At 45.7% G+C, this 103643-nt stretch overlaps 5 protein-coding genes across 6 annotated transcripts; 2 read left to right on the top strand and 3 right to left on the bottom strand.

Moving 5' to 3' along the window:
* The first annotated feature begins 8147 nt into the window (after positions 1-8147).
* Positions 8148-48851, top strand: adcy6a (adenylate cyclase 6a). The gene is made up of 24 exons (XM_066708587.1): positions 8148-8567; positions 14198-14408; positions 14720-15686; positions 34122-34271; positions 34585-34706; positions 35410-35521; positions 35786-35913; positions 36218-36376; positions 36626-36767; positions 36921-37049; positions 38342-38370; positions 38807-38954; positions 39238-39335; positions 39564-39651; positions 39966-40082; positions 40324-40473; positions 40598-40773; positions 40894-40917; positions 41033-41059; positions 43298-43430; positions 43599-43862; positions 44093-44297; positions 44506-44630; positions 45217-48851. Exons 3-24 carry the CDS (start codon positions 14721-14723, stop codon positions 45343-45345), a joined length of 3621 nt encoding a protein of 1206 aa, XP_066564684.1. The 5' UTR covers positions 8148-8567; positions 14198-14408; position 14720; the 3' UTR covers positions 45346-48851.
* Positions 48852-48976: 125 nt separating this feature from the next.
* On the bottom strand, positions 48977-51674 carry spmip11 (sperm microtubule inner protein 11). Its single transcript, XM_066708591.1, has 4 exons — positions 51170-51674; positions 50346-50483; positions 49948-50092; positions 48977-49209 (listed from the first exon to the last, which is right to left on the bottom strand). Exons 1-4 carry the CDS (start codon positions 51258-51260, stop codon positions 49161-49163), a joined length of 423 nt encoding a protein of 140 aa, XP_066564688.1. The 5' UTR covers positions 51261-51674; the 3' UTR covers positions 48977-49160.
* An 819-nt stretch (positions 51675-52493) lies between these two features.
* LOC136752895 (polypeptide N-acetylgalactosaminyltransferase 6) lies at positions 52494-66101 on the top strand. Of its 2 annotated transcripts, none has more exons than XM_066708590.1 (11): positions 52494-52786; positions 56293-56891; positions 57135-57307; positions 59863-60012; positions 60828-61062; positions 61167-61284; positions 61634-61834; positions 62017-62148; positions 62382-62483; positions 63395-63547; positions 63703-66101. In XM_066708590.1, exons 2-11 carry the CDS (start codon positions 56392-56394, stop codon positions 63811-63813), a joined length of 1875 nt encoding a protein of 624 aa, XP_066564687.1. In that variant the 5' UTR covers positions 52494-52786; positions 56293-56391; the 3' UTR covers positions 63814-66101. The 2 variants fall into 2 exon arrangements, with proteins under 2 accessions (XP_066564687.1, XP_066564686.1); XM_066708589.1 differs by having other exon boundaries at positions 52498-52786; positions 63700-66101.
* A 373-nt stretch (positions 66102-66474) lies between these two features.
* stat2 (signal transducer and activator of transcription 2) lies at positions 66475-96728 on the bottom strand. The gene is made up of 24 exons (XM_066708588.1): positions 96440-96728; positions 93537-93706; positions 92926-93073; positions 92348-92443; positions 87722-87814; positions 81370-81448; positions 79356-79435; positions 79033-79184; positions 78679-78837; positions 78395-78484; positions 78244-78303; positions 77996-78016; positions 77527-77620; positions 77342-77389; positions 75675-75758; positions 75403-75501; positions 75077-75212; positions 74727-74779; positions 74375-74469; positions 72978-73117; positions 72606-72794; positions 70780-70834; positions 69442-69578; positions 66475-69280 (listed from the first exon to the last, which is right to left on the bottom strand). Exons 2-24 carry the CDS (start codon positions 93665-93667, stop codon positions 69033-69035), a joined length of 2487 nt encoding a protein of 828 aa, XP_066564685.1. The 5' UTR covers positions 93668-93706; positions 96440-96728; the 3' UTR covers positions 66475-69032.
* A 2025-nt stretch (positions 96729-98753) lies between these two features.
* Positions 98754-103508, bottom strand: apof (apolipoprotein F). The gene is made up of 2 exons (XM_066708586.1): positions 103328-103508; positions 98754-100932 (listed from the first exon to the last, which is right to left on the bottom strand). The coding sequence occupies exon 2, from the start codon at positions 100912-100914 to the stop codon at positions 99577-99579; it is 1338 nt and encodes a 445-aa protein (XP_066564683.1). The 5' UTR covers positions 100915-100932; positions 103328-103508; the 3' UTR covers positions 98754-99576.
* Positions 103509-103643: the final 135 nt, after the last annotated feature.

The raw sequence follows: 103643 nt of genomic DNA, 5'->3' as shown, positions 1-103643 counted from the left end.
TTTTAAAAACAGGCATTTGAGATCATTCACTTTCTTTTGGTCACTATGGGATGTCAAGCAGAGGCGGGCTGTAATGATTACTGATTGGCTGTCGACTGCGGTTTAGTACAACATTAAAGGAAAAAAAAAACATTTGGAAGCATTAATGTGAACCTCTTCTGCACGTGTGCAAAACTTCTTTCCACAATTGTTCATTCAGCAACCAGTCTTTATTCATGCCTAAAATAGGTCACCTCTGAGCTGTTTGCAAGAATGGACCAAGTAAGAGGCTGATGGGGAGGGCAAAGGAGAGGTAGAGGGGCACATAGAGGAAGACGGGTTCAGATGTGTGGTGGTGGAGCAGCTCAAAGGGGAATACAAAGAACTAATGTTTCAGATTAAATCCGTGCCACAATTATTGACCATGTTGTCAATCATGGCCTTTCCATGAGAGAAGCAGGGCAACGCAACTCACCATACATTCACTGATGTGGGTGAAGCCGGATTCAACCTTTCAAAAGTAAGGAGACGAGGGAGGAACCCCATTGGTAGGAGGGCCACCATAAACGTGCCAGGGCAAAGGGGCGCTAACATCACCATGTGTGCCACTATCTCCTGCGATGGGGTTCTTTGCCACATGCCTACAATGGACCCATGTGATACAGAACTTCTCCTCACGTCTTGATGCATTACACCATAGAGTGGTACCACCAGAAGAGAGAGGACTGGTGAGGCCTGACATGTCCTGCTTCATCATCATATAGGACAATATTGCTTTCTACCACTCCAGTCTGGGTACTGAATGGTTTGCAGCCCCCCCACGAATGGTGATGCAAATTCTCCCTTGACACGCTGTTTCTTCTCTTCTTCTTCTTCTTCCCTCATAAATGCAATGAAATATGGCTGTCTGGCAATCATTACAGACAACTGCCAAGCGTGGATGTGCCGTGCAAGGAGAAAATTTCCTCAATGCATTGTGAGGGAAAACATCCAGTGGCCTGATTGACAAGAATGAATATACCGAACGTGGGGTATACTGGATTTGTGTTCCCTTTCTTGACATTGCTTTGTTCTCGCAGTGATTTGTTAGCTTGAAGTATTGTATTTGTATTCTCTGTATCTACAGCATCATTGAATTTGTAAAGGACAAAATTAAAAAGGTCAAATGTAGTCTTTTGTTTCTGGATATTCATGTTCTTGAGTGACATTTTTTCTGCATCTTTGGTGAAATCATTTTATGAAGAAAGAATACAGCCCATGCTGTGATAATATGTTTACTTGCCTTTTATGGTACATACTATAATTATAGTATCAACAAATGGCACAGAGATAAAAGTGTGTTAACCATTGATAGTTGTAATTTGTATTTATTGGGCCATTATGTAGCAAGTGATTTAAATACATTTTCATTAGATAACAAGTTTAATGTTTTGATTGAGATTTCGCATTTTGCAAATTAAATGTGTCATTTTGGCCAACGTGTTTCAGTTTGGGGTTGCATGTTCATTGTCTTGGAAAAGTGAGTTCTGTTTGGACAAATGGGCTCAAGCAATCGAGAAAAACTGTAACATTACAGTATTATTTTCAATGACATTTTCAAAACAAACGATTATAAATCAATAAAATATAACAATCAATACCCACTATTTTACCACAACACTGATTGTTATAACACAATGTATCATAGTGGTTTACTGTGGTTTACTGTGGATTTATAGGGGGCTACTATTGTGAAACAGCGCAATATGTATTAATACTTTATGCTTCTGCTTTTTCCAACTGTTATTTATTTGTTTGTTTGTTTGAAGCAAACGGGAGTTTTTAATCAGTTTGTCGACACATACAAATGGTAGTGTGCAGCAGAGGGCGCTCGAATCCTGATTACAAAAAAGCACCAGGCCGCAGAGAGACTGCAGAGCACATCACAGGTGGCCACAGGCCAGAGAACAACACAACCATGTCTCCTGATCACCAGCAACATCTGTAAGGTTATTTCTGCTTTTTTCTGCTGTTACTTGTATATTTGATGGTATTTATTTTCCCTCTTGACTGTGACTGGCAAACACTTGGGCAACACTTGTGTAAACTTGCTATTCCAATAAAGCTCATAATTTGAATTTCAGATTGAATTTGAATTGACTGAACAGATAGTAAACTGCAGTAGACCACACCACACTTCTGACTCAGAACTCCCCTCCCCTTGTTTGTGTGTGTGTGTGTGTGTGTGTGTGTGTGGTAGCAAGTAGATTACTTTCAGTTGGAATAGTAACCCTTATGGAAAATAAACAACACAGTGTTAAATAGTGGTTTTATCACATTTAAAGTCTGTAGTTAATCAAATTCCAGCATGTAGAGACGGCACTGCTCTGTGACAAATGAGGCAGCCTCTCGCATTTGTGCGTTTTTTACTCCTCTGATCTCTTTAAATCATGTATAATTTACATGTGGGGAGATAAATGCTGGGACAGTGGGGGTGTGGGAGCTCTGGGACAGTGGCACTCGTGACACTTCAATGTCGTTACCAGCCTCAGGGGTCCCAGAGAGACAGCGATCAATCTGAGCTCCCAAGCGCACTGCTGTTCAGAGAGAGAGAGGGAATGTGACCCACAGAAACAGACAGATGTATGTCAGGGGACAGAGAGAATGAAAAAGAGACAGAAAGGAGGGAGGGAACACACTCACAGTAGGAAACAGCAGATTGTACCATATTGCGTTGGAAGCTAAGGATGCCCTGTGGATATGAATCCTATGCTGACTTCACGTATCTCTGGCGACCACGTGAGGCTTCTGCGCTCGTCTGTGTCGGGGTGTATTTTGTAGATAAACCCAGTCAGCGTTAAGGTTCTGACTCGGACATGATGCAGGGCCTCCATCGACATCACAGAAGGAAATATCCATCAGGAACGTTGACTGACAGAATCATTAATGATGAATCAATCAGCCACTGTACAGATATAAATGTTGCTATATAGTCTTATCAATATTAGTACTCGTGGGTTTATCAGCTTTAATTATGTGTTGAAGAGTTAATAAATATATTCTGAAAGTGCAGAGGAAGTGGACTGATACACTGACTGACTGACTGACTGATTGACAGCTACACTGAGAGACTCTCCAGTGTCCTGTGTGGGACTAGGCACTAGGAGCCCAGTGAGAGGTTATTTAGCATTTATGTCGTTAGTTAGTTAACTGTGTGTTCTGGCTGAGGCTCCCCATATCCCAGAAGCCTCTGCCTGACTCTCTCCAGGGTCTGTTCACAGGCTGTTTATAGGATGCAAGACATTGTAAACTGGAGGCCAGGTTCAACCATGGCCTGTGTAATTGTATACCTCATGATGATTTAAATTGTTTAAACAAGAGCTGAAATAAATCATATAGAGAAGGGAGAGCTAGAGAGAAAGAGAGAAGGAGAGAGTAAGAGAGGGAGAGAAAGAGAGATTGTGGTTGCATGTTTGTTTTCAATCAGTTTAAATTGCACTCCAAAACAAGAAGTCCTAAAATGCTTCCCACTTTGAGGGAATTTGTCCTTACAAGTACCAGTGCTCACTCATCAGCTGTTAAGGAACTTGTTTGTTTTACCTTTTCTTTTCGTTTCCTTTTCTTTTTTGGTCTCTCTTTCTCCCCTTAACCTTTCACGGTTGCCGTAGTGACACTGTTTACACAGCAATTTGACTTATCGGGCTGATTGACAGATTGGGAACCATTGCCTTTGGAGTGGAATGGGGTTGCCAGGCAACGCTAAGCTGGGCGCACCAATGGGAGAGGGCGGTCTGGGGAGCTGGTGGGCGCAGGTATGGAATTCGGCCTCCCTGCTCTGATATTCAGCCGGCCGCACAGTAACCTTCACCAGGTTAGCGAGTGGGTGGAAGAGGAAGAACCTGCCAACCCAGGCTGAGGGCGGATGGGAGTCCTGTTCTGTCAAGTGGCTGCTCACACCAAACTCTCCCTTGAAAAAACTCACAAACCCGAAGCAACGCATGCGTAATAACTCCTCCTTTTTTGCAGAATCAGCTGGCCCAGAAGCCCTGGGATGTTCCATTTCATGTGGAGGTGGGGGGGTGGTGGCAGCAGCGTTGTGTCTGACCCACCCCATCTAGGCCAGCCATTTCCCTCTACCTAAAAACATCCTCCCACGGCTTTGGTGAAGCTGACTTTCTTATTTAGGGTTGTTTTTCTGCCTCTTGATCTACCTTCAACTGATTAATTGGCTCTACATTTCTTAATTGACCTTGCTGCTGGAGATCACTGATGGTGATTGGGGACAGCCTGAGGACTGAGGCCCTTGCTGGGTTCTGTGTCCTCTTGGTGTTATTATTTTTTCTTTAATTTAATTAAAATGCAGCCTTAAGCTCACAACCCTCATCCCCAGTTCCTGTCGCTCCAATCAACAAACCCATTTTCCAGAGCTGACTGCCTTCAACCACTCTCTCAGCCAAGAAGCCGGTTCCAGAGCCACCTCAGAAGCCTCCTGCGATTAGGGGGGCCATGCAAGGGCATCGCAGCAGGTTTGCACACTGGTGTCATACTTTCCAGTCCTGGCTTATCTCCTGCACTGGCTGTGCTGTGCCCTAGATTCCCACAGTCAGCCTCTGGGTTTACTCTTCCTATTGCATGACCAGCTGCCCCCTGCCTCTGCCACGCTGTGCAGCGATATCCTGCGCTGTGCTGTGCTCTCACTGGGCTGAAGAGCAGAGAGCTTGACACAGTGTGTGTCCGTGTGTGTGTGCATCTGTGCGTGTGTGTGTCTCTGTATTTCCCTCTGTGTGTCTCCATTTCTGAATGTTTCAATGTGTGTCTCTGTGTTTCTTTGTCTTTATATATGAGTGAGTTTATCTGTGTGTTTGCGAGTATCTCTTTGTGTTTGTGTGTTTGTGAGTGTGTGTGTGTGTTTGTGTCTGTGTCTCCCAAACATAATGTTAAATGCGCACACACCCAGGACGCTGCTCCGGGCTGCAGCTCACAGCCCCTCCCTGGGGCCACACAGCATCATGAAGGGCACAGCAAGCCGTGGCACAGTCAGCTGAGTGCAGAGCAAACAGCACTGTGTGTGTACCCTGCCCCCCCCTCCACAACCAGGCAGCCAGCACAAAGACACTCGGTGCTGTTATCTCTGGAACTGGTTAATGGGAAACCATACAAAGCATTTTTCTGTTGTTGCATACATATTCCGTTTTTTTGATGTTGTTTGGTTTTCTATATGCTTGTTTATTTATTGGTTTGCGAAGAAATGTTGTACACAAGAAATATACCCAGAATGCATCTTTTCTCACAGTTTCACCACCTATTCTCCAGATCTGAGTCCTACATCGTTTTACCGTCGATTGTCTTGTAAGAGCTCTGAGGCTCAACCCATAGAGGTGATACAAACTGAGGTCACCATAACTGACCAGCCCTGTGGCCACCCCAGCCCCAATTCAGACTGGAGCCCTAATCATAACCCACCCTCCTCGGGGGCACTCAGGTGGCACAGCGCTGCTCCAGTCACACTGTGATTTCTAATGCACAGTAAATCAACACTATTTCATCAGCAGTTCCTGTAGCCTGGGATTATTTATTTTTCTCTCCTCTGGGTTTAGTTTCTGGACACTTGTTTCAATGGCCACGGATATCCGTTTTTATTACACTGCCGTAAAAAAAGTTTTTATTGCGAGTGTGTAAATTTAACAGTGTCAGTAGTTTAGGAGGCAGACTTACATAACAAGAACATTCGCTGCAAAACACATTGAACTGAAGTTTGATGACTTGAGAACAGGAAGCTCAGTTTTATACAAAGGGGGTTATAGGGAACAAACCAGTGAGATTGGGTTCACACACTGACTCACGAGGGCTCTTAAAATAAATAAAGAAATAAGAACAGTTCCCACAGGTTCTGGGAGACAGAAGACAATCACAGTCCTTCTCTAGGTCAGTGAAAACCTTCTCTCACACTTCTGAGTGCTGTGTTTTATGTAAGTCAGGTGCTTAGGAATCAAAAAGCATCACAGAGTTTTTTGTTCTGTAATTCGTCTCATAATGAAGTGTCCAGTTGGGGAGCTGCTGTGTCCTCGTCTTCCTGATCTCCTTTGCAGGGGGTGGCCTGTGGCATAGGTGAAATAGGCAAATGCTAGGGTAGCCCACAGGGCAAAACACCATCAGCCCCCAACCCCCACCCCTCCAGTATGAAAGAAACATCGTTAGCACCGCCCCCCCCCCCCACCGGTTGGAACCTCGGACAAAACACAATCAGCCTAGGGCAGCAGACGTCCTGCTCCTTTGCGACCCCACTCTCTCTACTGCTCACCAGGAATGAGGGGACAGGAAATGGCATTGGGTCTAAACTGAACAGTGTGGCATACCCAGTAAGGGAAAAAACACTGGATTGCATTATTATTAGTATTAGTATTAGTGTTATTATTCTGGCATCCCATCCAGGGGTGTACCCTGTCTTGCGTCCAGTACCAAGGTTACGCCATGGGTTAAAGATCACAATTTGAACAGCGCTGGTCTTGCAGAGTGCAGCATGGTGCCAGTGTCTCCCACACATGCCTGGGCTCCTGGCTTCGGGTCAGCAGAGTGTGCCCGGATCTCTGAGTGGCAGAACTTGTTCCACCTGTACTTGCCTCCTATGCAAAGACACCCACACACACTAACACACACACACACACTGACTCACTCACTAACATGACTACAGTATGGTACAGTACACCCACTACAGTGCAGTATATTAAAGCCCAGTACAGAAATGGTACAGTGCAGTAATAGTATAGAACAGTAGAGTACAGTAATAGTGTAGTGAAGTACTGTACAGTACAGAACAGGTTTTGAGCTCTAGATTATCTTATCAAGGCGTTTATTTGCTAAAGAACCAGTTGTGCATGGCTGCGTCCAGGCTGTGAGCAGGCGGGGTTTCCACTGAGCTGTGCCTCTGCAGGACCCGTACACCGTCGAGCACCTGCTGGCACTGCGCCTCTCCTGTCCATCATCCAGTCAACCCATCCATCAAGCAAGCAAACAATCAGCAGCACTTTAAGGACGGGACGACTTGTTAATGTTGTCCCATTAAGGCAATAACGATGGGAAATTAGGTCGCCAGGAGCTCGGCGTCTCAGGGTGAGTTTGAGGGCCGGACCCGGCCGAGTTTATAGTTCCCTGAAATCCATTTCCTGCCCATGCCCTGGGGAGCGGTGCTGACTGGGACCAGTTCAATACATCAGAAGTTACATTAAATCATTCTGAACAAAAAACAGGAAAGATTGTGGGAAAACCAGGACTGGATGTTGAAAGACATTATTGAACAGAAAAAACATGGGACGATGATGACAGAGGTTATTTATTGATATTCAATACATTCCAAAAGTTAATTCATATTCCCACGGACTTGCCAAACCAGAAATTAGCATATTTCCCCGGGAGACAACTGATACAGTATTGTTGCAGGTGTGTGTGTGTGTGTGTGTGTGTGTGTGTGTGTGTGTGTGTTACACAGTGAGAGCTTTCTGTGCAGTTAAACAGAACAGCAGCACTAAGCTCTCTAAACCGAGCTGCATTCCCGACAACACATACCTTTTTTGGGATGTCGCACGTCCGATTCAGAGGGAATATTTGTCTTGGGGTGAAAGCAAAGAAGATGACACACACTCCCACAATAGGAACTCACGTGTGCTTAACATACTACTATTGTGTTCATTAATACACAGAACATACAAACGTATATCAACGTTTCCAAAGTAATAACTGTAAAAAGAAAAAAGATATTCAGACCTTTAAAACCCAAAGACAATGTGTAGGAGTGTGGGCAAAAAACAGCACCGTTATCCGGGGTGGACGCTCGCCTGTCCAGTACGGACCGGATAAAAGCACACAGAGAACTGGCGACTATATAGACTCAAAGCAGAGATGCATGTATATATGTATTTATTAAAAGAAGACAGTATTCATATACCAATTTATTTTAATATCCTGGAGAAAATGTATGTTTTAAGTTAGTAAAATGAAATAATCAATCAATCAAACGTAGCGATGGAAAGTTCATGTAGCAGGGGGAGTGGGGCGCTTGGGAAAAATCATTAAAAAAAATTAATTAATTAATGGAGAAGTATTTTTTAAAGCAACAAGCTTACAACCTCTAGGGGGCGGCAGCGAGGCGGCTGGGAAGAGAGCCGGAGTGTGTCTGTGCGCTGTGGAGAGGGGAAGCGGCGCACTGGGAGGCAGGCAGGCAGGCAGGCAGGCGAGGAGGCTCTGAGACCGACACAAGGAGACGGAGAAGGACAAGGAGGAGGAAAAGAAACCGAGCGAGCACACAGTCACCATACATTTGGTTACCTATTTATTTTTATTTTTGATTCTGTTTGATTCTTTTTGCTGGGTGGCTGAGTGAGTGAGTGAGTGAGTGAGTGAGTGTGTGTGTGTGAGAGAGAGAGAGAGAGAGAGAGAGAAGGGGGGGGGTCTCCTTTTATCGATGCACGCAGATATACGGCGGCATAGCGGGACGCTCGCCCGAAAAACCACCATCCCGGCAGACAAGTGCCCGCAGACACGGACAGAAACACGGACAGCCGTCCTTCACCGCGGCGGCGTGTGATTCATAGACAGAAGAGACACAGATGTGGGTGAGTATGCGCTGCCCCCACTACCCGCCCCTCTGGATCTCTGGCGAGGGTATACCATGCATGTATGTAGCTGTGTGTGCACGCATGTTTGCGGACGGGTTCTGGATTGTGTGTGCTTTAAATGCGCCGAGCCGGACGAGGGGCGACAGCTCGGGAAGCTGCCCGGGCTGCAAACGGTCGCCTCCTCCGCCGGCTCTGCGCTCCTGTCAGGGTCTGTGGTGGACAAGCCCGTCTGTCCGTCTTCCACAGGAATGCCCGCTAGCAGTGTGACGAGTGAGGAATGTAGGCTCTGTGTTGTGTGTGTGTTGGATGGGTATTTATAGCGAGCTATAGATATATGTGTGTGTGTGTGTGTGTATGTATGTATGTGTCTGTACGGTGATATTCGCCAGCTCCCACGGTCTTACTTTGGTATTCCTACTTCATTGACTATTACAGAAAGGTGAGAGTGCAACAGCGAGCGACACTGTTTCTATCAATACAATAATAGTAAATCATAATATTATTAGTTCCACTATGGCTACTGCATATCCACGGGGGAGAAAGCTCGGGTTTACAGTGTCATCCATCTTTTTTGTGGTGTTGTTACCGTTATTGTTTTGGGTTGTGGTTGGTGTGGTGGTGGTTGTTGATGTGCTAACCCTCCCCTGCTGTAAATTGCCGGATCTCCCCCATGTTACACTTGACTAGACGTTTGGCGTTGCAGATGATACTTCTGGTTAAATAAGATGGTTCGGAGACGGTAACGGCACAGTTGTGTAGGTGAGAAACCACACGCTTGGCGTCCTGCGTTGTGAGAAATAATCATAATAAAATTAGAGCAATAAGAATGATTTTGCAGATAGAGCAGACATGTATCTGATCGGACTCTCTGATCTGCAGTATTTTGTGGTGTGAGTGTGTGAGTGCATTGTGCTGCGTTGGAATGCTGTATCGTATTGTGAAGAAGTGAAGAATGGATTAGTTGTCATGTTTTACAGACGGGGGGTTTCATTTTAATGTTTTGGCCTCCGTTATGTATTTAGTATCATGATTATTATTCTGTTCTTTCCCCTGCAGCTGATGGGACAGTGGGACATGTGTCGCGTCCGGGTGTGACAGTGGTCTGTGTAATGTAACCCCCGCACTGTTACTGTAACTGTATGGAGACGGTCACAGTAATAGGCTCGTCACATAATATTCAATAGAGCCCCCGGACGGTGTTATGTAACCCCGGTGCGAGTGAGTGAGTGAGTGTGTGTGTGTGTGTGTGTGTGTGTGTGTGTGTGTGTGTGTGTAGGTGGGAGTAATGCGAGACGCACGGCGTAGGTAAATGTGTACATATGCAGCTTTAAATAATTCAATCATCGAAAAGAAGGATCGCAAAAGCAGACGCTTCGCCGAGCCGCGGGGATGTGCTGCAGTGCAATGCGATGTGATGCACAATCGGAGAGGTGATGCATTTGAGGCAAAAATGAATAAATAAATAAATAAATAAATAAATGATGATGATTATTACAGCAGCAGCATCGCGCTAGTGCTGGGGTCGACACCGGCCGAGTGTCATAAAAATGGAAGCCAGGACCACCCCCCAACCCCCCTTGAGTGAATAATAACGTTGAACGCCTTATGTAACGTCCGCATGCTGCCGTCCAGAGTCCAGGCAGAAGCTGTGCAAAGTCCAACCCAAACCATACAAATGCAGCAAAGACACGACAAGACAACATAGAACAAACACACACATACGCAAACAGTGTAACGCACACAGACACGAAGCAACCGCATAAATAATGGGAGCTCAAATACACACAGATTTTGCGAGCTCTGGCACGGAGCGGAGGGGGTGGGGGCGCTAGAAAAGTACTGCAAGATCGAATGCATTCGTATTCCAGGGAAATACCTGCATTATTTATTTATTTATGTATGTATTTTCTCAGCGGCCGGAGCATGCCGTAGTGTGGCCAGTGTGTATAACATGCACCGTGTCATTTTCCCTCTCCCATTCTGGAGCTGGACTGCCGGACTGCTTTTTTTATTTTTAGTACATGATTGTTTTTATTAAATTTCCATTACAAGGTATATATATATATATATATATATATATATATATATATATATATATATAAATTAGCTGGAAAGAGTCCACAGCTCTGGCATCGTTCACTTCAGGATCTGTCAGGAGGCGGGGGACAGAGACAGCAGATAGCCATCGTGAGGAAATCTATTTTTGCTTCAACAACACGACAGTTTCCGAGGCCGACAGCTGTGCGGCCTGGCCTGACCGGCTGTAGGAAATGCTGAAAGTTACTGTTTAATAGGCGGGCTGTATTAATAGTTTAATAAGGAGGCTGTATTAATAGACTGCGGTGGCTGCATGTTTGTAAATAATACCCAGTAAACCCAGCTTTTAATTTGGGGAATGCGTTAGTGGAGGAGGGTTAATTGGCCCTATGTGGGGCCATGGTTGACACTGTTTTGTTGTTGTTTTTGGTCCAATTGGGAACTACATTTCCTGGTGACTGCGAAGTATTGCTGGGTTTTTTATGTAGGTATGTGGGTCTTTTTTAGATCCCCAAATATAATAACCTGGACACAATCACAATGCTGTAGGGACTGGATTGCACTGTACTGTGCTGTATTTTACAGTCTAGATTGTACTGGACTGTGCTAGACTTGACCGCAATGCACTGTACTGGACCGGACCATACATTAATGGACAAGAAACAGACCTGGCCTTGGCCCTGCAGGACCTGGGCTGCCCACCGGTACATCCACACTGGACAGTAGGTTTGTGATGTGATGTCTGAGCCAACAGAACCGGGGACATGTAGAGAGACAAATGACATGGCTGTCCTTTTTTTTCTTTCTCATCCTTCCTGACTCCCGCTGTCTGTGTTTGCTTGGGGACTGGGGTGGTGGCAGCAGTGGTAGTTATTGCTGTGTGTGTATGTTTTTTTTTTTTTCACATGGAAAGTAAGTAAACAAATGACTCATGGAGATAATAGAGGGAACCACGCACAGTTTAATCTGTATTCGGCCGCACTTCAGCCTCAATCAGGGTTAGGCCTCACTTCAACCTCAATCAGGGCCATTCAGGAAGGTGCCGCTGTACTGAGCACTGCTCATAACCAATAGGAGTCTGTATACGTGTGTGTGTGAGTGTGTGAAAGAGAATGAGTGTGTGTGTCAGAGAGTGTGTGTTTATGTATATTGATAAAAGAGAGATTTGCAATTTGAGGTTTTTGTTTGCTCTGTCATGACAGCCACCGATAGGAATCAAAAGTCATACCTTGTATTGTCATATTGAAAAGTTACTTGCAGCCTGGTCAGATGTGCACAGACTCTTCTTGAAATACAGTGCAGTACACCCCCCCCATGCCCCTCCAAATAGTTAATTCTTATGTCCTTTCTAGTTGTGTTTTTTTCTGCTTTTGTGTCAGATCAGGAATGATGGCTATAAAATAACAAACTATTATTATTATTATTATTATTATTATTATTATTATGTACCAGGGTTGGCCATCCTGTAGAGCCACAGTGACAAGTTCTGGTCAGAGTGCTGGTCTTGTTTGGCCTGTTAACGACTTCACTGATTCACTTGTTGACGCTCAATTAGTTACCCATGCTTGCTCAAGGTCAATCAATCACTTTCCCACCTACTTTTTCACCTTGGTGCATCTGAAGACCTGTTGGTTTTGGGTGATTTTCTGACATTGTGCAGTTGCTCAGCATTGTTGCTGCACAGTTGTGGGGTGCTGTTCCTGCCGTGTCTCCTTTTGCTTGAGCATTGGGACTGGGCCCTTCTCCCCTTCTCCAGCTGTGAGTATTTGCTGAGCAGGGATTAGGGTGGAAATCTGGAGCGTGCTGGAGCTGGGCAAGGGCTGGTATTTGGCCCCACTTCCTAAACACACACGCACCCCCCCCCCCCACAGCAAGATCTAAAACCAAACCATATTTAGTTGATTTTCTTTTTTGCCAATCTGCCGTCACCAGGGCGGAAAGAGAGTTTGTGAAGGAGAAGTCTGATGATGCCTTAAAAGTATTTTTTTGCCCTGTTTTTATTATCAATATTAGTGTAATTTCGACATGTTGACACATCACAATACAAATACAAATACAATGCAATACATCACAATACAAATACAATACAATACAATACATCGCAATACAATAGGCTTTAATAGTTTTTTTGCCATGATGGTCATGGCTGACCTGACCTGTCACTGGCTGCTGTTCTGTGAGTTCCCCCCCGCCGCCTCCTGCACAGTTGGTGTTCCTGGTTACGGTGTTGTTGGTAGTGGCTGTTCTGGATGGCTTATTCAGTTCTTTGCGCTACACTGGTCTGGCTCTGTGTACCGAGGGCTGCGCATCACTAATATTCTTCCCCCTCCCCTTTGTGTACTGATTAGTAATGGCAGTGTTTTCCCAGAAGGTGTTCTTGTGTCGGGTTCGATGGTAAGGGAGTAGTATCTCGTGTGTACGTCAGCTCTGCGGTGCCTCTTTGGGAGGGCAATACACTGGCAGTGTCACCGTAGTTGTTTTTTGTGTTTTTCTTCACATGCAAACTATTAGATCACTTTGTATTGCATAACCCGTGGCCCCTCCCTGCTTCTCCCTCCCTCCCGCCCCACCACTCTCTTTCTGTCTCTGTCTCTCTTTCTCTCTCTTCTACACTTTCTCTCTCTCTCTCTCTCTCTCCCCCTCTCTCTCCCACTTTCTTTAGTTTAATGGTATGTGGTGAGGTGGGGCGACGGCGCTTGTCAGAGAATTTAATCCGATCGATCACCATAACGCTGTACAGTGACAGGCTGAGGTCAGGAGATCATTTTTCATTTTTTGCTCTGACAAAATGTGCAGGGTTTGCAGCATTTAATTTAAATTACATTAATTTTATTTTTAAAAGTTGTTGCTGGTATTAGCATTAACAGAAGCTCAGACCATGCCAGGCAGGCAGATAGACAGACAGACGTGCTCCCGGCTCTCTGACTTGGCCTCGTTTAATCTGGGCTCTTTAATTATTTAACAGAAACGAGCAGCTAGCAATTAAATAATTAAGGAAGTAAGGAGTGACTTAGCCTGGAAATGGGCAGGCTGAGCAAGGGATTGTTTGGAGAAACTCTGCTGCACAGGACGGCCCAGCCCTGCTCAAATCAGTAGCAAGAAACTGATAGACTGCACTTACACACACTCTCACCCACACAGTCACACTCACACTGACACACACACACATCCAAACACACTCACTCACATGCACACACACACACACACACGTATATACACAGCTGAAATTGACAGTATTCTGAACTGTACTCTTTTTAAATGCTGTTATTTAGTATATTTAAAAAAAAATGAAACGCTGGACTGCCACTGCCTACAGATCAATGGAGTGATAGTTCAAAAGTCAAGCCCCGTGTTTCTTAACTCTGTTCAGTCTGCTCGAGTCTTCTATCCACAAGCCCTGAGAAGAGCAACCTGTAGAGTTTAGCCGGCTGCCCGGGGGGAGCTGGGAATACAGTGCCTTTCAAACGAGGGGTGCGGACTCTTCCGGCTCCCCTGTTGATAGGGCGCATCTCTGTGCGTGTTCGTTTATGCTTCCTCTGCTCCGGCCTGCGATGTGTCCTGACTGCATGCTTCTCTGTCCTCTTCCCCAGAGCCAGTCATCCTGCCAGTAGACACAGAGGGAGCAGCTGCCGTCCTCACACCAGCACAGGAGAGACCGCTGCACGCCCCAGCCCTCCCCCACTCCCACGACTCCTCTCCTGGACAACCCCCACCCTGCTGCCTACCCCTCAGCCCCTCTGGGATAAATGATTTGTCTAGCTGAGCTCAGCAGGGTTGGGATACAGACCAGGACCCACACAGGTGAGTGGGTCATGGCCTCGATTTCGTCACGATCCCCATTAATGATATTCCAGAGTGTATCCGTAATGGTTTGATGGGATATGTAATTCAATAGATAAATAACTAACTTGGTAAAAAAAAAAAAATTCAATATAAATCTTCAGAAGTTGAAAGCTTTGAGTTTTTAATGGGTTTCAACTTTCTGCCTGGAATGTGAAGCGATCACACTGGAGTAAAAATCTCATCACCCCTCTCTCTCTCTCTCTCTCTCTCTATCTATCTATCTATCTATCCATCCCCTTCTCCTTCTCTCTCTTTCCCTTTCACTCCAGGATGTCGTGGTTCAGTGGTTTCCTAGTGGCCAGGGTGGACGACCGGAAGACCGCCTGGGGGGAGCGCAATGGCAAGAAGAGCAAGCGGGCGGGCGGCTCCTCCTCCCTCTGCAACCCGCGCTACATGAGCTGCCTCAGGGACCCGGAGGCCATGGAGCCCCCTCCCCAGGCCCCGCACCACCACCATCGCGGCAACAACCGGGCAGGGGGTGGGGGTGGCGTAGGAGGAGCCGGGGGAGGAGCGGGGGGCAATTTCGGCCTGCGCTGCGTCTGGCAGGAAGATCACTACGGGAAGAAGGGTGGCGCTGGAGAAGTGGGGTTGAAATCGGTGGACTTGGGGTTTGAGGACGGGGAGGCCAAGGGCAGGAAAGGAGGAGCGGGTGGAGCCACCGCAGGGGCTGACGGAGAAGATGGCGGTGGGGGGGCAGCAGCTGGCGCTGTGTCGGCGGCGGAGTGCTGGTTGCGGGTGGTGCGCGTGTTCCAGTCAAAGAAGTTCCAATCGCCCAAGCTGGAGCGGCTGTACCAGCGCTACTTCTTCCGGCTCAACCAGAGCAGCCTGACCATGCTGATGGGTGTGCTGGTGATGGTGTGTGGCGTGATGCTGGCCTTCCACTGCGTGCAGGGCGGCCCCCATGTGGCCTACGCCTGCGTGCTCTCCGTCGCAATGGCGCTCTTCCTGGCTCTCATGGTGGTGTGCAACCGCAACGGCTTCCACCAGGACTACATGTGGATCGTCAGCTACCTGGTGATCGGCGTGTTGTGCGTGGTGCAGACGCTGGGCGTGCTCGTGGTGGCACCACGCTCCGCCTCCGAGGGCATCTGGTGGTCCGTCTTCTTCATCTACATTATCTACACCCTGCTGCCCGTGCGCATGCGGGCGGCCGTGCTCAGCGGCGGCGCCCTCTCCACCATCCACCTGGTGACTGTCTGGAGGCTCAACCTGGAGGATACCTTCCTCTGGAAACAGGTAGGGGGCGAGATTGGGTTGGGGTGGGCAACAGTGTTCTTGTTTTTTTTCTTGCTTTCTAATGTCAGTCAGGTGTGTCAGTCAGTCATTCAGCGGCATGTCAGTGTGTCAGTCGGTTGGTGTGTCCTTCAGGGTGTCAGGCTGTCAATTTGATATCTCTCTGCCTGTGTTTGTGCGCTGTGTCACTGGCACAAAGGGGTGTGTGCTGTGGTGTCCTGTGGCCCCTCTCAGTCCTCAAGGTGAATAATAACACATTAATCAGTCAGTCTGTCACAAAATCAGTCTGTCTGTGGGTTGTTAATGGGTTTCCAGCCGGCCACCTTGAATCATTAGCCAAGCCTCCTCTGCTGTGGGAGAATTCCTGCTTGGGCAACGCGGGCAGTATGAACTGCCCCCAGCACAGAAACACTACGCTTAACGTCAGCGTGCCCAAATGTCCGTGTGAACATCTGTGTCAGGCCTGGCTGCACTACCAACTGCAGCGTTGGTGTTTCCTCCTTGTATTTGCTTGTTGTTGTGTTGCAGGCTCATTTTATTGTTCGTAAAGTGCCTATTCTCCTAGGTACATATACTGTATTCAATTGATATTACTGCTGTGGGATGTGGGAGACTAAGTGCGTGCATGCGTGTTTGTGCATGTGTGAGTGTGCAAGTGTGCATGGTCATTTTTAGTTTTGTGTGTACGAGTGCGTGCAAGTGTCCTAGGCAGGGTTCAAGCTTGTTCAAGGTCGGGGAGATAGAGAGATAGGGAGAGAGAGAGGGAAAGGGGCTCTACTGACTGGGAGATGAGAGAATATAATGAGAATATAATATCACTCAGGCCACTGTGCTCTAGAACAAGGGACACTTTGTACTTTACTCATGGGGGGGGAGGGGCGGCCAGGGGGAGGGTCCTCTGTACTGGAGCTGGGACTGCTGTCAGAGAGCAGGAAAAAGTAAAGGAGAGGAAGAAAGTCGGGAAGAAAAAGAAAGTTAAAGAAGGAGTTTATTTATGTATTTATTTTGCTGTTGCTTTTCCCCCTTGTGTTCACTACTTGTAGGAACCTGGTTTTAGATTTAGTTAGGGAAGAAAACAGAAATACAGTGTTTTGATTGGTTTCAGTAGGGAAACAAGAAAGACTAGAAGTATGTTATCAACAACTACTGGACTGGACTGGACAGGACTGGACTGTTGCAGAGTCACTGACTGTACTTTACTGTTACTGCAGAGACTAAGACTGTACTGTACTTAGCTTTATGACTTGCGGGGGGGGCAGAGTCCGCACACTAGAGAAATACTGGGAGCAGAGAGAGGTCTAGTGAGGGCAGATTGAGTCTGTGTTTTGTAATGTGGCATTGTGTGGCATGCTAGATATGTTCCCAGCACCAGCACCAGCCCCCCCAACCCCTGCTCTGCCAGCTGTGTCAGTGACTGAGAGGGGACCTTGACTGAGCGAGATGGGGGGTGGATGAAGGACGGGAACGGAACAGGGAGGGAAGGAAGCCCAGTCAATGGAGAGAGTTTCCTCCCAGTAAACGCACTGACTTAGTGAGCTGGGCCCTGCCCGTACTGCCGGCACCTTCCCCCCAGCTCTCCCTCTCTCTCTCCTTGCCTTTCTCTCCCCCTCTCCTCCTGACCTCTTCTATGTGTCACGTTTTCTCTCCCTCTCTCCCTCTCTCCCTCTCCCCTTCCCTCTGTAGTATCCTGGGGGTGGTGGGGCCTGACTCTGTGTGCGCTTGTGTCGTTCTGTTGTGTCATGTGCGCTTGGCTGTTTGCTGTCGTGCCTGCATTGTTTCAAAGGCAGGCAGCAGGCAGCAATGTCCGTCTCGCCGTGTGCGTTGTGCCTCCGGGGAAGGGGTGGGGCGGGGCTTTCCCTTCCCCGGCTCAGACTCACCAGTAGGGAGTAGGGCGTCACGATGAGGATAGATGTGAGTGTTGAGCGCGGTAAATTTGCACTGTGATTGTATCACAATCTTCTCTGCATCCTCGGATATATGCAGAGTATTCAGAAATGAAAAATAAATATGAGCATATATTCACTCAGCTTGGTAGGGGTTTTCTCTGGCTTGTGTCACAATTCAACTCGCCTCTCTTCACGTGTGGTAGCACTTAGTTCTTCTACTCTTGACTGTTCTTTTTGTTGTTGTTGTTGTTTTTTAATCGTTAAACATCTGCTACACACCGAGAAAATTAATTTGCTTGCCGCTCATTGTTGTTGTTGAAGAATCTGTACGGGGTGGCCGTTGTGCCTCTCTTCTTTTATGAGGATATTTAAAAATGTTTGTATTTATTTATGTGTGTATTTATGTGTGGCGTTGCTTGTTTATTGTGTCTGCTCTTGCTGCTGCTGTTGGTTTGAAATCAATAAACAAGGGGAAGAGAGACACAAACAGGATTATACCGAGAGTCCTGATTGCTCCTAGTCACGACTTTAGGGGGTATTTTTAGACCTCTGATTGATAATTTACTTTATCTCTCTCTCTCTCTCTCTCTCTCTCTCTCTCTCTCTCTCTCTCTCTCTCTCTCTCTCTCTCCCTCCCCCCTCTCTCTGTATCTGGCTGTCTCTCTCATGTGTAAGTGCATGTGTGATCACTCTGTCACTGAAGGTCCTGGGACAGCAGGCAGCTTGGTCACGAGCCGCTCTCCGTGGTACGGCATCGAACACTCATAGCAGTGAATGAATAATGATATTAATTGTATTACAATATTATTGTAATAGCGAGAGGGGCTGTGGATTCACTGTCCCCCACTCTTTAGGACCAGAATCAATGGTTCCTAGAAGTGTCCTATAAAACCTGATGAATGGTGGCTCCCCAGGAGCAGAAATCCCCCCCACCCAGAAAACCCCACAACATACACCCACACACAGTCTCACAAACACCCCCTGCACACAAACAGTGCGGGAGCTCCCAGTGTTGTGCTGGGGCATATGACCACAGCTGAAACCAGGGTGGCAATTACAGTATATCTATATTACCCGGCCCATTTGCTAATCGGCTGCGACCTGTGGTGCGCTGGGCTGTGAGTGCCAGCGGGCTGTGCTCTTCTGCAAGATGGCAGTGTGGGTCTGGAGCAGCACAGGGGTCAAACTTTCAGCCTGCATCCTTGGGATCTGGGAGAGGGAGTGAGAGAGTGTGTGTGTGTGTGTGTGTGTGTGTTTTTCAGTGCATTCGAATATGTGCATCTGTTTATCTGTGAACATGTGTTTGTGTGTGTGTGTTCGTCTGTGTTTGTGTGCATGCACGTGTGGATGCTCATGTTCATGCGTGTGCATGCTCGTGTGTACATGTGAGCGTGCTGTGCTGCTGGAGAGAGACATTAGCAAAACATACTGGCAGTTCCTGTACTTGGCTTATTTATTTATTTTTGTTCATGGCTGTCCTGTGTGTGTGGGTCCTGGGTCTGTAGGGGTGGGATGGCAGCTCTGTGGAGGACAACACAGGAAATGTTTCACTGGGGTCTAATTAGACACCAACGTGTCCCTGGTGTTAGTACAGGTTTTTTGTTTTGTTTTGCTTTTTCCCAACCATTTCACTGTCTTGGCCAGGCTCCATTGGGAATGGTGTTCCCTGGGGCAGCATGAGAAATCCAGGCCCAGGCTCTGGTTTCGGCCTGGTGGTAATGGCTTAAGGAACAGGCCTCTCTCTTGCTCTATCTGCTGCTGTTACGTGCTGGTCTCTCTCTCACTCTCACAGCAGCAGTGTTGCAGTGCTGTTGTTACTGTCCACAGTGTGGGCTGAAATATATTAACCCTTTTGTGCCCTGAAGGGAGGCTATCAGACATTTTCATGGAATAAACATTCAACATTCAAACTCCGTCTGTGGGTCTGTGTGCCTCTGAGCGTGTGTGTGTGTGTGTGTGTGTGTGTGTGTGTGTGTGTGTGACTTCAAGGACTGTGCTGCAGTTACACTCGGGGCTGTTTTTTAATTGAGTGCTGTGCTAGGGTTGGCTCAGGCTGCAAGGCTAGGGTCAGGTTAAGGATCACAGTCCAGGCTCCTGCCAAGGGTTTGACCGCTGTGGTGAGTTGAAACACACACTGTAATTTATTTTTGAACAGCAATGCAGATAGTGGCACTTCTGGTCCTGTGCATGTGGCCCAGTTTTGCACTGGCCAGTTAATAACACAGCACAGCCCTTCAGCCCAGGGATTTATTGATCTGTAAAGACACTGTGATCTTAAAATAATAAGTCAATAATAATGATAAATAAATAGATAAAAATTAAATTGTTTACAATATATTACCAATGCCCAGTCCTTTTCTTTCTTTCATTCTTTTCCTCTTTCTTTCTCTCTATTTTCCCTTGTTATCACTGTGCCGAGAGGAGCAGCTATGATTGGCTTAGAGGGTCTGGGAGGGAAAGGCAGGGATCAGTGCCAGGATTACAGAGCCGGGATTAGACGGGATCTGCACCGCAAACACCCTGATGCGGGGAACATTAGCCGCTCCGCAGCACTTAATGGCCAAGCTAATGACCGGCTCTGTAATTAAGATCGCTAACGAGGACAGGGATGGGGAGAGAGACCCAGGAAAGGGACAGGGACGGGGAGAGAAACGAGGGACAGGGGGAGCAGGCTGTGAACAGTTTTAAATAGTGAGTAAATAAAACAAGTTAGCAAAGGTGTTTAATATGGTTTATTTGACACCAATTTTCCTGCTGCAGACCAAGCCAGCTACAGCACTCAGCATCCCTGTCTCTTCCAGCTGCCGCTTCCCCACTTCCAGCTGTGCGGTTTGGCTCCAGGTTTCACGGCAAGCTCCCTTTCTCCTGGCTTACATGAGGAATGGCTACATATTATTTTAAACCACTTCTATTATATATATATATATATATATATATATATATATATATATATATATATATATATATATATAGATTTTTTTTTTTTTTCTCACTGTTCATTTTTTTCTTTGCTAAAATGTGTTCTGTGCCAAGGATTAGATTCACACGTTATTTTAGTTTTGGTTTTTGTTTTAAGTTGAAAGTTGTTCTGGGATCTGTTTGGATTTTGAGCTCTTTCCTGGTGGCGATAGTGTTCCTGTGGTTTCTGGGGGCTAAACCTGATAGACCTTTTATTTGGGTTCCCAGTTTTGGCTTGTGAAGGGCATTCGATACACTTGGGTTGACCTTTGACCTGGCAGCATCAGTGTCACATGTTGCCAGATATTGTTTATAACAGTGGGTCCTTTTAAACAGCTCTTGGAAGTTTGTTTGTTTTGAATTTATTTATTCTCGTGGGGAGAGAGAATCATTATCCACACAGACATCCCCAGGCCCCAGCCTCCAACCATTAGTCTTAACATCTTGTGATTGTATTCAAAGCATTTATTTATTTAATTGTTAAATGGTTTCACTGGTTATTTTACAGCTTCACTGTTGAGGGGGGGCTTCCTGGGGATCTCCACTAATGCACTCTCTCCTTCTCCGTCTCCCTGTCCCTATTCTCCTCTGTCTCCCTGTCTCTCTCCTTCTTACTCTTCCTGTCATTCTCCTTCTTTCTCTCCCGCTCTCTTTCTTTCTCTCTGCCCCCATCTCAGTATCTCCCAGTCTCTCTGTTTTCCCTGTTCTTGGACTGTTTATGTGACTTTGTTTCAGTGTGTGTGTTGAGTGTGTCGTTAGAGAGGGTGTGAAATAGCAGAAGCCTGACACATAGCTTAGTTGGTCTTTCTCTCCTTCTCCCTCCCTCTCCTTCTGTCCCCTTCCTTTTCTCTCTCTCTCTCGTGCTCCTGGCCAGTGTTGCTGCTTTCTCTGCCAACCCCTCTCCTGACAACATGTGTTTTACATCAGAGCTCTCACTAACACCCCTTACACCCCCCTCCTCCTCCCCTTCCCCTCCTTCATATCTCCGTGAGGAGGGGGGGGGGAGTTGCAACTGTGGGAACTGCAGCCGCTGGGAACCCAATTGTCCTCGAGAGCGTTGTCATGGGGACCGCTGTGGGTAGCACGCAGTTCCGCACAGAACCCTCGGAATGTGGGCCATCTTTGGAAGATCTACACATTCCACATTGGAAGTGCTGTATTTCTGGGCTGTTTTGTTGGTGCAGTCATTGGCCAGCCTGGTAGGAGACCTCTACCAGACCACATTTTTCTAGTGCTCCTGTAAATCCTCAAAGCAACTCGTAAAACGACCGCAAAGCACTGCATCTCCATGCATTCAGTGGCATAATTGCAGTTCCTTAACAGGCCTTTATAACAACTGTAGCTTGTCTTACTGCATAGATTTTTTTTTTTTAACTTTCTGGTAGTGGTTTCAGGTGTGGCTGATTTGTGCTGTAGCTTATGAACGATTCACAGCAATACATTTCCAAGCATGATTTTATTCTGATGTAATTTTTTTTTTCTGCTGTTTTTTTGTATCTCCTGCTTCGGCCCTGACTCTGTGTCCTGGCTTCGCCTCTTTTCCTACAGTCACTTGATCTAAAGTGTCCATACCACTGAACTGTCTCGCCTCTCCACTAGTGCTGCAGAGGACAAAGAAAGAAAGTATTTTCTCCCTCACTCTCTCTCTCTCCCCCCGTTTTGAATCACCAGATGAATTCCATTAAAAACAAACACACATACACTGTTCTGCATATTAAAGTCACACGCACACTCGTGCGTGCACACACACACTCGTGCGTGCACACACACACACACACACACACACACACATAAACACCCCCCAGGGTATGTAACAGCCCTGTTGCCCTCAGCTCTCCACTGAGTGCTAGTTACTTCCATCTGTATTTCCTTGTTACTTCTTCTCGGCAGCGTTTTGTTTGGCTCTCCAGTTGCTCATGTCCACTGTAGTTTTGCAATCCTGGTGTTCGCTCTTCCTCTCAGGGGTTGTGCTAGGCCTGCCTGCAGAAAGACTTTTCAAAGATCATAGCTGAGTGTGTATGTGTGGAGTAGAAGCAAGGAAGAATATTATGGTTGCGCCCACTGGGGCTGTGCATCCATAATTAACGTCCCCTACTTCCACCCACCTGTCTCTCCGCCCAACTGTAGAGCACATAAGCTGGGTTGGGAGTGGGGGCAGAGTTGGGGGTCTCCACCTGGTTTTCGGCCTCTTTCACACTCACTGACCCCCCCCCCCCCCCACTCCTACTGTCTCCCACAGACTCAGAACACCGCACACACAGTGGTATGAACTTGCACACTTCTGTGTCTTGTGTAGTAGTTCAGGTTAATCACATGACCGTTCAGTGTGACACACTGTGCTGTGCGTCCCTCGCAGCGGGGTGCGGTGCAGGGTGGGGCGGTCCGCTGCGCAGGCTGGACACAACAGGAAGGGACAGGGCTGTGTTGAGATAAGTAGTGTTATTTTAATGGGGATTTTATGTTTGATTTGTTTAGTTTTGTGTTTGTTTGCCTTTTTATTTTTCCCTGCTGCCCTTTAGCACATATGGATCTGTTCCTAAAAATACCAGGCCTGAGGCGGTTCTCAGAAAACAGCCACGTTGTGTTCAGAGGACTAATCTGGGCTTGCATCACAGACAGGGACTCTCTATCTATCTTTCTCTGTTTAATGTGTCCTCTCTCTCTGTCTTTCTCTGTGTCCTCTCTGTCTTTTTCCCAGCCCTCACCCTCTTTCTACCTCTAACTTTCTCTCATCCATAACTTGCATGATTTATTTCTATTTGAAGGAATACTCTTTGACTGTTCCTAATGTTGATTCCTAATGTTGATCAGCCTGGTGTGTTCAGTCAGGTGTGAGACCATGGTTAGGGACGCTGTTCGTTGCAAAGAGAGGGGAAAACCCTTCTGAGTTTCCTGTACAACACACATAGAATCACACTGTAATGTGTAATACTATGCTGTACTGTAATGTACTATACTTTACTATTTTGTGCTGTGTAATACTGTGCTGTACTGTACTATACTGTACTTGACTGCTGTTCACACTGTGCTGTACTGTACTGTACTCTTATGCACTATACTATACTGTACTTTAATGCACTGTGTTATACTGTGCTGGCACATGTATGATATAATACAGGGTTCATTCTGAGCTGTTTACAGAACACAGTACAAAATCCAGAGACAGACGTCAAATACCAAGAGTACGCTTCACACACTGTGTGAATAGAGTTGGGAAAAAAACTAACAGACCGAAGACAGCCATTCCAATTTGTTAATGGAAGAAAAAAAAAGTAGAAAGTGTGTCTGAAATGTGAGAAATGATCAGTGGCTTCAGGGTGGCCATTTTCCTTCAGTAGAGTCACCTGCGTACAGCCCAGTGTACATGTGCATAAAGGAGAATAGTTTATTTAGTTAGATGTAATGCTGACAATATTTCACACCCAAGACCTCACTCCCAAGGACAGAACATCTGTGGGATGAACTGGCCTGGCTAGCCCCTGATTTATCTTTTATTATTTTTATTTCTTGGCAGACGCCCTTATCCAGGGTGACTTACAACATAAGTGCAAAAATACAGTAAGTACAAGGCAATCATTACAAATTCAATTTAACTAAAAAATAGCAATTCAAAATACATTTTACAAATCACAATTTACAATTTACACAAGTACAGTAAGTGAGGTCCTACATCCTGGACGGTGAAAGCTAAGTGCTGTCAAGATGTAGGGTCACAGTCAGGGGTTATGGGAAAGGGAGCAAGGAGGAAAACAATCAAGAATGCAAGAAGCATAATAAGAACTGTGAAGTGCTATCTAGCAGGGATAAAAGGACTAATATTATAAGTAGAGTCTGAAAAGATGCGTCTTGAGTAAGCGCCGGAATGAGGTCAAGGACTCTGCTGTTTTGACTTCGGTGGGCAGGTCGTTCCACCATTTAGGGGCCAGGGATGAGAAGGAGCGGCTCTGGAGGAAGGAGAGTGGAGTCTTCTGGCACTGGAGGAGCGCAGTGGTCTGGATGGGATGTATGGAGAGACGAGTCACTTGGTCACTTAACCCGCAAATCACCAAAATGACAAAACAAATGCAACTGCGATCATAAGCACAGCCCTTCGAGGCCTGAGGCGGGAGCAGAGGAGCGAAGTAGAGACCCCCAATAAACAAACAAATAAATAAATAAATATGTATTTTTAAAACTAATATGTACACAGCACCGTATCTGCCTCACAGTGCGGCTCTGCCTGGGCTCTGGTGTCATAAGATCAGGAATACATTTTTTGGGGTTCATTAGAAGGCTGAATAGGTCTCTTTCACTCTCCCTTTCACTCAGTTCCTCCCACCCCTCTCTCTTTTTCTCTCTCCCCCTCTCTCTCTCTCTCTCTCTCTCTCTCTCTCTGGCTCACAATCTCCATCTCATTCTCTCTCTACTCTCCCTATTTCCCTGTGAAGCACGCTCTTTTCATTCTTGTCTTTTTCACCCTCCTTCTCGTGTGTGTGTGTATGTGTGTATTGTAACGCTACAGTGTGAGTGACTGTGTAGGTGTGTGTCTGTGTGTGTGTGTATTGTGACACTACAGTGTGAGTGTGTGTGATTGTGTGTGTGTATTAGCAGGCCTGTGCTGGCACTGTGCACTGGGCTATGTGCTCATCGCTGTGCTGTGACTGACGGGCTGGGCTGGACATTTTTCCCATCTTGCAGTCACCAATACAGTTGCATTATAACTTACACTGACCAGGAATTGTAACTGAAAACAGTGACCAGTGTGATGAAATACAGCAAACCCAGAATGCAGTACATGTGTGTGTGTGTGTGTGTGTGTGTGTGTGTGTGTGTGTGTGTGTGTGTGTGTGAGAGTAAATTAATGTCTTTGTGTAGTATGCCTGTGTGTGTGTGTGTGTGTGCGCGCCTGTGTCCAGTATCCTCAAGAACTGAAGTAAATGCAGGTGTGCAAGCCATAGATACAGATCTAGATAAATCAATCAATATGAAATGATACTGACAGACTGATTTATTAATAGATTGATCGAGTTACTGGCCGGATCGATGAGGCAGGGAGACGGGCAGCCCCGGGCTTGTGTGCTGGCTGGCGCTGGTGCCCGCAGATCTGCCCTGGCAGCTGTGCGAGGGAGGCTTTATCTGCAGGGCGGAGCGCCACTCCGAGCTTTATCTCCCCCTGAAAGCCGCCGGGGGGGGGCTGTGACAGTGTGACCTCTAGGGCCCAGGCAGATTAACAGTGCTAGGGAAGAGCAATCAGGAAGTGTGCAAAGGAGCTGTGGGGGAGCGGGAGGGAAAGTGTGGTGCTGAAGGAATGGCCTGGAATGGGACTGGTGTCGGCTTCTGTCTGGAGCCTGGAGTTCAACAAATAAAAAGCAAAATATCAATAATAATAATAATGATAATGGAAGTATTATTTTTAATTTTGAACTGTAACTGAATTCACAAATTGACTTTGCTTCAATCAAAGCTGAGCCATCGTGGCCCAGAGGACAAATAGTGTGGCTTCCCACCCCCCCAGGCCCTCCTGTACTGTATCCACAAATGTTATTACAACAACAACAGTAGCTGAATCTGTGACAGAGGGCAGTCATGGGGGGGGTTAGCAAGATACTGCTGTACAGGCAGGCAATCACACTGAATTTTAATTGTTTGGTTAATAAGCAGTTAGCTCAGCTGTTAATTTAGTAGCTGTTGGTACCGTAGGCACAGATTGTTTTATTTTATTTTTTCCAAATCCGGGGGGGGATGGGTAATTAAAATGAACAGGGACTCTGAGGTGTACAGGGACGAGCTGGTTGTGTTTCAGTGCTTTGTTTTGAATCAGCTCTAAGCCCTTGAAGGGGTCAGAAAGGGGGGAGACTAGGGATGGGAGCTCGGCCCTGGCGACCTCGCCTTCCAGTCAGCTGACCTGCAGGGAGAGCCAATGAGCTGCGCCCTGCCAGCAGCCTGCCAATCACATTCCTGACAGATGATGGTTGTTGTTTTCCTGTGTAAATTACAAGGCTAAATTGGCCTCTCTCTCTTTCTCTAATTCTGTCTTTTTTTCCCCTCTCTGTGTCTCTCTATCTCTGTGTCTTTCATTCTCCTTTTCTATTTCGGTCTTTTTTCCCATCTGTTTCATTCTTTCTCTCTCTCTCTCTCTCTTGCTCCCTCACCCAATACAAAAGATCCTGGCAGCTGTGTTTTTGCGGGGAATCGAAAATAACCAGAGTTAAAGAAACACAAAACCAAACAAAACCAAAAAATCAATGAGACGCCTCCTGCCGGCAGCGCTGTGCAGCCAGGCCAATGTGCCAAGGAAGCAAACACTGAAACAAACAAAATTAATCTGTGGTTTAGTTCACTGCGCATGACTCTTTAATGTCAGTTTAAAAGGCAGTTGGAACTGTGTGGAGAGAACGGGGAATGAAGGCAGGAGGTTGCTAATTAGTAGCTAATTGACCCCAGTAGCTAATTCTTATAGGATTATTATTACTCTTGTTTTGTTCATGTTTTTATTATTATTTATTTTGTAGGAGTTTTAATCCAAATTACTTGCTCAGGTACCCGTTTACACAGTTCGGTTGTTATCTATGTTCTGGAGCACATTGTTCTGCTGTGATTTTGTAGTTCATTGGTGTCATTCTCAGGGCAGGCCATTTCTCTGAGGTTTTTCCAGCATTGTGTAACATGGTTGAACCAGCAATAGACGAAGCATAGATAAGGATGGAAGGAGCACTGTGTAGCGTGCTCAGACCTGGGTTGTCGGAGACTGCTCCACCTGTACTGTAAGGTAGCAGCTGTGGCTCTGGTGCTCTCTGGGAATTTTTGGGGGACATGGCGTTCAGAATATTCTTCCCCATCTTCCATGCAGTGTCTATGTGTTAGTGTGTGTGTGTGTGTGTCTGTGTGTATGTGAGTGTATGAGTAAATATTGTACTCCTCTCATATATCATATTTCAGTTAGTGGAGGTTTGTCTACAGGTTTTTATATGCCTGTACATCCCTGGTAGGGCCCTTGCAGTGACAGTAGGGATGCTCCCTGAGGGACTGTGTTGCTGTGATGGTAACAGCCTATTGTCTTGCCCTGCCCCGAGCTGACCGTCTGTGGCTCAGTTGGTGTGATAGGCAACCTGCCTCTGTTTTTAGAAAACAGAAAACAATCTTGATATATATATATTATAAATGTACCCTTGGTAATGAAAGGCTTAAATAAAGATAAAAAGAGTAATTATCAGTTTTTGCTGTCAATTTAGGCCCCGGCCTCTCTGAAAGGTTGTTATTTGAGTGCAGAAGGTGTATTTGTTGCCGGGGCCCTACAGCAGTGCAGGCTGAGGTAGGCCGGAGCGGCAGGGACTGTTTATACAGATGTTTAAAGACTTCCAGATGCCGCACAAAGATCAGCTGGCTGAGCGGAACTCTTGCCAGCCCGGTTTCAACAACAATATTCCAACAGCATGTGCTCCTGCTGGGAAAATGGCTCATAAAACAGCAGCAACTACCCCCCCCCCCCTTTCCCTTTCCCTTTCCCAATCTTTTTTTTTTTTTCATCAATTATTTTGTGTTTTTTTCCCCTCTTAATTTTTGGAAACGCCAAATGTGCTAATGCATCTTGGTTTGTCACTACAACTCCCACCACCTCACTTTGGGATGGTGAGGAAACACAACCACACTCCTCCAATCCTGGCCATCCTCAAACCACCTGTTTCTCTCTCACCCTATACATGTTATTTTAATAAATATAATCAAATATAATCAATTACAGAAAGAAACACATTCATGTTAGTAGTACTTGGCTTGTTCTGCAGTGGGTGTCCTTGCACTTTCTTGTAGTAGTTGTCATGGTTAAGGTAGGCCTTGTATTGTAAGTGTTATTTTAACTGTGTGAGTGTGTTTGCTCAAATTAAATCAAATCAAATCAAATAAACAGAATAGATTGAAACTTCCTTTCACAGGGATGCTGGGCTCAGTGACACTCTTTGGGCAGTTTGAACGAGAGAGGTGCTCTGATCCCACAAACCACCGTCATTAACGGCATGTCGGGCTTCAGTGTGGTGTCAGATATTTCCACTGACCGCAGAGACACCCCTACCCCCTATCCCCCCTGCCCTGGTCCTCATGGTCACACAGGAGGACAACAGGAGCTGTGCGTGTCTGTGTTTGCATATACTGTTGGATGCTGTATGCGTTTGTGTGAGACTTTTCTTAAACTTAGGCAAGTGTGTGCATGTATTTGTGCATGCATGTGTGTTTGCATGTATATTTGTGTATGTATGCATGTGTGTGTGTGTTGTACGTATGTGTGTGTAGTGTATTGTATGTATATTGTGTATGTTTGTGTGACTGTTGTATGCATATTGTATACAGTGAGGGAAAAAAGTATTTGATCCCCTTCTGATTTTGTACGTTTGCCCACTGACAAAGAAATGATCATTCTATAATTTTAATGGTAGGTGTATTTTAACAGTGAGAGACAGAATAACAACAACAAAATCCAGAAAAACGCATTTCAAAAAAGTTATAAATTGATTTGCATGTTAATGAGTGAAATAAGTATTTGACCCCTTCGACTTAGTACTTGGTGGCGAAACCCTTGTTGGCAATCACAGAGGTCAGACGTTTCTTGTAGTTGGCCACCAGGTTTGCACACATCTCAGGAGGGATTTTGTCCCACTCCTCTTTGCAGATCTTCTCCAAGTCATTAAGGTTTCGAGGCTGATGTTTGGCAACTCGAACCTTCAGCTCCCTCCACAGATTTTCTATGGGATTAAGGTCTGGAGACTGGCTAGGCCACTCCAGGACCTTAATGTGCTTCTTCTTGAGCCACTCCTTTGTTGCCTTGGCTGTGTGTTTTGGGTCATTGTCATGCTGGAATACCCATCCACGACCCATTTTCAATGCCCTGGCTGAGGGAAGGAGGTTCTCACCCAAGATTTGACGGTACATGGCCCCGTCCATCATCCCTTTGATGCAGTGCAGTTGTCCTGTCCCCTTAGCAGAAAAACACCCCCAAAGTATAAGGTTTCCCCCTCCATGTTTGACGGTGGGGATGGTGTTCTTGGGGTCATTCCTCCTCCTCCAAACACGGCGAGTTGAGTTGATGCCAAAGAGCTCGATTTTGGTCTCATTTGACCACAACACTTTCACCCAGTTCTCCTCTGAATCATTCAGATGTTCATTGGCAAACTTCAGTCGGGCCTGTACAGTCCTGATTTCAGTCCTTCACGGCGTAGTGTGTTACCAATTGTTTTCTTGGTGACTATGGTCCCAGCTGCCTTGAGATCATTAACAAGATCCTCCCGTGTAGTTCTGGGCTGATTCCTCACCGTTCTCATGATCATTGAAACTCCACGAGGTGAGATCTTGCATGGAGCCCCAGACCGAGGGAGACTGAAAGTTATTTTGTGTTTCTTCCATTTGCGAATAATCGCACAAACTGTTGTCACCTTCTCACCAAGCTGCTTTGCGATGGTCTTGTAGCCCATTCCAGCCTTGTGTAGGTCCACAATCTTGTCCCTGACATCCTTGGACAGCTCTTTGGTCTTGGCCATGGTGGAGAGTTTGGAATCTGATTGAATGATTGCTTCTGTGGACAGGTGTCTTTTATACAGGTAACAAGTTGAGATTAGGAGCAATTCCCTTTAAGAGAGTGCTCCTAATCTCAGCTCGTTACCTGTATAAAAGACACCTGGGAGCCAGAAATCTTGCTGATTGATAGGGGATCAAATACTTATTTCCCTCATTAACATGCAAATCAATTTATAACTTTTTTGAAATGCATTTTTCTTTATTTTGTTGTTGTTATTCTGTCTCTCACTGTTAAAATACACCTACCATTAAAATTATAGACTGATGATTTCTTTGTCAGTGGGCAAACGTACAAAATCAGCAGGGGATCAAATACTTTTTTCCCTCACTGTATATATGTATGTGTGTGTGTGTGGTGTGTGTGTGGTCCGCAGTTCAGATTCCATCCCTGATCGCAACTTTGGGGGTTTCACAGTGAGGTGCCATGTTTGCCTGCCCCACAATGCACTGCTCCCTGGCTGTGGGAGCTCCCTCTGGTGAACCGATACCCCCTCTGCAGTTGCCGGGCAACGCAGCCGCATTCTCTGGGTGACTCGCAGCAGTGGAATGCAGGCAGTGCCGTGCAGCGTGGCGAGGGGCCGGCCAGCACGGCGAGATACTCAATGTCCACCCACCCTCTCTCTCTCTCTCTCTTTCTCTCTCACCCCCACCCCACCACTGCACTCTCGCCAGCCTCCTCTCTCCACTAAACAAAGGGCGTGTGTCCATCAAAGCACAAGCAACAGCTTAACCCTCTCCTATCCACCAGCACTGGGGAGTGGAGTGGCTGTATTGTGTGGTTGTGTTGTGTGGGAACCAAGGCTAGTTTTGGATAGAGGGGAAGGGATTCTGTGTTGCACGCTGTTGCTCCCAGGTCAGTTGTAGTGAGGCAGTGTTGTGCACCGACGCCTGTGCGACACTGATATTCACCCCTCCAGGGAACTTTAGCATGTCCACTCTCTTTTCTGCCATTTCTTCCCTTTCATGTCCTTGACCTGGCTCTTACTGTGCTGTCCTGTAACTTTAGCCAGGCCCATACCGGAGGATAGAAACTCTTGCCTTGAAACGCTGGTGGCAGTGCAGGTGGGCTAGATCGAGTGGGGGAAGGACATCAGTGTAGCGCAGAACTGTGTGTAATAGGTCACTGGTGCGTTGAGAGCTGCCATGCACCTAATGGAAATACATGGTGACCGGAAAGTTTGCCCATTGTTTTTGTTTCCGTTGTTGTTGTTGTTGTTGTGGCAACCATTTGTATTCCAATCTACAACCTTCCTCCACATCTTCCTGCATAATACAAATAAATCTTTGTAAATCTAATAACATTGTTATGACCACTGGCCATCAAAATCCTGAAGCAGGATCTTTCTGAAATGTTCTGCTTCTCTCTCTCTCTCTCTCTCTCTCTCTCTCTCTCTCTTTCTCTCACACCCACTTCTCTCTGTCTCTCACCTCTGTCTCCCACCCTCCCCACTCTCTCCCTCTCAGCCTCTGTTCATCCACTTCACTCTTCACTTATAAAAATAGCCACTTTGTGAGATTTCCTTGCCTTATAAGTCAATGTTTAAATTATTGTCATTAGTCCCCTTAAAAGGTTTGTCTTGTAAATGATGTATTTAGGTCAGTCCCTTTTACTTTAGAGAAAAATGAAGTTAAATGAAATAAAACACAATGTAGCTCAGTCTCCTGTCATAATATTGAACTAGTTGAGCCAGAGCTGTCTAGAGTACAGGGCCCAAAGCTGCTGTCAGAAACACAGAATCCTAATAATGGGAATAACAATGCTAGCCCTGCACATAATAGTTCACTAAAACTCTTACAATACAATTATTTATTTATTATTTTTAAGTTGCTTATGTGTGTTTAGCAGGGCGCTCAGCCAGATCAGCTGGATGGAGTGGAGGGCAGAGACTGCTTATTCACGGCTTAAGAGTGAGCTTTTAGGATAATCACTTAAAATCATTTTTAATCATTTTAATTGCCTGTGCTGTTTTAACCTGAACGTGGCTTTGGACAGTCTTCCATAAAAACACATCTTTGCTGTCAGTGATTCATTAAAAAACAATGATAAAAAAGGAATACACTCTGTTGTCAAGGCCAGTTGGAGACAATTTTGATGGATTTATGAATTGGTTTAAAGTATATTTCATATTACGAAACAATGGGCAAATGGTATTTTGTTATATAGCAAACAAACAGGTAAAAACATCTCTCCCTCTCCCCCCTTTCCCCTTTCCCTCTCCCTCTTTCTTTCCCTCCCTATCCCCCTCTCCTCCTTTCCCCTCTCTTCCCCTCTCTCTGGCTTCCTCTTCCTCTCCCTCTCTCTCCCTCTCTTCCTTGGTCTGTCTTGCCCCGGTGCAACAGTTGTTGTCTGTGTGTGTTGTTCTGAGTCCTCCTTCTGCACACAGTATCTTGTGCCGGCCTAGCCCCTTGTACCCAGCTGGCAGCGTGCCCCCAGCACAGACAGTGTGTTTCTGTAAACAGTGCCCAGTCCACTTCAGCAGGGCTGCTGCCCAAACCACACAGACACAGTCAATAAACAGGGCCGGGCATGCTGAGCCTTTTGTTTTCTTCTTCAGCCAACGGTCGACCAGTTTGACAGTCTAGTCAGTCAGTCAATCAGTCAGTCAGCCAGGCTATGTGTATCAGTCAGTCAGTGTGTCAGTGCGTCAGTCCATCAGTCAGTGCGTCAGTCAGTTCAATCTATCTTCTGTTTTTCCTGTATCTTGCAGATATTCATTGTTGTGATCCACAATTTGGCTTCCAATCGTTTTTCTTTTTTTCCTGTTTCGCTTTTTATTATTTCCTTGACAGCCCATTTCCGAGGCACTGTGACTGAGCAGGGCTGGGGTGTCTACAAGCCTCACAGCCATCTGCTCACTGTCACTGAGGCCATGCCTGTGCTGTCTCCCTCTGGCCCCCTCTCTCTGGCCCCTACCTGTCCCTCCCTGCAGTGCATCTCTCTGCCCCTCCCTCCTCCCTCTTTCTCCCCTCTCATTCACATTTAATTTTCGCGTTGGAATTCCAGAGGGGACAGCGTTGTCCTGTGTTTTTTTTTGCTCAGCCCCGGTTCAAAGGTCATGCAGTTTTCCCAGGCTAAAGGAAACCCCCCCAACCCCATCTCGAAATCCCTCCAGAGGCAGCTGAAGATGATCACAGGATTTTGATTATATTTTGTATTGAAGGTGAACTGTGGACACAGGGGACTGAGAGGGTGCAAGAGGTCTGGGTGGGGGGGCGGTCAACTGCTGCTTGAAAATTGCGTAATCATTTCCTGGCTAAATTAAGTCTGACTGGATTGTAGGGTGTACTGCAATAATATAGTACAGTGAGGTGTAGTACAGTGTAATGTGGTGTGGTGTGGTGTGTAGTACAGTGTAACGCAGTGTGGTGTGTAGTACAGTGTAATGCAGTGTGGTGTAATACAGTGTAATGCAGTGTGGTGGTGTAGTACAGTGTAATGCAGTGTGGTGGTGTAGTACAGTGTAATGTGGTGTGGTGTGGTGTAGTACAGTGTAATGTGGTGTAGTACATTGAATGCAGTGTGGTGTGGTGTAGTACAGTGTGGTACCGTGCATTGAGTTGGTGCTGTGCAGAGCATGGTGTGATGCTCTTTGGGGTCTGTGTGCTCTCTGACTGTCTCTCCTGGTCTGAACATTAACCACGTGTGCGCAGGGGCCGGCTGGAGAGTAGAGTACGTGCCAGAGGGACGCAGAGTCTTTCTACACTGAGGGAGGGACAGAGCGAGAGAGAGATGGAGGTGGTGGGGGGGCACAGCCAGGGTTATGGAGGATGTTTCCACTTTAACCACTGTCTGTCCTCACAGAACACCTTTTAAATGTATTGCAGATTAGGGTTGGCTTACATTGCGTCAGAGAGTCACAAGGCTGCCCTGCCCCTCTGTGCTGAGGCTGTTGTTTGGGTGCTGTAGTACTGCAGATGGCCACACAGGGGAGCATGTGTCAACAGGACAGCACTGTCCTTTTGTTTAGGCTGGTGCTTTTGTCCAAGATGATTCATGTTCCTAATTTCTCACCTTCTCTCCTTCTTCCCCATCTCTCCTCTGTCCCTCTAGCTGAGTGCCAATGTGCTGATCTTCCTGTGCACGAACATCATTGGAATCTGTACCCACTACCCGGCCGAGGTGTCGCAGCGCCAGGCCTTCCAGGAGACGCGCGGGTACATCCAAGCCCGGCTGCATCTGCAGAGGGAAAACCAGCAACAGGTACAGCTCATCTGGAGTATACCTGTCATCAATATATGTATAGAAAAGAGGGCAGAGACAGAGAAGAGAGTGGGTGGGGTTTGACAAAGACTGACTGAAAGAAAGAAGAGATCTAGACAGAGATGAGAGAGGGAGGGGGAGAGGAGAGCATGACAGAGTGACTAAGAGAGCAAGAGAGGAGAGGAGAGTGTGAGGGAGTGACTGAGGGATAGAAGGACAGAGAAGGAGAATGTCGTGAGTGAGTGACCGAGCCTCTTCCCTCCTCTCTCTCTCTCTCTCTCTCTCTCTCTCTCTCTGTCTGTGTGAATGCCAGGAGCGGTTGCTGCTGTCAGTGTTGCCGCGGCACGTTGCCATGGAGATGAAGGCCGACATCAGCAACAAGAAGGAGGACATGATGTTTCACAAGATCTACATCCAGAAACACGACAACGTCAGGTAACACACACACACACACACACACGCACACACAGACACGCAAACACACACAGACACGCATTGACACACACACCCCACACTAGGTGGTAGAGGTGCAGGGAGAAGGGGGGAGATGGAGGTGTAAGTGGAGAAGGGATGGGAAGGTTAGGGGGGAGGGTGGAAGATTTAAGAGAGAGGGAGAGAGAGATGAGATGAGAGATCGTTATTATAATTTTCCATTATTAATGCCTGACTATCACTGTCTCTGACAGGCCTGGAGCAGCCAGGCCACGTAGTCAAATGCTGCACCGATACGGCAGTGTGGGACCAGGCAGACAGGCAGCCCAGTCTATCTCACCACACAGGGACTGCAGCCGCCCACCAAGGAGGCTTCTGTTTATGTTCATTCAGATTTTTAGATTATCATTAGTAGGATAATCATTTAATTAGTTATTTTGGCTTGTTTGTTTTTTATCATTACAAAAATGAATTCCAATGTCTTTCCTTCCCAAGCAATTTGCCCTGGGATTCGGATCAGCTGTTACTCCCTCCCCCAGACTCAGGATGAAGTTGTTGCTTTTTTAGGGTGGGGGGTTCTTGTTCTTGGGGTTCTCGGGGGGGCCCCCGGCAATCAGTTTTATTTTTATTTAATTTGTGTTGTACACACAGCATTTCACTCACTCTCTCTCTCTCCCTTCTACTCTCTCTATCCCTCCCTCTGCAGTATCCTGTTTGCAGACATCGAGGGGTTCACAAGCCTGGCGTCCCAGTGCACAGCACAGGAGCTGGTGATGACTCTGAATGAGCTGTTTGCACGATTCGACAAGCTGGCATCGGTGAGCACACACTGCTCCCTCTTTCTCCCTCCCTCTGTCTCTGCCTTTCTTTCCCTCTCTGTCCCCTCTCTCTCTAGTCTTATTCTGTCACTATCTGTTTCTCTTTATTCCATTATTCTCTCTCCCGTTCCCTCCCTTTACACAACTTACCCTCTCCCTCAATCCCTCTATTTCCTCCCTCACCCCCTGTCTCCCTCTCTCTCTCTCTTTTCACTCCCTTTCTTACCTCTAACCCCCTTCCTACCTCTCTCCCTCTCCCTACAGGAGAACCATTGTCTGCGCATTAAGATTCTGGGGGATTGTTATTACTGCGTGTCAGGCCTCCCAGAGCCCCGTGCTGACCATGCTCACTGCTGTGTGGAAATGGGCGTGGACATGATCGAGGCCATCTCGTGAGTCACCGCCCCTTGACCCCTGAACTATTGGGTCATCTTAACACTCACACTCTTTCGGCATCACCCTGCCCACTCCTCTCCGTGCCTGCTGCCTCAAATCTGCTTCTCGCCCCCCACCCCCACTCCCCTTCATTATAAAAGTAGAACAGTCCTGAGACAGTGCCCCCACATCCCGCCGACAATGGGAAGAGCAAAGGGGTCAGGGGGATCACAGGGTTAATGTACATTGAAGAAGATGACAACTGAGATGATGTTCGTGACAATATTGATGATTGTGTTTGTGTTCGTGTGTGTGTCTCAGGCTGGTGCGCGAGGTCACAGGAGTCAACGTGAACATGCGTGTAGGGATCCACAGTGGTCGAGTGCACTGTGGGGTCCTGGGATTACGCAAGTGGCAGTTTGATGTGTGGTCCAATGATGTCACGCTGGCGAATCACATGGAAGCGGGGGGCAAGGCAGGGTGAGTGACAGACAGACTGACAAACGGAGAGACACACAGAGAGATTGAAGCAATGGACAGAGCTATATATCAAGAGACAGAGATGTATGAGGATATACAGACTGACTGACAGAGATGGATGCACAGACTGAAAGACTGTCGGAACGAGACAGACGGAGAGACAATAACACAGACAGACAGACACTGAGATCCAAACCCAGGTGGCCGCAGCTCAGAGTCTGTCTGTCCCCGGTCCGTGTGTCTGTGCAGGCGGATCCACATCACCAAGGCGACGCTGCAGTACCTGAACGAGGACTACGAGGTGGAGCCCGGGTTCGGGGGTGAGAGAAACGCCTACCTGAAGGAGAACAGCATCGAAACTTTCCTCATCCTAGGTTGCAGCCAGAAACGGGTATGACACCCCTCCTCCGCTCTCTCTCTCTCCCGCTCTCCCTCCATCAGAATTCAAGTATCAATTTAAAAGTGCTTTATCGGGGCTGTGACTTAATACAATGTACTCTCTCTCTCTCATCCTCCTGTCCCTTGCCATCCCCCCTCTGAGCAGAAGGACGAGAAGGCGGTAATGGCAAAGATGCAGAGGGCACGGGCAAACTCCAATGAGGGGCTGGTGCCACGCTGGGTGCCTGAGCGCTCCTTCACCCGCACCAAGGACTCCAAGGTCTTCAGACAGATGGTCAGTTAGAGGCCTGCCTGTGTGTGTGTGTGTGTGTGTCTGACTACCATATACATACCACCAATCCCTCTCCCTGTCTTTTCACCTTCATTCTCTTGCTCTCTCTCTCTAATGATTGCTCTCTCTCTCTCTCAATTACATTTTCAATTTCAATTTAAGGTGCTTTATTGGCATGACAAATACATGTATGGAAAATAATTAATAAATAATAATAATTAATAAATAATATAATTATAAATCACAATACCTTATAATAAAGTACAGACAAATAAAATATAAATTATATTTTATACATAAAAAATAATAAAAAATAGATTCACAGATTGTTTTGTTTGTTTTTCAAACAGAAATACAAGGACATATATTACAAATTACTATTTAAACTGGTGCTTGTGTGTCATTGTGCCTCTCAGGCTGTGGCAGCCAGGGGGGCTGTGTGTCCCTCCCCCAGGAGGACTGACAGTTTTTCTTATATATCAATTTTATCAAAGGTTGCCCACCCAACCCTATATTATTTTATTAAAGAATGTGTCCCTTATTTGGGCATATTTACTGCAGTGGAGGAGGAAGGGTTTTTGGGATTAGAGGGCCTTGTACTGGAGTGAGTCTGACTCACTTTTCTGTAGGTAAATCCAAAATTTGAGTGCTCTTTTCTTGATGTTGATGAGAGTTGGGTAACAGCCTAATTCTGCTCTGCAGGTGTGGTTTGGTGTGTTCCTGTGCACCTGCAGTATGTTTTTTATAGAATTCAACATGCAGGGTTTCAATTGGGTGTTTGTCCCACCTAGTATAGTCCTGTTGACTGAGTGGACCCCACACCTCACTACTGTACAGCGCAATGGGCTGGATCACACTGTCAATTAGATTGAGACAGATTTTTACTGGAATATTAATGTTATGGAATCTTCTTCTGATTGCGTAGAATGCTCTTCTTGCTTTTTCTTTCTCTCTCTCTTTCTCCTGCTCTCTCCCCCTCTCTTGATTCCAGTGCAGGGCCAGGGGGAGTGCTGTAAGTTGCCAGGTTCCCCATATTAATTAAATTAAAAAGGCTCTCTCTCTCTGGGATTGAGTGTCGGCCTCTGCTGGGGTTAAATTAGGGAGACAACACTGCGAACTGGCACTGTGCAGCTGGGGATAGTTAGTGTGTGTGTGCGTGTGTGTTTGTTTGTCTGTATTCTTATGACAATAACACTTTCTAGTTGATCATATAATTCAACAATGCTTGATGTGTTACTGGATGTTCCTGCCTGCCTTAGCTCACACCCCTTCTCTCTCTCTCTATCTCTTCGCAGGGTATTGATGAGACCTCAAGCAAGGACAAGTAAGAACCCTGGGGGTTTTATTGGAGGAGAGGGGGTGGGGGTTGTGGTTAGGTTTGAGGTCAAGGGTCAAAGGTGAAAGTGGGGTTGGGGGTTAGACTTGGGACAAGGGTGGCCACAGTCACACTCAGTACATCAGTCCCTTGGCGTGAACCCACAGAAGTAATTGTGTGCAATTTAGGCCAATAATTGACTTGGATAAGTAGTTAATGAACTGGAATAACACAGACACCGCTCCACTGATTGATAGATTGATTGATCAATGTTCACCTGGTACTCTCTAAGCAGTGCTACATTGTGACTATGTTTCCCTCTGCCTCTGTCCCTGTGCGTCTCTGTGTTCATGTCCCTCTGTCCCTGTGTCCCTGCCTGTGTCATTGTCCCTCTTTCTCCATATGTCCCTCTGTATCTCTATTGCTGTCCCTCTGTCGCCATCAGTCGCAGTGCTCAGGAGACGATGAACCCCGAGGACGAGGTGGACGAGTTCCTGGGCCGGGCCATCGACGCCCGGAGTATCGACCAGCTGCGCAAGGACCACGTACGCAAGTTCCTGCTCACCTTCCAGAACCCTGTCCTGGAGAGAAAGGTCAGCCTGGGCCCAACCTGGACCTGTCTGTCTGTCTGTGTGTCTATCTGTCTGTCTGTCTGCCTGTCTTATTTGTCTTATCTGTCTGACTTCTTGGTCCCTGTCTGTCCAAGTGTCTGTGCCTCCATCTGCCTGACTCCCTCTCTGGTCAGTGTGTCTGTCTGTCTCTTCTCTTGATTCTGTTGGACTTCTGTGTCACCCTCTGTCTTATCCATCATCCAACAGATGTGCCCATCTGTGTAACTGACTCTCTCTCTCTGTCCCTCTGTCTGTCTGTCCACAGTATTCCAAGAAGGTGGATGATCGGTTCGGGGGCTATGTGGCCTGTACCCTGCTTGTGTTCTGCTTCATATCCTTCATCCAGATTGTCATCTTCCCCCAGTGAGTGCAGGCTTTAGCTCCTCAATGTGTGTGAGTGTATGAGTACGTGTGTGAGTGAGTGTGTTTTTGAATCTTGCCTATGCACATCTACATAGTCTGGAAACTTCAGGTGTTTGTGAACAAGTGCTCAATTACTGTGAGATACCAGCAGGACCTAACCTGTCACCTCAACTGACTCTCAATTACCAGTTTTAATCTATGTCTCTCTCTCTCTCTCTTCCCCTGCAGCACCCCCCTAATGCTGGGAATCTACATCAGTATCTTTGTAATTCTTGCCAACATCCTGTTTGTGTGTGCCATATACTCCTGCATAAAGGTAAGAATGTCTATCTCTCCACTTGTCCCTGTCTGTCTGTCTCTCTCTCTGTGTCTGTCCCTGTCACTCTCTGTTTGTCCCTGGTTCTCTCTGTCCTTCTCTCTGTGTTTGTCAATGGTTCTCTCTGTCCCTGTCTCTCTCTGTTTGTCCCTGGTTCTCTCTGTCCTTCTCTCTGTGTTTGTCAATGGTTCTCTCTGTCCCAGTCTCTCTGTGTTTGTCCCTCGTTCTCTCTGTGTCTGCCTTTTGGGCTGGGTCAGGATATACAGCAGGATGAATTCTTCTACACTCCTTCATTCCCTCCTTCTCTCTCTCAGCTCTTTCCAGCCGCCATGCAGACCGTGTCAAAGAAGATCGTCCAGTCGCGGACCAACAGCACTCTGGTGGGCGTGTTCACCCTCATCCTGGTCTTCATCTCCGCCTTCATCAACATGGTAACCAGCCGCCGCAGCGCTCACAGCCTGCCTGTCTGCCTGTCCTTCTGTCCATCTGTATTTCAGTCCGCAGTGTGTCAATCCCGACATCCCCCCCCCCACACACACACACACCCACACACTCTCTCTGTGTCTCAGTGTTCCTGTGTCTCTGTGCTCCTGTGTCTCCATGTCTTTGTCTCTTTCGTGGGCATGATGGCTCTTTCTCTCTTTCTTCCCATCCCTCCCTCCCTCTGTGCAGTTTGCCTGTAACACAGAGCGGCTGCAGGACTGTGTGGCGAGACAACTGAACACCTCCGCCCAGCAGGTGACGCTGTGTCAACTCAACAGACTCACACGGGGCCAGGAACAGGCTCTGTGCCCTGGGGCCCCATCCTGCAACTTCCCCGAGGTCTGTCTGTCTGCTGCGATGCCTTGAGTTGCAATTCCGTCTCTCTCTCTCTCTGTCTGTCTCAGTAATTCAGCTACAATGTGCTGTTCAGTAACTCCTCTCTCTCTCTCTCTTTCTGCCTCAGTATTTCAGCTACAGTGTGCTGCTGACCCTGCTGGCATGCTCGGTGTTCCTGCAGATAAGCAGTATTGGGAAGCTGGCTCTGATGCTGCTGATCCAGTTGGGCTACCTGGTGCTGGTGGAGTGGCCCGAGGTCGCCCTCTTCGACAATGCTGACCTCTTCGTCTCCGCCAATGCACTGTGAGTCCCTCCCCAGTCCCATCCTGTCCCTTTCCTGCCCCACATTCTCACCATCTCAACTTTCCTCTTTTATTATTGCTATTGTTGTTGTTATACTCTCTCTTTCTCTCATTGTTTTAGGTCTTTCAATGAAACTCTGGAGTGGTAAGTTGTATTTCTTGTTAATCTCCCTGCCCTCTGTTTTTACTGTAAACATTTCCTCGCTTGTCATTACTGTACCATTAAGAGTTGTGTTTCTCTGTTTGTGTTTTTGCTCCAGGTCCTTCATAAACGAGACATTGCAATGGTGAGTCCATGCACTTTCTGTGTCTGTGTGTCTGTCTGTTTACATAATAATAATAATAATAATAATAATAATAATAATAATAAACACAAATACAAATAATAAAATAGTAACCAAAAACCACTACAGACTAAAACACTTGTGAGGTGTGTGAGCTGAAAAACATATGGCAGGGTGTGAATTTGGGGGGCAAGGGAGGTTAAGGGTAGTCCTGGTTGAAGAGGTGGCTTCTTAGGAGCGACTGAAAGATGGTGATGAACTTGTGATGGATTTGTAGGTCAAAAGGAGGATCTTGTACTCAATGTGTTGGGAGACAGGGAGCCAGTGGAGTTCACAGAGGACAGGGGTGATGTGCTACAAGGAATTAGTGTGGGTGAGAAGTTGGGCTGCAGAGTTTTGGACCATTTGGAGCTTATGGAGTGAGCTTGAGTTGATACTATAGAGTAATGAGTTGCAATAATCAAGACAGGAGGATATTAATGCATTATCGAGGTTAAAATGTCGGAGGATCTGACAAGGGTGGAGTAGGGGGCCCAGTACAGAGCCCAGGGGGACACCCTGTGTAACAGCAGCGGAGTCCGAGGTGTGGCCATTGAGGGAAATGTAGTGGGTCGGATTTGTAAGGTATGATTAAAGCCAGTAGAGTGCGGTGCCTTCAACACCCAGATTCTGAGTTTAGGATTAGGGTATTGAGGGCACCAACATCAACATGAGTGAGGAGGTCATTAACAACTTTGTCCACGGCAGTTTCAGTACTGTGGAAATGGCATAAACCAGACTGAAGGGGTTCGAATAGGTTGTTATTCAGCAGGTGAGTTTGTAATTGGGAGTCTTTGCTAGGAATGGAAGGGAAGTTGAAGATTGATGGAAGTTATTGAGGATGGTGGCATCCAGTTCAGGCTTTTTAGATGCAGCTGCTTTGTAGTTGGAGGGGGTCAACAACTTTAATGCTGCAGAAGGAGATGAGTCACTTGTCGATGTTGTGAGGTGTAGGCCAACAGAACAGACAAGATCAAGTATGTGTTCCTTGATGTGGGTGGGAAAATGAACCTGTTGGATAATATTGAAACAGTCCAGAACAGCGAAGAAATTAGTCAAGTTTAGAGTTAGATGAGTCCACATGAATATTCAAGTCACCAAGCAACAGTAAGCGGGGGGAGAGTGGGACAGCAATAGTGAGTAGTTCAAACAGTTCAGACAGAAATGACTCATTAACTTCAGCTGGGTGGTACACAGGAATGGTAATCATTGAACAGGATGACTTGTAAGAAATGTATTCAAATGAGGAGACCATAGGGAGAGATAGTTCAGTTTGAATTTAGAGTTGTAAAGTACAGTGAGGCCACCACCATGGCTGGTGGGGTGGCAGTGACACAGGTAGCCATAAGATTCAAGAGATGAAAAAAACAGCACTGCAATAGCAAGCAAGAGCTCAACTAACCTACTTTACACCAGCTACCACTAGACCCCACAGTCAAAAACACATCTAAAACACAACCCTCGCCAGCAGAGCAAAAGCAAAGAGAGAGAGACTTACTCACTCATGGCTGGGACCAAGCAATGGTAAAGGAGTGGATGCTGGTTTACAAGAGCGAACGCCAGGGAGAGCTAGACCGGGCTGCGGGAGAGAAGGTAATCCGAAAGTGATATTCCAAAGGTAGGCACAGCAAAGCAAATCCAAAACAAAGGAAGATCCCAGGCAGGTGGAAGGTTGTAGAAGTCACAAACTAGAAAGGCTTCTTCGCAAACAGCCCAAAAGAAACCCCAATAAAAAACAAAGTATAACTTCAAGAACAACAAAAAAACAAATTTTTACAACACAAGTAACAGGTCCGGGGAGAAGCAGCAGTCAATTGGAATGTCAGCAGATGCAATTGCCCAGAAATGACAAACTCAAAAATGACACGCAGAGAGAAGAATTGTATCTGTGTGTGTGTTTGTGTCCATATTTCCCATATTTGACTGGGGGTGTCCTCTAACAAGAGGAAAGCTGAACACCTCTGTAGAAGAGGATTTCATTTTCATGGTTAAGATGGCACTTTAACAAGAGCACAACAGTGACATCATCTAAAAGCGCCAGAGAGTTGATGGACCAATCAGTGCCCATTTAGGGTAATTCAGACACTTCCACTTCCAAAGGACACTGGTGGTGTGCAGGGCTGCGCCTACTGGGATTGGGAAAGAGGGACCGTGTTGAGTGTAACGTGCTCTCTGTCTGTCTGTCCGTGTGTCTGTCCGCAGCCCAGAGACCGTGACCAAGGTGTCTCTGAAGGTGATGACCCCAGTGATCCTGACGGTGTTCGTGCTAGCCCTGTACCTCCACGCCCAGCAGGTGGAGTCCACTGCGCGCCTCGACTTCCTGTGGAAACTGCAGGTACTACTGTCCGGCTCAGCACAGTCTGCCATTAAACCACATCTCCTGTTCAGCCTTGGTTACTTAACGCACTCCCTGTGTCCCTGTAACCTGTGTGTGTGTGTGTGTGTGTGTGTGTGTGCGTATCCCTGTGTGTGCTCCGTCTGTTCCTCGGTCCCCGGTTGCCAGGCGACTGAGGAGAAAGAGGAGATGGAGGAGCTGCAGGCCTACAACCGGCGGCTGCTCCACAACATCCTGCCCAAGGACGTGGCTGCTCACTTCCTGGCACGCGAGCGGCGCAACGACGAGCTGTACTACCAGTCCTGCGAGTGCGTGGCTGTCATGTTCGCCTCCATCAGCAACTTCTCCGAGTTCTACGTGGAGCTGGAGGCCAACAATGAGGGCGTGGAGTGCCTGCGGCTGCTGAACGAGATCATCGCCGACTTCGACGAGGTGGGAGGGGGAGGGGGTTTGGTGTACAGGGGAGTGGGAGGGCGAGGCTAGGGATAAGGGTTTGGGGATAAGGGGGCACAGTGACCATAACATGCTGAATTTTACAAGAAATCAAAGCAACACCAGTGAGACTGAGACTGACTTTACTTGATGTTCCCACCACCCTGTCTTTCCCTGTCCTCTCCTCCTTCCATCCATCTTTCTCCCCTTCCCTCTCCTTCCCCTGGCAGATCATCAGTGAGGAGAGGTACCGACAGCTGGAGAAGATCAAGACGATTGGCAGCACGTACATGGCGGCCTCCGGACTGAACGACTCCACCTACGACCGGGAGGGCCGCTCGCACATCGTGGCGCTGGCCGACTACGCCATGCGTCTCATGGAGCAGATGAAGTACATCAACGAGCACTCCTTCAACAACTTCCAGATGAAGATCGGTACGGAGGAGAGGGAGAAGGAGGTGGTGGTGGGGGGATGGAGGAGGCAGGAGGGCAGGAGATGGGGAGGAATGATGAGAGCGAGGAGGCGGTGTTGGGGGATGGAGGGGACAGTGGAGGAGAAGGGCACAGGTGGTTTACCCATTCCCTAGGTCTGACCTGCCCCTCTGCTTCTTTCTCTCTGTATCTCTCTATCTCTCTCTCTCAGGTCTGAACATTGGTCCAGTGGTGGCAGGGGTGATCGGGGCCCGGAAGCCACAGTACGATATCTGGGGGAACACGGTGAACGTGGCCAGCCGCATGGACAGCACTGGAGTCCCAGACCGGATTCAGGTACCGACCTACAACCCCTACACCCATGTCAAAATCCTGCACCCCACTCCTGTCCGTGAAAGCTAAACCAGTGCTTACAATTTCTGGAGTTCAGTGTTCTGAGGGGTCTAGCTTGGTTCTTGGAAAGGGACAGAAAATGGTTTGGTTTTTGGTCCTGTCTCTCTCTCACTCTTTCTCTGGAGTTACAACAAACAGATTCAGATGTATTTGTCTCCATTTGGCTTCATCTGAGGGATTTAACCTTTAGTTTCTTCATTTATTTACTTATTTAATTATCATTTCTTTTCAACAACAAACCACGATCATTGATTGACGTTGAGTCGAGAGTGGGAGGCCTTCATTTCCAGAGGTTGTATGAGAAATTAAAAACGAGTGAGTAGTCATGTGATCCAGCCCTAGTTTACAAGCAGTGCTGGGTGGCGTGTGTGAGGTCCGCCAGTCTCTGTGTGTCTGGAGTACAGCGAATGGAAAGGTAGAACAAAATGGCCCGTTGTAATCCCTGAAGATGAGGCAAGGGAGCCATCTGCTGGCTACATGTGCTATTGCACAAAAAAACAATGTATTCACTTGCCCCTGTCTCCTCCAGGTCACCACAGACTTGTACCAGGTATTGGCGAGCAAAGGTTACCAGCTGGAGTGTCGCGGCGTGGTGAAGGTGAAGGGGAAAGGCGAGATGACCACCTACTTCCTGAATGATGGCCCCCAAAGCAGTTAGCAGCGGCCACCAATCCCCCAGTGAAGTTGGGGGGAGGGGAGGGCAGCTGGGGAGAGGGGAGCTCACCGAAACTTGAAGGAGTAGCGAAACTTTTGAACAAAACAAAAAAAGGCTCCTGACAGACTTTAAGCCCGGCGCGGCGCGGCCCGGCCCGACTGTGTGGAGGAAGGTGTATCTGGGATGAACTTTTGATTATAAGGTGTCGGATTTTGTCGACACACATTGAAGACAGATTCCATCTTGTTTATTTTCCCGCTCTGCTGCCGTCATGTTCTCAGCTTCCATTGCGAGATACGTGAACGCATTCAAAAACAAAATAAAAAATCAAAACACCTTTGCAAATGAAGACCTTTCACCTCCGAAGGACTGTACATAAAGACTGATGTTTCATTCTGTTTCAGGAGAATTATAAATACAGGTACTTCTGTTCCAGTTCAGGGGTCGGGGACTCGTTATTTATTTTTCATTGGAAATGTTTTTTTTTTTTTTTTTTTTGGCTTTTTTAACTCCTTTCAAAAATATATGGGAAAAAAATGTAAAGAGAACATTTTTAAAAAATGACCAAAGAACAAAATATTTAGTACAAGAAAGTTGGGATCCATCTGATTAGTTTTTATTTTGACTGATGATTCAGAATCCGTTTCTAGTGTTCGTATAAGAGGCCCGGCACTGTTTGACATCCTCCCACAGATTTTAGTATATTTTATTTTTTTAGTTCTCTTATTTTGGGGGGAAGTTGCAAAGCAGGGGGGGGCACAGTAATACCACTTTCTTAGGTTAGAATATTTAGTTTTTTTGTTTGTGTGTTCATTTTTATTTATTTTTTGGCTCCTGATCAGCCCATCACAGAAATCAAAGACATCACTGATGTTTTTGTTTTCTTGGCTTTTTCCTAAAAATTGATGATAAAAAAAAAAAAACTTTGAGAAATAAAACAAAAACAAAACGCCTTCAGCCTTGCTTTTTAAACCTACTGCAAAGCCAGTGCGGCCTACAGGCCCAGAGTAAACAATGCAGCCTGGGTCTCTATTTTTATGCTACTCACAAGGCCTCTGGGACACATTCTTCAGGATCCCGCCTGTCAGAGACTCAGCAACAGAGGCCATGTCCGTCTGTCTGTCTGTCTGTCCGTCTATCTGTCTGTCTGTCTGTCTGTCTGTTTATACCTGCTATCAGTGACCTTTCTTCTCTTTCAAAGAAGTATTTTTTGGTACAAAACAAAAAACCTGAAAAAAATTAAAACACTTGACTGGAGTGGAGACGCACGACCTTGTGAACGCTGATGATGGACGTCACGGTACCAGACAGAATACAGCCAAACTCTTAAACAAAAAGAGATATTTCTTTTGGATTTTTTGTGTTCCTTTTTTTTTTTTAAAGGATATATATATATATTAATATATATATTAATATATATATTATGACTGAATACTGTGCTTTATAATCTTCAAGGGGCATAACTGTTTTCACTGTGAGGTTTCTTTGATACAATGAGAAATTGCTCTCTTGCCAAACTTATTGCTCTGAGGCATGATGGATTGTGGTATCTTTTAATTTTGTTTTGGCTGTTTTATTTTATTTTGTGTTTTAATGTTGGGTCATTTTTTATCATCTCTGTATTAATCTTTTTATTATTATTATTATTATTATTATTATTATTATTATTATTATTCCATTCCAAATGTAAAAGGATCAAAGACCAGAACTGTGTGTAGGTGGTGAGGTTAGCACCAGCTCTGCCAGTACAGTGTGATCAAATGCACAGTGGACGGACACCTGTCTACACCTCCTGGCACCATTTGGACTCCCATTATCTGTTAACCTCACCGAACTGTTCTGCCCATTCTGCCAACACCAAGTGGAGCATATGGGGGATTGGGGGGGCTTCTCTTGCCCCTGACAGCACCCATTCAAAGACAGGGCGTGTGTGTGTCATTCTGCGCTGTAATCCGGTACAAGCATGCTGCGTTCTCCGACGTACGTGTATTTTTTATAGCCCCAGCCAGTCTCCCTCTGGTCCTGGTTTTGTGCTGTCACCGTGCATCAGTTTACTGCGAGCAAAGGGAAGTAAAGCAAAGAAAAAAAAACATTTTAGAGAACAAAAACAAACAAACTCATGAGAAGCCCCTAGAAAACGTTGGTGTACTCTGGTTGAATTTCCACTGGGCGGTGTGGTGACAGCATCATGTAATCGGGAGTCCATTCTCCTATGTTTTTCTAGGACTTTTTTTTTTTTACTTTTCTGGGATCAATTTGTCTCTGCTGGGAGCCTAGTGAGGGGCGAGGCCAGGGCAGGCCGGCTCTGTGCAAGGGCATCACTCATGCTGTTTGTATCAAAAGGGCAGCCCCTGTAAGCGGAGTGTCTCTCTGTCCCTCTCTCTCAACTCTCTCCTTTCTCTCTCTCTCTGTCAGAGGTGGCTGTGCCACATTGCAGTTGATCACACTGGCGCCTTGTGCTTGTGCCAGCCTGGACCCTGGTGCTGTGCTGTGGGTAGAGCCGCCTGTGTCTGTCTGGAGTGTGTGAGCGTGCCAGTGACAGGAGCAGCTATTTTTGGGAGCATGGTGGGGGCTGAAGGTATTAATAAAGCACTAGAATACCGCTAACTTGTATTGTTGCCCACCCACCTGTATTTATTACTGTAAAACCTAGAGCTTCATGAATCTAGTCTCAAAACCCCTCACGTCCCCTGCCCCACACACCCAGATCCACTAGTCAGGGGGTGGGGGGGTTGAAGAGAGGAGGTGTGTTTGGCTTTTTCTACAGAAACATTAAAATTGTGAAGTTATTATAAATGTTCTTTACCCTTGAAAAGAAAAGCAAAAAATGTTGTATTTTTGGTTGTTTCCTCACCCCCTAAAATTAAATAAAATTAATTTATATATATATATATATATATATATATATATATATATATATTGTAAATTGGTCCCTTACAATGGGTGTTGCAGCTCTGGTCCTGAAGAGCCACAGTGGCCTGTCTTGCCATTAAAACTCTTACTCAATTGAGAAAATGACTGGGTTAATTAGTTGAGATCAGCCTAATCCCGGACTGTTGATTGAGACCTTGAGAGAACCATTAAAACGTTGAAGATAATTGGTGTAAAATTTAATTAATCAATCAGACCAATTAAGTTCAAGTTGGAACAGAAGCCAGCAGAGACTGTCACTGTGGCTCTCCAGGGAATGAGCTGGAGCCCCATTATGTAGAGCCGCTGTGAAGACATGCCATGAAGAGTGACAGCCCCCACACAGCAAGCCTCACCCCACCCCACCCAGAGACAGCAACTGGGAAGTGTGCCTCACCCTCCCTGCTCTCCTCCCCCTCACTGATTTAATTTCAGCACCAGAATGCTGCGAAATGCATTTACTTTGCCTCGCCCCTAGAGGGCAGCAATGGCTTATTTTTAATTGATGAAGCTGTTTAAGGTGACTTTGTTCTGCTTTGTTTTGGTTGTTTGTTTTACAGTATTTCACTGAAATTAAAATAATGTCCATTTTCCTCTTCCTTCTGACACTCCTTCTCAATCGTGAATCGTGAATAGTGTGTTACTAAGGGGGCGTGTATACTTCTCTTATGCCTCTAAAGGGAGGGTGGGGGGTCAAGTTCTGTCCAAAAGAAAGAAAGCAACAAAAATTCAAGGATCTTTTATTCAGACCAGGAGGAAGTGTTGGCAGACATAAGCAGAGTTCTGATGCTGCCGGATGCTGGTCCCAACACTGAAGGAGCAGAGAGGTGTCTGTTGGGTAAGGTGGCGGGGGCGAGTTTAAATTTAAGTCTCCCAGAGCTGGTTGTTGGCTGAGGAGGGGGGGCGGGTCAGTATAAGCTGAACTGCCGATTGGTCATGGACATCTCCTTGACGAACCTGTCAGAAGGGTGGGAAGAGCAGCATCAGTATGGCACATGGAGAGGCCGGAGATGGATCACGTGATGCCCAGCACAGCAAGTCGAACATTCACCCGTGGGATGAGCAAATTGAGACAAATACAGAGACCACGAGATCCTCCTAAAAGTTGTGTCATGATTGGGGCGTTTCTCCACACCTGGGGTCACAATGGGAGCATCCTCACTCTACTGCCATCACACTCACAAATCGGTGGCCACATCTGAGAGATTTAATCTGGCCACCAGGTCACAGACTTAACAGGTACAAAAAATCAGTTCCCTGCGAGGCGTTTAATACACTGCTGGGGGGATCTTCCTGTTACTTTCTGATCAGAATCCTCAAACAAAAAATAGCTTCTTTCAGGCTTTAACAGGAAATGATGTCATCTGTGCTGTTGTGTGCCAGACCTGAGCTCCAGCGCTATTTATTTCCTTACTCATTTACATACCCGCTAACTTACTAACATACTAATTTACATACTCACTCACTTATTTACATATTCACTCACTTACCCATTTACATATTTGCTGACTTCTTAGTTTTTGGATGATTTCTTAGTGATAGGACCCTAAGCTCCAGACCGTTTGTTTGCCGCGGACATGTGTAGGCATATAAACACAAGCGGGGCAGTGCCCCCAGTGCCCGATTTCAGCCCCTCGATCACTGGCTTTTCATGCAGCCTTTGGCGGGAGGCCTGGCCGCGATGCCCAGACTTACCGTGTCATCTCGCTGTCTTTCCGGGGAAAGCGTTGGACCTGGGTCCAGGGCTCTGTGTCCGCGATGCCAGTCTGCCCGCTCCCTTGCAACCACCAGCCATAGCACTGCCCGTTGGTCAACGGTGTCCGGTACATCTGGTTGGGTGCTGCAGATTGGACATAGCAGTCATAGGTTTATTAATATAATCGTTATTATTATTGTGTGAAAATATATAACATAATGAGACGTGTTCAATGTCAGCCCATCAGGTCTGTCTCCCTCTCTTTCATTCTCCCTCTCCTATTCTCTCTCCCTCTCTTTCTTCTTTCCTTCTCCCTCTCCCTCCCTCTCCACAGGCCTGGTACAGGAAAACAGAACCCAGCAGGGTGGGGCTCAGTGCAAGAGGGTGTGTGTCGTACATTGCGGGGTGCGTGCCAGTCGGACCATGTCCTGGTGCCTCTGCTGGCTGCCACGGTGTGTCTCCAGGCTGCTGGTGGGGGGCTTGGCCTCCGTCTGGATTGGGGGCAGTCTGGATCCCTCACTCAGCGATTCGCCACCTGCCAACACAGACAGAGGAGCATGGGTTAGGCTGACTGACTTTCGAGACACTGTCTGACTGACTGAGACTGACTGACACACAGTTTGGGGGCTGTTTTCACTGTATGATCAGTTCAGCTGTAGAAGTAGTCTTATCATCAGTTTTGTAGTTACGAAATACAATATCTGTGTAATATACTGCAGTGTGGTCTTATCTAGTGGGAATATCATTATGATGATGATGATGATGTACTGATGAAGCCGTTATTGACAATGCTTCATGGATGTGGTTTAGTAGTAGGAGCAGTAGACATCACGGCCGCAGAAACCCTAGAGCAGTGGTTCTCAACCCTGGTCCTGGAGGACCCCTACCCTGCTGGATTGTGTTCCATCTGAGCTCTAAATTACTTAATGGAACCCTTAATTGAAGTAATAATTTGGCTTACATTTGACTTTTTAAATTGTGTAACTGATAAAAAGCTGGTTCCTTAATAAGATAAGTTCCTTATACAAGTCTATACTTAACTTAAAACCAATATTGTCTAAAAGAATTAAAAGGGTCTGATTTAGGAAATTTTGATCAATTAAGGGGTTTATTAAGTAACTGAGAGCTCAGTTGTAACACAAAACAGCAGGGTAGAAGGTCCTCCAGGACCAGGATTGAGAACCAATAACCTAGCTGTATACCAAGCCGGATCAAGCTTACCCTGTCCCGACCGTGTCCTCTGCGTCTGTGACAAACTCCTGGATCTGAACGGGTCCTGGTATCCCATGTAGGTGAGTCCGAAAAAGGCCATGTTCCTCCTGGAGCACAGCGGCTGCGCAGCGCGACTCTTCCGCGCCGACTCGCCTTGTTTACGTCGCCACCATGGCAACCAAGGAGCTTGACGTCAGGCTCTGGTGGCCAATCACAAGGCTGGGTTTCCAATTCCAAACATTATACGAACAATTTCAGTTATTCGTTTAATTATCCCATATTAAAGTCCATACATTGATGATTAAGAGAAAAAACGTATTTCTTTGTTTTGTTTTAAATCTGTACCTAGTCGTTGAATATTTGCCTACGCAAAACACTATACAAACAGGTGTCCAGAGCGCTGACAGGTGGCTTGTTACTGATATTGCAGAGGCCCCTCCGTGTTGCCCAGCTTAGAGGTACACCGTATGAAAATGGCATTTTTTTGTAAATAGGAGACGAACGGGACCGGGTGGTGGAACCCCAGTAAATCCCACACAGAAACATCCGGGTACATCGGGATGGAAAGGGAGAACCCGCGCGAGGCACCTGCGGAACTGTGTGAGAGGCGTGAATTAGGTCATAGTTCAAAGGTCATGAGTGGAGCTTCATTGTCCAGGGCTTGGGCTCGCACTGGGGTTGTGATTTATTTATCAATTTAGGATAGATGTTTATTTCTAGTTGGTTATGCAATGTACTGAAGGGGCGCGTTCAGTTGACACACCTGCAGCTGGGCGCCAGTGCGGCTGAGATCTCTTACAGAGTCGTTTCCTATACCCACTCCGTTTTCACTCTTCACACGGAGCCTAGTGTAAACAGGCGAATCCGAGCCGTATTCCCTGTCTGTCTCCATCCAATTCTGAATAAGACAGCGTGGATACAGGATCCGCACCCCGACACCGGATATGGTGTTTAATTTCTGCCCCGTGCATTATTCACGAGAGCCAGGTAATGGTCGTCTCTCTTGCATCCTGTGACCTTTAATTAAATTGAATGCAATCACAAAGGAAATGATTGCAGAGACATGCATCCTCAGTCGGATAAGATGAAACCCCCACGGTTCCTGTAGGTAGGCGACATGGAAAATTACACCCAGCATACTTAAAGTAATGAAATCTTATATATGTATTCAGAATGCGAAACAAATGCTACCTATTCATATTCATTGTCTCTGTAGGTGTTTTTTTTTTTTTTTTTTGCTGTAAACCAAATTAAATATGAACTAATAGCTTGTATAATAAATATAATAACTGTATGTATTAGGACCCAGGGCAGCTGTTGAGTTGATAATTGCAATGAATTTCGCCTGCGGTGGAGGTTCGCTGGGCGAGTGGCTCTGTAGAGTCAGGGAAGGAGGGAAGGAGAGCTGGAGGACTGGAGGACTGGAGGACTGGAGGACTGGGCGTCAGGAGTCGGCCTCCAGGTAAGTGAGCAAACATCTTCACTTTCGAGTTCAGCCACAGCGTGTCACGACCTCGTCTCGGCTTCCGCGTCTCCTTACACCGGTTCCTTCCGCATACAATCAAGCTGTCAGAGAGGTCGGGCTGAAGAAAGCCGGTGTATCAAACTTGGTTCTTCTTTCATCTGGTAAGTATATTTGTATATATATATATATATATCAGTCACAAAAAATGTACTTCTTGTGCGTGTGATCTTGAGACAGGTGGGGGGGCGCAGTCAGGGAATGGGCAGCGTGTGACGCCTTTATCATCGAGGGCAAGTTTCTTAAACGTGCATCAGTTATTACTAATAAAACCAAATGAAAACTGTCCATTTCGACTTTGTCTTGCTGCAGTTGCGGTCGAGCAGGTCGGAGGCTGTGATGCTGATTTGCTTCAGCACGCTTTCACGGCGTTTAAAAATGTGGCTCTCATTTGTGTCAGTATTCTTAAGAATCATGTGTATGTGCCAGTCAGTGACATGTTGCAGGAGTGTTCTTGCGGTATGCATTGGACATGATTAGCTAGTTAATTGCTGTTTTTGTTAATGTATGTCACCTAGACGTTCTCGAACCTATGGAACGCATTACGTGACAGAGAGGTGCGGTAAATCAGGGAGAATTAAATAAGACCGAGCGGTGGCCCTTTTAACTGCTTATCATGCTGTAATCAGAAGCGGATCCTGACACCAGTAGGTTTTGTTTATTTAAATGTTCTTCCGTTTGTAGCGTAGTTGCAATCCCTCTGCAATAGCAACACTATTGAGATCTAACAAAGGTCATCAGTCGAGGAAGTAGTTTACACGCCACTTACGACACGTCTGCACACCTGACGCGCGCGCGAGTGTGGCTCTGCAGTCGCCACAGCCTCGCGCTTCCTCTTCAAAACATGAACTGAAACTGCTAGTCTGCAAAGCTCCAGCGGGATATGCTTTTCTTATTTCCCCTCGGTTTATTAGGTCTATTCATGGTATTCGAAGTCATTGTAATGTTTAGCACTCGTCAGCGTTATTATAAGTAGTAGATGATGCAGTGGTAGTCGGTCTTCTGCTTCTGCTGCAGCTGAACTTCGCTAGTGGAGTGGATGTAATTGAACGCCTTTTAGAGGGTGGTGAATGATGCTGGTTCATTTTAACGAAGGGACTGTTGAAATAGGAGGGACACAGAAACTGTTCCGTATGCAACGCACGGTGTAAAAAAACAAAAAAAAAACCCAGTTGTGAGAAAAACAACCCACGTCGTGCCCTGTGGACTGTCTGCACTGTTTCCTGCAGTTGGCGTGTGTGTGTAACTGTCACTTGGTGCTTTTTCTTGCGTCGCGTTGTCTTGGCTGCACCCCCTATGCACCGTGTTCGTGTCCCGCTTGGGTTTTCTTCTGCTGCTGGTGCTTGTGCTTAGGAGGGACGTTGGAAATGTTGGTTTTTGAATTGGCTGGGGCTTGTTCGTTGGTAACTTTAAGCCACTTCCGCAGGACACTATTTTCATAAACTTACAATGACTATTACTCGCCCATCTCTTTGCCCCCCTACGCCCGCCAGCGTCCTCGACACGCACACTCCCGGGACCCGTGGGAATCAGACTGGCATTAGCAACTGTTGTTCCCCCACCTCTGTTTCGCACCTTCCTCGTCGGCGCTTTTCCCTGTGGATAATGGACACGTCATTTACAAATAACGACTCCCCCCACTTTGTTTGCCGAAGTGTTACTGAGTATTGAGTACAAAAACATGTCGCGCTCGGGATGGACAACCCGGTAACACAAGGCTACACGCAGATTATCAGTACCCAGAAAAACCGTATAACTAAAGCGTCTCATTTGGAGAGATGCCATAGTGTCTTGTCGAATAAGAGGGGGAGCGAACCCCATGGCCGTGTATTGTATCGGAGGCAGTTAACAGGGGCTCAAATTGCTAAGACACGGCAGCTTTGAATGAAGTGTCAGCGCAGGCTTTCTTAGCGGACGGGTTGACTGGTGTCTCTGGTTGTGGCGGATTGCGCGCTGCTGACTCTGACAGGCTGGCTGCTCCTGCTGCCGTTGCTCCACCGCCCATGTGCGTCATAATACTTCAGAATTCGGAGATTCTTATTGTACTGTAAACTACAACAACTATGTTCCCGAGGCCATATTATTACTATAGCAACTCGTTTTTGAATATTTAATCACTTTTGTAATACTTCAAAATGTATTTCCGCATGAAAAGCAACGTTAACCTGAGCTATCTGGTCTAATAGCCAAATACGACTCAGAAGCACACTATAACGTTTAATTATATATTTGGGCCGAATCCATGGCAAGCTGAATTTAACTTAATTCATGCTACACTTAGCCCCCTTGGAGAGATACAAATACAACTTATAGCATGGCCTTCCTGTAGAGTGCTTTCTAACACTACATTACAGTTCCACAGATTGTAGCATATACCTCTAAACCTGATTTGAATATAGTGTCATCACCTCTATCTTGACAATCATCACACTGTTTTAATAAAAACACATTTTACAGGTGAGATGTTGTATCACATTACTATTTTTTTCCTTTGTAATACATATTAGTTACATGATACTATTGCATTTATTCCAAAGTAAATACCATTGTGTTAATGTGACCTATTAACAGTTAACACATTTAGACGTGGAACCAGTCCGCAAAAAATAATGTAAATATTAAATGCGTCACTTTCCCTCACATTCTGGGTGCTATCAGTTCCAATACAAATCAATCCAGTCTTTCTCTTCACATGTGGAAACTGATGAATACTACTGCAGGCACTGAGTTTACTGTCCTGCTGCAGAGTCACTGACTGGACTTAACTACCTTGCTCTAGATTTCACTTTTACACATAATGGAGCACACATTCTTGTCTTGTAATGTGTTTGTTCGGTGCTGTTTTTGTTTTTAGATTATGTGGCTGTTACTTATTAAACAGTGGGAGTTACTCAAGAACCAATGAAGTGCACCTGCTTGTGTGTGTGCTGGGAAGGGGAAGGGGATGGGGTGGTGTGGAAGGGGACGGCTGCATCAGAGATCTGCCCATGAAAATGCCACCTCTGGCCTAGGCTGCAGCACTGGGTGTCAGATCGGAAGGAGGTGCTGTGCGATGGACACCGTGTCGGTTGTTAGCAGTGTCTTGTTTGCATGCATCTGATGGCTTTATAGTACATGCTAGGAGCCCATAGCTTCAGAGCCGTGGGAAGGGTGTAGAGATTAACCTCAGGATAGACTGTTCTGAAGGTATAAGAGAGGGAGAAGGGTGTTCTGTTCTGTTATTTTAAGTGTTGTCTGTTAAGTGTTGTTTTTGTTGATTTGATTTTTATGTGTAGCGCTATCTGAGCACGGTACGGTACAGCTCACTGTTACATAAATGAGTTCTCTGTGGGGAAACGGGACACAGACGAATCCTTACTCTGTCTCCCAAGCTGGATGATTTTGTGGTCATCTCACCAGGCCTGAGGGTGGTTGTGGTTGCTTGTCTGATTTGCTGTGTATCAGATTAATGAAGACGTCCCCATAAGGGTTGCGCAGGAGGCAACAGTTAAGTGCCCCGCCTGGCCCAGAGCCGCATGTGCGTTGATAAACTTGCTGGGTGGTTGTTTGCTGATACTGAAGTGTGCAGAGTGGATAATGTTCCTGCCACTTACCCCCTCTCCTCTTGCAGGCCAAGTCCCAGGACTGTCATCCCCCCTCCAGTCAACTTTTTCGGTCAGGGGGGAAGAGGAGAAGAGAAGAAAAAAGATAAAGCAAGGTTGTCCCGGAGATGAGGCTATTTCCACGGCGACGCACCTCCCCCCTGAAGCTAGCTGTGCTGGTGGGGACCATCTTCCTCATCGCCTTGGTGGTCATGCAGAGGGATGTGGGTGGGGTCTCCTCCTCTGAGCCCTGGTTGAGGGACCTGGTGGACAGGAAGGAGCGGATGATTGACATGATGATGGGGGCAGTGAATAACCTCAGGGACTCCATGCCTCGCTTCCAGATTGGGGCCCCCCAACCCCCAGAGCAGCCCCCGGCTGCCCCCTCGGACTCCTTGAGCTGTCCCCCTGGCTTCTACAGCAAGGCAGAGCTGAGGCCGGTCTTGGAGCGCCCCCCCCAGGACCCCAGTGCACCCGGGGAGGATGGTAAAGCCTTCCTGAAGGAGGGGCTGTCCCCTGAGGAGGAGAAGGAGAAGGAGGCGGGCATGCAGAGGCACTGGTTTAACCAGTTCGCCAGTGACCGCATCTCCCTGCATCGCAGCCTGGGGGAGGACAGCCGCCCAGTCGAGTGAGTGTTTGTGTGGGTGCATGCATGCCTGTGACTGTGTCTGTGTGCTGGTGACTGTGACTGTTTGAGCATTTACAGTAGTATTTTGATTGCAGTGACTTAACTATAGAGAAATCAGTGTGTTTACTGTAGCGGGTTCCACACAATGTCCCCCCTGCATTTACTGCAGTCAGGTCAGGACAGAGGCCTGAAACTCGTAATGATGCTCTCGCACTGCCCTGATGTGACCCTGTGTCCTCACAGATGTGTGGAGCGCAAGTTCCGCCACTGCCCGCCGCTGCCCACCACCAGCGTGATCATTGTGTTCCACAACGAGGCATGGTCCACGCTCCTGCGCACCGTCTACAGCGTGCTGCACACCTCGCCCGCTGTGCTGCTCCGGGAGATCATCCTGGTGGACGATGCCAGCACTGCAGGTCAGTAACCCCTCCCTGACACACTGACCCCTCACTCTTGTCCCCAGCTTCTGACCTCCCGGGGGTGGGCACAGGAGGGTGGGAAATGGAACCCCCACATGGACCATTTACCAGTGGATCTATGAAGAGCAGGTTCAGTGGGGCCTGGGTTTAGAGTGGGTTCTGGGAGCAGTCTCTGGGTGGCATGGTTCCTTGCAAGAAACCTTTAAGAGTTTGGTGTAGAGATCCATTCTGATGTAGAGCTGAATGTGGCCACACAGAGGAACTCCTATTTGCACGGTTGGTGATCCACCTCAGAGCTGCAGAGCCTTGTTTATCACGTACGCCCACATCAGGCACTCTGATCAGCCTTGCTCTGCAACTTTTTTCTTGAGTACGTTTGCACTGGCAGGCGTGAGCAGTAATCCTCTGCATATTTGCTTTTGGGCTAGCTGCATCGGCCCAGTGTGCTCAAGGGCCTTTGCTATGCCAATAGCCTAAATGCACTCCAGTGCTTAGTACCAGTGCTGTGCTCAGCTGTGCAGTGTTTTAAACTCAGCTGGCTAGAGCTAAAGAACAATGGCAGCCAAAATCACGTCAACACCCTGTGAGAGAGAGAGAGAGGCGTTTTCTCCCAAAGTCACCTGGAGAGCCATTGTGGTTTTGGCAGACCGAAAAAAAAAAAGTCTCCGGTGGACCAGTACAAAGCTGCATTGAGCACCTGTGGAATGGGTGTGTGACGTGTCTGATCCAGAGTGAGGCTGTGGGAACAGTAGCCATGGGAATTGGGATGTGCTCTGAGGTAATCCCGGCTTTTCCAGGGCTCTGGGAAAGATGTCCTGTTGTGAAATCCTGGAGGAGGGGTCAGGCCCAAATCTCGTCTGTTGTGGATTCGCTTGTTTCATGCCGTGCCCTCTTCCGGCACTCACCGCCACCGACCCCCTCGCCCCCTGACGTTTCTGTACGAGTGGTGGAAATCCTACTACGTGATTGCATTTGTGCTTTTGTTTAGCTGTCTTTCTTTAGTTTAGTTTATTTTTCTTTAGTTTTGGCTGGGGTGTGTGGATTGTGTTGTTGTTGGATCGTGGCACTGTACTGTGGGCAGGACTGGCTCCTCGCGCCCTTTTCGCCCCTCAGAAGAATTCCAACAGCCATTGAACAAAATGGGCGGACCTGTACTACACTACACCTCATTAAATACACATAGCCAATGTATTTGTGTTGCCTGAACAGTTTTGGTATGTGTAAGCTATATCCTTTTTGACTGTTGACCCAAAACTACCTCTTGTAACAGCAGTTTTAAGTGTAATTGAAAACATTGCATTGTACACAGTCACTACAAATAGCAAAAATGTAACCTGAAAACAAACAAACCTTAAAATAAACCAAAACCAGCATGGGAATTCAGACAATCTTATCATATTCATCTGATTATTTTGAATATTGTTTTTAAATCATCATGGGTTGGCAGTTTTTAAATTTTAAACCCACTTCTGCTGAACCTGTGGGGACAGCACAAATTCAGGGCCTGCTCCGTTCATGTGCTGTGTGGGACAGTAGACCTGCTGTTATGAGCTGACTGGGAGACAAAGGCAGGGGAGCGCCAGATAATGTTATCGGTGGGACGGGCGCTGCCGGTGGCTCATGTCCGGGGGTAGCAGGGGAAGGGAGGGGCTGAAGGCAGGGGCTGCTGGCCCGGGGCAGTGACGGAGAGCGAGAGCATGAGTGCTAGGCGTAGTAGCGGCCGAGATTAACTTTGGCCACCCATCTCTCCCTTATCAGCCCTGTGCAAATTCGTCTTATTACAGCCAAGTCTCTGTTACAGCTGCACAGGTATTTAAACAAGATGCCGCTCCTGTGGAAAGTGTCGAAAGAGTTTTGGAGCTCTTAGCATTAATGTGTGCAAGTGTAGTTGGCAGTGGCCTCTGCAACTCCGCTTCTGGAGCTCTGGGGGAGATTTTGGCAGGGAGTTAGAGATGGGAGTAATGTCATTGCAATCCTCAGTCCCTGCTTAATTGATCAGAGGGTTGTGGCTCTCCATTTTCCTCCGATGCACAAGGCTGACATTGCTCTGGACGGTGTGTTTTTTGCAGGTCACATTAACGGGGATTTATTATGAAGCTTCTGTGTAAAGAGGAGCTTGCATGTCAGTGAGAGAACATCATTGTGGCGGATCAGGTGGTGGCAGCCAATCCCAGACCAGCTCTGGTTCTGCTTCTGTTTCTTTGATGGATCTGCTCGTTGTTCATCTCCATCGTCTGTTCCTCCTCCTCTCTCTTGCTCGGGGTGAATGATCGGCGGTCGTTGGCGGCAGTAGTTTGAGGAGGGGGCAGCGTGGGGGTATGTTTAAGTCCGTTTGGTTTTGAGATGTTAGATGGTACTGCTTCTAGATCAGGATTTTATTCGACATGCTGAACCGCTTGTTTTCGTTCTGCTCTGGGCTGGGCTGCTGGAAATAAGTCAGCCAAATTCACATGTGCTTCCAGTCACCTTCGCTGTGTTAGTGTTAATGCTGTATTCTCCCTGTGAAATAAATAAATACGTTTGTTTCTTTTTTTTAACCCTTCACCTCACAGAGCACCTGAAGGAGCGGCTGGAGGAGTATGTGAAGCAGCTGGGGATCGTGCATGTGCTGCGGCAGAGGGAGAGGAAGGGGTTAATCACAGCTAGGCTGCTTGGGGCAGCGGCAGCCACGGGAGAGGTGCTCACCTTCTTGGATGCCCACTGTGAGTCACTCAGTCCGTCCATCCATCAATCATTCACTATCAGTGATCTCATCGTTTAAATGGAACCTGGCCAGCGGTGAACTGCGTGTGCATGTGTGACCGGGCAGTGTGTTTCCTCTGTACACATTTCAACACTTCAGTTGTCTGCTGTCCTGAGCTGCATCACGGGGCCAGGCCTGAGGCAGCTAGTGCAGTGTCTCTCGCCCTGCTGCAGAGGAGTGGAGAGGAAGCGAGTGCGCTGTGCCTGACGTGCGAGTGCAAGTGTAAATCCACACGCTTAGTGTGTGTGTCTCTGTTCGTGATTATGACGGCACCAAACACTGGGTCTTGCAGGAAGTACTGTAAAGTAACTGAACCAGAAGTTTTCTGCATTCATCTGCATTCATCTCAATCTTCAACACTATGCAGAATGCACACATTAAAATTTTACATAAAATTTGACCAAACTTGCTTTTGAGGGTTTGTATACATTTCACGAGTCTGGACAACCCCAGTACATTAATATAACAAGATACAGTGTATTTTGGCCTTGACTGAGAGTACGGTGAGCTGACCAGTGATGTCATTGATACTGCGCCCCTTCTGGGTGGAGTGAGCGAATGAGCTGTTGTGGGGGCAGGGTTTGGGGTGGAGCAGGGATAATGCTGGGAAGGTGTATATGCTTCTGAAGACTTATGCCTGGGTAGACTGTCCAAGGCGAAACTGGGGTTTGTCCTCCCCTTAAACTTTAGTTTTGAACTCCCTATATTGTAGCCAACTGACAAGTGTGGATTCCCTGGCCAAGTTGACTGACTGTCGCCCTCCCACCCCTCTAGGCGAATGTTTCCACGGCTGGCTGGAACCCCTGCTTTTCCGCATCGCAGAGGAGCCGACGGCCGTGGTCAGCCCTGACATCACCACCATCGACCTCAACAGCTTCCAGTTTGGCCGGCCGGCGCCCAGCAGCCGCGCCCACAACCGCGGCAACTTCGACTGGAGCCTGTCGTTCGGCTGGGAGGGCATCCCCACGCATGAGAAACAGCGCCGCAAGGATGAGACATACCCCGTCAAGTGAGCCTCCGGCTGTATTTTTTGTATTTGTTTTTAAATTAGATTAGGTCTGTGTCGGTGTGTCTAGGCACTGCAGTGTTGACTGTGTCTCTGGGCCCCTCCAGGACTCCTACGTTTGCTGGCGGACTCTTCTCCATCTCCAAGTCCTACTTTGAGCACATCGGGACGTATGATGCACAGATGGAGATCTGGGGAGGGGAGAACGTGGAGATGTCCTTCAGGGTGAGTGCTCCCGGTGGTCACCCCAGCAGGGGGCAGGAGCTCCCTTCATGTGCTGGCCTGTGTGTCTTAAGGTGGGGAGTTGGACACTCGGTACCAGGGAGAGATTCTTAAGATGCTTTTATTTTTAAAAGTGCCCTTTGATAGTAAATAAAAAGCCGATATATTGAAGGGTTTGACTTGGCTTGGCTCTTTTTACAAAAGCAACATTAATTCAGTAGAAGAAAAAAAAAACATTATTCCTGGCATGTTTTCACTTTAAAGCCCATAAGATACCACAGCCTTTTCTCACCAGCTCCGCCCTGGGTTTTTGCTCACTGCATGTATGTGTGTTTGTGTGTTCTCCGGGCAGGTGTGGCAGTGTGGCGGGCAGCTGGAGATCATCCCGTGTTCAGTGGTGGGTCACGTGTTCCGGACCAAGAGCCCCCACACCTTCCCCAAGGGCACAGAGGTCATCACCCGCAACCAGGTGCGCCTGGCAGAGGTGTGGATGGATGGGTACAAGGAGATCTTCTATCGCCGCAACAAGAACGCTGCCAAGATGGCCCAGCAGGTAAGAGGAGGGGAACGTCTGCCTGAGTGTGACTCCCTGTGTCTTTTTTTTACTATATCCTGTTCATATTGAGGAGCAACTGTTTTTCTCTCGATTTACTTTTCTAGTTTTATGCATTATGGCAAAACCCAATAAAAAAAAAAAACTAAATTCCTCTTTCTGTCCCCCCTCTTCCCCTCCAGCACCGCTTTGGTGATATCACTGACCGGCTGAAGCTGAGGGAGGATCTGCAATGTAAGAACTTCTCCTGGTACCTGAACACTGTGTACCCTGAGGCATTTGTCCCGGACCTCACGCCTGTGCTGTTTGGAGCGGTAAGACCCAAGCCATGTTTGCAGATTGGGGGTGGATGTGGGACTCGGGGATTTGGTGAGGCGGGGTGGAGGAGGGTGGAGATGGGGCTCAGGAATTGGGTGAGGTGAGGCAGGGTGGAGTCGGAGCTGGAGATTGAGCTGGGGATTGGGTGGGGTGAGGTGGGATGGTGTTGGGGCTTGGGGATTGGGTGGGATGAGGTGGAGCTCTTGATCTGGGTTTTGTTTCTGGGCAGGTGAAGAACGAGGGGTCTCAGAGCTGTCTGGACGTGGGGGAAAACAACAATGGAGGCAAGCCTTTGATCATGTACAGCTGTCATGGCATGGGCGGCAACCAGGTATCCCCCTATCACTCATACTTACTTACCTTGAGCTCCTTGAGCTGATTTTTAATACTTATTTTTAATACTTATTCTGAGTAAATGTGAATTAATAGAATTATTTCTTCAGCACCTTTCTGCTCCATCAGTAGTACACCTCTCATTATTATTATTATTTCTTGGCAGACGCCCTTATCCAGGGTGGATTACAAAATAAGCGCAATACAAAGTGCAAGAATACAGTTCAGTTACAAGGCATCAGACATTACAAATTCAAATTTACATTATACAAAGCAATTACAGGTTACACAAGTAAATACAATAAGTGAGGTCACACGTCCTGGAAAGTAACAGCTAAGTGCTGTCAAGATGTTAGGTCACAGTCAAGGGCTGTGGGAAAGGGAGCAAGGGGGAAATCAATAATAATAAAAAGTATTATTAACGCAAGAAGCATGATAAAATGTTGTGAAGTGCTATCTTACAGGAGATTAAAAGGACTAATATTACAAGTACTGTCTGAAAAGATGGGTCTTGAGTGTGTCTCTGCTCTTATTACTCACTTTGCCCAGAGGCAGTTCTGAGTGGGGGCCAGTGCCCTTGTGACAGCAAGCTTGATCCCCCCTAACTATCATTGTGGACAAAACAGTCAGCAATTGGCCTCAGCCCCCCCAGCTGAACCGCCACTGACTCTGCCCCCCCCATCTCCTGCTGTTGCACACGGGAAGTCAGGGGGGAGAGCTAGACTAATTTCCAGTCCTGCTCACACATCTGATGTTGCCCTAAGAAGCCCTAATAATCCATTACCAGCACCTGTTACCTAGCAACTACACAACCCTTTCCTAACTAATCTGAAAGACCCATGGCAGTGGCATGTGACCCAGAACAGAACCCTGCATCCTGACCCCGCTTGTCTCTTGTGTTTTGGGCAGTATTTTGAATACACGTCACACAAGGAGCTGCGGCACAACATCGGGAAGCAGCTGTGTGTGCATGCCTCGGGGGGCCCGGCGCAGCTTGAGCTGTGCCAGCTGAAGGGGCAAGGCACTCAAGTGGCACCGGAACAGATGTGGGAGATCACCGGGGTAAGATCATCCTCTGTGCCACACCCACACCGCTCAGTACTGCATTGCACACCGTACCCCTGACTGCTGTCTGCTGGGTCAGGTCAGGTGAATCTGATGGTTTAAATTATGTCCTTCCCTTTTCTCTTCTTTTCTGCTTTTCTTTCTCCCAGGAGAAGCTACTTCGAAACCCTGCCTCTGGGCAGTGCATCACCCTCCTGGGTGGCCAGCCAACCATGGGCCAATGTAACCCTTCTAATGCCAACCAGCACTGGTCCTTCAGCTGACCGCCTCCTGCTGTGCGTATACCTCACCTGCCATCCAGACCCCCACAGTCAGGGGGGCAGCTCCTCCTCCTGCTGTCTCTGGTGGTGGTGTTGGGTGGTGGCTTAGCAGATACATTTTCAAGACTTACATGATCAATAAGCTACTGGAGATACTAGGGTCTTAACTGGGATGAAGGGAGACTGAACTATACATGGGCCATTTTTGATTGACTGTTCTGTTTATTTTGTTTACCTCCTGTCCTCGTCGGAGTACAAGGCTGAGCTCAGGCCTGAAGGACTCACACTGTGGAATGACCATGTTTTCTTAATTTTAATTTTTTAAATCACTTTTTTGGTTTGTTTGTTTGAAGGATCAGGGTAGAGGGAGGTGTGGCTGTAGGGGGGGAAGTGTGGGTGAGGGGCAGGGAACTCATTTTGTGTTTTCCCCAGCCGAATGAAGACTAATTCAGAGCAGCAGGGTGGAGGGGAGTTGGGGTGGAGAAATACTTCTACAATGCCTTTACCATTCACTGTTCAAATGCATTGGGAGAGATTTTTTATTTTTTTATTTGTGTGCTCATTTCACCAAAGAGTGCTTAATGTTTTTCTTCAATTTCTTCCCCTAATATTTGTATTATAATGAACTGAGGTCAGTCACTAAACCCAGCCCCCAGTACAAGGGTGTGAACTTGTGTGTCTTTTCAGTTTATGCAGTTTTACGCCGGATGTGTTTTTCGGTTTTAGAGACTAAGTTAAAACTGCGCTGACAGTCCGTGCATATCGCTGCACCAGAGACAACCCTGGTTAGGACAGCGCCCTGGCAGGACATAGGGGACGGGCGCTTCACACCTCTCCAAAGGGGTGCTTACATCATTACTCTCATCCCCTCTTCTCAGCCCTGAAGCTGATTATTCTCTTCCATCTCTCTTTGTGTAAGGTGAAGGCTCTACGAGCTCAGGTTATAAAATGTATGTTCTGGGCTATTTCACCCTAACTTTGCACCTGGGGTGTCATTTATGGTGATTATGTATGTTTTTGTAATAATATTAGTAATAGATAGTAGTTCCTCAGTGAAACTTTGACTTGTGTCCAGCATGTAGTAATGATCTGCAGAATGTAATTGAATTGGTCGGGGACAGTCATGTTAAACTCTTGGGTTCTGAGTAGCGGACAAAAGAACACAAAGTGGCCCCCCTTTACCCTCCCTAGCTTTGGTTGGAACTGCTGTGAACAGTTCCAGCCCAAGTACAGGCAGCTCCCAGCTCCCAGCTCCCACAGGGCTGCATTCCCACCTGCCCTGGACACTGGCAATGTCCAATGACCTGACAGGCGGCACGGCCAGGATCTTGTTTGACTAGCGCAGAATTCTAGTTATGTTCACTAACAGCGTCCTCGCCTAACGAGATGGGGCTAGAGATGGGGAGAGGTGGGGCTAGTGAAGGCCGGGATGCACCCTGTGGAACCAGGGCAGGAGAACCCCAGGAGCTCGGTCTGTAAGAATATTTACAGACCAGAGGTGGCAGCTAGCCCCCGTTGCTCTCTTGCCAACAAGAAAGGCCCTGGCAGTGGGAACCCCGGAGAATGGCGGTCTCAGTCCACTCCAGTCCCTTGAGGGATCTCCGTTTTTACTTCTGCCTCAAAGGCTCTTATCGATACCAAACGTGGGAGTTAAAGCAGCTGTGTGTATTCCAGAGGGTAAGGGGCTGCTAACTGACAGGTGCTTATGAAACTCGCAGTCACCATCAGTCAGTGGGCGTGAAGTGTTCCTCTTCTGATGAACCTCGTCGGTCAGTGTTTCCCAGCCCTCAGCCTTGGACCCCCCAGTGTCAGGCTGGCGTGGGTTCCAGCTGAGCTCTCGATGACTTCACTAACTCATTAGGGTAAATCTATACCCTAATGAGTTTATTGATCATTTTAAACATTTGGGAGATTAGTTATATATTTTCACATTTAAGAGCACCTGATTGCTCCAACAATGGTAAGAGTGAGTTACAGCCAGTAATTTGTACAATATAGTAATTGGGAGCTCACCTGGAACGGAAGGCAGCAGAACCGCAGGCCCCCAGCAGCAGGGCTGCGAGACATGGATGTGAGTGGAAAGAATAGTGTAAAAAAAAATGTAAAGAATGGTGTGATTTAAAATGTATTTTTGGACAAATGTCTATGCCGCTGAATAAATGTAAATAAAAAATGTAGTCCTTGGGTGTCAGCTGTGGTGTGGGCTCCCAGTTGAGCTGCTCAGTTTCTTCCCAGACTTGATTTGAACTAGCTCACCAAACTTTAAACTACATTAAAAAAAGAAAAGAAAATTGCAATGAGTCCAATTAAGTATTCTCAATTAGGCAGTGAAGTGGCCAGGGGGCACACAGAGTTGGACATTACAGGTAGACAAGGGCCCACAGCTGCTGTCTCAGGGCCCCTGAGTTGCCCTGTTCTCCCACATTTAAGGGTCAAGTCTTATATAAGAGCTGGATCCAGAAAACACTAAAACCAGACCCTGAAATATGAAAACCGTGCTCTGTGGGGCTTACACTGTGTCATGGCCTGGCTAAACACCCCCCTCCCCAACTCCAATAACAACAGGGTGATTCATACTCTCAATACATTAAAATAATAAATAAGTAATAACCTTAACGAGTACTAGAAACCTTTTAATAAATACACACTTGAATGAACAAAGTCTCCAGGCAGAAGATTGGTTTATTTATAGTATCAGGAAAAGGAGAAACTCTCAAGCACAGCTGAGGTATCGACACAATCACAATGAGAGAAATAAAAGGGACACATGAAACAAGAAGCTAATTGGGACTCACATCTGCAACTCCACTCAATTGCATTTAAATGTTCCCCCCAGGTCAGAGAGAAACTTCATTATTAGTGGTCACAGGTTAGTTGGGTGGGCAAACAACATTAAGGAAAAAAAACAGAAGTAGCAACCCCACCAAGTGTGGTGTTTAAAGGATGTAAACCCTGCCTCACTAAGGATGGGAGTGGAACCGTCACATTCGCACTCCCCAACTCCGCAAGAAATGGCTTGGCAACACTGACTACTTAGTGGCCTTTCACCCACCCTGCACCCCAAAGCATTCTCCATTTCGCCACTAAGCCAGGGCCTGATGGTATTTTCCCAATGTGGGCGCTGGGCTTATATATAAATTCCTTTCGCAAACCTCAATCTTTCCAGCCAGAACCATTTTAAAGTGCAATGAACATATTAAAAATAATAATTACATTAACAATCTACTACCACAAATTAGTTTTTCACTTGAACAGTGTTGGTTAAATCATGATAGAGACGCAGCTAAAGCAGGTCCCCTCACCCATCCCAGACTCGGACACCACAGATGTATTTAGTTGATGACCCACCCCAGTAAACCCAATTGTTTGGGACTGGGGTCCTGAAATTAACTTTTCATGCCATGATTGCTGTATTGCTGCTCTCAGAGAGGGTGAGAATTAGACCTCCAGCAGCTGTGGGAGTGACTTGACGTGGAACATCATCGTCTTTTGCGGCTCCCAGATTTTTCCCTTCATCACCAGCTCTTCAGTCAAACTGAACTCTTAGCTTTGTGATTACACACAATTGATTTAATCATTTGCATGGGCTCTTCATTTAAAATATCTTTCCCTTGTTTTATTTAAGTACCAAAAGCTTTATATCAATCTATATCTGATCTGAAGGTTTTGCAGATCAGAATTAGTTACTAATTTATATATATCTGATGATTATAAAAAGGGTCAACTTAAACAAGTCGTTGATTCTCGTCTGGAAAGAAAACCAGGACACATGATTCCGTAGGATTAGGACTGGGGGGGGGGGCACCTGGGTCATGTTAACTGAATCTAAATTGTTGAATTGGTTAAGTGATGTTAACAGTTTGGATAAAACATAACCCAGGAGGCCGAGCCCTCCAACCCCATGCGGGACAGATGGTACAAAACCGAAATCCAGTTCAGCCCCCTCCTATTAAGTGCATTAATCACTCCATTCTATAAGAGTTATAAAATCCGCAAAACCAGCATTTCACACGAACAACCACTGACAATAAAAAAGGATATAAGGTCTGGGTATAAAACATCCCATTCTTCAGAGAACATATTTTACATTTTTAGTGCAAAACTTTTCAGGGTTTCAGTTATGATAAATAACACTTTAGGTAGGTAGGAAACCACAATATTTTGTTTGGGGGGGCATGATTTTACAATCACTTATGCGTTGGTGGACTGACGGACCACAATGCACCACAATGCAAAGTGTTGTCCGGTTAAAAAGGACATATATAAAAAAAAGTGTTCATTCAAGTCCTGGGAACAAACACAGGACGAGCTCTTCTGAGCAGCTGAAAGTGAAGTGACTTTTTGTGCACGTTTTTTACGGGTGACAGACGTATATGAACTGGTATTATAGCCTGGAAGGGTATACAGAGATTAGGTAAGTTAGATGTGGTCTGTGAGGTTGAGGAGAGTATACTATGCTCTTTAACACTGTTGGGTGTGGAAGGAGTGAGTAGTTATGGCCGGGGGGGTATGTAAGGTTGCAGTTTTGGGGCAGCATGTGACTGCGAATCAATACACGTACATAGATCTTATCTATTTTTGTGGGAAATGACGTCAAGGTTACTCAGAATGTGGATATACGGAATATCCTACAGACTAGCATAAAAATTGTAATGATAATGCTAATAATAATAATAATTGGAATAAAGAAAAATGGCAAACAGGCCTGCTGTGTCCCGTGAGGGCCCGAGTCGGCCGAGGAGCGACACAAAGCCCGGCAAATCTCAAGACAAAAAAAAGCAAAGGGACTGATCAAATGAAACCCAAACCAAGACCCAACCGCCCACGCTGCCGCCCAGGCTGTAAAGGGACTGGCGTCAATTCCTGGCACTATCCCTGGCGTCGATAGTACCATTCCTATTCAGTCCGGTAGCGGCTTCATTGGGCTTCAGATGCCAAAATTTGACACGGGATCCCTGACCACTTCGGGCTGTTTGTTTTAGTTTTTTTCCCAGGCTGGACCCTGTTTACACAGCTGCAGGTCCACCTTCTCAGTCACTGCATTTCTACACCATGGTTGCGGCTGAACAGATCAACTCTAAGTCGGACTGCCATAGAAAGTGCTGCCACTGCAATTGTCATTCTAATGGATTCCAGGTACGGTCATCACTGCAGGGTGGGTGGGTAGGAGGGAGTGGGGGGGTTGTGGATGTTGTTGTTGTTGTTGTTTTGTTCCGGGTGCCTCAGTGGCTCATGGGAATTAGGGTGTGGCTCTGCTGGTCATGGCTGAAGAGCAGTTGGGCATTGGGCTCGAATATGGGGTTCATCTCCTCCCCCACCGACAGGACCTGGTCGTCCAACAGGTAGTCACAGCCTAACAGGTCTGTGTTCAGGCCCAGATGGGGGCTCCCAGGACCGTAACTGTTACCGTCCCCGTCCTGGGCCTCCAGGAGGGACGGGTCACTCATCAGGATATCCGAGGGGATCAGTCCTGCAGGGACAGCAGGAGTAGGAAGGAGGAGGAGTGTGTGAAAGGGACAGAGGGAGAGAGAGAGGATGTCAACGTTTATTGTCAGGGTAAGTGTCTTGTGAACAAAGCGAGACAAAAGATTTCACACCGCTGTCTGGAGGCGGGCAGAGCTGTGCACTCACCGGCGGAGTCTCCGTTGTGTGTATCATAGATGTTCATGCCGAGTGCCTCGCTCCCTGGATCGGCAGTGTCCGGAAACACCGCTGGGGGCAGCAGCTCTGACGCCGGCTCCAGATTCGACTGGCCCTCAAATGAGTTCCTACAGTAACCAGAGATACAGAGGCATTTCATTGGCGTGCAGGAACAGGGCCAGGTCTTGTGCAGGATGCCGGTGTGTGGGTGTATGGGTAACGGGGGTTAGCTGGATGACACAAGCTGTTACAGTCACTGAGATTAGTGTTAGCATTGATTCACCAGGCCTCCTGTAGGAGCCATCTCTCTCTGTCTGTAATCCCAGCTCTCACATTTTTAAATAATCCTGTATTAAAAGACCTCAATTTCAACTGTAGTAATACTTATAATAAAACAAATAAGAATTTAAACAGCAACACTAATACAGTTTTCTTAAATATGTAAATGTTTTTATTTAAGTACCACGTCAGGGATCACAATTGAACGTTGAACAGACTGAACTACTAAGTACATAACGAACACTGAACATTTACACTTGGGAGATAAGAGGAACGCATTATTAACTACAATGTAGACTATACTACACTAAAATAGATATTAATAAGCCATTAAACATGTACTAGAATAAGACATGTTTTTTATGTATCAAATCAAGAAACAGGCATCAAAAAACAGCCACAAGCACTAGGTTACCTACTACTAAGACACATACACCGAGCAGTTAAACATTATATACAATAGACCTATGTGTTACTTAATATTGCAATTAAGAAAAAAAAAAAAAAAGAAAACTCAAGGCTTCTTTTAGATCATGGGTTTTCAAACTGGTCCTGGAGTACCCCCTGCCCTGCTGTATTTTAAATGGTATATTGCTTTGTTAGGTCAATTAAAGAATCAATTAAGCAATTAAGACATCAGTTGGAACAAAAACCAGCAGGGCACTGCTGTTTTGTGCACAGAACACCTGCAGCCGAAAATGCCCATTTGGACTCCACACTCCACATCTGTTTTGATGCAGTAAATCATGCTGCAGCATCACTCAATCTTTCCAGACAAATTTTGCTGCTCTTTTAAAGTTACAGGCAATGAAACCTCTGAATTTGTGGGTGGTTGTACTTCAGATTCAGATTTTGACCAAATTACTGTGCTGTCACATTTTTCATTTACACCTCACCCCTTTACATACTCAATCACTCACCTCATCACACTCACACTCACCTTACTCCTTCTCACACTCACACTCACCTCACTCTTGTCGGCCTCCCTCTGCAGTGTGCATACAGATTAACACAGACAGCAGCAGACACACACACGAACGTGAAACTTACTCTGAGGTGACGAACACCAGCTTGGTCCTGATGTACTCCTTATAGGGGCTCTCCGCTAAAGAAATGGACACAGACACGGGTCAGTCTTCACAGGACCAGGGGCGCAGCGGCTCTCCAGCCCCGCACTGTAATACACCACTGTGCGTGATGTTGCTGGCCAACAAGCGGCAACTATTTGGAAACCTACTCAAGGGCACTCAACACCCGATGGGTTTTTGCCAATGTGTGTGATGCATCATAATAATAATAATAATAATAATATTATTATTATTAACTAGATTTAGAAGTTTCTGGAAACTTAATCTGTGTTATAAAACTGCCATTTTAAGACAATTTAAAGGAGTATTTGATTAATATAAGCAGTTCAGCATGTTAAATATATTTTAAATAATTATAGCTTTAAAGTAGCTTGATAAATCCTTCCACAGAAGAGCTATGAGAACATATTTAATTTGACCTTACAGGAAGGTCAAAGATCATCATATAGGGCATTTTCAGATAGATCATACATTGTTTCCTATATGTGTTCCATAATAAGTATGAGCCTTACTGCACTCTGTAAGGAGTTATGAGTCAGTTCTCAGTTTGACCTTAAGGAGAGGTCAAAGGTCACAATGGAGGACATTTTCAAACAGACCACATATGAGTTCCTATCTGAGTTCTACAGCAATCATTAGCCTATCTACAGTCTTTAAAGCAAAATAAGCAGTTTTAGGAATTGATTGACCACTAAGGGGAGGCCAAAGGTCAAAATGAAGGTGCTTGGACTATTTTAGAAGTAAACATATGATGTTCATTACAAATCTGAAGTCAGATATCAGTTTTGAGCCTTGCGTCTAGGAGAAAATATGAGTTTTTTTTATTATTCATAGCGAACATGACCTTGAAGGAAATGTCAAAGGTCAAACTCAGGGGCATATCTTGAAATCCCTTATATATGGTTTCCTATATGTGTTCCATATAGACCAAAGGCTTATTTCCTCTCTGTGAGGTGTTATAGAGCAAAAAGTTGAAAATCTAATTTGACCTTGAAGGAGAGGTCAGAGGTCAAGTTGAAGGTCATGCACGGATAGAGTACATATGGTTTCCTATACATGTTCTATAGTGACCATCATTGTATCTGCCACCTGTAAGGAGTTATAAGCCTTCAAAAGTCGAGTTTTTTTGCAATATCCCATGATCCAGAGCTCCGATAGAGAAACGGATAGCAATTTTGGAAACTTCATACACAGTTTCCTATCTATGCTCAATAGTAACAGGACTGATTAAAGCATCCTTAAAGGAGTAATGAGATGTTCAATATCTGAAAACTTTCTAACATTGCCAACCTGCCATATCTGGCCCAGAGAAGGTCAAAGTTCAGAAGTAATGACATGATCAGAAAGGAAATTATGAATTCCTATTAGTGTTCAATTATAATTATTGTGCTAAATGTAACCTATCAATAGTTATTAGCTGTTGAATGTTTTTGGGTCATAGAGACCCTCAAGAGGATCTGGATGACCAATCAGTACCAAAAGTAATAGCAACCATTTTCAGATATAGTGCAAAAAGTGTACACAGTGTCATTTAGATAGCTGAAGAACTGTAGGAGGAGATGCATTTACTTTAAGTGGCAGAAAACGAGAATAATAAGGAGGCGGGAAAAATAATAAAGAAACTGAGAAAGAACAAGATAATAGCCAGTCACCCTGGACAAAGGCTTCTGCTAAGAAAAAATAATAATATTGGCAATGAATTTGTAGGTATCTAACTCACTGGTCAGTAAACCAAAAGGTAGCTACTAGCTTAATAGTCGATGGGCAATTGATTAGTCAGCGTCTCACCCCCACTCTTCTGTGAGTAGTACTTCCCGAACGCCTCGTCCTTGGGGGTGTCAGGGTACAGGAACTTCAGGGGGTTCTCCGGGACGTTCTCCGCCACCAGAATCTGGAAATTGCGCAGGATCTCGGAGAAGGGAATCTGCTGCAGATCCACTTTGGTAAAGGGCTGAACCGAGCGCACATTGGGGACCCCTGAGAGAGGCACAGAAACAGGGACCATGGGTACAGAGAGAGGGAGGAGAGACAGATACAGAGAGAGCAAGAGGGAGGGAGGAGAGAGAGAGAGACAGAGACCAAGAGAGTGTAAACAGGGCATTAAGGTATCAGGTAGAAGAGGAGGAAAGGGTGTTTGCCATGACCCCTGACCCGTCTCACCCTCTGTGGAGTATTCCACCCAGGAGAAGGTGATGGCTCCATCCTTGCAGCTCTCGCTGAAACGCAGCAGGAAGGTGCCCTGCTTCTTCCTTCTCAGCAGCACCTTCTCCCTGACTTTGCTCACGAAGCCCATGATGCACCTGCCAGCACAAGGCCCCAGGGTCAGTCAGTTTACTCACTTCTTCACAATGTTTCTAAGCTGCTCCTGATCTTCATCAGTATTATTTCTAATTGTATTGTTTAGAAGCCACCTCTATTCAGGGTGGCACTAACATACAATGATCTTCTTGTACACAATATTACTAGTCAGCATCACAAATAAATAAGGGTTAAAAAACAAGGACATTATATGTGACGGTCCACCAGAAAACCATTTGGAAGTCGCAAACACCCTATTGTCAATACAGAGAAATGTAATCAAAAGCAGTGGTCTGCAAAGTCGTGCCCGCAACTAAGTTTATTGAGGGGAAAAAGCACCAAAAGATTTTAATTCTCGAAAAAAAAAAAGTTTTTAATTCCAATAATGCACTGGTCAAAAGGGTCTATATCAGCAATGGCGAACCTATGGCACGCGTGCCCAGAAAAGCAAAAGGCAAGCTGTAAAAAAAAAAAAACATTTGTTTTTAAGAAAAACTATTCCATACAAAATATATTAATCTACTGCCAGTCTTAATTATTATACAAACTGTAAAATAAGTAGATAGATATTTTTAAGTAATGCTAGGCTCACACTTCACAAATTTAAAAAAAGGTGGGCAGCTTAACACTTAACGAAACCCCCCAAATCTCACGGAATAATGTGAGAGAAAAGTAAACAAGCATGGATCTGGACACTCACGAGCTCGCCACCCTTGTTTGTGTGTTCGTCTGTACTGACAAGCAAAAAAAGTGCAGAGAAAAGAGACTGTGGGTGAAGACATGGCTGGGGAAATTAGGGCAATATCCTATATACTCTGCTGTGAGAGTGAGGTGAACAACAGTCACAGGCTAAATCCATCCCACAGTATGATCATCGCATTGTAGGTATCAATATATTGTGTAGACCTGGGTAAATTACAGATACTAATTGGCATGTGTATTTGAAAATATTATTTTCCCTGAATTAAGAGTATTTTTAAATGGCACCCTTGGCACTTAGTGACGTATATCTATTAAGTAAACCGGAGTTTGGGCACTCCAGACAAAAAAGGTTTGCCATCCCTGGTCTATATAAATCAAATATTATATGCAAGTGCTATAAACTGAAGTTTCTTGAATTATTTTACATGGAGTTTCTCATTAAAAGGAAGTTCAGTCACTTAAGCAGAATAGTTGTGTTATGCCAGTGCTGACAGCTGTAATCTAAACAAAAGCACAGGCTTTCCTCTTGCCATACATGCTGCCTTTCCCAGTCCTACCCATCATTCCACAGGTTCTCCAGGTAGTTTTTCACCAGCATGAGGATCCCATCTATCCAGGCCCAGAAGGAGAAGCTGCCGTTCTGGACATTCTCCTGTTGACGCAAAGACAGCGTGACTCCCTTGAGCTGTGCGACTTTGAAATGTACTCATATTAACAACAACACAAAAATATAAACTCAAATTGGTAGGCTTGGTTTTTCTGTATTGCACTCTGGGGCTTTTTACGACTCTTTAAAACATATCCATGCTGCAGGAGTGTGTGTGTGTATGTGGGAGGGACAGGTAGCTGTCAAGGTTTGAAATAATAGTGACACTCGCACACAGACAAACAGCTGGAGCTCTCTCTCACCTTCGAGAACTTTGCCCAGGGGATCTTGCAGTTATCGTAATTCTGCTGCTTCCCTGTTGGTTTTAATCAATCAATCAATCAATCCAAGTTCTAATAATAACACGGGTGCTGCTCTCATGCAAGGCAGGACACATAAATCGACTGCACACTTCTGATTAGAAAACAACTATAGACAAACAGCAGACTTTATAAGCCAACCCCTCTTCCCACCTAATCAAATCAAAACATCTTGCAGCAACAGATTAAAGATGCAAGGTTTCTTTGTTAACCCATCTACCCATCCCACCTCCTCACTCACCCCCCTGACCTCACTTCAACCCCCACACCACCCATGCGCTCACTGTACACACCAAAGAGCTTCTGTGCGATCATGTTGAGCTGGTCGGACTTGAGTCCCCGCTTGGTGGTGGACAGGAACTGCCAGCTAAGCATCTCCGCCAGCTGCGGCCAGGTTGCCACTGGGGAGCTGGCAAAGAAGGCCACATTCTGTAGAAACACAGGGTACAATGCGACTAGGGGGCACAGACTGGGCCTGGCCTCTGTGCCAACAATTGGCAGCCTTGTCACTTTCATACCTGCAGGCTTTTTAAAGCCGTCGTGCACACACCTGGCACGCACACACACTCACACTTGTAAACACACTTGGGCGCACACGCACACGCACACTGGTGCTCACCTTCGGGTCCGAGCACAGCATGTTGAACCACAGCACGGAGGCCCAGCCACTCTGCTGCTGACTTGAGTTGGAGATGATGACGACAGGGAGCGTGGACGTCTACGGAGGGACGTGGAGAGAAGCATAAGAAACACGACACGCAGGACGGACCCACCGAACAACGCCCACCCTCAAAACCCAGCCAGCATTCCCACATTGCCCAAACCCCATCCTTGTCTTAATGAGGAGACATGATTAAAAAGAGCATGCAGAGGGGTGGGGGTGGGCAGTACCTCCAGTTTGACAGACAGGCCAAGCCACTCGAACATCGTCTCGAAACTGATGATGTGGAGCTCCTCTGTCACACTCAGGGAACCCTGCGGAAACAACACAGAGTTCACACACAGCACCCCAACACAACAACAGTACAGCACAGCACCACATTTTAGTCATTCCATCTTTCATTAGTTTTAGTTAATATTAGTCAACGAGAACTCGTCATTTTAATCTAGATTTAGTCAATGTAATTTGAGTCACATTTTAGTCCATGTATTTTATTTACTTCATTATCACCATTATGCATTATGGCTGATGCCAGATATTTACATCAATTAGTGGATGGATGCAAAACATAACTTTAAAATTAAGTCAATCAATAGGTTTATGAAAATCAAGTCACAAACAGCTGTTGTAAACTTCATGGTCACAAATTACTGTAATTCATTTAAGTCTATTTTTTTTTGTAATAAGAATAAAGTGCAAAAACAGTATGGAAAAATACAATGGACTTTATTCAAATGCAAATGTAATCCCACAGTTGCATTTTCATTTTCCATTTATGCACACATTATTTAGGTAAAAATGCAAACAATCGTGCCATCTATATTTTTATATTCCAGTACGCACATTTGCTGACAATATTAAAATTTCAAATGGCTATTGGATTAACAGTTCATCTTCAAAGACTTCCCCCTGCAGATACACAGAAAATTGAATGTTTAAAGTGATATTAAAAGCATAAGCATGTTGTTAAGCTCTACTAGCGCATGACATGGCTTACTGTACTTATAAGTTAACAAATTAGATCCTAACTTCACTAATTCAAGACCTGCACTTACAAGTCATATATACAAAACAACAGGCGTAAATTCACACAATATGTATCAACTTCACGTTAAGCCCAATACAGTAAACCACACCAAGCGCGTTTAGCGAAATATGTTTGTGTACAATCGGGTCACATTCTGTTACACAGATTTCTGCGGTTCTGCCGAGTCCCACCAATCCCATTGGTGGAGCAGCACAGATCTGTGCAGAACTGCGATTAACTGCGCTACACGAACACGATCGCAGAGTCAAGGCATGCATGATTACGATTAGACCATGAAACGGCTCCCTGACCAGCCGCCTCACAAAATACTGTAATTTATGTCCATTAGTCTTGTGTTGAATTTTCGTTTCGTCACATTTAAGTCAGCTACAATTAGAAAACACTTATTTGTAGTTATCGCTTTTTTCCACAGTATTTCCTCTCGTTATTGTCATAGTTATTGTCAATGAAAATAGGTCGTTGACGAATATTTTTCATCATAGTTTTCGTTTACGAAATTAACACTGTCCTCCGCCACACACAGGGAGCCTTATGGAAACAACAGAGTTCACACACAGCACCACAACACAACAGCACAACACAACAATAAATACAGATCCTTCTGGACGTCTCAGTACATCTAATTGCATGGCACGGTGGCATGTGCACCATTATCCACTAGGCAGAGACAGAGATCACAAAAGTTAACCACATAGAACAGATGCACTGCAGAAAATTTTTTGGTGGGGTTTGTGTCATTGTTCTCTCCTCAATAGTGCACCCCCACCACCCCCACTGTGGGGAAATCGTGCTGTGTGGTGATGTGTGCAGCGTTATGGGGGAAGACTCCCCTGGATCTCTGGCACTCACATCATTAATCCCCTTCCCTCCGCCGCCACATTTCTGCTCCTTCAGGGTCTGTGTTTGTGAGAGAGAGAGAGAGAGAGAGAGAGAGAGAGAGAGAGATAGATTATTAAAAATAGCTTTTGACAATATTGTAAAGGCAAACAGCTGTCCACACTCCCCCCCAGCAATCAGCCCACCGCCACACCCACCAGGTGCCTGAAGTCGGCCACCATGCCTCCGCTGGTGCACTCAGCCATGTTCAGGGCTTTGCTGTTGTTGCCCAGGACGTTGAAGCGGCGGTACCTGGAAGCAGACACACAAGTAAAGGGGGAGGACCAGGCAGGCCCCTAGCATTCCTCTGCCTCTGACTGCACAGCTCTTGTGTCATTGGGAGAAAACATTAGGAGTACTGACTGAATAAATACCTGCATAAATAATAAAAATAATTTAAAAATATGCAGCTTAATAAAATAATCTATTAATGAAGGAGTGAAAGATGGCTCCTCTAACGAAACCCAACTGGATCCAAGCTGGGGGCTTGCAGATAGACATGAATAGAAACAGTGTCAATGAACGGGCCTGTCTGGTTCTGGCCGTTTCCGTGTGATCACAGCTCCGGAGTGCCCTTCCCACGAAACAGGAGGACACACACAGTCTCGTACACTGTCACACACTCACCCTTTCACTTGTGGAGCATCCCTGAAAAGAAAGGAGACAGGGAAAAATCAGCAACAAAAACAGCAACCTGCACATCAACAGAGCCACTCAGACAGACAGACAGACAGGAGGTGGGGGAGGAAGAGTTAAACACGACATTGGAGAGGAAGGAAAAGAGCCAGGGAGAGAGGGAGAGCAAGAGAGAGAGAGACCAGGAAAGGGAGGCAGAGACACTGAGAGACAGGAAGACGAAGAAGCTTTGACCTCACCTGTCAATCATTACCGTCACTTTCATCACGTGGTTCAGCTCGGGGACTTTGACCAGAAGTCTATAATGAATAAATAAACAAATGTTCTGTTGTGTGATGTTTTAATGTGCTGTCCCATTTTAAAGATATTTGCCCGGCACCACGGACTCACCTGGTCTTGACAGAGAACTGCACATTGGTCCGGAGCACCTGGGGGCCCTTCCCCTGCGGCATGGTGGGCTGCGACTCCACCACGAAGGCACTGCAATACCAGGACTGCACAGTGAGACAGGGAACCAGGGATACGGACAGAGAGACACAGAGAGAGAGAGATAGAGACACACAAAGACCAGACAGAGAGAGAGACACTCACACACACAAACAGAATGAGAGACAGAGAAAGAGAGAGACAGAGACAAGAGATACACAGACAGACAGGCAGGCAGGCAGGCACACCTCTTGAGCAATGTGACCAGCAGGCTGTCCACTCTCTTCTGCAGGATGGGCTTCTGTGGTTTGAAGGGGTCGCCCTCATACGTCACCTTGCCGAACAGCTCCTCCACCTTCCGCAGGAACTTCCGCAGCTGGAACAGGCAGTCTGCCTCCACCGTGAACCTGACACACAGGGGTCACACATGAGATACACACCTCAGGGGCTGCAGCCAAGAGAAACCAAGAGATCTCCATAATAATAGTAATAATAATAACAACAACAACAGGCCACAGTGATATACAGCTCACTCTGTAACTCCAACTATAAGTGCACAGGACTGTATGGTGCCAGGGTCAGGGGTAAGGAGTCAAGATTACCAGTTTTCCAGCTGATTGAGGCAGACAATCTCAGGTGCCCCGATGCATGCCCTCTGCTGCCGCCGGCGCCACTCCGCCAGCTCCTCGCCAACCAAGGTGTTGAGCAGTTCCTCTGCAGAGTCTAGGAACTGACCCATCTTCCCCAGCAGAATCTGCACAGGTTAGAATTAGTCAGAAAAGGAAGTTCATAACTCCCTACCATGCTCTCTCACCCAATCCCTCTCTTAGTCTCTCCCTCTCCCCCACTCTGTGTCTCCCTCTCCGTCTATGTGTTTCTCTCCTTCTCCTGGTCTTTCCCCTCTTCCCCTCTGTCTCTCTCTCACCTTCCTAGAGGCATCCAGTCTGTTGAGCAGCTCCTGCAGCAGCTTCATTTCCTCATTCTTCTCCTTCTCGTTAGTGTTCCCTGCACAGAGCACCACCACGTTAACGCTGCCTTCTCTACAGCAGCCTATACAGTTTACACACTCACACACAATTCACATTTCTCACACCATTAAACAGAGGCTACCAGAGCAGAGGTGAGGGATGGTGCTCAGAGAGCTATGGGGGGTTCTGATACAGACATGCCAACCCAATCAATAAACTACTTCATTAATTTAACTTGGTTTAAATTGTGATTTAATGAAGGCGTCAATTACCGTCTTAGTTGGATTAGTTCCCAAAGAAATGTAAAAAACATTTCCTGGACTGGGGAGCTGCTCTAGAGCTCCATTAAGTCATTATTTATTTTAAAAATATTTATCTATGATCTATTTATTTGATGTAACTTTGATGCGCCAGAGAGAGGAAACTCATGAGCTGCGCCCAGGGCCGCCCATGCCCACGCCGGCTCACTAAGCAGATAAGCAAGGGCCTCCTGGAACTAACTCTGTCTTAAACTAGGTGGACACGCTGATTAAGGTGGCAGCACGGCATTAACCCTTTGCGGTCCTATGTCGGACTATATCCGACATTGTAAAAACGCAGTTGCGGACCTGTGTTGGAGACAGTCCGACGTCTCTTTAAACTCTTTTCTATGCAAAAGACTATTCTCTTCCGGAAAAAGCCGAGCACAGCAATCAGCAGCCTCTGAAACATCGCAATAATTTGGAAAACACTTGAAACTTATGAACTAAGCCACACCCAGCGACAGTCTGGAGCCAGGAAGTGATAGAGAGAGAGATCCAAGCCCTCGCTGCAGGCTAAACACCACCGCATCAGCACCACAGAGTCAGAAAACAACACGCACATCTGCACAACTCTTACAGATGTTAGAATAAGCAGACAGTGAAGTAAATAGTTATTTAGATGGAGGCAGAAAATAGATTATATACTTATGCAAAACCTGCAGCAGAAAGTCTGGCTTACACGCAGATGCTTCAAGAAGTATCATACATGGCAAAAACACAGACCATTGAGCATTGCAACACAATTGCACATGGTATATAGTTCTTAGGTGATTGATTGTTATTACATATTTTTGTGCATTTTACATATTTATCTTTTTTGTTTTCAAACCTCATCACATGTAAATAGTATAATGCCCTTGCCCAGGGTGACTTACAAAATGTAAGAGCAATACAAAGTGCAATAATACAGTGCAGTTCAGTCATAATACATTTTACAAATTTAGAATTTACACAAGTGTATACGAGATACAGTAAGCAATATATAAGGTCTAACATCCTAGATTGCAAAAGCTGAGAAATGGGTGTAATTTATAGTTTTAGCTGTAAAATGTTAACTGTTTTTTACTGGTTACCTTTGTTTGTATGTGAAGTGCTGTAAAAAGTTGTGTAGCTTTTCTAAACTTCTAAAGTTAATTTATTGCCAGAAAACTTTTTATTTTTTAACCAACTGCCAGAAAACATTTCGATTTTTTACCGTTTTGCACTTTTTAATTAATTTGCGTCTGGAATAATAGTCATATAACAGGCTTTTTTCAAAATGTTTGCACAATTTTCAAATTTAAGGGTGTCCTTTTCAATAATACTGCTTTGTGCATTGGTTTTTGCAAAAAAAGTTACAACACATGAACAACACATGGTTTGAAATGTTATTTTCTTCACAAAATTAATTGGACGTGAGCAGCCTGACAGCTGCAAAATAATTGGACTGCAAATGGTTAAGATATGAAGGGTGTTTTCTGGGGTTAATACTGTATAAATGGAATAATTGGGACTTTTATGGGTTTTATTTTTTGTTGTCGTTTGATTTTGTATCCAAACAGAATCCCAAATTGTAGCTGTAACACCAGCCACCGCCACCTTAATGAAGTCATGAATGTGTCTCTGTCCATGCCAGTGATTGGGTTTGAGTTGGGGGGGGCAGAGTCTGAGGCAGGCACCAGCCACTCACCCTCCATCATGTGCGTCTTATACTTGAAGTCAAACTCATCCTGCTGCTCCTCTAGACATTTCACATAGTGCTCCATCTCCTGCAAACACAGACAGACCCATATTCATTAAACTGTCCCACCAGATGTACAACACCCAATCGTTTCATAGGGTTGAATCTGCAAGACACTTCACACATGCTTTGTATTTTTGCATCGTGTTTCTTGCCAAGAGGAAAACAGTCTGTTTACGCCACGCATCTTAAAAACCAGGCCCCCCCACGTTCACAACCCTGACATCAGTCGTCATGTGAACAGTGTTTTTTCTGACAACATGATAGGAAAATCCAAGTAAGTTTCCAGAAAACCACACAGAGAGCTTGAAAAACAACATGTTTGTCCTGTTAAATTATTTCTGGGGGGGAGCAGGGGTACATATTTGGGTAATTTATTGCAGATGTGCCAACAGATTATTTTTCTGTGCTGACAACTCCTGTGTCTGCCCAAGGGACCCTACACTTCAGGAGAGAGTGAGTGGAAGGAGAGATTCAGCAGATTACAACATTTCTTAACAATATTGCGTATATAAATATAAATAATTAAAGACATAAGTCAATCGAGGTGACTATTATAAAGGAGTGGTTCTAAAATCATGTGCACGCGGACCAGAACCAAGCTGCTGCCGTGGCCGCCATGATCAAAACACAGGAGCAAACTAACTCCTCAACAGGCACTGCAGATCAGGCACATGCCATCTCCCATCCCAGCTCATTAAAAAATAAAATAGAATTTAATTAAAAGGAAGAAAAAGACGAAAAAGAAGATAGAGCTGCTGCATTTGTGGCATCAAGCGGTGAGACTCTGTTGTCAGACAATATGATGGACGAGCAGCCGGTGCCACTGCGCCTACCTGCTTTATCAATCATCCACCGTGGTGATTATTAAGTATTTATAGGCGATTGCTGTGGTTATTTGTGATGTCTGGGAGGAACAGCGGGGGCAACATAATTCCAGGCGACTGTTCTGCCTACTGGCACGTACCCTCCCCTGCCCAGTTCCGCCTGAGCCATGAAATGCACGGACCAGCCCTCACCTCACATTCATTTGACTTTTAATGATCTTGTTTTCCCAATGAAGAATTTTAAGGAATTTACTTGATCTGACCATTTAATGAAAACAAAAATCTTGTCAGCAGGCTGCATTTTTGAAGATGGCTATAAATACTGATATTGTAGAGAACTGCCCTGCAGCACTTGGATTTGACATCTGGCCCAATTACTGCTCACCAGTTGCACAATCTGACAAGATTCTACTCATTATTTTGTCTTCTTCCTGTTTCAAAATCACAACAGTGATCCCATCATTGCGGCCCACGAAGCCACAGAAACAAAAGCAAAATACTAGCTAAAAAAAAAGAAGGATGAAGACAAGTGGGCTGAGTTGTCAGCCTGTGCTCGTTTCCTGTGCAGCGCTCTCCGTAGACTGCGAAACATGACAGGATCCCACATAGCCGTGAACCGCACACACTCGCACCTGTGCTCGGTCACTTTCATTTACAGCACAGCACCACGTGTCCCTTTGTAGGTTATAGAGCAGCATTACTGGGTCAGCAATAATATGTACTGAACTCCAGTTTCAGCATTCACAGACAGAGAGAAGGCGGCATCATTCGGCAATGCTATAAATGTGCAGTCTGTTTGAGGATTAATATGTTTTAGAAACTTTGTTAATATTTTTGTTTGTATGTGTAAAATAATTCTGTGTTTTTAAATATCTTTAAATTTTATTGTATTAAAAAAAAAATCTGTTCAGGTTGCTGCTTTACATGCGTTGATATATCGTATCATTTTGATTATGAATAGAAATCAGAGGACAGAATCTGCTTCCCAAAGTTTTCAAATATACAGCTTGATTTTCAAGGTGGAAAGCGACAGCGTGCCCCCAGAGACTGCACGTCTGAGTCAAAGAGACGTGGAATAAACATGGGCACCGAAACAGCTTACACACTGCACAGGACACACAGTATTGTCTCTATATTGTTTCAATGTCATATCGATCTATAGCCTTAAATGTACAGATACATTTCGCTAGCTCACATCTATATATATATTAAAAAATGTATAGGCTAAGTAATGAGTTATAATGATGTAAACAGTTCAAACTACTTGGTCGATTAAAATAAAAGTGTGTAGCTGGTAAACTTGCTATTGTTTGTTCTTGTACTAAGTATGATTGAAGTCTGAAATTTAACAGTATGCATTTTACACCTGAAAATTGCATTGTGAAATTGTGAACGGGACCAGGTAACTTTCTGCTGCTTTCGATGCATACGATTGCATACTAATGCATACGATTTCTTGTGATTTAATGCAGATGTCCTAATAAAGGTGCTTCGCTTTTGGGTAAATTGTATAACAGCACTTTTAGACTTGCAGAACCGAAGATAGACATTTGAAAAGGGAAATATATACATTCGATTCCCCATTGAACCAGCACACTGCGAGGAACGCCGCACAGCAACAACAGGCAATCATGACGATCTCGCCGATTCCCGTCCTGCTCTCTCCGTCTTCTCGGCATGCAGCTGCATGCCATTGCTTCCCTAACCCCTCTAACCTCATCTCTCTGCCTCTCCCCTCCTCCTCCCTCCCCTCTACTCCACTCTCTGGAGGCCTGTGGAACTGCCACTCAGCTTCCAACAAACCCGACTTCATCTCCGCCTTCGCCTCCCACCAGTCTCTGGATTTCCTCGCTCTCACCAAGACATGGATCTCCCCGGACAACTCTACCACCCCTGCTTTCTTATCCTCTCTGTTCGTACTGTCCCACTCCTCTCATCTTACCAGGTGGGGTGGAGGAACTGGGCTCCTGCTCTCCCCTCCTCTCTCTCCATCTCGACCCACAGCTTTGAATTCCATGCAGTGGAAATCACCTCTCCCTTTCACCTCTTCCTTCTAGTTCTCTACCGTCCACCTGGTCCACTCACCTCCTTCCTGGATGAACTTGACTTTCTTCTCTCCTCCTCACCTACCATCCTCCTGGGAGACTTCAACATCCACCTGTCCAACCTTTCCCACTGTGCCAGACTTCTTCCTCTCCTTCACTCCTTTAACTTCTCTCTCTTCCCGTCTCCCCCCACTCACAGGGCTGGCCGCCAGCTAGACCTCATCTTCTCTAGAGTCTGCTCCACTTCAACACTCTCCGTGACACTCATGGACATCTCAGACCACCACTTCATCTCCTTCTCCCTTTACCTCACCTCCCTCCCCACTCCACCCACTCCCTGTGTCACCTTCCGTCGTAATCTCCGCTCTGTCTCCCCCTCCACCCTTGCCTCCACTCAATCTCTTACCTTCCATTGACTGTTTTTCCCCATCTGTCAAGTGTGCTACCTCCACTTTGTTCTCCTCCCTCACCTCCTCCCTTGACTCTCTCTGTCCTCTCATGTCTCGTCCTGCCCGTCCCTCCCCTCCTCAGCCATGCCTCTCTGCTGTTCTCCGCACAACCCAAACTAGTCTGCGTGCTGCCGAACAGAAGTGGAAAAGGACCAAACTCCCAGCTGCCCTCGAAGTCTACCGCTCTCTACTGTCTACATTCTCCTCCTCACTCACCTCAGCCAAGAAGTCTAACTTCCAATCACTCTTCGAATCCACTGTCAACAACCCCCGCAAATTCTTCTCCACCTTCTCCTCCCTCCTTGCCCCCCCTACCCCTCCTCCTCCCTCATCTCTCACTGCTGATGATTTCGCCTCCTTCTTCTCCTCCAAGATTGCAGACATCCGCAGGCTCTTCAACAGTCCCCCCTCCTCTCCCATCACACCCAAACCTCCCACCGATCAAGCTTCCTTAACTTCATTCTCACCTCTCTCAGATGCTGAAGTTTCCGCTCTCCTCCTACGTCACAAACCTACAACGTGTGCCCTGGACCCTCTCCCTTCTCGCCTCCTCCAAGCGACCGCTCCTGATCTTCTCCCCTTCATCTCCTCCCTCCTCAACTCCTCACTCCTCTCTGGCTGTTTCCCCTCGGCATTCCCCTACACCCAGCACATCACCACGCTGACGCGCACCTGCAGATTCTTCCTGAGCAACATACGCCGAATCCGTCCCTTCCTCACCTATTACTCTACTCAGATCCTCGTCCAGTCACTGGCCCTCTCCCACCTGGACTACTGCAAGTACTTCCTGACCGGCCTGCCTGCAACTAGTACCTGCCCGCTCCAGCTCATCCAGAACTCTGTGTCTCGTTTAGTATTCTCTCTGACCCAATTCACACACGCTACTCCACTGCTCCGTTCCCTCCACTGGCTCCCAATACCGGCACGCATCCAGTTCAAGACATTGACCCTCACCTACCGCTGTCTCAACCACACTGCACCAAGCTACCTTCAGACACTCGTCTCTCCATACATTCCCTCCAGACCACAGAGGTCTTCCAGTGCCAGAAGACTAACTGCCTCCTCTCCACTCTCCTTCCTCCAGAGCCCGCTCCTTCTCATCCCTGACCCCCAAATGGTGGAACGACCTTCCCACCGAAGTCAAAAGAGTCCTTGACCACCTTGACTCATTCCGGCATCTTTTCAGACTGTACTTATAATATTAGTCCTTTTAACCCCCGTGAGATAGCACTTCACAGATTGTTATTATGCTTCTTGCTCCCTTTCCCATAGCCCCTGACTGTGACCCTACACATCTTGACAGCACTTAGCTTTTACCATCCAGGATATAGGACCTCACTAACTGTACTTGCCTGTGTAAATTGTAAATTAGAAGTTGTAAAATGTATTATATTTGCTGTTTTATGTAAATTGAATTTGTAATGATTGAAGCCTTTATTTAACTGTATTTTTGCACTTTGTTTTGCACTTATGTTGTGGATAAGGGCGTCTGCCAAGAAATAATAATAATAATAATAATAATAATAATAATAATAATAATAATAAAGAATGGGGTCTTTGACTTGTATTTAAACAAAAAAACATATAAAGACAAGGTATTTCATGTTTTACCTAATCAACTGCAGAGTTTATTGATGGTAAACGTTTATTTTGAAATTGATGCATGGAACACGTTCCAAAAAAGGTGGGACGGGCAATTTAGGACTAATAGCGATGTGACAAGTTGAAATAAGAAGGTGATGTGAAACAGGTGAGGCAATTGTGTAATCATAGCATATAAGGAGCCTCCAAAAAAGGCCTAGTCCTTAAAGAGAAAGGATGGGTCGAGGCTCACCAATCTGCCAACAGATGCGTCAGCGAATAATCCAACACTTTGAGAACAACATTCCCCAAAGACAAATCGGTAGGATTTTGGGCATTTCACCTTCTACAGTGCACAATATAATTAAAAGATTCAAGGAATCCGGTCAAATCTCGGTGCGTAAAGGGCAAGGCTGAAAACCACTTCTGAATGCGCGTGATATCCGATCCCTTAAATCTTAAAAACAATTATGAGTCTGTAATGGATATCCTGACATGGGCTCGGGAATAATTTGGTAAACCTTTGTCAGTCAAAATCATTCGCCACAGATGCAAGTTAAGGCTTTACTATGTAAAGCAGAAGCCATACATCAACACAAGCCCCGCCGACTTCTCTGGGCTTGGTCTCATCTGAGATGGGCAGTAGCAAAGTGGAATCGTGTTTTGTGGTCCGACGAGTCAACATTTCAAATAGTTTCTGGATAAAACAGCTGTGTTCTCCAGGCCAAAGTGGAAAAGGACCATCCAAGCATCTGTCATGGTATGGGGGTGTGTCAGTGCCCATGGCATTGGTAACTTGCACATCTGTGAGGGCACCATTAATGTAGAACACATTTGGAGCAAAATATGCTGCCATCCAGAAGTCGTCTTTTCCAGGGACGTTCGTGCATTTTCCAGCAGGACAAAGCCAAACCACATTCTGCCCGTTGCGTAAGCAGAGAGTGCGGGTGCTAGCATGGCCTGCCTGCAGTCCTGACCTGTCTCTGATTGTTTTCGAGTACAGGGTGAACTGAATTTTCAAATTACTCTTTTTGGTTTGTTTTTTCGCATTTTCCACAGTGTGCCAACTTTTTCGGAATTGGGGTTGTAATAAAAATCAATATGATATTGTTATGTTTTACGATTGCTAATTACAAACCCCCATCTTCTCGTGTTTTATGAAATTCACCCAATGCATTGTGGGTGTATAGGAACATCTCCTCTGCAGAAGTGTGCATGACCTGTCCACCTTCAAGGGGGGCCTATCCGCTCCTAATGGATCAGAACAACTCACAAGATTGCCGCCAACAACTTCCACAACGTAATATGGCCGCCACTTCATAGGGTGGGTTTTGATACAGCATACTAGTCTGTCAGCGTATCAGTCCATCTGTCAGACCCTCTCTGGGTGTTGACTTACCTGCACTTGACTCCTGAGATTCGCTATTTTCTTGTCAATGTGTCGCTGGTTCTCCGACTCCATTGAGTTCTGCTGGACCTGCAGCATCTTCACCTGAGGAGGAGGGAAACCAACAGAAAAACAATCAATCAATACGAAGACAAAATTCAATATATGCAACGCTCCACCTTAAAACCAGTCGGAAGGTGCAAATACCAAGTTGTCAGTACAGGGGAAAAATGTTCAAATTGGTCTCTAAACTGATTTTGAGTATTCAGTGTGTTTTTGTATACTAGAACATCTTAACTCTCAATTTCAGTTTAAAAAAATATTTTACATGGATTCTCTCATAAAACTACGAAGTTCGGTTATTTAAGCAGAATAGTTTTGTGTCATGCCAAAGCTGAAAGTTGTGATGTCAAAACAAAGCTCAGGCTTCTCTCTTGCCACACATGGTGTCATTTCAGCAGAAGGCGTTTAATTGAGGTATATGCCTTGTAAACAAACCAAGCATGTAGCAACCACGTGACTGCAGAAATTACGCAAATGTTGAACTAGGGCTGGGTGAAATTATTTTGGGCGAAATACAAAACACTTGTATTGCGAGTAACTGTCAATGTTTTTATGCAGCCAATCACGTTGCAGGAAAATGCTTGTCAAGCATTTTTCATGCAGCCAATCACCTCGGAAGAGGAGGGAGCAAATGTGTCTCGTTGTGTTGCTATCAAATAATTTGTGTTGATGTTACTAAATGAGTAGTTTTGAGGTCTTTAATCAGGAAATGCAACTGCTTATAAAGTTGAAGGTTTGTTTAACAATCATGGATTCGTAAGATTACGATCTTGAATGTTACACTCGCTATATTAACCTTTTTTAAAGCAATGGACGTGAATGAACAAAGTAATGAAGTTACCTGGTGTTAATTAAATGTTTGAATTACACACTAAAAACAGGAGGGAATACTTTTTTTATATATACAGGGTTTCCCACAGCGCTATTCAGACTGTGTGAGAAAAAATAACAAAAAGCACAAGCGCACATATTCCACCTGCTCTCGTTCGCTCCGGCTATACGCCATCGCTTCATGCTTCATGAAGTCTGTTCCACAGCCTTGAGTGTGTATTCCGTGCTTTTTCGCTAAAATGTAGTTTGGCAGTATTCGTTATTTTGTACATTATTATTTGTATTTAACGTATTAATTTAAAGTCAGGTAAAACTAAAATAATGGCAAGTGGTATTTGTTAGTTTTGCATATTTAATGATTAAAGAAAGACTTGTTTGAATTATAATGTCTTTGGTCTTACTTTGTAGCTTGTTTGGAGAAAAACAAGAAATAGAGATATATATTGTGTATCGCCCAAACATTCTAAAAAGATTGAGATATAATTTTTAGGTCATATCGCCAAGCCCTATGCCGAACACGGGCCAAGAACAACAAAGTATGGAAAGTCTGCAGAACTTTAACAGCTGTTTTTATAGAAAAGTAGTGGGACTTTAAAATACCATAACTTTATGAGGAATTTACATATCTTAACTAGTTATATATCATTATAAAGTAATAATCCAGGTCAATTACATAAAATAATAATCTAATTGTTGAAACACTGGTTCACATATGGATATATAACTAATAAATAAATGAATAAACAAAATCTCTCCCAGACTTCAAATGTATGTTCTGAATTCCGGGGGATTAGAACTTTAAACTACTTTTCTATGAATCTCTAAGCACTGTTAAACTCTTTGAGCAGTATGAACGTACAGTATGTTCTCGGTAAGCTGTGCCTCATGGAGTATTGACAGACCGTCACATTCTACAATAGAAAGGTAATATAGCACATATGAAACTATACAAAACTAGCTACAGCTATATATTTTTTTAAATTTGACAATCAAATGTTAATGTAATTAATTTAATTTGGTCTCTGTCTTGCTATTTTGAACCCTTTCAGTGTTTTAGACTAACAAAACAACTAAACAACATGCATATCATTACAAGCTTCGTACTGATAAGACACACACCCTGGTCTGATTTGTAATTTGCGATTAGCGGTCAAAGTGTAATTTAGTGTATTATAAAGTAAACTCTTTGTCAGTGAGTGTCGTCTAAAAAAATGGGATAAAAAAATCCAGTAATAATGTATTCAGTGCAGCTAGTGCATACACACTGGGACAGGCTACTTTTTGAAAGGAAAACAAATTAAATCAGGAGTACAGAACAAAAAGGTGCTTTCTGGCATTGTATTTTGGCTTTTCAGCAAACATGCAATAACAGCGAAATAAAAACTAAATATCCTCCTCACGGATATGCTCAAAAAATACAACTAAAACTAAAAGACTGTTTGTCATGGCACTTTCTGTTTGCAGTATGTGGGGATTGTGTTTCATACTGCTAGCTAAATACTTAAATAAGGAGATCATTTTCATCGATTTAATATACAGCCTACATAGATCTATAACATGGGGGAAAAAAGCAAAACACCAGCTAAAAATGCATTTTGTCAACCGATAATTGCCCATAGAAAAAAAAATGTCTTCAAACTTTGATGTGCTTTATTGGAACGAAAAACAACAACTGTTTCCAGTACTATAATTTAAAAAATATATATAATTAAAAGCAAACTTATTCTCACTCTCAAACTTTCTTCTCTTCGTTGGTGAAACACTAAAACTGGTTATGGTTAGAAATGTAAATAATAGTTATTTAACTGTAATAAACATTTATTTTTCCCCAGTGTTCAATATTATATATTATTTAATATACAATGTTGATTCAGATATTTATCTATCTTCCCCATTTCCTTCTGGGATGAACAGAGATGCATGTAAGCTGCAGGAATCAAATTTTAAGCTTGTTCAAAAATAGTCACTCCATGAGTCAGTGCAGAGCATTTTAGAACATAGAACACACCCACATTTACCTGTAAACAATTCAGGCAGCAACAGCAGTTACAGTCCTGCCTGAGGCCAGGATCACACAGGCCTCATATATACGCAGGTTGTGCCTCTGTAGGTCAGCATCCTGGAGCAGTGCAGAAGCACACTGGTCACTATTATAGAGGCTTGTCTTCTGGCAGAGCTCACACTAGTGTGCTAATAGTGGGGTGACATGTCAACACCCTACACCAATAAGGGTGGAGTGGTGCTTCTTAGCACTGCATATACACTCACCTAAAGGATTATTAGGAACACCATACTAATACTGTGTTTGACCCCCTTTCGCCTTCAGAACTGCCTTAATTCTACGTGGCATTGATTCAACAAGGTGCTGAAAGCATTCTTTAGAAATGTTGGCCCATATTGATAGGATAGCATCTTGCAGTTGATGGAGATTTGTGGGATGCACATCCAGGGCACGAAGCTCCCGTTCCACCACATCCCAAAGATGCTCTATTGGGTTGAGATCTGGTGACTGTGGGGGCCAGTTTAGTACAGTGAACTCATTGTCATGTTCAAGAAACCAATTTGAAACGATTCGACCTTTGTGACATGGTGCATTATCCTGCTGGAAGTAGCCATCAGAGGATGGGTACATGGTGGTCATAAAGGGATGGACATGGTCAGAAACAATGCTCAGGTAGGCCGGGGCATTTAAACGATGCCCAATTGGCACTAAGGGGCCTAAAGTGTGCCAAGAAAACATCCCCCACACCATTACACCACCACCACCAGCCTGCACAGTGGTAATAAGGCATGATGGATCCATGTTCTCATTCTGTTTACGCCAAATTCTGACTCTACCATCTGAATGTCTCAACAGAAATCGAGACTCATCAGACCAAGCAACATTTTTCCAGTCTTCAACTGTCCAATTTTGGTGAGCTTGTGCAAATTGTAGCCTCTTTTTCCTATTTGTAGTGGAGATGAGTGGTACCCGGTGGGGTCTTCTCCTGTTGTAGCCCATCCGCCTCAAGGTTGTACGTGTTGTGGCTTCACAAATGCTTTGCTGCATACCTCGGTTGTAACGAGTGCTTATTTCAGTCAAAGTTGCTCTTCTATCAGCTTGAATCAGTCGGCCCATTCTCCTCTGACCTCTAGCATCAACAAGGCATTTTCGCCCACAGGACTGCCGCATACTGGATGTTTTTCCCTTTTCACACCATTCTTTGTAAACCCTAGAAATGGTTGTGCGTGAAAATCCCAGTAACTGAGCAGATTGTGAAATACTCAGACCGGCCCGTCTGGCACCAACAACCATGCCACGCTCAAAATTGCTTAAATCACCTTTCTTTTACATTCAGACATTCAGTTTGGAGTTCAGGAGATTGTCTTGACCAGGACCACACCCCTAAATGCACTGAAGCAACTGCCATGTGATTGGTTGGTTAGATAATTGCATTAATGAGAAATTGAACAGGTGTTCCTAATAATCCTTTAGGTGAGTGTATATATGAGACACGCACACCACACTCACACACCACACATAGACTCTCACAATAACTTGCTTGTTGGTTTTACTGCAAGAGGGTTGCATGTTTCTGGAGTTTGTGTGCAGTTACAGCTGCTAGGAGTGCCTGTGCTTCCTGTGATCTGCAGCTGCTTCACACGCTCCTCTGTGGGCCTGTGCTGATTGGCTGCTGTGATACATGTACCCCTGAGGACCTAAGCTGATTGGTCGCTTCAATAAAAAGGGCTTTGACCACTTACCTGTTCTGCCAACATGGCTGACCCGAGAATCTCACGTTCTTTATCCAGAAACCACTTAATAGTGCTGGCCAGGTAACAGGGCTGCTCCTGATAGCTCTGTGAGAGAAAAACACAATCACACACCTGCGTTGGAAAGTAATTTCCAACTCCTCCCCTCCCAGCCTGAAGCATGAACCTTTTAATGACATGAAAGGGAACTCCTGAGAGGGAAGCTAGAACTATATTGGCTATCTGAACTTTGAGCTCCCATACACAGCCCACCACTGCCCTGCCCAGCCCAGCCCAGCCGGACACTTAGAACAGTAGTTGGCAGAATTAAGTTGGTAGAACAGAAGTGGGAAACCCAGGCAACTAGGAGACCTAGGCTCAGCCACGTCGTCTGATTAGTGAGCAGCTCACGAGCAGAGTAAAACACTAAACCTGTCTAGCCAAGTCAGTGATTAACTTGGCTGAGTAATTAACACACAGCTGTAATGACAACTATGGAGCTCTGAGAAAACCCGGCTTGTCAGCATAGCCATGTGTGAGTCTGTAATTGCTGTGGCCTTAAAAGAGACATTTGACATCAGTCACCCAACCTGGAAAGTGGTTTTGAAGCGGCGAAAGTTCCTCTGAAGAAGAAAGGACTCCCCTTCCTGGACGAAGCGGCTATGCTGGTTGTCCAGGTTCTCCAGCAGCACCTGGAAGAGGATGCTAGCCAGGGAGAGGTCCTGCGCAGCTCTTTCCCTGAGAGAGAGATGGACAGGAATGTGATGAAGCTATCAGGTTAATTAAAATGACTATCCATTAACACACATCAACACAAGTTTAGAACAGGCGGCTGTAACGGCATAACTAAAACCCCCCAAAAAAGACCATCCAGAGTAACAAGCACAGTGTCCTGAGTCAGATTGGATTCCTACCATACCATTGCACCTCTGATCACATTTACACCCTACAAAACCTAATAGATAAACATGTCCTCCAAAAAACAAACATTTGCATGCTTTATTGACATCAGGAATGCTTTTGATTCCATTTGGTACAAGAGACTACATTATAGATTACTGCATAGTTAATGATGCCATAAAATCAATGTACACAGCAAACAAGTGAATCACAGGACCCAGCAGTGTTGTTGGTTCTACACATAGAGCCATGTTGTGTTGCTCTAAAAAGTTGTCCAGACCCCACTCCCCCCAGCACTCACCAGTCTTGGCTCTCTATCCAGTGGGCAAGATAGTGGCGCACATCCATGGGGAAGACCTCTCGGTTGTACAGCTCATCGACCCTCTGCAGGTAGGTCGAGTCCAGCTGCTGCAGCTGCTCCCACTGCGTCATGCTACAAAAAGTCTCTCCCTATGAGCCACCACTCAACACCTGAGGAGACAAACTTGCTAATCAATTTGGTGTGAGAGCTCCCTCTCTCACAAGTTGTTATGTGTCCAGGTAGTGGGAGAATAGAATTCTGTCTACAGACTAACATCATTAATACCTCGGAAATAAGCACTCTTGCATATCAAATAAAACAGAGAGTAGAACCACGGCATGACTGTGCTTCATCTCTGAACCAGCTTATCAGTTTCACAACAGGCAACACGACCGCCCTCCTGTTCCCCAGAAGCAGTCATTCAAGGAACCATCAGAGACGTGGAAACTAAGCAGAAGGAAGCTACATTTTAAAATATAAAAGTTAAAAGGAATGTTTCTAAATGAAAGGAAAGTCAATAATGAGAAACCGCAAACAAACCAGGAAATTCAGAAATGTGCAGGTCCTCTGCCATTCCTTTTTGTGCTTTCTGTTCCCTTTCTGTCAGGGCACAAATTAACTCCCATCTAAGAAAAATCCTCAGGTGCTTTTCCCTACACTGTGGAATCATTTATCTTCTATTATTTCTCACAGGTCTGTTTTTTAGGTACTGTGATATTCTATCAGCTGCCATTTCCTGTTTTTTTTCTTCCATTTCTCAATGGTTTCAGATCCTACTACTGGGCACCTGGACAGGCACAGTCCTGCAGTCCTGTCTTACAGATTTGCAGATGAGCGCTGAACAAAGAAGCTGGAATGCAAGGCACCAATTAAGACAGTAATCAGCTCACTTTACTGATTTAGAGCCCAGGCTGACAGACTGTTTTGAATATCTGTTGTATTGAGCTTGACCTTCTCCCATATGATATAAAGCAAATGCAAAAATAAATAAATACATACAATATACAGCATTTGTGGATTAGCCAGGACAAATCTGTGGACTAAAAATAAGTTATAAGTCAAAAGGATGATCTTTTCCCATTGATTCTTTGATGCTGCCAAGAACGGCCAACAAAGGAAACTGTTCTAGGAAAACAAGAAAACAAAAAGTTCTATTCTTAGCAAGGACCAGATCTTGTAATTACATTAGCCTTTCACAAGCATGTCCTGTGTCCTCCATTAGCCTGCTCTCTGCACGTCTGCTCAAGGTCTCTGAGTCAGGCTCTCCAGCAAGTATTTTCAGTTGGTAGATTCTAATATGCTGTTGACTATATAGTAGTCATGACTAGTGGTTGATTATTCCTGTTAATTAATTTTAGTTTAGATTTAAGATTAATTTACACCACCTGTATATATTCTGTGTAAAGTGCTCTGTGGGAAGGGCGCTATATTACATAGAGACTGACTGAGCGACGGATCGATTGATAGCCAAAGAACGTTTTGGAGCCCGGATAAACGTATCTGATCGTGCCACTTTGTTAGCGCTAATTGGATTAGATTCAATCAAATTAAGGAGATGTGCCCTGGGCTGAAATGCTACAGGCCATCAGGACCCAAGTCCAGCACCCTTTGCCATCAATGCCTTGCAAGTCAGCCCCTGCGAATGACCTAACTGACATGGTGAGAGGTCTACACAAAGGAAATGGCGGAGAGGGATTACATTGGTTTCATATGAACACTGATCCTGCAAAGCACTCTAGGGCTCTGCTTTTGTGAAGGGCCACATACATATTTGCTACATAGGAGAGATGAATAGATTGACTGTGGCTGATTGAGTAATTGTCGCACACTTTTGGATCCAATGCAGGCCACACTCTCGCCTTACATGGTACCACCCCGGCACAAATGCCAGTGCACTGAACACAGCACAGCAGCGTGATCAATAAAGGATAAGGCCAATGCACAGTGCACACCCACGGGTGCTCGCTGTACACAAGCGGCACGTGAGTCACTCAGCATTCGCTTTAGATCACACCAACTGGAAATTATCATCTGTTATTGGATTTGGGTGGAAATCACAAATCATTCTGACTGTAGCTTTTTCCAAAATAGGACAGGTATGGGGAGTTTGAGGGAGGGGGAAACCTCCACTGTCAAGGGGGGTGAAGAGGATTCACTCCTAGATGTGAAGGACTTTCAGCATGAAAAGAGCTACATAAAGGCCAAGTGTTGTGTCTGTTATTGTTGTTGTGGAAGTAGTAGTAGTAGTAGTAGTAGTAGTAGTAGTAGTGGTGGTAGTATAATAGACTACAATAAAATCTACATTATAGGCTACTATCGGTAAATCCTGAAACTCTCAATGAAATAAAATCGTCACCAAACAGATGGATACATAGCCAGATTAATAAAGCAAACCCTTGCGTTTCTTACTCATTATCTGTATGGAGTACTGTCAGAAAAAAAATCTGGACCTTTCACAATGCAGTCACCGGGCCTTAGGTAAAATGCATCTATATCCAATACGTAGCCTACATTCGCTGTTGTTTTGAAATACAAACGAATATTACACACATTTTTAGTGGAGAAATATTATTATTGTTGTTGTTGTTGTTGTTGTTGTTATGTTATTATGAGTGAGAAGTTAACTTTGTAAACTCACTTGTTTAGGCTTCATCACCATAGTTTAATAATATAAAAAATATTTTTAAAGGCAGATTATTAATTTTCACAACAACCACGCAGTACCAATGCACACGACCGGCATAGATAGACATATACATACATATACATACATATACATACATACATACATACATACATATGTGTATGTATACACACAGACACGGACACGGCTACTCAGAGCAACCTTTGTCAAAACTAGTTTAAAACTACAACAACAATAAGGACTGAACAATGGTACTTGCCTGAAACTGGGCTGTCGCGTTAACTTCCTGGTATAGCAAAAGAGCACAGCAAGACTTTCTTGCCTTTCCTAAGGGCCTCTAGGACAGTAAACACATAGATCTATCTATATTATTGTAAAATGTGCAAAGCGGAAGTAGTTCTTCCGGTCATACACGGGTTATAGAGCGAGTTTCCCGTGCATAAAAGTCACAATAACAATAAAAACAACGTTAAAAACTTGGCCGACAGTCACGTTATCTTCGCTTGCTGCTGCCAATCCCTCAAACACCCTCTGGAGGGACGGGGGGTCTGCAAACATACCAGCTGTCTAATTGGTTGCTTCGGCGTTTGAGGAGGAGGAACCTACATGCAATATTGTTGATAGGAGGTCGAAACTGACGCCATTTTGGTTCGAGCATCAGGACATTTCAGAGCGAGGAATATTATTAAAATTTCGAGCCGCAATGGCGGAGCCAGGAAGCTGTAGTTTTCAACTATGGATGGAGGTAATGGGCGTGGCTCTGCGGTCGCTAACCAATCGAGATCGCGCTGCATCGTCTCGGGATGTCTATTGGTCAAAGTGAGACTTCTCAGCCACGCCCCCGTAGGAACTTCGTCACGCTGAGTGGTCAGAGGAGATGTCAGTCTAAGGAAAACGGAAATGGTGGGAGGGTCGGAAGCTCTGCAGAGGGAGATGATCAGCGCAGGAACAGCGAGCGTCTTCGGAAAGACTGCCTCCGAACAGCTGATTTCCCAGAAATGACGTAAGGAAAGCGGAGGACAAGAGACCCGGTTGATTTAGTGCTGTTTTACAGCGGTGAACAACGAGGGGCTGTGTTTTGAATAGTCTGCGTCATGTCCATGAAAAACGCAGGTCAATAGCAAAAACCAAACCTCTAGTTATTTAACTATTAATTGTTAATTTGAAAAATAGAAAACTGTATTGTTATTATTAATTTGCATGTGAGAACAAGCAAATCTTGTTACCTTGAAACATATGTTATTATTATTACATATGTGCAATCACTAACTCCACCCACAGTTCTTGCGCTACAGATACCAAAGACAAGCTGTGTACAGTGATTCACGTTGATAACTTGTAGGTTGTTTGTACGATGTGATCAGTAGGGCCTAATGATTGATTTGTAATCAATAATAAAAAAAACTAAGCTTACAATTGAAAACAATAGTAGGACGTTCAGAACACTACTTCTCCCTGAGAACTTTGTGACGTCGTATGGTTCGTAGCCAATCAGTATCGTTATCAATTCCCTCCCACAATGGATATTCGGACAACAAACACTCAGGGCCAAAGTAGAATCATACCAAAGTAGTTTATTCAACTTATAACAAAGTGCTCCGGGGACGACTCGGGAAGGCTCCTCTAAAGTGTAACAAATAACATTATCATATAGGGGATTACTCACTTGGTTGCTAAGTAACAACATGATGTCAATGAGTAACCCCAAACTTTATCACATACTCCTGCTTTGTCTTCTGTTCTCTATATGGACTTGGATGTTTTTTTTTTGTTTTTTTTTTCAAACAATCAACTACATAGACACTGTACTGAACTTGGCCTACCCAGGGCAGTACACAGAGCTGCACATTGCACATAATTTACAAACACAGGTAATACAAAGATAATTAATCTGACATCCAGACAGGGCACTTTTGATTTGATCTGATTTGTTAGACTCACAGGCCACACACCTCTGTCCACTCCCTGTATCCGTATGCATAATATTTTCACGTTACTGTTATTATTTACTATTTCTATTACTACAACTACTACAAATAATAAACATAATAATAACAATATATGCTAAAGCTTATGATACAGGTGGTGTAGTAGTTATGTAAGCTTAAAGCTGTTAAAGCTACCTGCTTTTATACTACAGCTACTATCCTTACATTTACCTACTGTTACTGATGCACAAGGCTCCTAACTTAATTCTTCTACTACTAGGGCCTACTACTTCTATTTCTACTACTATTATTATTATTACTGATATTAACTGATAATTAAAGCAGACAAAATAGCTTCAGGTAATTTAAATTCTAGATATTGTTAAATATTATTTTAAGAAAAATAGTTGGTATGATTTTTAATCGCCTCTAGTTTATTTGCCTCTAGGTTTTCCTAACATGTTGCACAGTAAACAAAATGTGCTCTAGCTTCACACTGTAGTGCCTGGATGTGTGTGGATGCAAGGATTCCTAAGAGAAAACCAACTAATCCAAAACATTAATATATATATATATATATATATATATATATATATATATATATATATATATATATATATATAATATAAATAAGAAGAGTGATGATAAAGATGAATAATGTTTTATTTACAGTACAGGAAATTACCGTGTTTAGAGAGAGAGAGAAAATAAGGAGACAAGTCAGGATTTTCAAAGGTAAGATACAACAGTCCACCAATCCACCAGGATTTCTATTCTTTGCATGTCAACAGTATTACCAAATTCCATGTTGCAAGGATAGGGGACTTTGGGTCTTCCATTTTTAAAGAAATACAAATAAAATAAAGAAAACAAAACACCACCACAATGCCAAAGGATGCAGAGGAGCAGCTTCGCTGCTGTGTTGTGAGGAGCAGTTTCTCTCTCTCTCTCTCTCTCTCTCTCTCTCTCTCTCTCGCTGAATTGCAGTTGTTTTTTGTCCCCCAACCCCAATGCAAAAGACCGAACATGAAAACAGGGAAGGGCATGGGGGTCCTGGTCCTGGAGTGGCGGCAGTGTCTTCTGTCACCTCAACATTCAATTTCTGAAAGGAACCGTTTGTGTGCTAATCTGAACATATATGTGGTCCTTGTGCCCAGCACTGTGAGCAGAGCAGATTAGAACCGAGAGCCACAGATGTCTGCAGGACTCACTGAGGAACAGCCTTCCCCACCCTTGCCTTAAAAAACATTGAAAAATAACAAAAAATGAAAATGAACAGCCAGGGAATTCAAATGCAAAGGATGAGAATCATATACAGGACTAAGATATTTTCCCCTGGGGTCCTGGGGTGTTAAAAGCATCCCCTCACCCCCCCTTTACTAATGAGAGACACCCAATCACTGTGACACAGATAGACTGGGGTGGGGGTGAAGGCCAGGATACACGCAGTCCTGCAGTGGGTGGGCGGCTACTGGATGATGGTGGCGGCAGTCCAGTAGTCCTGGTTGAAGACGATGTCCTCCCCCTGCTTCATGTTGTTGAGCAGGTACTTAATGCCCGCCTTCACCCCGGTCTTCATCCCCGCACCGAAAGCGTACCCCGCGATGCCCGCCGTGCCCCCCGTCATGGCCATCAGGGCGTCAGTGCCCAGGTCCACAGCAGACATCAGTGCCCTCTCCTTGGCCGTGTCACTGCAGTTGACGGCAGCATAGTAGACGGCCGTTCCCAGGTTGTAGAGGGTGCTGACCGCCGGGATCCACTCCACCACACTGTACACCTTCTCCTCCGTCTGGTCCGTGCACTCCGTCTGCGAGCTGCGTCTGGCGCGCCTCCCTATCCCTTCTTCCTCCTCCCCCTCCTGCCCCTGCTCTGGGGAGTCTCCGCAATCCTGTACCCAGCTCTCCGAGTCTGCTGAGGGCACGATCCGGCTGCCTCTCCGGAGCACTGTGGAATACCTCCCGGAGCCCTCGCTGCTGTTAGTGGCAGAGACGCCTGAACATTGCGGCCCCAGACTCTCGCACTCCCTCATGGCCTCTTGCAGCTCCCCCACCCCATCACCCCCTGTCCCCTCCCCCAGCAGCAGGGTCCCCTTCACCCTGGTCCAGCCCCAGCATGCCCCCCCCGGTGCTGTGCCGTTCTCCGCTTCCAGTGGTTGCGCCAGCTGCCCAATGTTGAACATCACAGCCTGCAGATGCCCCTCATCTTCACCCATCCCCTCCCCCCTCCTCCCACTGGCCCCTCCCTTAGCTCCAGGGAGGGGTGTCCTGGGGGGGCTCTTCTCAATCAGGTCCTCCAGCTCCAACAGCAGCTCGTCCGTGTCAGCCACCCCAAAATCATAGTACAAACGCAGCACCAATGCTTCAGCCTCCCGGCGGCATCCCCTGGCCACCAGCACCGGCACCAGAGCCAGGCCCAGGAGCTTGTGTGGGAACAGAGCCAAGGGAGAGTCCACCGACACGGGGGCCGCCAAGTCCTCACAGCCTAGGGAAGCTGCAGTGGAAGCAGCCTGCACAGACGGAGGCTTCAGTCGGCTACCCAGCATCCCAGATAGAACAGTCACAACGCGGCGAGCAGACTGCACCCGGTACACCCCCTCGGGGGAGCTCTCATCCTCCTCCGCCTGCTGCTTTGATCCAGACGGCGTTCCCAGCTCTGGAAGGGGATCTGTAGCTAGCTGCTCCTCCTCCTCCAGGGATGGTGTCCTGGATCCATTCCCTTCCCGAGTGGGCGGGGTCTGTGCCCCACAGTGCAAAGTGTCAGTCAGCAGCAGCTGGCAGAAGAGCAGCCACCTAAGAGTGGGGCTCATGGTGACGTCTCCCTGGGACTGTGGGACAAGGCAAATCAAGCAGGTTTAGATTCTCAGCCTTCAAAGCCATGTCACAGCCCATAAACAGTAGTCCCCATCAGAATGACTCATTTAAATCATTTTAGAGGTGCTGGTGGCGTGTCGTCTGCGCAGTGAAGCAGGCACTGTGGGAGGGACGGAACATCTGTTTGTTTAATAAGCAGGAGCTGGACCCGATCGTCATCGCGCGGAGGGGCATGGTGTTTGTAAAAGACTACGTCAATCTGGAGGTCCATCAGAGGGGCAAGGAGGAAGCCTTTAAGAACTGGCGTATACAAGATCTGGGGGAGCTCAGGATCCCATGATGGGACCCACCTCCGGGGACGGTTAGTTCCCCCTGCTGGAGCCCGAGTCCAAGATCTTTTAAAGATCTTTTAAAGATTTTATGAATGATTGTTTTTAAAAGAAGATTTTAAATAACAAATCTTAATTGTTTTTAAAGACTTAGTTGTTTTTAAATCACAATTGTTTAGGGTTTCTGGTATAGTTTTGTTATATTTTTTTGTCAAATACATTGACCGTTTTGGGTTTAATTTAAAATGCATTAGACTTTTTTGTTTGTTTTTTATTTTTACTTTTTAATTGTTTCTTTATTTTGTCTATTGCATTTTCTGTTATCTTCAATGTATTTGACTTTTTTGTTGGTGTGCAGTTTTTGCTTTTATCACGTTTTGTTTATTTGATTTGAGCACGTTTATTTTAAAGTTTATTGTTTTAGTTTTGTTAAAAAAATCACAAGATTTTAAAAATTTTAAGTGATTTTAAGAACTGATATTTTAAACGATTTTAATGATAAGTATTAAAATTGAAATTGTTCTATTTTAAGAAATGTAAAAATACTAAACCTAATAAACAGTATTTAAATCATTTTAGATCAACAGAAGAAGGGCTACATCTTTATTAGCAACTGTTTAGCTCTAATTTATAATAATTCTGCTTCATCGAGCACTCCAACTTTCATATGTAAAAACTCAAGCAAAACTAATAATTTAATCACCTGTGCTGAGGCAGCTTTTTTTTTTTTTTTGGGCGGGGAGGTCATTAGACGTTATAAATCAGAATCACTTTCTGTATAAATAAGGTTACGTTTTCAAAAATGAGGAACTTCAGGTTCAGAGAAACTTTCAGATTTCATTTTTTTTAGATTTCCTTCTCCTCCCCACAGGAGAGGTCAAGGGTATACTCAATAAAAAAGAAAAACTAAATTTAGCTCAGTGTGCCCCTCTCTGCTTTCGGTTCTCTAATGCATCATGCTGCTGAGTGACCTAAGGTTGGTTTGTAAACTACCACTCAGCATTATAGGAGTAATTTTGAGTAATTTTACGGCATGCGCTGTAGTTGGTGTTGGCAAGACAACCTGTCATTTCTGTTTTTCAGGAAGAAGCTTTAACACTTATTTTAAGTAATGCACTATATTACTATACCAGGGGTGTCAGGCTCTGGTCCTGGGGGGCTGCAGTGTCTGATGATTTTTGTTCCAACAGGAGATTCCAATTACTTAAGTATTTTCATTATTTTCTCAGGCAGATTTAATTAAAACTTTAATATTTTATTTTTGTACCTTATAATTTGTTAAACACTCAAAACATTGAACCTTCAAAACATTTCAGAGTCTGGAGAAACTTTGTTTAATTAGACCAATTATGGAGCCAAGAGCTGGGCTGGAACAAAACCAAGCAGACACTACAGCCCCCCAGGACTGGAGTCTGACATCCATGTACTACACATAATAATAATAATAATAATAATAATAATAATAATAATAATAATAATAATAATAATAAAAACCTAAAGTACTTCTTCTAGTTTCTCATTTTCTTAAAATCACTAATATAGAAGAGGTCACAGAAGACAGAAGTGCATTGTCCTCCCTCAACCTCAACCTCATCCTCTCCTCTCCTCTCCCCTCCCCTTGATAGATTTCAGCCTTTCATTGTCATGACAATTTTCAGGACATTAATAAGTATGGATAGGAGAAAGGCTGCTGTTCCCTAACCAGCTTGAGCTTCAGCACAGGGGAGTGAAAAACCCCTCACTTCCCCTCCAGGTGATTCCCCGGGGGCAGACCCAGAGGCAGGCCCAGGGGTACAGCTAGAGGTGGGGCCAGAGGGACGCTCACACTACAGACAGCGATGGTGCACCCAGGCTTCTCCATAGAGAGCCAAACGCCACACAGAACAGAACGACCAACCCTCAGAACTTAAGGGACCATGAATGCTTTCTGTTCTGTCTCTTGTTCATTTGTTTTCATTCTATTCCAACTTCCTGATGTTTCCAAAACAAATCAGAACCACGAGTGCACAGCTGCTCTCTTAATCGCTCCACAAACTTTCACAAAACACTTCCCACCCCCCCTCCCTTTTGCCACACTTACCAGAGAAAGAGAATCTAAGAGAGAGACAGAGAGAAGGGGAGACCGAAACAGAAAGAAGTGAACAGGTTGTTTTCGTTGAAGCCGTGGGTCTTGTATCCACCAGGCACTGTGGTTGTGACAATAAAAAAAAGGCACATATACGGCTGGATGGGATCTCAGCCACCAATGAGAGTATAAAACGTGACAAAACAAACAAAAAACCCACAAAGCCTAGCACCCCCCACCTCTCTCCCAACTCAGGCCCCTTGAGCTGGCCCTCTTGCTCAGTCACGAGGCATGGCCTGGAATATTGATCGCTGAGGCCCTGGGCTTCACT

Source organism: Amia ocellicauda, chromosome 7 (assembly GCF_036373705.1).
Source record: "Amia ocellicauda isolate fAmiCal2 chromosome 7, fAmiCal2.hap1, whole genome shotgun sequence".
In the NCBI taxonomy this organism is placed as follows: Eukaryota; Metazoa; Chordata; class Actinopteri; order Amiiformes; family Amiidae; genus Amia; species Amia ocellicauda.
This window is presented reverse-complemented; position numbering and strand designations above follow the sequence as displayed.

Excerpts from the sequence above, each read along its gene's own strand:
- adcy6a (XM_066708587.1), top strand. The coding sequence starts at position 14,721 with ATGTCGTGGTTCAGTGGTTTCCTAGTGGCCAGGGTGGACGACCGGAAG. Across the intron at positions 34,272-34,584 it reads AGAGGGAAAACCAGCAACAG|GAGCGGTTGCTGCTGTCAGT; the intron begins GTACAGCTCATC and ends TGTGAATGCCAG. Across the intron at positions 36,768-36,920 it reads TAGGTTGCAGCCAGAAACGG|AAGGACGAGAAGGCGGTAAT; the intron begins GTATGACACCCC and ends CCCTCTGAGCAG.
- spmip11 (XM_066708591.1), bottom strand. The coding sequence starts at position 51,260 with ATGGCCTTTTTCGGACTCACCTACATGGGATACCAGGACCCGTTCAGA. Across the intron at positions 50,093-50,345 it reads ACTGGCACGCACCCCGCAAT|CACCCAACCAGATGTACCGG; the intron begins GTACGACACACA and ends TCCAATCTGCAG. Across the intron at positions 49,210-49,947 it reads AAAGACAGCGAGATGACACG|GTTCGTCAAGGAGATGTCCA; the intron begins GTAAGTCTGGGC and ends CCCTTCTGACAG.
- LOC136752895 (XM_066708589.1), top strand. The coding sequence starts at position 56,392 with ATGAGGCTATTTCCACGGCGACGCACCTCCCCCCTGAAGCTAGCTGTG. Across the intron at positions 61,835-62,016 it reads CTGCCAAGATGGCCCAGCAG|CACCGCTTTGGTGATATCAC; the intron begins GTAAGAGGAGGG and ends CTTCCCCTCCAG. Across the intron at positions 62,484-63,394 it reads ATGGCATGGGCGGCAACCAG|TATTTTGAATACACGTCACA; the intron begins GTATCCCCCTAT and ends TGTTTTGGGCAG.
- stat2 (XM_066708588.1), bottom strand. The coding sequence starts at position 93,667 with ATGACGCAGTGGGAGCAGCTGCAGCAGCTGGACTCGACCTACCTGCAG. Across the intron at positions 77,621-77,995 it reads GATGCTCCACAAGTGAAAGG|GTACCGCCGCTTCAACGTCC; the intron begins GTGAGTGTGTGA and ends GTCTGCTTCCAG. Across the intron at positions 74,470-74,726 it reads CCTGGGCAAAGTTCTCGAAG|GAGAATGTCCAGAACGGCAG; the intron begins GTGAGAGAGAGC and ends TTGCGTCAACAG.
- apof (XM_066708586.1), bottom strand. The coding sequence starts at position 100,914 with ATGAGCCCCACTCTTAGGTGGCTGCTCTTCTGCCAGCTGCTGCTGACT.